This window comes from Grampus griseus (genome assembly GCF_964374135.1).
Source record: "Grampus griseus genome assembly, chromosome: 9".
Lineage (NCBI taxonomy): Eukaryota > Metazoa > Chordata > Mammalia > Artiodactyla > Delphinidae > Grampus > Grampus griseus.
In genome coordinates this window covers 12,480,009-12,588,768 of record NC_139003.1, presented here as the reverse complement: position 1 = coordinate 12,588,768, position 108,760 = coordinate 12,480,009, and the positions used below count along the sequence as shown (strand labels likewise).

Sequence of the window (108,760 nt, the reverse complement as noted above, 5' to 3'; positions counted from 1 at the left end):
GCAGGCGGTGTGTCTCAGAGGGGGCAGGGATTATGGGCTGGTTGTAACTATGAGAACCTGGTTATTGCTCTTCTTCTCCCTCCTGGAAACACAGCTCAACTGCCAGCAACTTGGTCCCCTAAGCACAGGGCCTGATGCACAGTACCTGGGCCTGCTGCTGATGGCCGACTAAGAAAACAAATGCTCAGGTCTTGTATCTCAAACCTGACACGTAAGAGCATGCAACAAATGCTTGAATGAATGGGTGAGGAAACACAGGATAGGGCCCCAGACTTGGGGACTCAGGGAAGATGCCAGGAGGAGGCAGGAAGATCCAGTCATTAATGATCTTGTGATAAGGCCCGGGAGATACTACTGCCAAGACCAAGATCCCCTTTACAGACTGCTAAGCACTGCAGAGGGACTGTTTGTATCAGATTCAAGCCAGGACATCCCCAAGGTCTCTGACAATAAAGAAAAAAGCAACCTGGGGCCAGCCAGTAGACCCAGAGGAAAATCGGTCGCTTGTGGACCTGTTTAGCCCCAATTCTCCTTCTCCAGCCAGATCTTCAGCGCCACCTAGTGGTGTGCCCTTCAGGCTGGCTGTGCTACCAAAGCAACCGACCAGGGAGGGCTTCAGGCCCTGGCTTAAAGCTGGAAGGATTAAAGCCTTCCTCTTAAGGTTCAGGATAAGAGACTATGTGGAAATAATGAATAAATGGAGAGCTTTAGAATTAACGTCAGAGAATTTTAAGTCACAGAACTTAATCTCAGCAATTACATGCATACAGTTAGGAGCAGGGTTTTGTATTTGTGCTTATCTCTCTGCAGCTTGGGATATTGAGCAATTCTGGTCAATGAGGCCAAGATCAAAAGTTAAAGCTGTGCAAAGAAGTGCAGAACTGAGAAGTAGAAGAAAGAACCCGACCCAGCCCCTACCCCCAGGCAGAGCAAGTGTTATCCATTTCTCAATTAGAGCAGGTAAGGCTCCATTAAACGCCCAAGGCCAAGTGGCCAACAAAGGAAGCAAGGACCCGGATTGGGTGGAATGATCTTTTCCTTTTGCTGTGCTGCTTCTTAGTGCCCCCTTTCTTTTGATATTCACCTAGTTTTGCCACAATTGCATTGATATTCTCCTACCAATGGGCAAGTCAGCTTTGTTCTATCCTATTGCCACAAACTGTACTCCTAAAGGCTTGGATCACTCTGTCCCTAATGCAAGAACTACAGTTCCTGAGAATTTTTATAATGCAGATGGCAGGTTATCGCATTTGTTATATGCATTAAATATCTTAACTATAATGTCAACTCCTCTCTCCTTTGTCTATTATAAAATTTAGGTCCATCTCTGTATGTAATATTTTTAACCTAATTAATGCAGATCACAGTGGATTTTTTAAATCTGCATTTTCTTTAAGAGCATGTCATTCATAGATTGAAAGTAACCACCCCCAATGACATAAGTAAACAAAGGAGCTGGGTTTCCTATCTCAACGTCTAGGAGTATTTCTGCCACATGACCTGACTGCACCACACTTGAGGTCAAGAAGTCTTTTTTATTCCCAACTTAATAATACATAAAACACTATATACTGTATCACCCTTTTAGAAATTTGTATGCTCATTTGTATATCAAAGGTTCTATTGAATCTAATATAAATACACATGTTTAGCCTAGTGATTCCCAAGCTCATGGAATCATTGTTTTGTTGTTGTTTGGTATGTGTGTATAACTGTTAACTTTCCTCTGACATAACACGCTATAAAACACACCATGAGAAATGCTGGTCTGGAAGATGATATGCTGGACAGTCTGATTGAAGAGACCTGGACTTGAGAGATGGTTTTGAACTGAATGAGGATTCAATCTTTGCAAATAGTCCTTGGGCATAAAACAAAAATGGAAAAACAGCTCAGAGCATAAGTTTGCTTCAAAATTCTTACTTGTAACCTTCCTTGTTCAAGAAAGAATTAATATGGGGGAGCAGGATTTCAATGGTACAGTGATTGTCTCCGGGGGTCTCCATGAAAATGTAAAATGTACCCATGGTATGGCGTCTTCTCCCTTCCTTTCTTCGACATCTTTCATCTTTTTCTTGGATTGCTACTCACTCTAGCTCCCCATCTTTTTCATCTCTCTCTCTCTCTCTTTTTTGTTTTTTAACCTTTTATTTACTTATTTAGTTTCCAGCTTCATTGAGAATAAATGACTCATAGTCTAGCGGCCCCTTTTAACCTCTCCGTCTCAGCATACAGCAGGTTTCACAGTTACCACTCACACCTACTTTGGTTTCCTCAGTGCCTATCAGTTTGATGTTAGCAAAACAATCTGATCAAATTAATATTCGTTATATAATCAGTTCTTAGTGCTTCAGAAGCATTGGTAATTGGAATAAATAATTCTGTAAGTGAAAAATTTCAATTAGCCTTGGAGAGATTTGGAGAAAAGCGTTGATGGATCCAAGCTGAATATTTAAAAGATATATTTCTGCATAGTCTATATTCTAGAAACAAATAGTTCTATATTGAAATTTAAATAGTACCATTTACAAGAGTACTAAAAACCTGAAAAACATAGGAATATATTTAACAAAACGTGTCCAAGACATGTACAATTAAAACTTAAGAAACATTACTGAGATAAAGAACACCTAAATAAATGGATAGAAATGCCACGTTCATGAATTGGAAGACTCAATATTGTAAAAAAGTTGTCTCCTCAAATTTATCTATGTATGTCTTCATTGTGGCCATGACAGGAATGTATATATTTATCAAAAGTCACCAATCTGGGTGCATTTTATTGTATGTAAATTATATGTCAATAAAATTGATTTTAAAAATTGTAGTGGGGAATGCAAGATCAGGAAGGAATAGGTTTGGGTATATCTCTGTGTTGAGGTGGACACATTTTGAGTAGGTTTATATGCTAAAGAGGGAAAGACAGTGCAGATGGAGGGAGAAAACACGGGAGGGAGGGTTTGACTGATAAGGCAGTTTTCTCAAAGAGAGGGAGAAGGGGGTGCCTGGCAAAGTGCAGGTGGATGCATGAGCCTTGAAGGGGAGGAGGGAACACTGTGTCCCACAGCCTGCAGTCGAGGAGGGTGCATTTTCACCTTTGAGTCATGTTATGTGAGTAATTTTGTGCGTGGGAGGGCAGAAGATTGAGGAAGTTCAGGGTTCATTCAACCCTAAAATAGTATTTATTTTATGACAGGCACTATCTATATAAGGATGAGAGTATTCTATAGGAAAAAGAATAACATTATCACTGTCCTTATGGAATTTAGAACATCATAGTTGGGGGAGGGGTCAGGCACTAATACAATTACAAACTTGTATTATATTACAATTGCGAAACATTCAGATTATTAATGAATTCCACGAAGGCTAAGGGAGCTCTGGGTGAGTGTAACAGGAGGAACCTAATTTAGATGAATGACTCAGGGAAGGTCTCTGGGGTGAAGTGACCATTGAGCTGAGAGGAGGAAGATGAATGGGAGTGGGTTAGGTGACGAGTGAATGGACCAGGCTTGGTGAAGACCTTGACATTGGAAAGATTTTGGTATATTTTGATATGGAAAAATAATTATGGGTGAATTTTAAAACATTAATATAAAAAATGAAACCACAGAAAATTCCTAGGAAATAAATACAGGTGAATTTCTGATGATTTTGATAGAAGGCTCTCCAGTAGTATGACTAAAATTCAACTGCATACCATAGAATAGGTTTTTTGTTGTTTGTTTGTTTTCTTAAATGTAAAACATATCATAAACCAAGTACGAAGGCAAATAGACCATGAAGGTATTTGGAACAAATAAATCAAAGGATTACGGCTCTTAATCTACAAAGAGCATGTACCAAACTGATGAGAAAACCACTAAAATATTCACAGAATCCAGTTACTATAATATCGTCCTTCTAAAATGATTTAATACTTTCATCATTTAGATAAGGTTATAGAATTTTAGAGGCAAAAATAAACATAAAAAGCAAGTTGGGAAAATATGATAAAAATACAAGTAAAAAACAAGCAAGTATTTTATGGAAGAGAAAATTAAAATGGCTAAATAGATGAAAAAGCATTTTTACTCATAATCAAATGGAAGTTGAAAAACGAAATACCATCTTCCCAGCAATTAAATAATTAGAAATGGGAGGGAAAAAAAGTTACTTACTGCTGGTGAGAAGGCTATCCTATACAGATGGTGAGAATATTAAATTGGTTATAAGCTTTTAATAAAACAGTTTGGGAATATGCATCTGAAACCTTAGATATTTTTTTCCCCTGATTCCAGTTTTTAAAATTAACCCTAAGGATATAATCCTAAACGACTTCAAAGATCTTCAATTTTTTTTTTTTAGTTAAAATCTTAAAGCCCAATCTTTCCACAGTGAAGGGATAAAGAATGATGTATCCAAATGTTGAAATATTATGTATTAATTTAAAAGAATTTAAAAAACATTATGTGGGCATCCCTGGTGGTTCAGTGGTTAAGAATCCGCCTGCCGATACAGGGGACATGGGTTCGAGCCCTGGTCTGGGAAGATCCCACATGCCACGGAGCAACTAAGCCCAGGTGCCACAACTACTGAGCCTGTGCTCTAGAGCCCGCGAGCCACAACTACTGAGCCTGTGTGCCACAACTACTGAAGCCCGCATGCCTAGTGCCCGTGCTCTGCAACGAGAGAAGCCACATTAATAAGAAGCCCGCACACCACAACAAAGAGTAGCCCCCGCTCGCCGCAACTAGAGAAAGCCTGCGCGCAGCAACAAAGACCCAACGCAGCCAAAAATAAACAAATGAATAAGTAAGTTAAAAATATATATATATTATGCTCTGTGGTCACCTGCAACCATGTGGCCACTGAAGGCAAGAGACTTTTACTGCCACACTACCCTAAAAAATATCATATTGGCTGGTCCACTACCTTAACGCTACCACAGCAAAGGAAGCGCACCACGCACTGCATCCTCCACCAAAAGAAGGCACCCATTTCTGAGGCACCAACTGTGAGATGCACGTGTGCTACAGTGACCCATTTCACAGGTGGGCAAAAAGCTGTCAGGTCTGAGTGGGCTTGGAGCAGGAGAAGTTTCCTCTGCTGAGGGCTACAATTGATTTTGTCCTTCAGCCCTTAAGATCTAACAGATCTAACCATGTTCCTGGTGTCTGGGGGCAGATCAGGATGTGGAATGGACGTATAGCAAGACCCTGTGGATTCACAGATTTGGTTTTATTTTCCCTGCCTGTCATGCCTTGCCAGAGCCACCAACTGGGGACTCAACAGGGGCCTTATGAATGATTGCGGTATCTTGCACAGCATTGCTTCACACCAAGGAACCCAAGTTCGGTAGAGGGCCATGAGCATCACTTCTCAAGACAGTATGGTATTGGCAAAAGAACAGACAAGTAGATCAATGGAACAAGATAGAGGGCCCAGAAATAGACCCTCATAATTAGAGTGAACTGATCTTGGACAAAGGAACAAAGACAGTACAATGAAACAAAGATAGTCTCTTCAACAAATAGTGCTGGAAAAACTGGAAATCCACTTATAAAAAAAAATTAATTTAGACACCTTACACTCATCACAAAAATTAACTCAAAATGGATCATAGACCTAAATGTAAAATAAAACTCTATAAAATTTCTGGAAGATAGCATAAGGAGGAAACCTAGATGACCTTGGGTATGGTGATGCCTTCCTAGACACCACACCAGACATGACCCATGAAAGAAAAAAATGATAAACTGGGCTTCATTAAAATGAAAAACTTCTGCTTTGCAAAAGATAATATCGAGAGAGTTAGAAAACAAGCCATAAACTGGGAGAAAATACTTGCAAAAGACACATCTGGTAAGGGACTGCTCTCCAAAATATGTAAAGAACCCTTAAAACTCAACAATAAGGAAACAAACAACCTGATTTTAAAATGGACCAAAAACTTTAACAGACACTTCACCAAAAGTGATATACAGTTGGCAAATAAAAAAACATATGAAAATCTACTCCACATAATATTATCAGGGAAATGCAAATTCAAACAACAAGGTGATACCACTACAAGCCTGTTAGAATGGCCAAAATCTGGAACACTGACAACATGAAATGCTAGTGAGGACGTGGAACAGCAGGAACTCTCATTCATTGCTGATGGGAAGGCAGAATGGTATGTCCACTTTGGACGACAGTTTGGTGGTTTCTAACAAAACGAAACATACTCTTATCATATGATCCAGCAATCACACTTCTTGATATTTACCCAAAGGAGTTGAAAACTTATGTCCACACAGAAACGTACACATGGGGCTTCCCTGGTGGCGCAGTGGTTGAGAGTCCGCCTGCCAATGCAGGGGACACGGGTTCGTGCCCCAGTCCGGGAAGATCCCACATGCTGGGGAGTGGCTGGGCCTGTGAGCCGTGGCCGCTGAGCCTGCGTGTCCGGAGCTTGTGCTCTGCAACGGGGGAGGCCACAACAGTGAGAGGCCCGCGTACCGCAAAAAAAAAAAAAAAGAAAGAAACTTACACATGGATGTGTATAGCAGCTTTATTCATAACTGCCACAGCTTGGAGGCAACCAAATGACCTTCAGTCGGTGAATGGGTAGATAAACTGTGGTCCATCCAGACCATGGAATATTATTCAGGGCTAAAAAGAAATGAGCTATCAAGCAATGAAAAGACATGGAGGAAACTTAAATGCGTATTACAAAGTGAAAGAAGCCAATCTGAAAAGGCTGCATACTATACAATTCTAACTATGTGACAATCTCTAAAAGCAAAACTATGGAGACTAAAAAGATCAGTGCTTGCTGGGGTGGGGATTGTGAGACAGAGAAATAGAAAGCACAGTGAGCACAGTGGTTTTTTTAGGGCATTGAAATGACTCTGTATATTATGATAATGATGGATATATGTCATTATGCTTTTGTCTAAACCCATAGAACATTTAAGACCAAGAGTAAACCCTAAGGTAAACTATGGACTTTGGGTGATTATGACGTGTCCATGTAGGCTCATCTTTACATAAAAAAAAAAAAAAAAAAAGGCACCATTCTGGTGAGTGATGGGATAATGGGGGTAGGCTAGGCAAGTGTAGGGGCAGGGGGATATATGGGAAATCTCTGTACCTTCCTCTCAATTTTGTGATAAACCTAAAACTGCTCTAAAAAATAGAATCTTTAAAAGAACACCTCCTTAAAATTCATTATGGATAGAATTTCCTCCTTCTTGTTTCAGAATACTTAGAAACTGGGTTACTCTGGGAGACTGGGTTTTGCAAAACAATATTGGAGAACTTGCTTGATACAATCAATGTGAACCCTATCTTTGTCCCTTTTCATGCCTATGTTAAACAGCCACCTGGAAAGTGCCAGGTAGGGCCCAGATGTCGTCAGGAGGAGGAGGTGGCAAAAGACAAGGAGACACATTAACAAAAGAAGTCACTTTCGGGAAAAGGCAGGGCCCGTATCGATCATGGGTGAGAATGGGCTTTGCAGAGGGCTTTGCAGAGGGTTCTTCCCATGTTAAATGTGGAAGATATTCTCTCTCCTAGCAACCTGCTGGTTTCTCGAAAGGCCTCATTTACATGTTTCCAATCTGTTAGTTACTACTAACCGTGGATATTAAAGGTCAAAACAAAGAAGAGATTTTAAGCCTAAATACCACAAGATCTCCACTTCATACTTTTCTTAGTGGAAACAAAGTAGTCTAAAGAAGAACCTGTGTGCATCAAATATGTAAACAAACCAAAATGAATGTTAAAGGAATTTGTACATAATTTTTGAGGGTAAAAGTTCCGGTGGAGGAGCGTCTATTCCCATAAGAAGCAGATTCCACCTGAGATGCCTCATGTAAGGCTATTTGCTGTGATGTGAATGTTATACCGATTTTTCTGAACATTTAACTCTATTTTAATGTCAATGAATCTATAGCAAATGAGCATGGCCCGGGTCCAGGGTCCAGGGGAATGGTTGGAGAATGATTTTAGGAACAATTTAAGGTTAGACATACCAACTGATGTCAACTAGCTCCTTTCTGCCTTCTGTTTTCATCTGTTTTTCCCTTAAAATTTCAACATCATCTTTTTAAAAACATTGTCCTCACTGTGTCTGCTACCCACCAAGAGCCTATGGCTTGTGCTTTATCAAGTCAGTGCTCTTGGCTTCAAGAAGCAGAAAACCCTGACTCTAACTGGCTTAGGTAATAATGGAATTTATTATTTCACATTACGGGATGTCCAAGTTTTTTTTTTGTTTTTTGTTGTTTTTTTTTTGCGGTATGCGGGCCTCTCACTGTTGTGGCCTCTCTCGTTGCGGAGCACAGGCTCCGGACGCGCAGGCTCAGCAGCCATGGCTCACGGGCCCAGCCGCTCCGCAGCATGTGGGATCCTCCCGGACCGGGGCACGAACCCGTGTCACCTGCATCGGCAGGCGGACTCTCAACCACTGCGCCACCAGGGAAGCCCGGATGTCCAAGTTTGAGCAAACTCCAGGCATAGTCCAACCATTTGCCTCAACGATGTCACCAAGGACCAAGTTCCTTCCACCTCTTCCTGCTCATCCCCTGTGAGCTGGCTTTGCCCAAGGGCTGGCTCCCTTCATGGTTGAACAATAGTTGTAGCAATTTCAGGTATTATGTACACATATGACCCTATCTATGGGAAGAAGTGGGACCATCCCTTTCATTTTTTTCAACAGCATTATTGAGGTGTAATTCACATACCTTACAACTCTTTCATCTAAAGTTTATAATTCAGTAGTTTTTAGTATATTCATAGAATTGTGCAACTCTCACCACAACCAACTTTAGAACGTTTCATCCCCCTAAAAAGAAATCTCATACCCATTAGCAGTCATTTCCTATTTTTCCCCCAACCAGCCCCAGCCTCAGGCAAACTGTAATCCACTTTCCATCTCTATGTATTTGGCAATTCTGAATGTTTCATATAAGTGGAATCATACAATTGTGGTCTTTTGTGACTGGTTATTTCATCTAGCATAATATGTTTAAGGATCATCACCATATCTTTCTTGAATGTCCCCTTTTAAGGAGAATGAAATCTTCCCTGAGATCTCTCAGCAGACTCCCCCTAAGACTCACTGGTCTAAAGTGAGTTACATGATCACTTCCTAACCCAAGCACTGGCAGTGGAAGAGGAATTACTATGAGGACCTTAAACTGATGTGAACTAACTCCTAACAACAGGGATGGGGTTATCTAGTCACCTGCAAAGTTGTCACAGGCAGGCAGGGACTGTGAAGGTGAGAAGTGTATACCTGAGCGAAATTTGGTTCCTTTTAGGAAAGAAGAATGGGGGAAATGGATGATGGATAAAGAAAGAAAGTGTGTACTACACTTAGTACAACATAATTACAAGTGGAGCCAAGAATCAGTGGTGAAAGAGGCTACACTTATCTTGGGTTTATTTATTCTATTGGTCTTCCTTTCTTTCTGGCTTTTTGTTCTGCATCTGTAAGTTTCCGACTCTAGGACACTATGAAGGTTCTTTTGCTGTAGGTTTACCATGGTCACTGCCTCAAGTCACTCCATATACCACCCCTGCAGTAGATCCTACCGTTAGGCTTAGCTAAGCTGACCAAGTTCTGGAGCTTCAGGGAAGTGGCAAAAGCAGGGAGAAGTAAGTGAGAAGTGAGAGCCACACAGCACCCTCTCTAGGGTAATCGGCAGCCACCTTTGCTGTTCTAGGTTGATGCATATAACTGGGAAGGAGGTTGCAAGTATAAGAGTATTAGATATATGCATATGCATGTATATATGTATATCTTGTTAGTGAGCATAAAAGTAAAATGTGGGGCTACCTTAAACCTTGAGTCTCTCTCCCTTGGTTTAGTCTCACATTCTCTCACTCTTCCACATTAGGGAGCAATCTGACTGGTGACTTAAGTACTTCTTAAATCCCCCGTGATCCGTGAGTGATCATGGCACTCCTATCTTCCTGTTTCCTCTTACCCTACTTCTAAACAGAGGTTGTTTCCGTTCAAAATTCTTTTCGTTTTTAAAAATTAATTAATTAATTTTTGGCTGTGTTGGGTCTTCGTTGCTGCGCGCAGGCTTTCTCTAGTTGCAGCGAGCAGGGGCTACTCTTCTTGCGGTGTACGGGCTTCTCGCTGCAGTGGCTTCTCTTGTTGTGGCGCACGGGCTCTAGGTGTGCAGGCTTCAGTAGCTGTGGCTCACGGGCTCTAGAGCATAGGCTCAGTAGTTGTGGCGCACGGGCTTTGCTGCTCCGCGGCATGTGTGATCTTCCCAGATCAGGGCTTGAACCCGTGTCCCCTGCATTGGCAGGCGGATTCTTAACCACTGTGCCACCAGGGAAGCCCCCCTTCAACATTCTTAATAACAGATTTTGAGCCAAGAGAAAGTCACCTCAGAATTGGTTCTGGACTAATGGGAAGCTACTGGGCTTCCAGATGGTCTGTCATCGTGTTAGGAAAATACTGCAGATTTAAAAAAATTTTATATTGGGGTATAGTTGATTAACAGTGTTGTTAGTTTCAGGTGTACAGCAAAGTGACTCAGTTATACATATACTTGTACCTATTCTTTTTCAAATTCTTTTCCCATTTAGGTTATTACAGAGTACTGAGCAGAGTTTCCTCTGCTATACAGTAGGTCCTTGTTGGTTATCTGCTTTAAATATAGCAGTGGGTGCATGCCAATCCCAAACTCCCTAACTATCCCTCCCCCTGCACCCTCCCCCCCATAACCATAAGTTCATTCTCTAAGTCTGTGAGTCTGTTTCTGTTTTGTAAATAAGTTCATTTGTATCATTTTTTTTGGATTCCACATATAAGCGATATCATGTGATATTTGTCTTTCTCTGTCTGACTTACTTCACTTAGTATGATCTCCAGGTCCATCCATGTTGCTGCAGATGGCATTATTTCATTCCTTTTTATGGCTGAGTAATATTCCATTGTATATATGGTATGTACCATGTCTTCTTTATCCATTCATCCGTCGATGGACATTTAGGTTGCTTCCATGTCTTGGCTATTGTAAACAGTGCTGCAATGAACATGGGGGTGCATGTATCCTTTCGAACCATGTTTTTCTCTGGATATATGCCCAGGAGTGGGATTGCTGGATCATGTGGTAGCTCTATTTTTAGCTTCTTAAATATTACAGATACTGAGACGTAAGTAAGACTCTTCCAGTACTAGGGGCTATTGGCTATCTGTCAGCACGTTCTTCTAATGCCCTCAGGGAAACATGACTTCATTTTATAGGCAGCTGAGTTCACAGTTTCAGTGTGTAGCTTGTTTCAACATGTAGCCAGTACCATGTGTGGCAATGTGTTGTGTGAAAGAGACACAAATCCCTATCTTTGACGGTGCAGAATGTTCTCCAAAGATCCCAGGCAAGAGTTGGAGACCAAGGAAAATTCCAAATGACTACTGGGAATTAATTTTCTGCTGTTTAGGAACCTCACTTAACTGTCAGCAATACTGAACAAAGAACATGGGAAAGGGAGAGCATGAGCCATGCCCTTGTCTCTGGCTGTGCACATCTGGATAAATCTTTGGCCTCATCTAAGACATGAATGTGCCAGTGAACCTCAGGGATGCTGCCCAAGGGGCTGCTGCAGGCATCTAAGGCCTGTGGCGTCAGACATGAGTCTTCTTCTCTGGAACTAGAGATGCTCATCATGGACCAGCAGAGGAAAATTTCCAGGACTCTCCCTAACTATGAGAGAGCACCAGGCTCCAGTCCTTGACCAACAGAAGGTCTTGGGGCTGCCTAAGCCAGAGTGTCAGATTTCTGCTGGGCTGCAGGAAACCATTCAAGGCTGGCTAGCAATTGAGCCTGATTATTTTGGGATCTGTGTACATCCTAGTAAAATAGAGTTTGGAAGAGAGTAGAGCTGGTGTAGGTCTCCAAAAACTCCAACCTCTACATCTACCTGGAGGAATGCATACCGGGATTTCCTCATTAACTCTGATGTCGCCCATTTGTCCTATTTTTGTACATGATTAATGGCTGAAGTGAAAGATGCAGACTAAAAACATTACCCTTGTTCGAGAAAGGGGTAGATCAACAGGGGTGTAGCTCTCAGGAAAGGCTGCAGGAAGGATGTGATTTGGATGAGCAGAGAGAAGGAAAGGGGGCACTGCAGGTTTGCTCTGGGGATGGGTGAGGGATTGCACAAATGGCCCTAAACAAACAAAATGGCAGACAAAAAAATAATTTAGTTTTAATTTTGATTCACTGAAAGTATTGAAATATCGACCTGTCTAGATTGGATTCTCCAGGAAGCATATTCTATGACAGTGTATATTAATTTCCTATTGGCTGCTGTAACAAATCACCACAAACTTAGTAGCTTAAAACAACACACATTTCTTATCCTACAGTTCTGAAGGTCAGAAACCTAAAATGGGTCTGTAGGGCTGTGTGCTCTCTGGCTCTAAAGGAGAACTTATTTTCTTACTTTTTCCAGATTCTGGAGACTGCCTACGTTCCTTGGCTTGTGACCCCTTCTTCCACCTTCAAAGCCAGCAGAGCGACATCTTCTCTCTCTCTGATCTCTGGTCTCCTTCTTATAAAGATCCTTGGGATTATACTGGGTCCACCTGGATAATGCAGGATACTCTTCCTATCTCAAGATCCTTAACTTAAACACATCTACAGAGTATTCATAGGTTCTGGGGATGGACACGGACATTTTGGGGGGGGTTATTACGCTGTCTGGCATACAGTGTTTAGCGTTCAGAATCAACACCTGCAAAAAGGGAGAGAAGGAAGCAGGATGGAGTAGAGGGAGAAGCCGAGCTATGATGCAGCCTGACAGCCGCAGCTGACCCCATGAGGAGCTCTGGGGCTAGGATAGCTGGTCAGAGGTGTCTTATTTGGGTCTAAAGTGACAAAGCTGTTGTACTTTCTCCTGGGTCAGGTCATTAGATGTGGGTCACTTCCAGAAGGGCGTGACACTGGTTAAGATGGCTCGCTGCATGGAGGCTGCCCCTGCAGGGGCTGTCTAGCACAGTGCTCTTGGCAGCTGGGACAGCAGGTCTTTCCTTGAAGGGGGATCCAGGTGGCGCATCTCCATGTCCACTGCTCAGCCTTGGTCATGATGCCTGAAAAGAGGTTTCCATGTTTTAGTGTCATTTGTGACCTTACAGACTACATGTGTAGGATGTGGCTTCCACTCTATCCCCCCACAGGATGTGGGTGGGGTTAACTTCTGTAAACACAGATAATGTGTTTTTTTTTTCAATTTCTGATCTTTTTTTTTGGGGGGGGGAGTATAGTTGCTTTACAATGTTGTGTTAGTTTCTGCTGTATAGCAAAGTGAATCAGCTATACGTATACATATATCCCCTCTTTTTTGGATTTCCTTCCCATTTAGGTCACCACAGAGCACTGAGTAGAGTTCCCTGTGCTCTACAGTAGGTTCTCATTAGTTATCTTTTTTATGCATAGTAGTGTATATATGTCAATCCCAATCTCCCAATTCATCCCACCTCCCCCTTCCCCCCCAACCCCGGCATCCGTCCATCTGTTTTCTACATCTGAAACAGGGATAATCCTTCACTTATTTATTTACAACTGTGTGCCTCTAGAAAGGATACGAAGGGGCAATCATTGGCTTAACCAATGTGGCCAAAACAGGGCAGTTTCTACAGCAAAAATATTAATAGTATAAATTATATCATTTCAAAAATAAATGGGCTGCTTCAATAATGCTTTACAGTGTCAGGAAATACATGTGTCGTGTGATGGGTACAGTTAATTCCTCAGAGATGAATTTATGGCTCACTCCCATTTTGATGCAGGTATTTTCCCATTTGCAGGTGACCTATCTGAGCCATATGACCTATTGTTCCTGTTTATACAAACGTGCAATTTAAGGAGGGAACACAAAGGTCTCTCTCAGAGACATGCCCCACACCATGGCTACACTCCTCTCTTTTGCAGATGTAATTCTGAGGCTTTATTTTGCGGAAATGTCTTATTTTCTCTAGTCTGAGAATCCAGATAAAAACCTGGGAGACTTCTCTGCTGGGAACTCAACAGCCTGACACCAACATTCCCAATTACTGCCACACTGGCCACAATGAATTAAAGCCTTCATATTAAAGAAATAAAGTAAAGAAAACTAACAAATATTCCCTAATGGTCTCATGAACACGACTCGACTAGTCCTGAGTGAGGTGGGCTGTGAGACACACGACCCTCCACATGCCTTTGTTCTCCCTTCCCTGGAGGGACTGCCTCCCCCGCGGGGTGCTCTTTTCTCCCTGGTGGCAGAGGCCTGTCACCCTTTTCGACAGGCATTCTGGGCATCTGCCTTGTGATGCCTGAGCTTTTCAACAGTGCGTGGCTCTAACTCAAATAAAACCAGAGTTTTCTTTTCCCACAGCTCAACCCCATCCAGATGTTACCTTCCGGTGAGACCCTCACGCCCTCTCCCCGGAGCTTTGGGAGAGTCAAAGCTGTGACCTCCGTTTTGAACAGGGGATCTGAAATCTCATCCCAGCCCTGGTTCTTTGGCATCAGCCCTCTGTGAGTTAACGTTCCTGTCTCCTGTCTTCAGTGACCCTGGGGGGTGGATTGAGGAGGGGTCGGTACTCAGAATTCTCGCCCTGGCCGACTAGCACTCCATCCATGTGCATGGATGGCCTGCTCCCGGTGGGCTTGAAACTCTCAGCTCATCCCAGTTTTGCCAAATACATATTCTTCCTTCCAGGGTACCTGGTGGATCCCAGGGATTTTCTGGTTAGCTGGTAGTTGCTTGAGGTTTAGGCAGTGGCTACAGGAAAAACACAAAAACAAAAACATCACAAGTATGTATTGAGTGTTAACTCTGTTCTATGTACTTTTCTAAAGGATTTACGTGTATGGACTCATTTACTCCTCATGACAATCCATTGAAGTAGATACAGTTATTATCATCATTATAGAAACTTAGGTACAAAGAAATTAAAGGTATTGTTCAACTCCCTCAGCTAGTATGTGGCAGAGCTGGAATTCCAGTCCAGGCACCTGGTTCCAAAGGTGCAAATACATTTACCTACTGGACAGTGCTGCCTTCCTGCACTGGCTAAGTGCAGCGTAAAGACCACACTAAATGCCCATCTGCAGCCTGGGCAGTGCTATGCTCTCATCCAATTGTGCCAATAAGTCACAGACCACAGAGGGAGGCCTCTTTTCACTGCCATAACACTATCCGTACCGTGTGCACAGATACACGGCCATGCTTGCACAGCTGTCCTCACAGGGGCGCTCACAGGCCAGCATGCACACAAGCACATTCACCGTGGTCAGATCACATCCACACATGATGCAGGTGTCCCAGCGAGACTGGATTCTGTTCTTTGTTGACCCTAAAGACAGAAATGAGTGTAGAGCTCCCTGTCACTGTGTAATCCAAAACAAAAATAAAATCAGCCCTAAAACAACAAGAAAAGATATACATATATAAAAAGTATACATACACAAAATATACATCTATATATAAAGTATAGATATATATTTTAAGAAAAAGCTTCTTTCTATATTTCTTCATTTTCTGATTGGAAAATTATGGAAAATTCATTTAAGCCAAACTTTTCTCACTTTGCTGAAACCCTAAAGGTTAGTCTGCCCATTGGACCATGCAGCATCAAGTTGCAGATTTTTATAGCCTGCAGGCAAGGAGTTCAGCAGCTCATTATCAAATGCAAATGTTTTAGATGGTTGGAAAAGGAGAGTTGAAAATAACTGTCTCTCATACCTAGAATATCACAACATCTTATAGCTAGAAGAGATTTTTTTACGGTGATCCAGTCTCCTAATTGACAGGTGGAAGGGCTAGGAAGTTCACCCTACTGGTAGTGTGGGGTCCTGAGGATTAGAACCCGGCCGAGTATGCTTTACTGCACCATAATCTCGTCGGTGGTTCTCATTTCTCTTAAAACATTCATCTGGGGGGCGATAGTAAGGATGCGTGTCTTTATGCAGTAAATGGGGAAACTAGACTGCAAGCTGTATGAGGGCAGGGACAATGGGCGGGGGTGGGTGCTGCACAGGAGTGCATCCCCTGTGCCTAGCGCATGCGCAGCACTCAGCAAATGTTGGTTGATCCAATGATGGATGGGAGAAGAAAAGTAAGAAACCTTGACTGACTGGTATGGTCCCCACAGCACACGTGCGGGTGGAGGAACTGGTGGGAGGCGGACAGAGAATTAGAACTGCCCTCTGGTGGTCAGCATGGGCCCTGGCTTCTCTGCAGCTCTCTGGCTCTCTAGAATCTATTCGCTACACTGTGGCCAGAGGTGTTTAAAATGCAAACCAGATCAGGTCATTCCCCTGACTGAATCCTCTCAGGGTCTTCCCATCCCATTCCATATAATGTCTTCACCATGGCCCGTCTTGCCCACCCCTCCGGCTTCATCGCTACCTCTTATTGCTTAGTTGTCTCTGCTTCACTCGCACTGGCCCCCGACTTGGTAAGCTGCCTCAGGCTTTACAGATTTTGCACTGGCCGTGCCCTCCTTCAGGTTCTCTTTTCCTCTGGATCTTTGCTTGACCTGCGCCTTCTCGCCTTCAGGTCTCAGGTTAATTGCCCCTTACTCGGAGAGGCCTAACTTAAAATAGTTCTCCCCCCACCCCACTCCTTTTCTATCACCTGTTTTCGTTTTCTTCGTGGTACATAGCACTACCTGAAATTGCCCTGTTCATTTAGTTATTCTCCGATTTAGTGCCAGATCCTAAAACAGTGTTTGTCTCGGTAGGCTTTCCATAAAATATTGTTGAGCGACAGAGGGATGGATGATAAGGCTGAATGGATGAATAAATGAGCGATCGAAAACTGAAGGCACCGCCTCCCCCCCCCCCCCCCAGACACACCGGCGCGCCTCGGGCGGCCGCTGCAAACCGCACCCTCCTTGCGCGCCAGGAACCCGCTGCGGAACCCAAGGGCGGCGGCAGCGGTTTCCCTTCAAAGAGCAGGGGAATCTTGAGCGAGCACACAGGAAAGGCAGCTTGCGCGCTGGACCCGTCTTGGTGAGTGCTGCAGTGTCGGGGCGGGGAGCCGGGAGCGGGGCTCGGGGACCCCGCCCGGGCGGGCGGGGAGGGCCCCGGGGCGTGGGGTGGGCGTCGCGACCCGGGTGCGGGCGGAGGGTACGAGCGAGGGCCGGACGGAACCGCGCGGGGAGGGCTCCCTGCGGGGGGAGGGCTCCCTGCGGACGGCGGGGTTCCTGGTGCCGCTGCGGGAGGCTGGTGGCCTGGGGTCTAGCCCCAGAGCTGCCTTGAACTTGCGTGACCCTTACCCACTTCTCTTGGAGCTGGGGGGAGCGATTCAGCTAACTCATTTGCAAAATGGGGCGAATGGTTGCTGATCGCTTGATGGATTGGTTGATTGGTTCGTTCATTCCAGGTGCTTTACAAGGTTTTGTTTGCTAGAGATGCACAGACAGAACCTGCCCATTGTGGGGTCCCAAGTCTCGTGAGAAAAGCCCCGCCTCATGGTGAGGAGGGTCGAATACAATCAGAATTGGGGAGTTCTTGGGGGAAAAAAACCGAAACCCATGCATTTCGGACGAGACATGCAACAGTTATTTATCGAATGGCTATTATGTGCCACATTTTATTTTTTCAGTAGAAATTTAAGTTTTTACTGAGATTGGGGAATAAGAATTCTGTTGGGTACTTAGAAGGCATATACACTGCTAGCTAATATATTACATATTTGATGATGACTTAAATCCGGAAAAATTTACAAGGTGCATCTATACCCCTCACAGATGTGAACTTTACAGCCAAATGAGTTAAGCAGAGCAGGTGTATCCTCATTTTACTAAGGAGGAAAGTGCATTCACAGCCCCATCAGATGTGATCTTCGCAGCCAAATGAGTTACGCAGAGCAGGTGTATCCTCATTTTACTAATGAGAACATAGAGACAGGTTAAATGATTTACCCAGGCTCTCACTGCCAGTAAGTAACAAAAGTAGGACTAGAATCTAGGCCTCAAGACCCTTGGACCAGCGCTCTTTCCACTACACTAGGTTGCCTGCATGTTTCCACAGTAGTTTTGTAATACGCAGACCCATTGACACAAAGGGAGTTCCAGTGGGTCATGGGTGGCCTTAAAACAGACTCTTAACGACTGTTAGATTGTTCTCTAACTTCTGTCCTTGCCTTGGATATTTCACCTGTACTCCAACTTTATCTCCTTCACACTGATGAGTCCCAAATCTATATCTTCCATCCAGACAATTTCTCCTGGCTTCAGACTGCTAAGTCCAGACATCCATTGATCATTTCCATTGGCTGCCCCACAGGCATCTCAAACTCAATATCTCCAACACTTTTCTTCATGAACCTACAATCCAACTCTCATGATTGAAATCACTATTCAGTAAGTTGCCCAAGTACAAAACTGGCTTGGTTCCTCTTCTCTCACCTCCTACAATCAGTTGATCACCAATGGCTGCTAGATTCTATTTTCTAAAGATCTGCCACATCTATCCTCTCTCTGTCTCCTTTGCTTCTTCCTTCGTTATGTGCCTAAAGATTGTGGTAGAACTTGCTACCGGCTCTCTGTAGCTTTTAGCTCAGCTTCTTCCAGCCCATTTTCCATTCTGCTACAAAGTGATCTTTCTACAGTCCAAATGTGATCCTATCACTCACTTGCTTAAATCCCTTCAGGGTTTTTCATCATTTTCAATGTAACATCCAAAGTCTTTAGCGTGGAGTCAAGGTCCTTCCTGATCTTTTCTGAACCTCCCCGACCTTCCCCATCCTTTATCTCCAGACTACTATTTCTCAAAGTGTGGTGCTGACCTCCACTAGAAGCATGGGAGTACTCATTAATAATGAAGATGATGATGCCAAAAACTCGGCCTCTGTGCACTGGTGCCGAATTGAATCTTGGAGACAGAGTTTTGGGTGAAGTAGAAAAGAATAGCTTTATTGCTTTGCCAGGCAGAGAGGGACACAGCAGGCTCATGCCCTCAAAAACTGTGTGTCCCAACCCAGGGGGATTTGGTGAGGAGTTTTATAGCAATGGTTCAAGGGCGGGCTTGCTTATCAGGCTCAGGGTGTGTGCAGGGCCTGCGTTCCTTTAATCTGGCCTCAGGTGGTCTTCTGATGGGCTTCTGTGATTCTCGAGGTTATTCAGCTGTGACCTCTCTGAAATGAAGATTGCTTCATCAAGTAGTTACCATCTTCCATTTGTTGGGGGTTTTAGTTCTGTGGAAGAGCTCAAAGATATTGTTATGTGTATCCCTTGAGGTGGAACCAGGACCCTGCCCCAAGGCTGCACTACTGTTTTTTGACTGTTCCTCCCTTGTCTCTGTATCCCTTCCCTTCCCTGATTAGCAACTGTTTGAACCTGCCCTTTGGAACTCGGAAAGTCTAGAAATGGGAGACACAGAAAGGCTTTTGTGCCCAGGAACCCCACAGGGTCCTGCTTGGTTTCACTAACAGCCCAACCAGAACAAGTCAGAGTCTCAGGGGGTAATGCCCAAGAATCTGCATTTTAACAAGTTTTACACTAGAGTTTGAGAGGCCTTGTTCTCACCTTCCATATTTACACTGCTCTTTATACCTGACTCCCCACCTGTGTTTCCCTGAACATACCTTGCTATCATTTATGCCTTTATGCACATCAATCTCTTTAGCTTCTCATTTGGTATTCCTCATTCTCCAAGACCCAGGGTAAATGTCACGCCTTCTGGGAAGACTTCCCCCAGCCATGGACCACCTTGTCACCTCCAGTCTACATTGGGTCATTCTTGTGGCTTCTGACAGAGCCATGACTTACCCCTCAACATCCTTCCCACTGTATTACAATCATAAATTGTGTAATTGTTTTGCACTTGTGGGTTTAACAGTTGCCAGCACTTGAGAATAGAGGCTTGTGCTTCTCTGCCTAGCACCCAGCACAGAGTCCAGCATGCTGAATGAACGCGTGCTTTAGGGTGCGATGGAGAGGCAGCTAATCATCACATGTGCCTTTGGGTTCCTTTGTGTACCATCCTGGACTGTGGCTCTGATTCACAGGAAGGTGGGCTCCCTGGCACTGGCTTCATTGTTGCTGGTGATAAGGATGTGTCTGGCCTCGAGAGGAATTTTAAGCAATGGTAGTGTTAAAGAAAAAACTATGTAGTGACACTTGTTGAAGAAGGGTCAGGCAGACTTTACTCAAGGGTAGGGAGAGGCATCTGGGTGGATGTAGAGACCACTGCAGTGGTGGTCTTAGAGTGGGGGAAGGAGGTTGGACTCAACTCTGACTCCAACGAGGACAAATCGGGGTTTATAGCCAAGGGGCAGGGTGGGCTTCAGTGGATGGAAAATTACTAAGAGGGAACTTCAGGGTTAAGGGGAATTCTTGTTAGGCTGACTCAGTAGAGTTCTTGCTGAAGGCAGACCAGGGTGATAAGATATCCAGGGTGGTCAGATACCAACGGTGGAGGTGGGGGATTTTCACTAAACTAAGTGGGATTCTTGCTCAAACTGGATTCTACAAGGGTGGAGAGGGAAGCCCAAGCTAGGGCCTTGTCCAGCAGAGCTCAGAGGAGCCTGATTAAAGTTAGGTCAAGAAGAGAGTCTTCGTGGTTAAAGGGAGTAATAAAAGAACTAGAATCTTCACCAAAAGCTGAAGATTTTTTTTTCTTGGTCTGTTTACCTCATGCACACAAAGTCATAAAAATTTTCTGTATCTGTTTAGAAAATAATTTATTTTTAGAAAATTTAGAAAATACATTGCAATTTAAGATGTAAAATAAATGTCACCCATTTTCTCACAATCAAGAGGGAATTCCTTAAAGTTTCTGTGTGTTTATTTATACTGGTATTTTTTTTTCATTTATATTCATGTTTGGACATAATTGGTAAATACCAATTCCATAAGGCTTTTTAATCCTGCTAATTTTACCTAACATTATATTTTTAGTTTTTTCCACATCAACAAAAATTCTTAGTGAAAAAAAATTTAATGTAGTGGGGGGAAAAGTGTTCCTTAACCTTCATAGGGTCCCTAGCTAGGTCTGGAAATTAGACTGACAAAGACTGATCAACAGGAGGAAAGCATACACGTTTACTCAATATGTTTTACATGATACGAGAGCCTTCACAGAGAAATGAAGACCCAAGGAAACAGGCCCGAGTATTTTATTTTAGACAGTCAAGGAGGAGCGTGATAGGGTGAAGGGTATGAGGTAATTATAGCAAATGGGAAACAGCAAGGCCGTGTGTTAGGATTCTTCTTGGCATCCCTTTTTCTTTGGAGACAAATGGATCCTTCCTGCTGGGTATAGGGCAGGCACCTCTCACTGGAGGGTTTTATGATCTGTTTCAGGGAAGAAGGGCAAGGTGGGCAGGTGGGCAGGGTGACCTTCCTGCTTCTGCCATTTCCCCAAACTCCTTCCTCTTAAAATATCCACTCTGCAAGGTGCCATATTTTGGGGTAGCATGTCTTGAACCCCATCACATTCAACAGTTATTTACCGAATGGCTGTTATGTGCCAGGTTTTATTTTAGACACAGGGATACTGCAGTGACCAGACCAGTCAAAATCTTTACTCTCACGGAGTTTACATTCCAGGGGGGTAAGTTAATAAACAAACTAGCACATAAGGATCATCACAGGATAAGTGCTGTGACGAAAAGAAACAGAATAGGTTTATATGGTCGCTTTGTTTTTGAGTAAAGTTATGCTAGTTTGCCTTCCGTATAGGAGTGTGTGTCTATCTCGTTTTGTCATCAGTGAGTATAATCATTTAAAAATTTTGGTAATTTTATAGGTGAATAGTGATAGTTCTTTGTAATTTGCATGTCTTTGATTACTCAGGAAGTTGAGCATTTTTACAGAGCTATGTGCATTTCCTCTTCATTGAGTTTTCTGTGAATGTTCTATTGAGGGCCTAGTGTTTTCTCTATTTTGAATAATCCCTTTACATTACTAGTTTGATTACTAATTTGATGATATACACGTTATATATAATGGATAAGCAGACACTCTTTTTTTATTTTTCCTTTTTTTTTCTGGCCGTGCTGCATGGCTTGCGGGATCTTAGTTCCCCGACCAGGGATCGAGCCCAGGCCCTGGCAGTGAGAGTGCCGAGTCCTAACCACTGGACGGCCAGGGAATTCCCAGATAAGCAGATACTCTTAAATAGCGGTATAATGACTGTAAGGAGAAAGCAAAGACAGGACACCTAGAATTCCCTTCTTCTCTTCCTGCTTCTCTCCCCCTTCCTTCTAAGAAGAAGTGATGAGAGAAGAAAAAAGTGTAGTTTAGGTGGAAAGAAGTGAAGAAAGAAAGAAAGAAAGAAGGAAGGAAGGAAGGAAAGAAAGAAAGAGTAGGTGGGTGGGTGGGTGAGGAGATGAAGAAGGTGATGTAACTAGGAAGGAGAAGGAGGGAGGAAGGAAAACATGGAGAGGATGAAAGAACCGAAGACAGTCAGGGACTCTGCACGATTCCCTTGGACAATTATATTTTTTTCTTTTCTGCCTCTACTAATCTAGCAAATCCCTAAGAGAAGATGACTGTGTTCTTTAAAACACTTCGAAATCATTGGAAAAAAACTACAGCTGGGATCTGCCTGATGACATGGGGAGGCCACTGGCTCTATGGAAAACACTGGTAAATATCTGACAGCCCCCATACCCCCCACCTTCACATGCAACAACAAAACAGTTCAAAAGGGCCTACAGTTAAAATCTTGTTTAGCTGTGCTTGTCTCTGTAAAACAATGTGTTGTAAAAGGAAAGCAAATGTTAAAACCTCAAAGACAAAGGCTTCTTGTTGTACCCAGTTCTGAAAGATGGAAACTGTATAGAGCTATTAACACTTGTACTTCAGTGGACACAGATTACTGCAGCGAGATCAAAACGGGGAGAAATTGAGGGCCGCCTAGAGAGAAACAAGGGACTTCCCTAGTAATAGTAGAGGGTTGGAACTCACACGTGTCCTTGGGTGGTCCTTCCGTTTTCCACTACGGTCTCTCGATCTCTAATAGTGCCCATTGCTAGACACTGAGTCTGCTACCTGCAACCCCTGTGATTTTCCTCATCTAACCCATTAACAACAACAAAACTAATGAACCCATTAGTTCATTTAAATGAAACAGACTTTCAGACCTTTTGTTTGAATAAGGAATTCCAGGCAGTCTTGGGTTTTATTAGCCTTGCAGGTCTGTGGGGAGAAGAAGGTGCCAGAGGTCCTCTTCTGGATTCACATGGTAATAAGATTTAAATAAACAGCTTTTATATAAAAGTTATACAGATTACTAAGAGAGCCGATCAAATTGCAGTCTTTTGGGGATTCAGGGCTACGTCTTAAATATATAGCAACATTCTCTGACATCCGAGTGTCCCGAATAACTGCTTTGTTAAACAGAAAACTGAACAGGCTTTATAATGGAAGTCTCCACGTTGGAAAGGAGAGTCACACTGGTACTTCTGTGAACGTTCTCAATTCACCACTATCAGAGATAATTTATGATGCTCATGGTGTCTACTTTTTGCAGGTGTGGAGAAGGTGGAACATTCCCCCCTTTTCTTTCTAAGTTTTCTCAAGGCTAAGCACTTGAATTCCATTAGCTAGCGTATAAAGAACAGACCTAAGAATCTTAAAATTTTAATATATAAAAAAGAGAAGGGCAGAGGAAATGTTTTAACAAATTGTGTACGGAGCATATAATGTTTGGCTTTTCCTCCCTTTTCAAACTATTGGGCTGGCCAAAAAGTACGTTCGGGTCTTTCCGTAACATTTTACGGCAAATTTGAGCCGTAACATTTAAGCCCTCGAGGAAAGGCTCCTTATACCTCCTGCCAGGGTAGGAACCAGGATTTCCTATTTAGGAGCACCCAGTCCAGGCCACAGCTGGCTTAAGGTGGGAGAACCTCCCACCTGCTGCGGATTATTGCCATTGCTACTGCTGGGTGAAGATGTGAGGAAATAACCGTGTCCCCTGTTCAGGATGTCTTTAAGGTACCATAATAATTTCTCGCCAGCGTAGTCTTGAGACTTTAAAAAAGGCCCATTAAGTTTGTGGCACGTCGGAGGCCTCATTCTCAGTTGGATCTGAAACAGCTTGAACTAGAAGTGTAGCAGGAGGCTGGAGGCATCATTTGCTCTGTCTCTACCCTTGACATTCAAGGTTACTGCTCAGAATGCAACCCCCCATTGTCCTGCATAGCTTCCTTTTCTCAGACTTCTCTCCGCATGCTCTGGTGCTATTTAGCACCCCTCCCTCCCCCTTTTAAAAAATTGTGGTAAAAAAACAGTAAAAGAAAATTTACCACCTTGACCATTTTTAAGTGTACACTCAGTAGTGTTAAATATATTCATATTGCTGTACAGCAGATCTCTAGAACTTTTTCATCTTGCAAAATGGAAACTTTATCCCCACTGAATACAACTCCCCATTTCCTCCTCCCTCCAGCTCCTGGCAACCACCATTCTATTTTCTGTTTCCGTAAGTTTGACTGCTTTAGATACTTCGTATGAGTGGGATCATGTAGTACTTGTCTTTTGTAACTGGCTTATTTCATTTAGCATAATGTCCTTATGGTTCATTGATGTTGTAGCATATGGCAGGATTTCCTTCTTTTTTTAAGGCTGAATAATATTCCATTGTATGTATATACCACATTTCTTTATCTGTTTATATGTTGATGGACATTTGGGTTGCTTCCACCTCTTGGATATTGAGAATAATGCTACATTGAACTTGGGTGTGCAGATATGGCTGTAACATCCTGTTTTTAATTCTTTTGGGTATATACCCAGAAGTGGGATTGCTAGATCAGATGGTATTTCTATTTTAAAATTTTTGAGGAAACTCCATACTGTTTTCCATAGTGGCTGCACCATTTTGCAATCCCAATTTCTCCACATCCTTATCAACACTTGTTATTTTCTGGGGTTTTTTTTTTTTTTTTTTTGATATTGGCCATCCTAATGGGTGCGATATGGCATTCTGTGGTTTTCGTTTGCGTTTCTCTTAATGATTAGTGATACTGAGCATTTTTTCATATGTTTGCTGGCCATTTGTTTATCTTATTTGGAGAAATGTCTGTTCAAGTTTTTTGTCCATTAAAAAAATCAGGTTATTTGTTGAGTTGTAGGAGTTCTTTAACCTTTTATGAGATACATGATTTGCAAATATTTTCTTCTATTCCATAGATTGACCTTTTTCTCTCTGTTGATTGTCCTTTGATGCACAGAAGTTTTTTTTTTTTTTTGCGATACGTGGGCCTGTCACTGCTGTGGCCTCTCCCGTCGCGGAGCACAGGCTCCGGACGCGCAGGCTCAGTGGCCATGGCTCACGGGCCCAGCCGCTCCACGGCATGTGGGATCTTCCCGGACCGGGGCACAAACCCGTGTCCCCTAAATCGGCAGGCAGACTCTCAACCACTGTGCCACCAGGGAAGCCCCTACACAGAAGTTTTTAAGCTTGATGTAATTCCATTTGTCTGTTTTTGGTTTTGGTGTCACATCTAAGAAATCGTTGCCAAATCCAGTGTCAAAAGGCTTCCCCGCTATGTTTTTTTCCTAGGAGTTTTATAGTTTTAGGTCTTAGGTTTAGGTCTTTAATCCATTTCGAGTTCTTTCCCCAGTGTGTCTCCTAGGTGCCCTTGTCAAACATCATTTGATCATATATGTGAGAATTTATTTCTCGGCTCTCTGTTCTGTTCCACTGATCTATATGTTTATCTTTATGCCAGTATCATACTGTTTTAATTACTGTAGCTTTGTAATATGTTTTGAAATTAGTGATAGGCCTCTAACTTTGTTCTTTTTCAGTATTCTTTTGGCTATTCAGGGCCCTTTGAGATTCCATGTGCATTTTAGAATGGTTTTTCCTATTTTTTCAAAAATGCCACTAGAATTTTGATAGGGATTACATTGAATATGTAGCTCATTTTGCATAGTATGTTTTTTTTTTTCCTGCAGTACGCGGTTCTCTCACTGTTGTGGCCTTTCCCACCATGGAGCACAGGCTCCGGACGCGCAGGCTCAGCGCCTGTGGCTCACAGGCCCAGCCGCTCCGCGGCATGTGGGATCCTCCTGAACTGGGGCATGAACCTGTGTCCCCCGCATCGGCAGGTGGACTCCCAACCACTGCACCACCAGGGAAGCCCAGTATGGACATTTTAACAATATTAAGCCTTCCAATCCATGAACATGGGATGTCTTTCCATTCATTTGTGTCTTCTTTAATTTCTTTCAGCAGTGTTTTATCATTTTTCGTATACAAGTCTTTCACCTCCTTGGTTAAAATATTTATTCCTAAATATTTTATTCTTTTCAGTGCTATTGTAAATGGGATTTAAAAAATTTTTTTCCCCTTTTTCTTGAATTATTTTATTTTTTATACAGCAGGTTCTTATTATTTATTTCATACACATCAGTGTATACATGTCAATCCCAATCTCTCAGTTCATCCCACCACCAGTACCCCTGCCCCTGCTTTCCCCCCTTGGTGTCCATACGTTTGTTCTGTACATCTGTGTCTCTATTTCTGCCTTGCAAACCAGTTCATCTGTACCGTTTTTCTAGATTCCACATATATGCATTAATATACGATACTTGTTTTTCTCATTCTGACTTACTTCACTCTGTATGACAGTCTCTAGGTCCATCCACATCTCTACAAATGACCCAATTTTGTTCCTTTTTATGGCTGAGTAATATTCCATTGTATATATGTACCACATCTTCTTTATCCATTCGCCTGTCGATGGGCATTTAGCTTGCTTCCATGGCCTGGCTATTGTACATAGTGCTGCAGTGAACATTGGGGTGCATGTGTCTTTTTGAATTATGTTTGTCTCTGGGTATATGCCCAGTAGTGGGATTGCTGGGTCATATGGTAGTTCTATTTTTAGTTTTTTAAGGAACCTCCATTCTGTTCTCCATAGTGGCTGTATCAATTTACATTCCCACCAACAGTGCAAGAGAGTTCTCTTTTCTCCACACCCTCTCCAGTTTGTTGTTTGTAGATTTTCTGATGATGCACATTCTAACCGGTGTGAGGTGATACCTCATTGTAGTTTTGGTTTGCATTTCTCTAATAATTAGTGATGTTGAGCAGCTTTTCATGTGCTTCTTGGCCATCTGTCTGTCTTCTTTGGAGAAATGTCTATTTAGAACTTCTGCCCATTTTTTGATTGGGTTGTTTTTTCTTGACATAGAGCTGCATGAACTGTTTGTATATATTGGAGATTAATCCTTTGTCCGTTGATTCGTTTGCAAATATTTTCTCCTATTCTGAGGGTGGTCTTTTCGTCTTGTTTATAGTTTCCTTTGCTGTCCAAAACTTTTAAGTTTCATTAGGTCCCATTTGTTTATTTTTGTTTTTATTTCCATTACTCTAGGAGGTGGATCAAAAAAGATCTTGCTGTGATTTATGTCAAAGAGTGTTCTTCCTATGTTTTCATCTAAGAGTGTTATAGTGTCCAGTCTTATGTTTCGGTCTTTAATCCACTTTGAGTTTATTTTTGTGTATGGTGTTAGGGAGTGTTCTAATTTCATTCTTCTACATGTAGCTGTCCAGTTGTCCCAGCACCATTTATTGAAGAGACTGTCTTTTCTCCGTTTTATATCCTTGCCTCCTTTGTCATAGATTAGTTGACCATAGGTGCGTGGGTTTATCTCTGGGCTTTTTATCCTGTTCCGTAAATGGGATTTTTTTTTTAACTTCCTTTTTGAATTGTTCACTGTTAGTGTATAAAAACACAACGGATTTTTGTGTTTGATTTTGTAAACTTTGCAAACTTTTGCAACTTTGCGGAATTTGTTTATTCTAATAGCTTATTTGTGTGGACTCTTTAGTGTTTTCTACATGTAAGATCACATCATCTGCAAACAATTTTACTTCTTCCTTTCCAATTTGGATGCTTTTTATTTCTTTTTCTTGCCTAATTGCTCTGGCTAAGATTCCCAGTACTATGTTTAATAGAAGTGGCAAGAGCGGGCATCCTTCCCTTGTTCCTGATCTTTTTTTTTTTTTTTTTGCGGTACGCGGACCTCTCACTGTTGTGGCCTCTCCCGTTGCGGAGCACAGGCTCCGGATGCGCAGGCTCAGCGGCCATGGCTCACGGGCCTAGCTGCTCCACGGCATGTGGGATCTTCCCAGACCGGGGCACGAACCCATGTGCCCTGCATTGGCAGGCAGAGTCTCCACCACTGTGCCACCAGGGAAACCCTGTTCCTGATCTTTAAGGAAAAGCTTTCAGTCTTCTCTGTTGAATATGATGTCAGCTGTGGGCTTTTCATATATGTCCTTTGTTATGTTGAGGTAGTTTCCTTCTACTGTCTTTACAAAAAAAAAAATCCCAAACTTTTCACATAACAGTCCTCACATTATTTTTTATAATACTATTTTAGTTTTTTCCCTGCAAAAATCTTACCCTGCAGCTGTCTTGAATAGAAGCTGCCCTCCTCTTCAAATGGGTTGTGGGTGGGGTTGCCATTCTTCTAGCTCCTCAGTACCTATTCCAAACCATTACTCTTTCATCTTCTTATAAAAGTCTTTTCTCCTTTGAGGCTCATAATATCTGGCTATATTATAAAACAGTAAACCACCCAGCTTTCTGGGATCTCATCTACATTAGACTTAGGCTTTGGTGCCTGGCTTATCAATGTCCTTTTCTCTTTAAGAGAAAAGGGCATTGTTATCTTGTTATCTTTCTGAATGCCCTGAGTGTTTATGTGAACATCCCACCTAACCACACCTTGTCTTTCCTTTCCCTGACTTAATCTATTCCTGGGACTTTAATACTTTGCCCTCTTTCAACTCTCCCCATTCTCACTGGTTGAATGCTAAACCTTGTCATCACTTGTCCTTGTTCCACTTTTGAAAATGGAACTTAAGCATCTGACTCTCTCATTTCGGCCTTCTGTTATTCCAGTTTTCTTCCTTTACTCCTCTTTTTCAGTGTTATCAAGACTTCTTGTCCCTTGGGCCCTCCATTTTCTTCCCAATCTATCACTCACCCCTGCCTTCTTCACTTTCTTCCTGTCCTAGATTCCTTGATTCAACACATCACACAATTCATCACAGTTTTTCGCATGTCCTCCCTGGCCTTTTCACTCTCTCATTTCCTCCTCCTATTTTAAGTTAACCTTTTTGAATAGGTTCTCTCTGCTTCCCTACCTCCTACCCATTCTGCATCCTGTGTGGTCTCCTTTTGAGTTAGTCGCACCAGTTTTATTACTCATCCTTTTTGACCGCTCAGCTTTAGACACAGTTGACTCTCCTTGAGACACTTTTTTTTTCCTTGGCTTCTGAATGCCAGGTATCTGTTTTCCCTCCTACTCCTCTGGCCATTCCTTCTCACCTTTTCCTTCTCCCTTCTACTCAGGGGTTACAGCAGTAGTTCTCTAAGACTCTGCCCTAGGCCCTCTGCTCACTTTATACCCTCTCCCTGTATGATCTCATCTGCTCGCAGTGGCTTTATTGTCAGCCGTAGGCAGACAGACCGCAGGTTTGTATTTCCATAGAGCCCTCTTCTGAGCTCCAGACCTATACGTGCATTCGGCTGCTTACTTAACTTGTCTCCTTGGTTGCTTCCTAGGTGCCTCAAACTCAACAGACTAAAAATAAAATCCAAAGCTTTCCTGTCAAACCGGTTCCTTCTCAGTGATTAGTACCACTCACCATCCAGTTTCCCAAACTAAAAATTTGAACGTGATCCTCCATTCGTCCTTCATCCTTATCTCCCATATTCAGGTTATACGTTCTAAGTGATTTTACTTCTTTTGTATCACTTACTTTGTTCGATTTCGGTTGTCCTTCCTCACTGTTGCCGCCTTTGTGCTCACTACCATCATCTCTGGCCTGGATTCTTATTAAATGCTTTCTGACTGTTCTCCTTGTATCTACTCTTGCCTGTTTCTAATCTGTTTTGCACAGCACTGCCAGAGCAGTCTTTTAAAAATGCAAATTGCTATTGCTTTTAGACTCAAATCCCAAATTCTTACCAACTCTACATGACTTGGCCCCATCTGTAGACAGCTGTAGCCCTGCCACACTCCACACTTTGGCATATAGAACTCTCAGGCCTTCCAGAGTGGCATGTCCTTTCTGTTTCAGGGTTCCTTAGAGGGCCTTCATACACGTTCCCTCCTGAAACTCTCTTCCCTTCTCTTCTTCCCCAGCCAACTACCATTTCTCCAGGTCTCAAATGTTACTTCTTCCCTGTCCCCTCCAGTCTTGGTTAGGCAGACTTTCTACCTTTTCTCCATGGTATTATGGACTTCTACATAATACTTATTACTATTATAGTTTTTTGTTCTGTGTGTTTTTTCTCTTATATTATAAGACTCTAAAGGCAGGGGCCCTGTTTGTCTTTCTTCGTGTGGTCCCCAAGACCCAGCACATAGAAGGTACTTGAGACATATTGTATTTATGGAGGAAGGAACAAACAAGAGAATGAAAGTCTCAGAGGGCAAAATCTCAACCCTGTTGACCGGCCACTTGTGAATTCACAAGCCCAGGCTGTTGAATCCTCCTGAAGAAAATGATACACTAAACCCATAGTCAGGTGACTCTTCCATTTTCACAAACTTATTTTGAAATAATCATGAATTTCCTCAGTTTCCTGCTTCACCTTCTCCATATTCATTCTTGGACAACCTTAACTCCTACTTCAAAGACAAAATAAAGAACACTCGGCAGTTACCCCTGCATACACATTCCTCTTCTTTTTGTCTCATTGGATGAGGTTGCCATCCTCCTGCCCAAGGCCAACCCCTCCAACCCTGATCTGCATCCCATTCTTCCTCCTTCATTGGTTATCCTTTTCCTCGCTTATATCTTGAATCTCATCCTTCCTACTTCTTTCCCCCTATTGTCAAACTCTTCCTAGCTTAACGTGTCATCTCAGCTGTGGGTCCCCATTTATTTACTGCTCTCTCTCTTCCATTTATACCATTCTTGAGATCTTGCCTCACACTTGCAGCCTCTACCTCCACTTTAGAGTAAGCTTAGTAAAATCTGGTTTTGTTCCCATGATTTGATTGACCCTGTTCTTGACGAGGTCGTTAATAGCCTCTTAGTTGTTAAATGAAGTGGATACTTTCAGTCCCTATCTGCCACATTTGATTCTCTTTGATCATCTCCTCTTCAGTTACCTTTAGGGTGTCTTTTTGTTCTGCTTGTCCCTTAAAGGTTGGTGTCCCAGGTCCTATCCTCATTCTGTAGACTTCTTAGGTGATCATAACTACACTAGGGTTTTCAGGTGTGGTACTTAAGATTTCAGAGTCATAATGCTTTTTAGTCCATGTCTTGCTTCTCTTGATATCCTATGTGAGTCGTGTCCCTGGAGTTGTACCATGCAGCCAGCCAGCAGAATATTCTTTCTAAAAGAGAACTCTGATCATGTCACTGTTCTACTGACAACCTGTAAGTGACTCTCCATTGCCTGGAAGAAAAAGACCCAACTGCTTAGCTTGGCATAAAAGGCCCTTCATGATCCTGCCTTGTCTTCCTCTCAGCTTTTTTCTGATTCCTTATCATCCTCCCTCCATCACCCTTACACTCAACCTCTATGTTCCAGAAGTCTTTAGAAAAAGACCTGTTTCCTGTTGTCCCTCTCTCTCCCTTTGCTTGTGTTCTTTCCCCAACCTGGAACACTTGCTCTTCTTCACCTGGCCAACAGCTCAAAAATGTCACAAAGCTGTGTTAATGGTGGCATTATTAGAATAAGAGGAAAGGAAAACAACCTGTATTAAATAATTACGCTGTACCTGGTGCTGGGCTAGTTGTTGCCGTGTGCATACATGGTCTCATTTAATCCTCAAAATAGCCCTGTGAGAGAGGTAATGTTATTCCCATATATAAATGAGGAAACTGAGGCTCAGAGAAATTAGTAACTTGTCTAAAGTCATATTTCTGCTTACTGGTGAAACTGGGATTTGGACCCAGGTTAATCATGTTCTAAATCCTATGTACTTTCATTGCTGCTGACAACTTTGAAAAATAAAGCTCACTTTAATATATAAATCCTGCTGTAATTATTAAATGACATTAACTTTTAAATGCCTTTCATATAACTTTATTAGAACTGTTCTATTATGTTCTCGTTTCATTTTTCACTGGATAGAATAAAGCTCCTTTATTAAATAGAACACATTTGTTAGCATTTAGTAGAGACAAGGTGAAAACTGGACACATCTGCCCAGGGACCAGAGCCCTCGTTTCAGAACCTCCCGGGTGCTCTTGGTTGTTCTTTCGTGCTCTCAGCTGTTCTCTGTGGGCCTTTCATATACTGGTCTGACTCCCCTTCTCCTTTTCTCCCCTTTACTCACTGTTCTTTCCCTTTCACTTTGCCTTTCACTTTTCTACCCCCCCTTTTCTTAGCTTCCTTACCTGTTTGCAATTTATAGATGAGTACATTTATTTTTCCTCTATTCTACGAAAGTCTTCAAACATACAGCAAACTCGAAAGAATTTTACAGTAAACACCTGCCTACCTACTACTTGGATTCTAGATTTTACTGTATTTGCTTCATCACTTATCATCTGTCCATCCTCCTCTCAGTCTTACTTTTTGATGCATTTCCAAGTATTAATAATTTGTCGACATCAGTGTACTTCCACCTGAATACTTGACCATGCATATCAGTAATTAGAGCTCAGTATTTGCTTATAGTGTTTTTTCCCTTACTATGAAATTTACATGCAATGAAATATACAAATCTTAAGCCTGCTTTCACTGTGTTTTGTCAGATGCACACAACTGTGTAACCCAGACTCCTAGCAAGATAGAGAGCGCTGCCACCCCTCCAGACGTTTTCCTCATGTCCCTTCGTAGTCAATCCCTGTCCCCCACACCCTGAGGCAACCATTGTTCTGTTTTTTCCCCACCATAGATTCTTTTTTTTTCACTTCTAGAACTTCATATAAATGGAATCATATAACGTAACCTGTATTGTTTTTTGTAAGCCTTCTTTCTCTTAGCATAATGGCTTTGAGATTCATCCATATTGTTTTATTTATCTGTAGTTCATTCCTTTTTTTTTTTTTTGCTGGGTAGTATTCTAGAAGATAAGCATAAAATAATTATAATTTTACACTTATAGAATTTTAAGTTCCTTGTTCTTGATTTCTAACAAGAACATAATAGTGAACATAATATTTTATATTTCTAATTTTAAAAAGCAAGCAAATTATTGTATTATATGTATTTGACTTTCTCTTTCCTTTGAGAGGAAAATAGTGTCTCCTGATACAGGATTCACATGCCAGTAATAACAATTGGCTGTATTTCAGTGTTGATTTTAATAGCGACCATGGTTTGATAGAGTAAATTTCCGTTTGCTTTTAAGGAAACAAGGCTCTTTCTGCGACAGCTTTGGAAGAAATTGCATATGTTATTGTATCTGCCCCAGTTTTGGCTGCCGTGTTTAACTTGTCTTTTGGCACAGGTGTTCTTTATCTGCAGGCATCATTTCATGTTGCTGTATTTATAAGTTTTCTTCTCCTGTGGGAATTCCTCTCCTTTTTTTCTCCCTTCCCCTCAGTTTCAAGGAAGAGAACCTGTGAGATTTTTTTCTCTGCATCATCTCCCCCACGGCAGGTCGCAGCAGTTGACAGGAACAGCAGAGGCTGCTGTCAGGACTCTGGTAAGAGCAACTGAAGAGGAGGAAATGACCCTCTTTGCTGAAAGTAAAGAGAATTTAAGTATTGCTCATTCCTCTTCAACTGCTCTTCCCAAGCTTTCGGGGTTCCCTGGGGGAGATCGAGTTTCAGGTTGTTCAGTTCATCATGTCAGCAGTTACCTGCGATGGTCCTTCTCTCATTTGGAGCCCTTTCAGTAGCAAGGAGCCTGCTAACAGAGAGTGACGTAAGAAAGGAGGCACTTCTAACAGTGTGACCTTGGGCGCTCTAAGCCTCAGGTTCATCTGTAAAGTGGAGATAATACCAGTTCCTCACTGGACCATTGAAGGATTAAGATAACTGGGAAGCTCTTAGCGTAGTGCTTGATCGATACCAGGGTTCAATACACGCTAGTAATTGTGAATTAATTTGATATAATGTTTACTCAGTTACTTTGGGAGTTAAAACGAATTACTGCTGGTAACTGGGCAATGAGTGATTCGAGAGACAGCCAATGGGGAAGGAAGACGAGGATCTGCCAGATGGTGTAATGAGAGCTCAGCCTTTTGTTTATTTCACCTTCCATGGGTAACAAGACAGCTTGGAAAAGTGTAATTTCAAGCGTGACAGAACGTAACCACAGAAGAGGCGGGGCCTAAGTAGCTAAAAGCCGCGAGCCGTGTCGGAACCCTTGTCTGTCTCATTTGAGCTCAGAGTGTTCCTTTCATCACTGGGGGCCTTGTCCTTGCGCACCCTGGCTCTGGCCTCTCTGCTTGTGATTTTGGCCGGTGAGCCCTTCCGCAGCTTCTCGGCTCATCCTCGTGGCTCAGCAGTTGGCCGTAGCTCTGCTCCTGCTTAGTTCTGGCTCCTATTTCTCAGCTTCAGCCTTTGGCTCAGTGCTTCTGGCACCACTTCTGCCACCCGCCTTGGCCTGTGCCCCAGGACTCCCTCCTGTTTATTTCTGTGGAGCGTCTAGCCTCTCAGCCAGAACCCCTGGTTCCTTCTCAGAGAATCTTAAATCCCACAAACACTATACCTCCCTTAACGTGAAACTTGCAAAGCAATTGTGATACTATAGTAAGTCCCCTACATATGAACCTTCAAGTTGCGAACTTTCAAAGATGCGAACAAGCATTCGCACGTTCCGTCACGTAAGTGAGTTCACGAGTCTGGCGTACATTGTCACACGCGTGCATGCTCTACAAGTGGCTGTGTTTTTGTGTACTGTACGGTACTGTGTAGAGTACAGTAGTATAGGATCTTTATTTCAACCCCAGGATGTCCAGAAGGAAGTGTAAAAGCAGTGGTATAGAGCGGATTAGGGTAACTTTGTTCGACTCACGAACAAATTGGACTTAGGAACGTGCTCTCGGAACGGAACTCGTTCATATGTACGGGACTTACTGTATAGCAATGGTCCTGGGCCATGGTCTCTAGGTTTTTATTAATACTGGAGTTTTTTTTTTTTCCCTCTGAACAGAGGAACATTAATCTTGATTACTATATTGTAAGCATTGGTGGGAGCCCACCTTTCAAGTTCTGTGGTCAGACAGTTGCTTAGAAGGAAAACTAAATGGTTATGAGTTGGCCTGAGGGGTGTGTTCAGTGTCATTCAGTTTTATTGAGAACTTAGTGGCAATAATGATGATAATCACTAACACTTAATCAGTGCTTGCCATGTGTCAGTTCTCAGCACTTTACATTTATTAGCTCATTTTATCTTCCTAACAACTTCGTGAGATGGTTGTTAATCTCATACTAGTGTGAGATTAATAGCCCTACAAAGATGAAGAAATTGAGGGACAGCAAGGTTGAGTAATTTGCCCAGGGTCACACGGCTGGTCAGTGTCAGGGCCCCGATTCAAAACCAGGACCTCCTCGTCACCTCTCAGATTGGCTCCTGTGTCTTAGGTAGCATGAGAGATGAACTATAAACTGAGGTTGTCTTAGGCCTCCAGCCCCATAGGGCGTAAGACGGATGATAGAATGTCGTGCTTCTAATCGGGCTTCCTTCTGAGTCAGTTGGGTCTGGGTTCAAGCCTTGCCTTTGTCACTTGCTGATGTGTGACTTTGGGCAGGTTCTTCAAGCTTGCTAAACGTCACTCTTCTTCATCCACACAGTATCTCACAACATTGTTGTGACATTTAAATGAGATCACCGCAGTTCCTGGCACACATTAGAAAGAGCAGCTCCTTTTGTCATGGATGAATAAGGCACTCCGTGCTGTGTCCTGTTTGAGTGGCACAAAGTCAGTGTTAGGGCGCCTAAGGCAAAGAGGGCTACTTAAACATTGTTTTATCATGGAAATTTAAAACATAAAAATTCGAGTAGTGCAACGAATCCCCCTGTATTGTCCCCCAGCTTCAACAGATACCAACATTTTGCTAATCTCATCCCATCTCTCTCCTCTACTTTTTTTTTTTTGGAATATTTTAAAGCAAATCCCAGCTATATCTCATGTCATTTTACCCATAAATACTTTAGTATCTTATCTTTAATAATTAACGAATTTTTAAAAATCACAATACCATTAACATGACCTAACAAAATTAAAAATCCTTTATGTCATCTGATATTCAGTCTGTTTATATTTTGCCTGTCGACCCCAAATTCTCTTTTATGGTTTTGTTCAAGTCAATATCAACACAGTTTCACACATTGCGTTTGATGTCTATTCTTTAGCCTAGTAAACTCTAACCCCCTCCTCCTTTCATAGTATTTACTTGTTTTAGCAACCAGGCATGTCTGCATTTGCCCTTTAGAATTTTTCATCCTCCAGATTTGGCGGTTAACTTATACAGTTCAGTGCTGGGCAGATGTATCGGAATCTGAGCAAAAAGAAAAATCAGTAATACTGAGTCTGCCTTTATTTAAAACTCTGATATTGTGTTCATCATGGGTCTTTTACGTTCATTTTGATTTTTTAAAATACTGTCTTAAAATGTTTCTCTCCATTCCTGTGTCTTCCGGCGCTCCCTTAAATTTTGCACGTGAGGCAAGTGGTTCCTCACTCCCTTCATTCCAGTCTCGGCCATGAGTTAACTTGCTTCTCTGTCTCGCCTGTGTCTTGTCCACCGGTGATTATGTCTGGCTTCTGAAGCTTTGCTATTCAAAGCGTGAGCCGTGGTCCAGCAGCACAGCTCACTCCTGGGAGCTTATTACAAATGCAGAATCCTAGACCCCAACCCAGACCTGCTGAGTCAGAATCTGCATTTTAACTGGATCCCCAGGGGGTCTGCGTGCACAGTAAAGTTGGAGGAGCGCTGCTCTGGAGGTGTGATTCCATTCAGGGTTAGTTTGTTTGGCAAGATTTCTTACTGTGTCACATCAGGAAGTACGTGGTGTCTGGTTGTCTTGCTTTTGAGGATGTTAAGCTTGATCACTGGGTTCAGATGTGATCAGCCTGACCCACCTGTTAGAAAGTTGAGAAGTCGATTCCGAGCGCTCCCTGGGGCAACATGGTGAAGAGGAGGGCAGCTAGATGGATTTGAATGTCGACTTACACTTACCAGTCTGCGACCCTGGACAAGGTGCTTCAGCTCTCTGTCTGTAAAATGGGCATCATGGTGGATGCATCTCATTGGGCTGTCATGCAGATTTTCTTAGAACCGGACCTGGCACAAAGCAAGCTCTCCATCAGAGACAGTGCTGCCTTTCCACTTTTCCTTCCTCATTAGAGAAAGCATCTTAACAAAAATGTCTTGAGTGGGGCCTTGCAGACTGGGTGGGACAGTGTTCTAGGTGACATTCATGATTTGAATGTCACTTCTAGGTGACATTCAGAAGTGCACAGTGTATTTTTGGAGATTGGCGAAGAATTTGACTTCACTGGAGTTGTTTTTTTCAGTAGAGTGTGGGGAAAGCCAGATTGGGAAAGGCTTTGACTCTAGGAAGTTTGTAGTATTTGGTGAGCAGTGAAGACTCAGTGAAGATGCTCAAGGAGAGGAGAATGTTGTGAAGTGGAGTTTAGGACATTGAATCCGTCTCCCTGCGCAGGAGACACGGGAGGGAGAAAAGTTCGAAGACTGGGAGGGCGTTTCAGTGGTTCACGTAGAAGGTAGGAAAGGCCAGAGCCAGAGTGGTGGCATTAGGGGGGGGAAAATAAAAGGGCGGTTATGAAGCAGTGGTAGTGTGAGCAATGCTCGAGCGTGGGCGCTGTGGGCAGACAGACTTCTGTTTGGTCTGGGTTTCGCTGCTTACTGGCCACGTCAAGTTACTTAATTCCCTTAACCTCAGAGCCTCATTTTCCTTATTGGTGAATGGGGACAGTGACGTCTTGTTTAGCAGGTTACCTGTAAGGATTCAATGAGATGGTGCGTGTCATGTGCCTGGCTTAGAGTTGCCACTAGATAAATGCTGACCGTAATTATTACTAGATGATTGGGTGTCTGACTGAAGGAGAGGAGGGTAGGAGAAATCATTTTTTAGCTTCAAGTCTAGGATAGTTGGTGATACAGAAAGAGGAAGGTTGCCAGGGAGAATTGGTTTAAGGAGGCGGTATTACATTCCCTTTTAGATGTGTTGAGTTTGAGACCCTGACAGGATGTGCAGGGGTAAGTGTGTCAGATTTCAGGGGGAAATTATGCAGGAGCCACACTTGACTAGACCTGTGCTGTTTCTTTTGGTACAGATTATGGTTCCAATAATGCCTTGTGCTTTATTTCTCAGGATCTCTGCGGTTTCTGACCAAGCAGATGTTTTATTTTTACTTGGACATCCATTCACATTAGCCTCTGACTTTGCAGTCAGTGGTCTGGGACCCGGCTGGTTCAGCAGCAGAAGGTAGCAAGGCTCTTCCCCCTCATGGCTTTTCCTCATTCCTGATTTTGTTGCAATTTGAAGAAAGCAGTTTGTTTTGAGTTTTAGCGGTTTCAGGTTTCTTCTCTCTCTGTCTCTTTTTCTGAGCACAAGCTGATGCTGAAATTTGGAGTATTAACAGGTGCTATTTAAAGAAGTTCATTTATGGGCAATTAAATAACATGCCTGTCAGCCCAGATATGATAGGGAATAGAGGAAGCTTTTTTTTCCCCCTTTTTTTTAAGTGCAGTGAAGTTTATTTTCCCTTTCCTTTTAACTCTTTGTCATATTATTTAGAAAAGAGATTTCTTCTTTTAAAAAAACTGTTGTTTATTTTGCTTCCTTTCTGTGTTTTCCATATGTTTACTAGTGGGAGGTAGAGCGGGATGGGGTTGGACTGAGATGGAATGGCAGAGGTATATTTAAGTTATATTTTGTTTTGTAGATTTTACATAATTTTTAGGGGTATTTATATCCGTGGTTTTAGCTGCTCCAAGCACTGCAGTGAGAATAATCATAGCTGATGCTAAAATTAACCCTTCCCCAGGTAGTAACTGACATCTCAAATATTGCATGTGCTGGAACTGCAGAAATACTGACAATAGTAGCTACTAGTTTATGTGTCTATAGGTCAGAAGTTATCCAGATCTGTCCTGAATCTTGGAGCTCAAAGTAAATAATCTCTTTCTGCATGTGATTTATACAGAGCACATTGTCGGGTGGGAGGAAGATCGGAAGGGACTCTCCCTTCCTGTGCTTTCTTCCTGAATACCTGTCATAATCTCTGTGTTGTTTGTTTTCTGTCTTTTCTTTTCTTTTTTTTTTTTTTTTTTTTTTGCGGTACGCGGGGCTCTCGGGCCCAGCCTCTCCGTGGCATGTAGGATCCTCCCGGACCGGGGCACGAACCCATGTCCCCTGCATTGGCAGGCGGACTCTCAACCACTGCGCCACCAGGGAAGCCCTGTCTTTTCTTTCTCTATGCAAATAGGTGCAAGGACCTTGTATATAATTGTTACTTAATTGTTACTTTGTTTGTAATTGTATATGCAAATGTATAATGGTTGACAGAACAGAAAGAACTAGTATTTGGGTTGCCTAGTAAAGTTAATGTTAATACAGTATGTGAAGAAAAGTATGTGGCATAGAATGTTTGAGTTGGCATGTAGGCTAAAAATGAATGGATGGAAAAAAGAGCAGAAAGTGGAAGAAGTAAATGAACCATAAGACAATGTCAGAATACTTGTGAGAATTAGGTAGGGGTAGGAGTCATTGAAAAAGTGGCTAGTGGTAGCATCTCAAAGAACGATGCCCTTTAAAGGCAGCCAAAGCCCGCACTTGAGCGTAACCTAGCAGCTAGCTGGAGACGGTCCTCAGACCTCAGCTCCTGCGGATATTAATACGGCAGTGGAGTCGGAACAGAAATTGGTATTTTAGGGAAAGCTGAGGCTCGAATAAGAGGGTGAAAATAGAAAAAATTCATGTTCTAAGAGGAGAAAGAGAGACCATTTAGGCTTCCTACATGTCCATTTCTCTTGGTCAATGGAATGAGGGAATAAGCGGCAGAACCCATTTCCATCTCTCTGGCTGATGGAAAGTTCTACAGAACAGACCCAAATGATTGGTTTATTATGTGAGAGGAGCCCTCAGGGGATGCCATTTTTCATTAAGTCACTTCCTATCCTGAACTGGAGAGAAGTTTTGTGGAGAAAACCCGAGGAATTAGAAGGTACTTGAAATATTTAGAAGTAGTGGCGTGTTCCACTTAAGCACACATGTATAGACTAAAATGGCTGGGAACAGGTGAGATTGGAGGAAGATAGCTTTTGGATTTCTATATTTCAGAGAGAAAGAATAAGCACTGGTTCAGCTAGAGCTTTGTGCAGCTGCTAGCCATTATTATAGACGGGGCCTTCCCGCTGAGGACAGAGATTGAATCTTTGTCTGGCTAATAAGTGTTTTTGAATTAATGCGTAAAGAGTGGGGTCAGATTTAGTTGGGCTTTTTCCTAAGCCTACTTGCAGGAGACAAGGTAATCATTATAGTTATCAGTCGTGAATTGAGGTGACCATAGCAGAGGCACATGCCTGCGTGTGTGATTAAAGAGTAGACGGAGAGTTATTGACTGCTTTTTTTTTTTTTTTTTTTTTTTTTTTGCCGTACGTTGCGGAGCACAGGCTCCGGACGCGCAGACTCAGCGGCCATGGCTCACGCTCCCAGCCGCTCCGCGGCATGTGGGATCTTCCCAGACCGGGGCACGAACCTGCGTCCCGTGCATCGGCAGGCGGACTCTCAACCACTGCGCCACCAGGGAAGCCCTATTGACTGCTTTTTGTGGCATTCGGGGATGCCCGTAGAGAACAGAGCAGAAGCAGAGTGTTGCGAGAAAAAAGGCCGTTGTTGAGAATGAGAAGGCTTAAGTTCTCCTGCTCAGTCTTTGAGTAACTTCTGTCTAACGATGGGCAAATCCCCAGGCCAGAATTTTCTCAGACTAGATCAATTGGGTATTTTTTAGGAGCTCAAAGGAGATGGCACTGTTGAAGGATTCCCTCATTAAGTGAACGTACCAGAATCACGTGGGGTTTAGGGATTGGCACTACATAAGAGGTGTGCGTGTGTGTGGGTGTGGGTGTGGTGTGGTGTGGGTGTGGTGTGGTGTGCGTGTGTGTGTGGGGGTGTGTGTGTGTGGTGTGGTGTGTGTGGTGTGGTGTGGTGTGTGTGGTGTGGTATGGTGTGGTGTGGTGTGTGTGTGGAGTGGTGTGGTGTGGTGTGTTTGTATCTCTTGCCAATGGAAAGTCGTGTCATTTGATTGGTGGGGATCAGCCTGTGTTGGGGGAGGTTGAAAAGCACTGGACTAGATAATTTCTGAGGCCCTGCCCAGCCTTAAACATGTTCATTGTCAGCAAATGGAACTTGGGTTTGGATGCCTTTGATAAAGGCATTTTATTTAGCTTTAAATAAAATACCTTTAAAGCTGTAGAACTTTAACACTTTGACAAAGAAATAAATAAAGATAGTAAAAACAGGGATTGTAGACTTGAAAATTAGTGTAAATGTTCAGGAAGCCATGGTTAAATAGTGGGTAAATTGATATCTCTGGGGTAAATCACACATCTTACGTATTAAATGGGGTGAAACATATTTTGACAAAGGCCTGCTGGGAGGACTGACTTTATTGAGACAAGATACGAAAGGGGTTGCTGTATCAGCTCATTCCTCAGAGAAGCTACTTTCTCTAGATTTTTAATTTCAATGGTGACTTATTCATTCTTGCTAACCATGGATTTGACTGACTCCCTCCCTCCTTCCCTCCCTCCCTCCCTCCCTCCTTCCCTTCTTTCCTTCTTTCCTGTTTTGGCAAATAACAGTCTTGGGAAAATGTTCTTGACTTGCTTTATATTATTATTAAAAATGTTTATCTTTGCATTGTTAAATATACCTAAGTACAGAAATCTATCTGGAAGGATATTCCACTCCTGGATATATATCGAAAAAAACAGAAACACTAATTTGAAAAGGTACAATGCACCCCAGTGTTCATAGCAGTATTATTTACAACTGCTAAGGTATGGAAGCAACCTAAGTGTCCATCAACAGAGGAATGGATAAAGAAGATGTGGTATGTGTGTGTGTATATATACTTACATACATACAGTAGAATACTGCTCAGGCATAACAAAGAATGAAATTTTGCCATTTGTAGCCACATGGATGGACTTGGAGGGCATTATGCTAAGTGAAATAAATCAGATAGAGAAAGACAGATACCGTATGATATCACTTATATGTGGAATCTAAAAAATACAACAAACTAGTGAGTAAAACAAAAAAGAAGCAGACTCACAGATATAGAGAACAAACTAGTGGTTACCAGTGGAGGAGGGACAATATAGGGATGGGGGAAAAAAGGGTTATGGGATTATATGAAATCATGTGTGTGAAACTTTTGAAAATTGTAAAGCACTGTAGAATTTAAAGAATCATTCAAAAAAAAAAACCTTAAAAAAATCATTACTGTTTTCATTGTTCTCTTGGAGTTTCTAATCAGCATACTATCCATTTTCTTCTATCCAAATGAACATTCTTCAGGCCTCAAAGATCAAGCATTCTTGTTTAAGGGGCTGCATTGCTTCCGGCTTTGTCACATGCCTTTCTCTTAGGCAGGGACAGTCAGCATTTTCCCATGAATGACAGAGGCTCACTGCAGCAGCCCTTGGGTGGGGAATTGGAGGTGGCATGGGCTTGAGGAGGAATCTGTAGTTTGAAAGCTTTGCCGTCTTGCACACAAGACAGTCGCTTCTCAAAGGTTCATTTTCATCTTTGCTTCCGTTTCCACTCTATCCCTGCTGACAAGCAGTGGGTACCACCACTGCAATATAATGATTAATTATTCTAGTACACTTTGATTAGTAGAAGTAGTTGTTACAAACATCTACACTTGAAATCTGTTTTGTGTAAAGCAAAAGCTGTGTTTGCGTGCATGAAGGGAAAAGCTGGTGGTGGAAATTGCTGTACAGTTTGCCTCTAGACTATAGCGGGAAGTCTTTTTTGGGAAATAGGATGGACCCATGTGATTTTTCTCTCCGTGTACAGTTGTTATTGAAATAACAACTTATCTTATTTTGCAGTACTAAAGTAATAAATAAAACATTTACGGCTCAGAATAAATTGAGAGCAGCCCACTTCCTGTGGTAGCAGGCATCGTTCATATTCTATTAAAGCCTCAGGCAGGGTGACATCAGCAGATTTTTTCATTTTCTAATCCAGAAGCTTGTAATTTCTTTCTGTCAAAGAACCCGCATTTTAGTACTGAGCAGACCTTCAGGGACTCTTTTTGATATGACTGCATTTTGTAGCACCTCTTTTAAATTGTGTTAAACTTCAGTTCTCTCAGGAGGCAGCATGCTGTCGTGGAAACAGCATGGGCTTGGAATTTATATACAGTACCTTTTTTTTTTCCCCTGTTCACAGGGTCTTCGTTTCACAATCAGATTCTTGACTCATTAGGAATCTGGAATTTCTGACACCAAACTCAGCCACTGGGACAGTCCTTATGGTGCTTCCTGGTGTACCAAAAGGAGTTCTTGACTTAGCCTTTCCAGAGGGTTCTAGTTCCATTACCCTCTCTGGCAAATATACACACGTGCGCGTGCACTCACACACACACACCTCCCTGGGTCTTCTTGATCTAGTAAAGTTCCTGTGACTGTTTGAAGTTTCCCCTCCTCTCCTGTCCTGCCCCACAATGAGCCCTCCTCTTGCCCTTTGGTGGTCATGACACTGAAGAACCATCCCAGCTGATCTCTTGGCTCAAGAATGCCAGATACTCCTACAAAGAATAACCTTCAGTTTATCCTCCAGAACAGAGTCTGCCTGTCTGGGCACAGGGAGTCAGTCTCTTGTGTTGAAACACTTGCCACTTATTTATTAAACAGTTATTTATTGAGTATCTTAGATTACCTACAAGAGTCTGTGCTCTGTGCTGTGGAAGAGAAAAGGGTGAATTATCCATGACTTCAAGACAGTTATAATGAAGGAGGAAAGATAGGACAAGCAGCTTTGTGTGTGGTGAGGTAAGGGTGTGGGTGGTATTGTTTGGCCTCGATTTTTTTTAAAGGGAGAGGGCATAAAATGACCACATCCTTGGAGGGGAAAAGTGCAGTCCACTCTGTCTTTTAGGAACAGCAAGGCATGCAGTTTGCCAAGAGTAGAGGCAACATCGAGAGCATGATGGGAGATAAGGGAGAGGATGCTTAGCCTCTTTCCTTGCTTGTCCACCACATCTTTCCTTTGGCTTTGAGATGAGGTGCAGTCTCCGTTTACTTGGGAGTCATTTGGTGTTCTCTGTGGAGGGTCCCAACGTGCAGGGTATGTCTTCCTGCTTCTGCTTCCACCTCCTCATGGAGATGATCTTATCCCCTCTCACCCCTCTTATTACCATGTGTATCTTTAGTCAAGAGCTCTGTCTGGAATTCCAGATGTTCCAGTTGTCCCCTGGAACCTTCCACCTGCTCTCTCATCACTGCCTCAGATCGACCAGTCCAAAACTAAACTCAGCTTCCTCCCTCCTCTACCTGTCCCTCCTCCTGCCTTCCATCTCTGTGACTTTTACCACCTTCCACTGCCTTCCACTGGAAGAAATGTGGGCCCCATATTTGACCCCTCCCTTCTCATTGGTTCCCACGAACCAGCCCTTAAGTTTACCTCCAAATGTCTGCTGAGTCTATCTTCTCTCCGTCCCCACTACCTCCATCCTGGCTCTAGTCCTCCTCGCTGACCTGCGTTCCTGAAGAATCCTCCCTGGCTCCCTGGATTCGATCTTACCTTTGACGCTTGCCCTCTTGACACTGCAGCCAGAATGATCCTTCTACAATGTAAACCTGACCATATCAGTTCTCTTCTTAAAACCCTTTAATGGCTTCTTATGGCCCTTAGGATGAAATCCCCATTCCTTAAATAGGTTAAGAAAGGCTCTTGGTCTGGCCTGTACCTGGCTCCTCCGTGGCTTCCTGCCTGCAGCTGTCCCGAACTGCTTTCAGTTTCCTACCTTGGTCGTGATCTAGCGCTTGCAGGCTTTTCACATTCTCTTTCCTCTGCCTGCATTCTCCTCCCTATTTTCGCCTGGCTACTTTTTATTTATCTCCCAGATCTCAACTTCACTGTCCTGTAAAAAGTCTTCTCTAATTCCTTCAAGGCGAGGTTAGATGCCCCTATTATATGCCTCTTTCATGGTGCACATAAAAGTCACATCATTTGATGATCGCCAATCGAATTGCCTTTCTTCCCTTCTAAAGTGTAAACTTCATGAGGATGGGGAATGTTGGGCTTATTCACTGGTATGTCCCAGACATCTAGCACAGTGCCTGGCATGTTATCTATCAAGAAACATGTCTTTTACTATATCACTGATATTTACCAAGAGCTATTCTTTGCCAGTGGATCCTAAGCTTCTTCAGGTCAGGACCAAATCTTGTTCATGGTGCTGTACCTGGCACCTTGTGTTAAATAAGTTTGTTTCACCAATCACTTTTGGGAGCTTTATTCTACCTGAACTTATTAAAAAAAATTATATGGTTGTAAATCTTAAGAGTTATATTAGACGAAACTAGGAAGTAATGTGATAAATTTAATAAATGTGCTATAATGTATACATCCAAAGGAGTATTACCCATTCAGTATTGTCTGAAATTAAGAAGAAAGAGCCTTATGGCACTTACTGTAGGGTTAGGTTGGCATGGGTTTGAAACCCAGCTCTCCCGCTTCTCTGAGCCTGGACTTCCTCATCAGTAAGATGAGACTATAATGCCTGCCTTGGCAAGGTTGTTGCAGAGATTAAAGGTTTATGAAAAGAACTGCCATAGTGTCTGGCACACAGTAGTAGTTCTGTGAATTTTAAGTTACTTTCTATTCCACCAATGCAGCCGTTACAGAAAATGTTTTTGAAATTTCTTTTTTGAAATAGTTTTTAGAGCTTTCTGTAGACCATCAGAATATGTCAATAGGAGAAATATTTTTTCCTTTGAGGATACGTTTGATTTTTAGATACAGTTTGGTTCAGAGAGCGTGATCAACATAGTTAATACCACTTTTGATATTTAAAAAATTAAGTGTGATTATAACGAGGATTTCTTTTCAGTGTCTAAATTGGTACATATTCTGGCTTTCTCACAGGTGGCATCGGCAGCACGCACGTTCCATTAGACACGGTAAAATCCAGGGAATTAACGATCAAAAAATCGATTGATATTGAATAGCAGGCTGATCAGGCAGTATTAGTAAGCTCGAGAGAGCTGAGATCTTGAATAATATACTTCATCACAAGTTTAACCATCAAAATTGTACTCTTAGCAAAAAAGAATTGAGGAAAAAAATGATCCAAGGTGCTACCCATATTCTTGTATATGTTTGGGGGTCTTGTGTTTTCAGCTGGGTCCACAGGCATCAGTGTGGCTGGTTCAGTAAGGAAGATGGTATCTACTAATGACCCAGGGGAGCCTGGCGCCCTCGGAGCCCTGTCCCTAGTAGGAAGAGGAGGAAGCTGGCTGGGGGAAATGGACAGGGGTGTAGAGATAGGCACTCAGCTTTTATAGCAGCATATACTTGTACAGGATAATCCACAGGATGTCTTTATAGGAAAAGAGTGGAGGCACAGGTCATTCTGTCTACTAGGAAAAACACTTTGAGGCAGGTGGTTGCAGGAAGACAGTCCTGTGAGGCTGGAAGTGGTGCCCCAGGCAGTATGGAAGCTAGACTGAGGGTTAGCCGAGCCCGGGGGAATCTGGTGACAATGCTCAGCTGACTACAAGGAACCCGGTTTTATTTTATGATCTGGCAGTCACTGAGGGCTCAGTATCTCACCTCGTCATTGTGCAGAAGGGCATGAGCATGAGGGATCAAGTCAACTGTAAAGGGTGACCGACATGTTAATTATTTTAAAATATTTTACTAGTTTGTACCCTGAATTTACCTCATCTTACATGTGTGTATATTTTGTTGATGTTAGAATATTTCCGGGAGCAGTTGATGGAGGGGCATGCGAAGAGAAGAGCAGAACGTGAATATTTGTGACTCTTGGGTGGGGGAGGGGAGGGGAGCTTGTAGGACTCCCTTTGCCATAAGGTAGTAGGGAGCAGTGTCACTCAAGCAGGGGACTGAACCTGGCTGTAAAGGCGCCTTGTGGGGTAGACCTCACAAGGGATCGGTCCCCCTCAAATCTTCGTTGTAAAACCGTAAGTGCTTTTGAGGTACTGGTGTCATTATAATTGTAATGGGACATTGTCATTGCCCTTAGGTTTCAGGTGGGCAGCAGAGATACTTCCCCTTAGGGAAGAGACACCTTCTCATAGAAGCTGACTGCTCTGTGAAATCTAGGGGTCCTCCTCCAGCCTGGCTATGGAAGAAAAATCCATAGCCTTGGACTGCAACCATGGCAGAAAGCAAAAGATTGTTTAATTTTTTTAGTTCAAATTTAAATGTCAAAATTAGATTTGAATTACTATAAAAATGCAAAATTCAAGGTCTTTGATGTTATGAAAAAGGTCTAGACAGAAAATTTAAGTGAAATAACACTTTTCTCCTTTTAATTGTTTCCTATAAATTGTTTATTGGTCATGTTTTCTGGGTATTAGTTTTCTTAACTGTCGTTAACCAGGCTGAAGGCATTATCTTAGCAGTGCCAGCAACATGCATTAGAATTGACTCTTACAAGGAGAAGACTCTGGAACCCAGTAGGCAGTCAGCCATTTAAAGTGCTCTTAAGGTATAAGTGGCACAAACATTTTAGAAAGCTTTATGCTGAATAGATGAACATGTTCTGATAGAATGTTTTCATTTTTGCAAGGCAAAATTTTGCCTCATGCCCAAATTTTCTGTTTATGATATAATTGAGTATCTGACTGTGATATAAAAAATAAGAGATTTAGATCAGCGGTCCCCAACCTTTTTGGCACCAGGGACCAGTTTCGTGGAAGACAGTTTTTCCAGGGACCGGGTGTGCGTAGGGGATGGTTTTGGGGCGATTCAAGCGCATTACATTTACTGTGCACTTTATTTATTATTACATTGTAATATATAATGAAATAATTATACAACTCACCATAATGCAGAATCAGTGGGAGCCCTGAGCTTGTTTTCCTGCAACTAGATGGTCCCATCTGGGGGTGATGGGAGACAGTGACCCCCGACGTGTGTTGCTTATGTCCAGTCTGCTCCGTAAGATGCAGCTTAATTGTCACTTGCCACTCACTGATAGGGTTTTGATATGAGTCTGCAAGCAGTTGACTTATTATGGTCTCTGTGCAGTCAAACCTCTCTGCTAATGATAATCTGTATTTGCAGCCGCTCCCCAGCGCTAGCATCACCGCCTCAGCTCCACCTCAGATCATCAGGCATTAGATTCTCATAGGGAGTGAGCAACCTAGATCCCTCACACGTGCAGTTCACAGTAGGGTTCGAGCTCCTATGAGAATCCAAGGCTGCCGCTGATCTGACAGGAGGCAGAGCTCAGGTGGTAATGCGAGCGATGGGGAGCAGCTGTAAATACAGATGAAGCTCTGCTCGCTCACCCACTGCTCACCTCCTGCTATGTGGCCTGGTTCCTAGCAGGCCACAGACTGGTACCGGTCTGTGGTCCGGGGGTTGGGGACCCCTGATTTAGATAAAACACTAGCAGAAGCAACTACATATTAAATTTATCTCTGGCAAATGACCTGAATAATTTCTACTGGATAAGAAAAATGCAGGGTATGTGCATTCATTTTCTACTGCTGCCCTAACAAATTACCACAAACTTAGTGATCTAACACAGCACAAATTTATTATGTTATGGTTTTGTGGATTAGAGGTCCAACACAAGTCTCACTGGGCTAAAATGACGGTGTTGGCAAGGACAGCGTTCCTCTGGAGGCTCTGGGGTGAACCCATTTCCTTGCTGTCACAGCTTCTGGAGGGTACCCACACTCCTTGACTTACGGCCGCCTTCCATCTTCAAAGCCAGTGAGGTTGCATCTTTCTGACCATCCTTCCATGGTCATATTTGCTGCTGAAGTCTCTCTGCTTTTAAGGACCCTTGTGGTTTGATTGGGCCCACCTGCATGATCCAGGATTCTCTCCCTATCTCCAGATCCTAACTTAGTCACATCTGCAACATCCTTTTTGCCACATAAGATAACATTTTCAGGTTCTGGGATGTGGACATCCTTTTTTTTTTTTTCTTTGGCTGAGCCACGCAGCTTGCAGGATCTTAGTTCCCCAGCCAGGGATTGAATTTAGGCCCATGGCAGTGTAAGCACTGAGTCCTAACCACTGGACTGCCAGGGAATTCTCAGATGTGGACATCTTAGAGGGAGGAGGGATTATCATGCCTCCCATAGTACGGAAACCTAACACCGGGTTTCATTCAGAGAAAGTATTTTTCAAACGTGCCCATGATTTGTTACAGGTCTTAAGAAACTTTGACTTGGGTATTTTACAGGGAAGAGTTATACATATTTCTAAAAATGATGATGATTTGCTTGGATCTGAACCTACTTATTAAAACTAACGTTCATTCTGTTTTGTTTACTTTGATAGTGATAACCTACTAAGGAGAGCAGCCTGTCAAGAAGCTCAGGTAATGCCATTTAATATGAAACAATTAAAACCCGCCTTATCTCCACTGTGCAGAAATCTCAGGCTGTTCCAGGGGGACTTGCACAGTGCCTTGCATCAGCGCAGCTTGGCTATTTTTTCCCCACTATCGGGGTGAATCAGGCTGCCAGCCAACTCTGAATAGAACTGGAGGAGGTTAACAATCTGGTGAGGAGCAGTTCTGACGCCCACCCCTTTAGACTTGTTTACTTCTGGATTAGTCCAGAGAACACAGAACTGGACTGGTTGGCACTCTGGGAATTTGTTCATGTCTGCAGGTGTCCTTGAAGATCTGGCTAAAGCCCGAATCATCCCTAATCCGAATAACCCCCAAGGATATGAGTTCAGAACAGGTGTTACCTCTCAAAGTCAAATCTTCTTAAAACTGTTGATTCATATTTTTAAAGCCTGTCTCTTTAGCACAACTGATTCAGACCCTCTCCCATGATATTGCACTTAAATATTCATCTATCTAGTTGTAGCTGAATTTGTAGTTGTATTGCACTTAAATATTCAATATACAACTACAATACAATTGTAGTTGTATTGCACTGTAGTTGTATTGCACTTAAATATTCATCTATCTAGTTGTAGCCTTTCAGGTTTAAGGCCACAATTTTGTTCTTCCCTCCCCTCCAAACGTGTGCGTTATACATTGCAGATTAATTTGCACGACTGAGTTGCCTTTTTGTTACGTCATTCAGGCATACGATGTCAGAAATACCAAAAAAGAAACATGAAACTAAAAAATGACAAAAGACGTGATGCATTTAGTAGGAGAGGTGGGTGGCAGACCTCATGTTTGTTTTTGAAATGTTTCCGTGGATGACAATGACAATAGATACTATTAATAAATTCCTCTCTTTAGTGATTCCCTAACTGTTCTAAATCCATGTTTCAAGAATTCGATTGCTTTGTTGTTTTTATCTCTTATGGCTCTAAGCTGTTTTGGAAATCAATTCAAATAAACTTTAATATTAAATTTGAGGTGATCTTTACCCCAAGCTAATTTTCCACTAGCAACTGGAAAATCCTCTTGGGAGGGGAAGGCTTTCCCCCTTGAAGGAAGAGTGGTCATGGGGTACTCCCTTTCTTGCGCAAAGTAAATACCTCCACCTCTGTTCTGAACTCCATCTCCTCCTACTTTTCCCACTGTTCTAACTCTCCACTTCCCGACACCCATTTAGCTCCTTCCATCTGAAAAAAGGAAGCGAATTCATCCTTATAGCCCCCTCCCTCTAGTTACTTTTCCTGTCTGTGTCCTTCCCTTTTCAGTCTAAATTCTTGAAAGAATATGATTTTTTTTTTTTGCGGTACGTGGACCTCTCACTGTTGTGGCCTCTCCCATCGCGGAGCGCAGGCTCAGCGGCCATGGCTCACGGGCCCAGCCGCTCCGCGGCCTGTGGGATCTTCCCGGACCGGGGCACGAACCCGTGTCCCCTGCATCGGCAGACTGACTCTCAACCACTGCGCCACCAGGGAAGCCCGATTTTTTTTTTTAATCTCACATGAACTCACCTCATTGTAGTCTCATGTAAACCTGAGACATGAGTTGCAGGTAGATAAGACTTCTAGAGGCTAAAAACCCAGGACCAGGAGGAATAATCTAGAACTGTAGATCTGGAATCTGACAGGTTAATTAAATCATTTCTGGCCAAATTCCAGAAATAGTATGGATAGAAAAAGAACAAATTACGATATTTAGAGATTTGGCAGCAAAATGTTAAGATCTAACTCAATAAGAGTGAAAACAGAGTAGTAATTATAACGTACACAGAAACTTTTTACAAAGAAATAGTATGTCTTTCTGAAGTATTCAGAAATAGAAGTTTATTTTTTTTAAAGCAAGAAATAGACAATGGTGACAAAGGATCTCCAGTGGGCTGTCAGGGAGGTGGTAGAGTTGGGGTCAGTTACTAAATAAAAATCGTGGTGTAACTTCCATTTTTCTCCTATATTTACTTTGTGCTTCTGTACTTAATTCTACCTCCTTGGCCCAGACCTACTTCCCACAATCTAAGACTCGCAATTTTGCCCTCTTCGGGGTTTTCCTATTCTCATTCCTTTTATTGACCACCTTCTCCTCCCGTTACTTCCCATTTTCACTCCTCGCATCTAGTCCTCTGGGTGTCGTAACTCTGCCTCATCATTTATTAGCTCTTTAGAGCTGATAGAGTAGAAGTTTGGAGTTAGATTCATATAAATTCTAGGCTTGTAATTTATTAACACTTTGACTGACTTAATCTTTCTGAATCTTGGCTTTCTCATCTATAAACATGGGAATATTTAATACTTCCTTGGTTTCTAAGAACTAAGAATTAATATGTGTGGAAGTGGCAAATACTAGGTGCTTAGTAAATATTAATCACATTTCTTTTCCTGTACCAGTTGATGCTACTTATCAAGGTTGCAAAGAAAGGAGGCAAATAGAGTATTAGATTTATTTTTTATGTGTATAAAGATACGAAGATTAACTGGTAACATGAAGATTCTTCATGAATAAGCTTTAGTAATAAGTTAAAAGAGAAAAAGGTTATATTCTGAAAACTGAAGACAAATTAAACTTCCCTTGTGACAGACTACAGACTTACTGGTTGTAATAAACCTAGTCATATCTTACAGAGAAAAGAAAAGTTACTTACCTTTAGTAGGTGAATGAAGCAGGGCGTTTTATTACAATATAAAATTCAGCTTATTTTCATTAAATAAAGGTGCACTTTTATTGTTGTTGTTTATGGTGGGGTTGTCAACATGAAATTTGTTTCCCCAGGGTAGACACCGTATCTGCCAGTAGTAAATTCTTTTGGAATGAAAGAATATCTGTGCTCACTAACTGAATAGACGGACATTTACTGAAAACTTCTCTTTGTTCCTTTTTAGGTGTTTGGCAGTCAACTTATTCCTCCCAATGCACAAGTGAAGAAGGCAACAGTCTTTCTCAATCCTGCCGCTTGCAAAGGGTAGTTCAGTCTGTGACTTGTTATAGATTTGGTTTTTCTAAGGGGAAGAGAGTCACAGAATACTAGGCAGCTGGTTGGATTGTGTGGAATTGGAGCTACTAGGTTCAGTACCCTTGTAGCAATAAGATTCAATTGTAATGTAGAAATCACGGTTAATCAGATATAACTGTAAAGCTAACTGATGCCTAGCTAACTGGTCTAATTGAAGTTTAATAATTATTCCAGAATTAACACTCTCAAATCAGTCTTATCTGCTTGGTGGTAGTCCCCTTGGGAACAACTTCTGCTGCTGTGATGTAAATTATGAGTCCATCTCTGTTACAGGATGTTCAGAGATTGCCAAAAGCACTGTGGCCTTGTGAGGTCAGAAACATTCTTTCCCAAAGTGGTGAATGTAGAGTTAGGTCTTGGAGGTCAGTCAAGGGAGAACACTCAGTGTTCCCGACTGACGAAATGGCCCATGGGGCGGGGGCCTACAGACAGGAGTGCCGACTAATATCCTTTGCTGTGTCACAGGAAAGTCTGTAAACGGGTCTGGTTGGCCTCAAGGGGTCATGTGAGGCAACTCTGAGAATTAAGATGTGAAGAATAGTTGGGACCTTGGTTGACAGTCATGTGTCCGTGTTCATTTATTGTAACAAATGTACCACACTGGTGCAGGATATTGAAAGTGAGGGAGGTTTTTTGTGTGTGTGTGTGCGTGTGTGTGTGTGCATGTGTGTAGGGGAGCAGGGGGTATGTGAGAACTCTCTGTATTGTCCACTCATTTTTACTGTGAACCTAACAACTGCTCTAAAAAATAGTCTATTAATTTTTAAAAGTACCGTAAGCAAAATAAAAACTTTTTTTTTTTTACATTGCTAGTTAGGTACAACTCTCATTCAGTTGGAAAGGTAAATAAGACTTTTGGTGGCTTATAGAAGAAATCATTTAAAATTTAAAATTATTTTTTAAAAATAGTAAGAATTAAAGGGTTGAGGGGGAGAAAAAAGTGATACCTTTTATTCTATCTAACGGCCAGAACAATTCTTTTTGTCCTGACTGAGGAAAAATTAATAAGTATGTATTAGATTGGATTCTCTAAGTTCGAAGTCAAATGACATTAAGATAATAAGAACAACAACAAAAAGCATAGTTGGGAGTAGCTTCTGAGTGGCGAGGTTAACATTGGAGAAAAACGCAGGGGCTCTGAAATAAGTTTCTCTAGTCATTTCTTGGGAGGTAGTGTGTGTGGCTTCACTGATGTGAGGGCTAGTCACGCCTTATTTCTTTTGAATTCAGCAGTTTAAGATATTTACCTACAGGTTGTCTAAATCGGCTCCATTACTCTACCTAATGGAATCATATTTGCCCACCTTTATTGGAACCACTTCCCGCCCCCATAAACGTACCAGTCATAAGGCCTCTTGTTCATTCTTGTTTAAAACCAGCGCTGAACAAAAATATCAACAAAGGTTCTAACATAACACAATCAAAATACCCAAGATAACTAGTCACTGGTGGCCTGTGGGAGAAGCTAGCAGGGAACTGGGTGTATCCTCTGTATACTCTGTGATACGGTCGGTGTTGCTTAACTTCTTAAATCCTCAATTTACTCATCTGTAAAGTGTGAAAAGTAATAGCACATGCCTTATAAAAATTACCATGTAATTCTTTAGGATTAAATGAGGTAATGCCTATAAGATATTCAGCATTCTTTCCATTTCATAGTTAGCACCTGATAAAAGAAATATAAGCTGCTGTTCTTGGTATTACTGACCTGTAGGCTGGGTCAGAAGGTTCTCTACTTGGCTCTCCCACCCTGGGATCTCTCCTTTTGCCTCCGTTGTTGTAACTGCTCCAGGTCCTGTTCCTCTAGAGATCTAGTAAGTTAGTAACTTGCTAATTCTCTTGAAATATATGGTAGTTTGTTTAAGCTATAATCAGTCATTTTGAGTTCCTACTTGAGATATTTGCATTTTTAAAAAATGAATAAACTTTTCTTTTAGAGGAGTTTTAGGTTCCGTTTACACTTTTACATGTAAGTGTATTTGCGTTTTTAAAGGTAGGTTCTTGTTGAAAAGTGTAATACCTTTACCTGCAGGCTAGGGTAAGGAAAGTGTTTCTTTTCTAAAGTCATGGTCCCCTTTAACAAGGTGAATCCCTGCAAGCTTCTAGGAAGCAGCCACTTTGGAACTCTCCAGCATCTTTTTTTAAAGCTTTCACTGTACTATTTTTGTCATCTTGACTCTGACCTGACACATAATTTATAATTTATCATGTAGCTATTTCATTATGTAGTACTGGTTTAAAACTACATTAGAGCTTTAGGAAATAACTGTTTTGCATTAATAAGTGATACATTAAGGAGTAATTATTTTGTGTGTGCGTGTGAACCTGCAAATTGCTAGAGGTATAGAAAGTTTTATTTAACTCTGGTGCTATCTCACCCTTAATTATATAATAAATAATACATTTATTACTGGTAACACTTGCTTTTCAATCTTTTATATGGAACATTAGAAGGAAAAAAAATGCCTTCACTTCCACTTTAGAGATTTTCTGTACCTGTGGCATCACAAAGATGTGAATAAAGGCCCAAATGTTCAAATCTTTTTTCTTTCTTTCTTTTTTTTAATTGAAGTATAGTTGATTTACAGTCTTGTGTTAGTTTGAGGTATACAGCAAAATGATTGTTATATATACATACATATATTTTTTTCAGATCCTTTTCCATTGTAGGTTATTATAAGTTATTGAATATAGTTCCCTATGCTATACAGTAAATTCTTATTGTTTATTTTATATATAGTAGTGTGTATCTGTTAATCCCATACTCCTACTTTATCCCTTCCCCCTTTGGTAGCCATAACTGTTTTCTATGTCTGTGAGTCTGTTTCTATTTTTAAATAAATTCATTTGTATTATTTTTTAGATTCCACATATAAGTAATATCATATAATATTTGTCTTTCTCTTTCTGTCTTACTTCACTTAGTATGATAATCTCTAGGTCCATCCATATTGCTGCAAATGACAATATTTCATTCTTTTTATGGCTGAGTAATATTCCTTTATATATAATGTATATAATATATTCTACACACACACACACACACACACACACTTTATCCATTCATCTGTTGATGGACACTTAGGTTGCTTCCATGTCTTGGCTATTGTAAATAGTGCTGCTATGAACACTGGGGTGCATGTATCTTTTCGAATTAGAGTTTTCATATTTTCTGGATATGTGCCCAGGAGTGGGATTGCTGGATCATATGGTACTTCTAGTTTTAGTTTTTTAAGGAACCTCCATACTGTTCTCCATAGTGGCTGTACCAATTTACATTCCTACCAACAGTGTAGGAGGGTTCCTTTTTCTCCACACCCTCTCTAGCATTTATTCTTTGTAGACTTTTTGAGGATGGCCATTCTGACTGGTATGAGGTGATACCTCATTTTACTTCTACAAATCTTATTTGTTTTTTTTAAATTAATTAATTAACTTATTATTTATGGCTGATTGGGTCTTCGTTGCTGCGTGCGGGATTTCTCTAGTTGCGGCGAGCGGGGGCTACTCTTCATTTCAGTGCATGGGCTTCTCATTGCGGTGGCTTCTTGTGTTGTGGAGCATGGGCTTTAGGCGTGCGGGCTTCAGTAGTTGTGGCTTGCGGGCTCTAGAGCGCAGGCTCAGTAGTTGTGGTGCACGGGCTTAGTTGCTCCACAGCATGTGGGATCTTCCCAGACCAGGGCTCGAACCCGTGTCGCCTACATTGGCAGGCGGATTCTTAACCACTGCACCACCAGGGAAGCCCAAATCTTATTTCTTAAACTAACTCAGAGGAGCTTATAGATGTGTTGTAAGTGATTAATACAGCTGATTGAGACTTCACCAGAGTTTTGCTTCGCAGAGATAGATCTAATCCACTTCCACTTGACCCTTTCTTATCAACCCAGAAATGAAAGCAACCCTGCAAGGAGAAATGTTTACAGTATCACCAGCTCACCTTTTATTGTTGGGTTAAGCCCCAGAAATGGTGATCTGGAAAGGAGAAATTTCCATTTAGCCTTTCATGTTCATTCTTACAAGCATTCAGAGCTGTAGAAGAGGGAGGATATGTGTGTTTAATTTGCTTATTACGTGCTCAGGTGTGCCCTTGGTTCAAGGTATTTTTTTGGTTCTTGTAAAAATTTGCTCAAGCTTCTCAGTTTCTATTTTAATTCATAATCAGAAATGTTTTATGTTCTGTGTTCCATTTGATAGCTATTTCTTTTTAGTTTAAAGAATGTTGAAGTTGGTCTGTGCATAACTCTACATGTTCCTCATTCACTACCTTTGTGTCTGTTTCTAGTATAAAATATTCTTAAGAAAGTTGAAGCATGCATCACTGATAAAAAATAATAATCTTTCTGAAAGAGGACTGAGTAAATGTGGATGTAAAAGTTAGATGTTTGGTGTTGATTGTTTTGAAAGTACTAGTTTTTATTTTTGTTTTGTGATGTGATAGTTGAAAATACTTGGGTAAAAGACAAGTCAGCTGATTGGTATGTTTTAACATTTATTCAACTCTGAGACTCTGCAATTGGGGACTTTTTTGCAGCTTCTGTATCCCTTGATTTCTAATACATTCTCAGTCAACCACTGGAATGTAAATAAGTTCCGTGAGGGCTTATTACATTATACCTCAGTTACATGTATTTTTGTCTGCCTTGTCCTGTTGTTTGCCCAGTTCCTAGATGTGTCTAGCACACAGTAGAGGCTCAGTAAGTGCTTGTTGAGTGAATCAGACATTGTTGCCTGAGTGGAGCCGTATCCAGTGTACACACTTCCTCTAGAGGAACTAGATTGTGCACTGTAAGCATCCCACATGGGTGAGAGCTTATTGTATTAGACAAGGGGCAAAATCTTGGAGGCCCCAGAGTGAAAGAGTCCACGTTTATATCCAGAGAAACTCATTACTCTTCACCAGCCTTCCTGTCCTTGAACAAATAGAGGAAACGTGTTCTCTACGCTATTTCTTGTTCTCTTCTAGAGAAGGTGGTTGGGCTTTTTATATTTCCTCTTGAGAACTTGTGTTAAAATATTTGTGTTTTTTTCCTTTGTCTACAGCAAAGCCAGGACTCTATTTGAAAAAAATGCCGCCCCGATTTTACACTTATCTGGCATGGATGTGACTATCGTTAAGGTGAGAACTGCTCTAGAATGTTGATTTTATCCAAGCTACCCCTCCTTATAACATATCCTCTTCTCTTGACTTCTTAGCAAAAATCACTTATCACTTAGAAGATAAGATTAATAAGATAATATTGTTTTTTCCAACCACGGTCAGCTTTTCACTTTCAGAACAAGATTAAATGGGGCCATGAACTTGGCTTCTTTCATCTGACAGATAAGACGTGGAACTATTGTCTCTTGGAAGATGAAAGTTGTTACAGCTGTAAGAATTCTTTTTCTGACTATTAAAAAGAAATTTCAAGTTTGAGTAATTAATTTCTTGGTAGTTCTGCAGACAGGTAAACATTTTCTTTCTGGTGAGGAATTATTTCAGGTGAGGAATTTTAAGTGGTAAAGCTTTAGAATTTTCGAGATTTGGGTAAGAAGAAATGGGGACAAAAATAAATGAGAGGGAATTGTGCTATTTTAGAAGATTCCTCAAGACTCCACTTGCTTGACTTTAAGTGCTATGTGTGTGGTATGTACATAGGTGTGTGTACTTGGTGAAAGTCACTGTTGCCATGTTTGTACATCTATGGTAACCAATTTTTAATATTACACACTCCCATTAAATCATAGAGATTGAACGGTCATTCAGTCCAGTTGACCATGCAATGTTGATGAACTCTCCTCTCCAGCTTGTCCGAGGTGTGGTCTTCTAGTTGTCTGCCTCCAGGGCTGGGAGAGTGGGGAAGAAAACTGACATTTATTTCAGGACCTGTAATGCATATTGCAGACTCTACGTATGAGAGATCTGAGAATGGTTATTTAAGACCGATATTTGTTTGTTCCTGGAGTGTTTGGTTGAACTCACAAGGAGAACCATCTGGGCCTGGAGCTTTCTTTGAAGGGAAATTTTTTTATATATTAACTTTCTTTAATGGCTGTAGAAGTACATCAGGAAGTTCTGTTTCTTCTTGAATTAATTTTAGTAAGGTAAATTTTTTAAAGGAATTTGTGAATTTCATCTAAGTTTTCAAATTAATAGGCATCAAGTTGTTCATAATATCTTCTTTTTAACTTTTAAATTTCTGTGACATCTGAAATACATCATTTTCTCGCTCAGTATTGTTTTATTGTTTATTTGTGCTTTTTTTTTTTTTTGCCTGCCAGTCATGTGAGAGATGCGTCAATTTAATTAATCCTTTTTGCCGAGAACCATTTCTTGGCTTGTTGATCCTTTCATTTATGTTTCTTTCATTAACTTCTGGTCTGTCTTTATTGTTTCCTTCATTCTACTTTCTTTGGCTTTTTTTCTGCTGTTCTTTTTGACATTTTAACTTGGATGTTTATTTCATTAATTTTCACCCTTCTCTCCTGGTGTTTTCTTAGAAAGCTATAAATTTTACTGCTTCAGCTGCATCCTAGGAGTTTTGGTATATAATATTTTCATTATCATTCATTTCTAAATGTTTTCTAATTTTCATGATGATTTTTGTTTGACCTATGAGTTATTTAGCATGTTTTAAAATTTTCAAATCTAAAGTTTTCCCACATCTTTTTGTTAATGGTTTCTGATTTAATTGTGTTATGGTCAAAGAATGTAGTCTATATAATTCCAGTATTTTAAGTTTATTGAGATTTGTTCTATGGCCTAGCATGTGGTTTGTTTTCATAAATGTTTTATGTAGGCCTAAAAAGAATATATATCAGTTATTGGGTACCATGTTCTATATATGTCCATTCAGTCAAGTCTGTTAGTTGTGTGGCTCAAATCTTACATGTCCTTACTGATTTTTTTCTTCTGTTTGAACTATAGATTATTCAGAAAGAAGTGTTAGAAATATCGCACTAGATAGATTTGTCTGTTTCTCTATGTAGTTTTATCCACTTTTGCTTTTTTATATTTTGAGACTGTCAGTAGGTGCATTCACATTTCAAATTATTTCATTTTTCTTGCATGTTGACACTGTCATAGAGTTACTCTCTTTAGCACTAATGCTGTCCTTTACTGTAGTCTATTTTATTTAGTATTGTTAGTACCCATACTAGCTTGCTTTGATTAGTTTTTACCTGGTATAATTTTTACTTATCTTTACTTAAGCCATTTTGTGTCCTTATATTTTAATGCATCATTGGTAAAGGCATGAAAACAGGATATTTTAAAGATCCAATGCTTTTTGTGTGTGTGCCTTTTGACTGGACCATATAATCCATTAACATTTATTGTAATTGTTAATGTATTTAGATTTATTTCTATACCAGTTATCTATTGCTACATAACAAACCGCCTTGACAACAGTTTTTCTGCTTACAATTCTGTTGGTCAACAATCCGTGTTCAGAGCTGTTCTTGTGTTGGTCTCACCTGGGCTCCTCAGTGGCTTGTCTTTTCATGACTTGATAGCTTATTTATTTCCTTTTCTCACTGAATAATATTCCATCATGTAGATGTACAACAGTTTGTTTATCCATTTACCTATTGAAGGACATCTTGATTGCTTCCAGTTTTGCACTTATGAATAAAGCTGCCATCAACATTTGTGTGCATGTTTTTGTGTGGACATAATTTTTCAGCTCATTTGGGTAAATACCTAGGAGTGCAGTGGCTGTGTTACATGGTATGCTTAGCTTTGTAAGAAACTGGCAGACTGCTTTCCACAAGTGGCTGTACCGTTTTGCATTCCCACTAGCAATTAAGGGGATTTTCTGTTGCTCCACATCCTCATCAGTATTTGGTGTTCTCAGTGTTCAGGGTTTTAGCTGTTCTGATAGGTATACAGTAGTTTCTCATTGTCTCAATTTGCAGTTCCCTAATGACATATAACATTAAGCATTTTTTCATTGGTTTATTTTCCATCTGTATATCTTCTTCAGTGAGGTGTCTGTTCAAATCTTTGCTATTTTAATTGAGTTGTTTCTTGTTTGTTCTCTTATTGTTGAGTTTTAGAGTTCTTTGAACACAAGTTCTTTATCAGATATGTGTTTCAAAAATATTTTCTCTTATACTGTCTTTTTTTTTTTTTTTTTTTTTTGCGGTACGCGGGCCTCTCACTGTTGTGGCCTCTCCCGTTGCGGAGCACAGGCTCTGGATGCGCAGGCTCAGCGGCCATGGCTCACGGGCCCAGCCGCTCCGCGTCATGTGGGATCTTCCCAGACCGGGGCACAAACCCGCGTCCCCTGCGTCGGCAGGCGGACTCTCAACCACTGCGCCACCAGGGAAGCCCACTTATACTGTCTTTTAAAGCTGTGTTTGTTTTCGTTCTCTTAACAGTATTTTCACGGAGCAGAAGTTTTTAATTTTAAAGAAGTCCAGCTTATCAGATTTTTCTTTTGTGGCTCTTGCTTTTGGTGATTTATCTAAAAACTCATCAACAAACCCAGGATCACCTACATCCTGTACTGTGTGATTTTCTAGAAGCTTTATAGTTTTTTATTTGACATTTAGGTCTATGATCCATTTTCAGTTAATTTTTGTGAAAGGTATAAGGTTCACGTTTTCTGCATCATCAGGCCACTCTTTATCCTTTCTCTTTGTTGCATTTGGAATTTTCCTCTTAAGATCAGAGCCTCAAATGTGTCATCCCTATTAATGTAATCTTTTAAATTATGGTCTGTTAAATCTGTCAATATCCTTTTGAATTTTGGTTCTTTCATTCATGTACTTATTCATATTTATCAATTCATATTTATCAAGAAGAAAAATCAAGCAGGGTAAGGAGACCAAGAGTAATGGCGGTGTTAGTTTAGTTCAGGAGGCCAAGGAAGGCCAGTCTGGTAAGATGACCTTTGGAAGAGACGTGGGGGAAATGAGTGAGTCATGCTGGTAGGTTGGGGAAAGCATCCAGGCCGAACGTACTGCACGTTCAGAGGCTCTGCAGAGGAGTGTACTTGGGGCTTGAGGAAGAGTGAGAGGCAAATGTAGTTGGAGGAGAATGAGCAAGGGGAGACAGGAGAAAGGATGAGGTTGAAGAAGTTAGGAGGGGCAAGATTGTCAGGTTTGTATCGTTTACGAATTCAGTCAATTACCTTTCCTCTCTGTTGTTGATAAAGTGTTGTGTAGGAAAAGGCTGAATGGAGAGCCCTAAAGAAATGTCACCAGGAATCTACCTACAATTTGATGTCCCTCCGCTGAGCATCTTACTTTGAACGTAGACATTCAATTGGTAATCAGTTCACCCAGTTGTATTCTAGTGTATTGTTCCCACCTATCTCCGCCTTGTCCCCAAGGATATTATCAAATAACTTGCCAGGTGCCTTGCTGAAGACCCAATAGAATGTCTGTCTGGATTTCCTGATCTTCTGATCTAGTAATCTGTCAAAGATGAGGATACTCTGAAATGCCTTGTTCTCGGTGAACCCATGCAGATTCCCAGTGATCACCTATTTCGGGGTGTTCACAAAGCATCGTTTTAATCAGGATCAACATATATTCTCTCTTTTTAAAAAAATATTTATTTATTTTTGGCTGCGTTGGGTCTTCATTGCTGTGTACGGGCTTTCTCTAGTTGAGGCGAGCGGGGGCTACTCTCCGTTGTGGTGCACGGGCTTCTCTTGCTGCGGAGCACGGACTCTAGGCGTGCGGGCTTCAGTAGTTGTGGCATGTGGGCTCAGTAGTTGTGGCGCACGGGCTTAGTTGCTCCACGGCCTGTGGGATCTTCCTGGACCAGGACTCGAACCCGTGTCCCCTGCATTGGCAGGCAGATTCCTAACCACTGTGCCACCAGGGAAGTCCCTATATTCTTTTTTTAAAAAGTGAAATATTTGGATTGATTGAGCTCAGTCACCAGAGGGCAGTGATTTAATCAACCATGGGTATGTAATGAAACCGACACAAAAACTCAGAAGGACAGGGTTTGGAGAGCTTCTGGGCTGGTAAACCTGTGGAGATCTGGGGAGAGGTGGTGCGCCCAGAGAGGGCCTGGAGACTCCACACCGCTCCCCCACACACCTTGTCCCATGTACCTCTTCGTTTGTCTGTTCATCTGAATCCTTTGTAATAAACTGATAAGTGTGAGACAAAAAAAAAAAAAAGAAATATTTACAAATGTATAACTGCAAAGCCAGTCATTTCATTTTTCAGGATAAAAGTAGAACCATTCATCATAAGATTAGATGGTGTTAGTGTAGGACTTTGTTTTTCGTGTGTTGACTGTGACTTAGTGGCCCAGGTGCTTTAGCCCATCTGACATCCAAATCTTTAATTTTTGCCTATTAGTGTCTAGTAAAGTGTCAACAGGAGAGAGTGTTTCCTTATTTCAGTATTAGTTGCATTACATTTGTTAAAATTCAGTGTTTGATTTTAGAGGTGGTGGCTTAGATCATTCATTTAAGTCTACATCTGTATCTGAAATGAGGTATCCTCAGTACAAATGGTGAGGCTTACATACCATTTAGTCACCATTTTGTGACTGCTTTGAGCCATACCTATATTTCTTTATGTACAATCATAGCAAAACCACAGTAACCGTTTATGTAGTACAGTGCCAGTTAAGAACAGTTACCTTGCTAGTCGCTTTTCATACTGCTTTCCAACAGTATTAGGAAGAAGCGCTTTTCCCTTCCTCCAGTACACATGATTTCATTGATAAGGAAATTAAGATCCTGAGAGTTTAAGGCCACTCAGCTAAAAAGTAGCAGAGTTGGGATTTAATCTGGGTCTCCTGGGCTCTCAAATCTGTGCTCTTTTTATTACATCTGTTTCTCCTTATTTGCACATACACTTGACTTTCTGCTTGCAGATGAAAGTCACTGGGTAAATGATGTAATAATAGAACGTGCACTGGACTAGAAATGATTCCTCTGACTAGCTGACTGTGTAACCGAGACAAATCACTAGGTTTGAGTTTTATTTTTAAAGTAAGGAGCCGCCTAGATGGTTTCTGAGGTCCCTTCCAGCTCTAAAAATATAAAACTATAAAAACCATACATAGTTGCTTTGATAGCTGTTTAGTTTCTCATGTATATCAATTATGTAGAATTTAAGAAAAGGTTCAGTGTAAAACTTTAAAGAAAATATCCCATATTTTTAGACCTTTGGGCCTGTGGCTCTAGGATGATAAATTTACCAAAGGCTTCCTTTGTATTGCAGACAGATTATGAGGGCCAAGCCAAGAAGCTCCTGGAACTGCTGGAAAACACAGATGTGATCATTGTTGCCGGAGGAGATGGGACTTTGCAGGAGGTGTGGCCGCTCTTCTCTTTGAAACCATTTTGAAAGGGAGGAAAATAGAAATTAGGTCTTGGAGCAGTGGCGTAAAGTGGTTATAATTTAAGGAAATTATTTCTTTGTAATCCATTCTTTTTAGGATTGTTTCTCTCTGAAACAAGTATAGCATTACATTTTTCTCATGCACTTTTATTTCATTGCTTCGTATAAATTCTATACCCAGCACATAGAAGGGTTTTTGTTTGATCAGATTTAAGTCGGATAAAATGGAATAAAACAGGGTACAAAATGGTGCTGGGTGTGAAACGCTTTTTATATTTTGAAGACTCTTATGAAGTAGCCCTGTTTGTAAGGGAATCACTGTTTCAATTATGGGAAGGTTTCTTATAAAATAAACTTAAATAACAATTACCTTTTTAAAAAATGCATCTGTCCATTCTCACTTCATTTCCATCCCATGTAATGTTATCTCCTAATGGTACATTTAGAGGCAGAGGTCTACATGTTCCGATGTATGCGTTGCTTTTGTTCTGCAATTCCATTTCCTTAATGCTTGCTTTGGTCCAATAAGGACAGTAAGTATATTGCCCTGGAAATGCTCTTCTTTACCAGGGCAATAGACTAGAACCTACGTTATGTATTGGAAACCCCTAAAGGGCCCAGTGCAGGTGCCCCTCCCACTCAGTCACCCCATCCTGTGTACCATAAGTCACATCCATACCTCGTTTCTCATTGTCTTTTGCCTCTATTTTGGTGGTTTCATTGGTGTTCAGGGACCAGGAGCTATAACAGCGGACAGGGCACTGTCCTGTGTTTGAGTTAGCAATCATGTAAGCCTTAGTAAACTTCTTTTAAAAAGCCTGTGCTAATGATCTTTTAATTGTGTTTATGGATTTTTAATGAAGTGTGAAGAATACGGATAGCATGCCAACAAAGTAATGAAGTGGAACTCACGACAGCCCCATTTAATCCCGAAACTCAGTGAGGCGGGAGATGCGGGAGAAGATTGGCTTTTGCCTTGACTTCACAAAATGTTTTTAAGAAAGAAACCAAATTGTGTATCTGGTATAATCTAGTCATCAAAATATGCCCTGGTTAAAAAAAAGAATTGGAGGGAAATATAGCAAAATATAAACAACTGACTAATGATGCCTGGTGGGTTTATGAGGAAGTATTTTTTCTTCAGGTATTTTTCACAGTTTTTATAAGACCATGGGTATTATAGTTTAAAAATAAAAAATAAATTAAGTAAAAATTCAAATTAAAAATGTCTTTTTATAGAGGGAATACAGTCTCCCTTGTCTTCATATTCATCAGTAAGAAACATTTATTGAGAGCAGGCTTCTCTCTGAGTGTAGCAAAGTGCTGTTTTTTTCCCGATATGTGTACTTCATAGTAGGAAACCAGGATCTTTAGTATAATTGATGTGTACATCACATTTATACCCATCTTATAGAACTTAAAACGTAATTTTACTAATATAATGTGGAAGTTTTATAATTATTTTATCTTAGCCTTTATAGTACTATTGTTCCTAGGTGGAGAATAAAATCTAATCTAGCTCTGATCTTACTGGAGAATAGTTGTGCTTTAAGAGCCAATACATCTTTTGACATAGTTTCTAGGAAGAAAACAGGAACAAGTTTGTGGTCCATGAAAATTGAATCCAATTCTTTTATGATAAAGGAAATACAAGTTGTTCATAATAATTTTTTTAAAACATTTGTAGGTTATAACTGGAGTTCTTCGAAGAGCAGATGAGGTGAGCTTTAAAATAAGAATCATTGCATTTTGACTTTTACTTTCCTGTTTTAATCTCTCTTTATTTCTTTCTTTTACCCTTTCTCCCCTTTTTATATTTTAAGATGGGCGCAAGTTGTGCTTCCTCAGACTTTAGAAAATAAAGTACTTCTGCCTATGTCATAGAACACTTTTATTAACTCATGGTGGACTTTTCTGCTTTGGGGATCCAGGGTATCCAATGGCTTTTACCAAGAGTTGTTTAAAATATAAAATTTCCCCATAGAATCTTTTCAAAGGATTCCTTCATTAATAAATTGTGGTATATTCATATATTGGGAGCCATACAACAGTTAAAATGAATGAACTAGGTTTATAAATATCTACGTGGTAAATCTAAAAAATATTCAATAAAAAAAGGCAGGTTGCCAAAGTATTTTATGCATTTCTATAAATTTTTAAAATTCAGAAAACAAAGATATTCTTAATAGATGCCTAAACTATGTAGTAAAATGGTAACAATGTGAATGGAAAGGAATCACACCCACCTCACTATAAAGGCTTCCTCTGGGAAGGGAAAGGGGAGTAGGATGAGAAGGGACTTGAGTTGTATCTGCATCACTTTATTTCTTAAAACTCTGAAGCAAATATGGCAAAATGTAATATTCGTTAAATCTGGGTCTTGGGTACATGGGTATTCGTGAGATTACTTTAAATTATTGTAGAAAAGTGTGATAAAATATTTTATAAGTAACAACAAGAAAGAAGATCCTTCCCAGTCCCTTTAGTAATAGTAGACTGAGCTCAAAATAATCTTTAGGAACCTTACGGTATCTGTTTATTTGTGGCCTTTAATTAAGTCCTCTACTATACCATTCTTCTGCTACTTGACCTTGCTTATTCTCTTAGCCTTGTTTATACTTGAGGTAGTTTATAAGGCACTTTCACCTGTCCTCAGTCACTGTACAAATGTTAGACATTTTTAGTTGAATTCTATCTGCAACTTTGTCAAATAGTGTGGCAACATAATACAGTCCGTCACAATCATGCATTTATCTAATATCTAAGACCCTCATTTTCTTAACCAAATTTCTTTCAACCAGTTGCCATTAGTGAGCACCCAAATATTCCTTCCAAATTTGAAGGTATGTTGTTTTCATGAACTGCCTTGTTCTAGAACCTGCTTCCTCCGTATTACCTGGTTGCTGTTCTAGGGGTGTGGGAAGGAAGGCTGGGAGGCAGGCCCAGGGTCAGTTACTTTGTCATAGTGGACACACCTGTGCCTCTCTGTTCAACCTCATTTTCTGACCATAACAATAAAACTTTGCTCTTGTTTTCTTCCTCGCCAGGCTACCTTCAGTAAGATTCCCATTGGATTTATCCCACTGGGCCAGACCAGTAGTTTGAGTCAGACACTCTTTGCCGAAAGTGGAAACAAAGTCCAGTAGGTTGTCAATGTGGGATGGTAGCATTTGTGGGTAAGCGAGCCTGGGAATGGAGAGTTCACACGTGTGATATAATTTTCTTTTTGAGTTTTGATAGCCTGAAACTTCAGATCATTAAGAGGAAGAGATCAGAGTTCAAGCGTTGGGTTGATTGGGAAGTTTCTCTGTTGGGTTGCGGGACCCTGGTGATCTCATGTTAAGTCCTCAGGTCAGGTATGGAGATGAATACTGATGTCCTTCTGACACTTATGAAGGTAGCTTCGCTGATCCAAGCATACTGTTTGTGTGCTTTTGTGTTGTAAGATTCTCTGGTGAAGACATACTTGCAGTGATCATTTGTTTGCTTTAAGTATGTATGATGACAAATAGCAAGTTCCCTGCGGAGATGGGCCAGCAGCAGCCTTGGCTCCATTACCTTGATAATATAAGTAGCTAAAACAACCAAATATAGTTACGTCCTTTAGGGAATGCCAAAAGTGGAAGGCAGTGTGGATAAAGTAGACAGAGGAAGTAGTGCAACCCTGACATTAAATTAAATTGTTGTGAGTCTAACAGTGTCCTCAGGAGTCAGGCAAGTTGCTATTATTGCTCTTTTCTTTCAAAAGCATTATGTAAACAAAGATTTAGTCTTTCAGGAAGATGGGAATCTTGAATTTGAGTCATGGCTTTGACAATGATTAAAAATATAATCTTGGACAAATCATTTTCAGGCAGGTTCTCATTGTCAGTTGCCTGATCTTTAATGTAAGCTTTGTGATACATTGGGGGAGGTCAATAAGAAATATTTGTTGAATGAATGAATTGAAATCTTCTCAAGACATTTCCTGTTATAACCTTCTAGAATCAATAACAATAATAATACTCAGGTGATTTTCTGTTTTGGATTTTTTTTTTTCTGCTTTGGGATTTTTATTTTAGATTGAGGTATAGTTGACATAAAACATATTAATTTCAGGTGTATAACACGATGATTTGATATTTATATGCCACCACAATAATTATAGTTAACATCTGTCACCATTCAATAGTTACAGAATTGTTTTTCCTTGTGATGAGAACTTTTAAGATATACTCTCTTAAAAACTTTCAGACATGTAATACAGTATTATTAACGTTAGTTGCCATGCTATACGTTCCATCCCCATGACTGACTTATTTTTTTATCTATTTATTTATTTATTTATTTTTGGCTGTGTTGGGTCTTTGTTTCGATGACTGACTTATTTTATAACTTGACTCCCTTCGCCCTTTTTACCAACCTCCCACACCCCACCTCTGACAACCATCAGTCTGTTCTCTGTATCATCTATGAACTTGATTTTTTAAAATTTTAATTTAATTTAATTTATTGTTTGGCTGCATTGGGTCTTCGTTGCTGCATGCAGGCTTTCTCTAGTTGCTGCGACGGGGGGCTACTCTTCCTCACGGTGCACGGACTTCTCGTTACAGTGGCTTTTTGTTGTGGAGCACGGGCTCTAGCGCACAGGCTTCAGTATTTGTGGCGTGTGGGCTTCAGTAGTGTGGCTCGCGAGCTCTAGAGTGCAGGCTTCAGTAGTTGTGGCGCACTGGCTTCAGTAGTTGTGGCTCGCAGGCTCTAGAGCGCAGGCTCAGCAGTTGTGGCGCACGAGCTTAGTCGCTCCGTGGCATATGGGATCTTCTCGGACCAGGGCTCGAACCCGTGTCCCCTGCATTGGCAGGCGGATTCTCAACCACTGTGCCACAAGTGAAGTCCCTTGTTTTGTTTTGTTTTTTTAAAGATGCCACCACATATAAGATATCATACAGTATTTGTCTTTCTCTGTCTGACTTAACTTCACTTAGTATAATACCCTCCAAGTCCATCAGTGTTGTTGCAGATGGCAAAACTTCATTCTTTTTTATTGCTGAATAGTATTCCAGTGTATGTGTGTGCGCACAAATGTATATATGTGTGTGTGTATATATATATATATATATATATGTATCTCACATATATATCACATCTTCTTTATTCATTCATCTGTCAATGGACACTTAGCTTGTTTCCATATCTTAGCTACTGTAAATAATGCTGAATAACAAACATGGGTGCATATATCTTTTGAGTTAGTGTTTTCGCTTTCTTCAGATAAATACCCAGAAGTGGAATTGCTGGATCATATGGTAGTTCCATTTTTAATTCTTTGAGGAACCTCCATACTGTTTTCCATAGTGGCTGCACCAATTTACATTCCCAGCAACAGTGCAGGAGGGTTCCCTTTTCTCCACATCCTCTACAATACTTGTTATTTCTTATCTTTTTGATAATAGCCATTCTAACAGGTGTGAGGTGATGTCTCATTGTGTTTGGATTTGCATTTCCCTGGTTGTTAATGATGCTGGGCATCTTTTCATGTACCTGTTGGACATCCGTATGTCTTCTCTGGAAAAATGTCGATTCCAATTATCTACCCAGTTTTCAAGTGGATTTTTTTTTCTGTTGAGTTGTATGAGATCTTTATATATTTTGTATATTAACCACTTACCAGATATATGACTTGCAGATATTTTCTCCCACTCAATAGGTTGCCTTTTCATTTTATTGATGGTTTTCTTTGCTGCACAGAAGGTTTTTAGTATCGTGTAGCCCCACTTACTTATTTTTACCTTTATTGCTTTTGCTTTTGGTGTTAGATTCAAAAATCATTGCCGGGCTTCCCTGGTGGCGCAGTGGTTGAGAGTCCTCCTGCTGATGCGGGGGACACGGGTTCGTGCCCTGGTCTGGGAGGATCCCACATGCCGCGGAGCAGCTGGGCCCGTGAGCCATGGCTGCTGGGCCTTCGCGTCTGGAGGCCGCAGCAGTGAGAGGCCCGCATACCGCAAAAAAAAAAAAAAAAAAAAAAAAAAATCATTGCCAAGTCTTATGTCAAGAAGCTTACCCTCTGTGTTTTCCTCTAGAAGTTTAATGGTTTCAGGTCTTATTACATTCAATTCCTTAATCCATTTTGAGCTAATCTTTGTGTATGGTGTAAGCTAGTGGTCTAGTTTCATTCTTTTGCATGTGGCTGTCCAGGTCTGCTTTGGGATTTTGAATAGACTGGTTTTGTGGATTTGTTTTTGCTGTTGTAGTTTTAGGAGTCATCTTTTATCTTTTAACTTTTTTTTTTTTAAGATAAAAACCTTGCTCCATATATCAAACACCAGGCATGAGCATAGACATATATCAGGCCTTTATTAAAACGTCTCTCATGCTTCAAGCCTTAGTCTGATGGGGAGGGTTCAGCTCTTTACCAATCATCCTGCAGCCTAATGTGGCATTTCAGTTTGCCATATTTTTTTCCCAGTTTAGAATTTCTGAGGGGCTATAACTATGACAAACAATGAATTAAACATTTTTTCTTATCTGACACAAATCCTATCTGGTTTGGGTCTTGGTTACTTTAGATAGCTAGTCTTTCCCCCTGTCAGTATAGATTATTAGAACTGCTTGCCAGCATTACCAGATATGCCAGTGATGCGGAGGTAGGACATGTCCCTTAGAGAACACCTCACCTATCCAAAAGCCAGTGTCTGTGCAGTGTGGCTGCCCTCAAGGTCTTAAATAGCCTTCAGTTTTTTAGGAGCTGATTTTCCCTGTAGTTAAACTAATGTTGTTGCTGCTTCTATTTATAATTTAAAGATTTATAAGACTTAATTTATAAGCATGCCCCAGGGCTCTTAGATAATTAAGTCAGTCTGCCCTGGGTTCATAATTTTGTAGACCTCTTAACATGGCAGATGCCTGAGGCTACCTAAAAGAACAAGGCTTTGCTTTTTGCATTGCTGTCGAGATTTGTTGTACCATAATTACTACAGAAGAAAAAGGAATTTTGAATTTGGAATGTTGCAGATAAATAATCCTAAAAAATAGCTGTTTCGTGCTACAGTGCTGCTTTATTTAGAGCTTTCAATTATTGCTGGAGAATAATAAATTTAAGGTTGCATTTTAACCATCTTCTGCCAAGGAATTTTGAAAAAAAATTAATAGAAAAAGGCATTTTTCAGTTGGAACATTTTTTAAAGGTCAGCCTCTCAAAAGCACTTCTTAAACCTCTTAATGTGCTAGGTACTACTCAGAGCGAGCACAAAGCTTTAGGATTCTTTCTAATAACTTCCTTTGAAATTAATGTATTCATATCAAATTAATCTAAACTGGTGAACATGTGTCTTGCTTTCTCCTAAATTGAATCTCATTTTCTAAACTGCTACCTACTTCCCAGATAACAACTGTATTGGAGGGAAAATGGGATAAAGATATGTTGATAGAGAAATATGAGAAAGTAAAGTAGGCTGTTTCTTAAGTTTCAACTTGCTTCCTAGGGAACCCAAAATGTAATCCAAGCATTGGAGTTAATGTGTATATTTTGGGGATTTATTATATTTTGCTAAGATAACTCCAGCAAATCCTGTCCTTTAGCTATCCTTCAGATTATTAGAGTAAAAAGGAATATGGTTTTTGAAGTGCTTGACTTTCATTCTCTTACAATGAATGAAAGATGTATTATTATTTATTTATCATATTTTCCAGTGATAAAAGTCAGACACAATGTAGAGACTCAATAAATGTGAGGTAAATAAATGATTGGTGCCTTGCATAAACTTCTCTTTGCCAAAGCCTTCTCTTTGAGTCTGTATCAGAGCCTATCAGATACTAGATTTGTATCAGTAATTATTTTATACACCTTTGTTCTGCTTTCTTGGAATATTTTGAAAGAATTTGTCTTTTTCTTGACCCAGCTATTAGTTCTCTGGGTAGGAGTGTGGTTGTGTGTGTGTGTGTGTGTGTGTGTGTGTTTGTTTGTGTGTGTTGGGGGAAATGTTGCTTATTTTTCACAACATGATCATTTCCTTCTTGTTATCTTTTAGACATATTACAGATGCTACACTTGCCATTGTGAAAGGAGAGACAGTTCCACTTGATGTCTTGCAGATCAAGGTAAGATCTTTTCATCAGAGTTTGAAAAAATTAACAAAGTAATACACACTTTAACAAAAATGTAGTAGTTCAAATAAGATTGTAAGGAAAACAACTGTTCTTCTTCTTACCCTTTCCTATGTGAAGTATAACCCCCCAGAGAAGATAGTTTTACCTGTTTGTTCTAGTTATCACTAATTAGTATGCTCGTGATGCTACTTTTAAAAATCGTGGTACAAAAAAAAAATACCCACAAAACATGAAATTTACGATCAGAACCATTTTTAGGTGTATAATTCAGTTTAAGTATATAATACTACTTTTTGGTTTATCAGTTTTAGATCTTATCTCTTGGCCTCTTATCAGAAGTCCTCTGTATCACCTCTCAGTATAGTTGTATCGTGATTTTTAGTTCCTCTGATTACCTTTGGCCCACAAGTAATTTTTCTGTTTTATATGGTTGTTTTGAGTATTAAAAGAGCTAATAAATATAACGCACTTAGGACAGCACCCGATTTCATCTCACCTGTTTGCATGGTGGCCACCTCTCTATCTCATGCCCTGCCAAAGGCTCTGCCTTTCTCGTGGCCCATCTGTCTTTTGGAGGGCCTTCTCTTTGGAATTCAGGTTACTTGGTTGTCTTGCATTGTCAGCTCTCTGATGGGCTTGAGAATAATTATGATTCTGTAGATTATCAGGCTTTTTCTCATTTTTAGGGTGGGAACAATATTCTTTGTTGCTTCCTACATCCTAGAGAGGAGCAGAACTTCCCATTTTTCTATTGGGTTGTCTAACATTTTCTTACTGATTTGTAGATGAGCTCATGAATTACTCTAGAAAGACATTTGCTCGCTTTGCCCACTGAAGGGGCCTAAAGGCATGACACCCAACAACAACGAGCATATCTGGCATCCAGATTTTGGTCTCTAAGTACCATTCCCTAATAAAACTTCACAGGATTCTGTGAAAAGATGTCCTTCAGAGGCAGGGCAAGAATAAGGCAAAGAACTACTCAAAAACTGATGAAGACAACGCAAAATAGGAGGCAGCCTGATGGTACCCTATTGGCCAATTTTGGGCTGCTTTGAACATCAAAAAGAATAATGCTAGTGGATTATAATACATTAAATAAGAATGATGAATCTATAGTTATGTTACAGAAGAATTGCCAAATTGTAAATGTATAAGATACGACAGAGTTAGAGAATTACCATTGGGCAATCACTCATGAAATCACTAATTCAAACAGGGATCATCAATGGCTGCTACACACATTGGATAAAAGGTCGTTGAGAAACAAATATCCACACAGTCTCAAATGATCGCAAGTTACTTAATAATTGCAAAGGGAAAAAGTACCTTTATAGTAGAGCGATCTAGCCTACACCACCTTAACCAGGTGATCAAACAGCATCACCAATCATGGGACAGATGGACATTATCTGCCTCCGGATGTGATGTATTGAGAAGGGTACAACATCACCTACGTAGTTTTCTGCCCCAAACATTAGTCTTAATCTAACTGACTCTAATAATGAGAAAGCAATCAAATCCAAATTGTAGGACATTCTAAAAACAACCATTGATTTGGCTTCTTCAAAAATGTCAGTGTCGGGCTTCCCTGGTGGCGCAGTGGTTGAGAGTCCGCCTGCCGATGCAGAGGACACGGGTTCGTGCCCCGGTCCGGGAAGATCCCACATGCCGCGGAGCGGCTGGGCCCGTGAGCCATGGCCGCTGAGCCTGTGTGTCCGGAGCCTGTGCTCCGCAACGGGAGAGGCCACAACAGTGAGAGGCCCACGTACTGGAAAAAAAAAAAAAAAAAATGTCAGTGTCACGAAATCTAAAAGAAGATAGTCTGTTCAAGATTAAGGGAAACTGGGCTTCCCTGGTGGCGCAGTGGTTGAGAGTCCGCCTGCCGATGCAGGGGACATGGGTTCGTGCCCCGGTCTGGGAAGATCCCACATGCCGCGGAGCAGCTGGGCCCGTGAGCCATGGCCGCTGAGCCTGCGTGTCCGGAGCCTGTGCTCCGCAACGGGAGAGGCCACAACAGTGAGAGGCCCGCGTGGCGCAAAAAAAAAAAAAAAAAAAAGATTAAGGGAAACTAAAGAAATATCATAATGAAGTCCAGTACGAGATCCTGGACTGGAAAAATGAAAAACAGTGTCAGCCGTAAAAGATATCAGAGATATTTTAATATGGATGATATATTAGATGTTATATGCCAGTGTGAGATTTCTTGAGAGTGACAGTGGTGTTATGGTTATGTCCGTGTATGTCCTTGTTCTTGGGAGATACATGCAGAAATAGTTAGGAGTGAAAGGTCATGAAGCCTGCAATTTATTTGCAAATGATTTAACAATACTACAAACTATACATACAGAGAGAAAGCTAACGTGGGGAAATGTTGGCCTGGTGAAGCTGGGTGAGAGGTAAATATGGTGTTCATTGCACGTATAAAAGGTTTTTTGGTTTGACATCTTACCAATATTAAAATTTTGGAGGGAAGAAGACCCAATAGCCATTCCTGATTCCTGATCAGAATCTTCTCTCTAAAAAGGGTTTAATTCCTAGGGAAAAGATATTCTCGCTTGATGGTAGTTAAGTATCTATTCCTTCTTCATCTAAATTTCTTCTTTTTCCCCCTGGAAAAGGCAGGTTCGTAAGAAGGCTGAGCCATAAAGCCAAATAATCCTATAAACAGCGAATCCTGCATCGAATCCTGCATCCTTTTCTCAGGTTTAGCCTCAGAATGTCCCAGCTGCATTCAGGCTGTCCTCCGCAGGCTATGCACATTTTACATGCATGCAGGTTTCCTAGTATCTGTGGAAGAAGCCTCCGTACTGTGTCATGATTCCAAACTTCAATCCTAAAATGTCGTTCCTAGTTATATGGCATTTGCTATATGCACGTTTACGGTTGATGAACCCGTGAGCTTGCAACCCATTTCCCTTTTATTTTCCTTTGTGCTTTATGCAGTGATATCTGGACTCTCCACCATGACCTTGTTGGTCAGGCTAAAAGCGATTTAAGTTGCAGTTGATTCTTTAGCATCTAATAAAGCTTAATCGTTTTCACAAAATGTGCTGAAAGGAATGTTAACCTGGAGAAGAGACTACAGATCAGCATTATTTTATCGTTGCTGTCAAAGGAGTGAATCAGGGTAGGTCTCTTAATAACGGAGTGATTTACTGCTTCTTATTTATGTGTGAGAAGTAATACATTCTGGAGTAATTAGGATTTAACTGAACATTCTTGACTGTGCTTGCATTTAAATGTCTCTTGTCTCCTTTATCTTTTTCTTTCAAATATAGTGATTCTGTGAATTGATGAAACCAGTGTCAAATTTAACACAGGCTCTGTATATTGGTAACACACCCCAGGAAGCAGAAAACTTTTAAAATCAATTCCTAGAAAACATAGTACGGTAGCCTCTACTGTAGTTTCTGAGGCACCCAGCTAGGCTGAATTTGTCTTCTCTTTTTTCTTTATTTCTGGAAATTGCTTTCAGAATGTGGTGAAAAGCATTGCAGATGAAGCCTAATACCAGGTTCCTCTTCTTTCAAAAAACAAACTGAAACACAATTAAACATATAATGGAAGATTCTCCAAAAAGAAAAGAAATAGTCCTTGTAAGCTATAATAGTGCTTTATGTTTTCATTGTATAGTGTGAGTTCGCTTCTCCTTAGGACTTCTGACTCAGTGAGGGAGGCAAGATGTGTATTAGTATCTTCATTGGACAGATTTTTTAAAAAGGGTTATCTGATCATATGACTAGTTGTGCTGTAGACAGAAGAAGAATAAGGATTTTCTGTCTTACAGTCCATTGCTTTTTCCTTCACTGCTTTGTCTAGGTGGGATCACTCTTGGCCTGTCACATGATTTTTAAAGGGCAGTTTTCCCATGTGGACATCTACAATGCCTGGAAGTTGACTTTAAAGTAACTACTGTAAAGATTTATGGAATTCTTCCTAGTTCTTTCTTTTTGGTCTCTCAGTTCGACTCAGACCCTGCCAACCCAGAACCAAATGAGGAAGATAGGGGAGGTGGTGAGAGTGAGACTCTCCCCCTTTCCCCTGTCTTTCATTCCTGGATTCCTTCTGTTAAAGCCCCAGCTCTGATCATTCTCATACGACGATGCTTAGAGCTGCTCCTGAGCTCCTTCTGCCTTGATTCTTTTTCTTCATCTAGAATCCCTAAAATCCATAGGTCGGGCAGTTGTCTAGTTGACCAGGATCGTTTTCTTGTCACTGTTCCTTAAATTCTGTTGCACCCAGCTCTCCCAGTTGTTTTCCTCTGCAGAGCATGAGGTCATTTCCCCGCAGGGATTTGCTCTGTCCAGGGGAGCCTCTGACTTGGAGCAGCGTATCTCCTTTGCTGCTAAGGTCTGGCTGCATGCCTGTCTTTCTGTACAGTATCTGTTCTTGTTTTCTCATCTCTCTATCTCATAATCTGACTATTGCCCAGAACTTCACTGGCCTAAGACACAGTGGTGCTTTGTCTGTTGGCTTCCACTCTGTTCAGCTGACCTTGCTTATTTTTCCTGTGCTTGTGTGTCCTCCAACTGGGACCAGTGTCTCCACTACTGGCCTCTGCTGAATCCTGAGGGCTCCGTGCCCATCTGCTTTTCTAGACTCTTCACATTCTTCACACTCCTTTCCTACCCCTTGCTGGAACATAGCAACTCAATTCCGTGGAACCTTAAGGTTGCAAGGCTTTTCGGTTAATCTTAACAGAAGAGTCCCAAAATTCTTCCCCCTACATGAAGAAAGGGAAAATGGTTTTAGAGCACCAGTCAGGAAATCTTGAGTACTTAGCTCAGCACTTCTTGCTTCCACTACATGCTTTAGAACAGCATTTCCCTAAGGAATATTACTTATGCAAGACGTCTTCCCAGAGGAGGGCTGAACAGTTAACAACTCAGGAAAGCTGTATATTGTATTTCTTCTTTTGGACATTTATAATGTACATTAACATATTAAAGACTCTAAAAAGAATTGCAGTAAACATAACTTCTTTCAAACCAAATAAGTTTGATATTTCCCAACTTATTTCAACATGGAATCTTCTATCATCATCATCATATCATCATCATCATCAGCTGTAACACTTAACATCTTAAGAAACATTTGGGAAATGTTCCCATTGATACAGCAAACTATTCACATAGTGTTAATTCTCTCCCTTAGGCTAGAGCGCCCTTTCTCCTCGTTTCTTTTCTTTCTCTCTACTTTCTTCCCACCCTCCCCAATCTAGGTGCTTTATTTAGTTTTCCTTTTTGGGGAGGGATTGGGGAAATCACTGTAGTATGCACTTATTACTGTAATATAGTGTCCTTCCTCAAGGGACCTGATTTCTCTCTCTCTTTTTTTCTAATTAGCATGCATCTTCCCTAGTCCAGTACTGTATGATTCAGCCTTGTTCCTTCTCTTTCAATACTATATAGTGCTTAGCTCACTCTTGGGAACCTCCTAGGTAGATCTGAAAAAATGATAATGAATAAATAAAAGAGTGAATCCAGGAATTATACATATATAGATACACATACACATACATATAAATGCTGGATCAAAAAACATAGTTAGATTGCAATAAAAAATTCCTCCCACCCCCTATTCCCTGCCTCTGTCAACCACCAATCTGTTTTCTGTATCATCTATAAGCTTGTTTTCTTTGTTGTTATTTTTTGTTTTTTTAGATTTCACATGTAAGAGAGATCATACAGTATTTGTCTTCCTCTGACTTACTTCACTTAGCACAGTGCCCTCAAGGTCCATCCATGTTGTCCCAAATGGCAAGTTTTCATTCTATTTTATGGCTAAATAATATTCCTGAGTCTCTGTGTGTGTGCATGCCACAGTTTCTTTATCCATTCATCTGTCGATGGACACTTAAGTTGTTTCCGTATCTTGGCTATTGTAGTTAATGCTGCAGTGAACATGGGGGTGCATGTATCTTTTTATTTAAAAAATTTTTTATACAGCAGGTTCTTATTAGTTATCCATTTTATACATATTAGTGTATATATGTCAAAATCAACCTCCCAATTCATCCTACCACCACCCCACCACCACCACTTTCCCCCCTTGGTGTCTATAGGTTGTTCTCTACATCTGGGTCTCTATTTCTGCCCTGCAAACCGGTTCACCTGTACCATTTTTCTAGGTTCCACATATATGCGTTAATATATTTGTTTTTCTCTTTCTGACTTACTTCACTCTGTATGACAGTCTATAGGTCCATCCACGTCTCTACAAATGGCCCAATTTCATTCCTTTTTGGGGCTGAATAATATTCCATTGTATATATGTACCACATCTTTATCCATTCGTCTGTTGATGGACATTTAGGTTGCTTCCATGAGTTGGATATTGTAAATAGTGCTGCAGTGAACATTGGGGTGTATGTGTCTTTTTGAATTATGGTTTTCTCAGAGTATATGTCCAGTAGTGGGATTGCTGGGTCATATGGTAATTCTATTTTTAGTTTTTTAAGGAACCTGCATACTGTTCTCCATAGTGGCTGTATCCATTTACATTCCCACCAACAGTGCAAGAGGGTTCCCTCTTCTCCACAGCCTCTCCAGCATTTGTTGTTTGTAGGTTTTCTGATGATGCCCATTCTAACTGGTGTGAAGTGATACCTCATTGTAGTTTTACGCGCAGGCTTAGCGGCCATGACTCACGGGCCCAGCCGCTCTGCGGCATGTGTGATCTTCCCAGACCGGGGCACGAACCTGTGTCCCCTGCATCGGCAGGCGGACTCTCAACCACTGCGCCACCTGGGAAGCCCCTCATTGTAGTTTTGATTTGCATTTCTCTAATAATTAGTGATGCTGAGCAGCTTTTCTTGTGCTTCTTGGCCATCTGTATGTCTTCTTTGGAGAAATGTCTATTTAGATCTTCTGCCCATCTTTGGATTGGGTTGTTTGTTTTTTTAAATTGAGCTGCATGAACTGTTTATATATTTTGTAGATTAATCCTTTGTCCGTTGATTCTTTGCAAATATTTTCTCCCATTCTGAGGGTTGTCTTTTTGTCTTGTTTGTAGTTTCCTTTGCTGTGCAAAAGCTTTTAAGTTTCATTAGGTCCCATTTGTTTATTTTTGTTTTTATTTCCATTACTCTAGGAGGTGGATCAAAAAAGATCTTGCTGTGATTTATGTCAAAGAGTGTTCTTCCTATGTTTTCCTCTACGAGGTTTATAGTGTTCGGTCTTACATTTAAGTCTCTAATCCATTTTGAGTTTATTTTTGTGTATGGTGTTAAGGAGTGTTCTAATTTCATTCTTTTATATGTAGCTGTCCAGTTTTCCCAGCACCACTTATTGAAGAGACTGTCTTTCCTCCATTGTATATCCTTGCCTCCTTTGTCATCGATTAGTTGACCGTAGGTGTGTGGGTTTATCTCTGGCCTTACTATCCTGTTCCATTGATCTGTATTTCTGTTTTTGTGCCAGTACCATATTGTCTTGATTACTGTAGCTTTGTAGTATAGTCTAAAGTCAGGGAGTCTGATTCCTCCAGTTCCGTTTTTTTCCCTCAAGACTGCTTTGGCTATTTGGGGTCTTTTGTGTCTCCATACAAATTTTAAGATTTTTTGGTCTAGTTCTGTAAAAAATGCCACTGGTAATTTGATAGGGATTGCATTGAATCTGTAGATTGCTTTGGGTAGTATAGTCATTTTCACAATATTGATTCTTCCAATCCAAGAACGTGGTATATCTCTCCATCTGTTTGTGTCATCTTTGATTTCTTTCATCAGTGTCTTATAGTTTTCTGAGTACAGGTCTTTTACCTCCTTAGGCAGGTTTATTCCTAGGTGTTTTATTCTCTTGGTTGCAATGGTGAATGGGAGTGTTTCCTTAATTCCTCTTTCTGATCTTTTGTTGTTAGTGTATAGGAATGCAAGGGATTTCTGTGCGTTAATTTTGTATCCTGCAACTTTACCAAATTCATTGATTAGCTCTAGTAGTTTTCTGGTGACATCTTTAGGATTCTCTATGTATAGTATCATGTCATCTGCAAACAGTGACAGTTTTACTTCTTTTCCAATTTGTATTCCTTTTATTCTTTTTCTTCACTGATTGCCATAGCTAGGACTTCCAAAACTATGATGAATAATAGTGGCTTGTTCCTGATCTTAGAGGGAATGCTTTCAGCTTTTCACCATTGAGAATGATGTCGGCTGTGGGTTTGTTATATATGGCCTTTATTATGTTGAGGTAGGTTCCCTCTATGCCCACTTTCTGGAGAATTTTTATCATAAATGGGTGTTGAATTTTGTCAAAAGCTTTTTCTCCATCTATTGAGATGATCATATGGTTTTTATTCTTCAGTTTGTTAATATGGTGTATCACATTGCTTGATTTGCGTATCTTGAAGAATCCTTGCATCCCTGGGATAAATCCCACTTGATCATGGTGTATGATCCTTTTAATGTGTTGTTGGATTCTGTTTGTAGTAGTTTGTTGAGGACTTTTATATCTATATTCATCAGTGATATTGGTCTGTCAGTTTCTTTTTTTGTAGTATGTTTGTCTAGTTTTGGTATCAGGGTGATGGTGGCCTCATAGAATGAGTTTGGGAGTGTTCCTTCCTCTGCAATTTTTTGGAAGAGTTTGAGAAAGATGGGTGTTAGCTCTTCTCTAAATGTTTGACAGAATTCACCTGTGAAGCCATCTGCTCCTGGACTTTTGTTTGTTGGAAGATTTTTAATCACAGTTTCAATTTCATTACTTGTGATTGGTCTGTTCATATTTTCTATTTCTTCCTGGTTCAGTCTTGGAAGTTTATACCTTTCTAAGAATTTGTGCATTTCTTCCAGGTTGTCCATTTTATATTGGCATAGAGTTTCTTGTAGTAGTCTCTTACGATGCTTTGTATTTCTGCGGTGTCTGTCGCATATATCTTTTGAGTTAACGTTTGTGTTTTCTTTGGATAAATACCTAGAAGTGGAATTGCTGGATCACATGGTAGCTCTATTTTTAATTCTTTGAGGAACTTCCATCCTGTTTTCCATAGTGGCTGCACCAATTTACATTCCCACCAGCATGCCCAAAGTTTCCCTTTTCTCCATATTCTCAACAACGCTTGTTTTTTCTTGTCTTTTTGATGATAGCCATTCTAATAGGTGTGAAGTGTTATCTCATTGTGGTTTTCATTTGCCTTTCTCTGATGATTAATGATGCTGGGCATCAGTATGTCTGTTTCTATGCTTTGCCCATTTTTCAAGTGGATTGCTTTTTGTTTGTTTGTTTTCTATTGAGTTTATGAGTTCTTTATATATTTTGGATATTAACCCCTTATCAGATACATGATTTGCAAACATTTTCTCCCATTCAGTAGGTTGCCTTTTTATTTTGTTGATGGTTTCCTTTGCTGAACAGAAGGTTTTTAGTATGATGTAGCCCCACTTATTTATTTTTGCTTTAGTTGCTTTCGCTTTTGGTGTCAGATTTAAAAATCATTGCCAAGACTTATGTCAGGAAGTTTACCCCATATGTTTTCTTCTAGGAGCTTTATTGTTTTAGATCTTATACTGAAGTCTTTAATCCATTTTGAATTAATCTTTTTATGTGGTGTAAGATAGTGGTCCAGTTTCATTCTTTTGCATGTGACTGTCCAGTTTTCCTAGCATCATTTATTGAAGAGACTGTCCTTTCCCCATTGTGTATTCTTGGTTCCTTTGTCATAAATTAATTTACCATATATGTGTGGGTTTATTTCTGAGCTCTTTGTTCTGTTGATTTATGTGTCTGTTTTTATGACAGTACCATGCAGTTTTAATCACTATAGCTTTGTAATATAGTTTGAAATCAGGGAGTGTGATACCTCCAGCTTTGTTCTTCTTTCTCAGGATTGCTTTGGCTGTTTGGGGTTTCTTTGTGGGTCCATACAAATTTTAGGATTATATGTTCTATGTCTTCGAAAAATGTCTTTGGAATTTTGGTAGGGATTGCAGTGAATCTGTAGATTGCTTTTGGTAGTATGGACATTTGAACATCATTAATTTTTCCAATCCAGGAGCATAGAATATCATCTCATTTTCAATTTCTTTCATTAATGTCTTGTAGTTTTCCATTTCACCTCCTTGGTTAAATTTACTCCTAGATATTTTATTCTTTTTGATGCAATTGTAAATGGGATTGTTTTCTTTATTTCTCTTTCTGATAGTTTGTTATTAGTGTATAGAAATGCCACAGATTATTGTGTATTGATTTTGTATCCTGCAACTTTACTGAATTCATTAGTTCTGTCATGTCATCTGTAAGTCATGATAGTTTTACTTCTTCCTTTCCAATTTGGATGCCTTTCTTTTTCTTACCTAATTGCTCTAACACTTCCAATACTATGTTGAATAAAAGTCGTAAGGGTGGGCATCTTTCTTGTTCAAGATCTTAGAGGAAAGGCTTTTTACTGTTGAGTAGGATGTAAGCTATGGTCTTGTCATATATGGCCTTTTATTATGTTGAGGTATGTTCCCTCTATACCCACTTTGTTGAGAGTTTTTATCATAAATCAGTGTTGAGGTTTATCACATACTTTTTCTGCATCTAGTGAAATGATCATATGATTTTCATCCTTCATTTTGTTGATGTAGCATATCATACTGACTGATTTGAAGATGTTGAACCATCCTTGCATCCGTGGAATAAATCTTACTTGATTTATGGTGTCTCATCCTTTTAATGTATGGTTGAGTTTGGTTTGCTAATATTTTGTTGAGGGTTTTTGCATCTATGTTCATCAGGAATATTGGCCTTTAATTTTGTTTTCTTGTATTGTCCTTGTCTGGTTTTGGTATCAGGGTAATGCTGGCCTCAAAAAATCAGTTTGGAAGAATTCCTTCCTCTTCTGTTTTTTGGAAGAGTATGAAAAGGATTGGTATTAATTCTCCTTTGAATGTTTGGTAAAATCTACCAGTAGAACTGTCTGGTCCTGGACTTTTGTTTGTTGAGAGGTTCCTACTGACTCAGTCTCCTTACTAGTAAGCAGTCTGTTCAGATTTTACCTTATTCTTTAAAATCTATGGTTTGTCGTAAAACTTACATTGTGTTTTCCCTGACCATCCATCTCCTTGGCTCCCTCACTCACTATACAGTTGCACCTGCTCTGTACTTTCATAATACTTGATACACATCTCTGTTCTTTGAACCTACTGCATTGTGTTGTTATTGTCTGTGTCTTTCTAGCCTCTATTATACCTTGAGCTCTTTGAGGACATTTTTTATCACTAGTTCCTAATATATAATATGTATCCGTTAATGATGATTCATGAAAAAAAAAAGAATGAATGAATGATTAGCTTAGTATAGTCAGGATGGCTCAAGCCCTTCTGTCTTCCACGGTATGCACTAGGCACCCAGGAGACTAATACATCCTTGCTGTGCCAGTAGTGGGTTACCTTACCATCACCTCTTTGCTCTGCCATTTCCCTCTAGCTCCTTTTTCTCTTGCTTAAGCAGGTGGAGAGAGCAGAAAAGGAAATCTGCTTCAGCAGATACACAGCCAAGGAATGAGAGGCCAGTGTCTTTCACTGGTAGGCTGGCCCTATTCATGTGTGATTTGCCTAGAAAACCCTCACTTGTTTCAGGGTAGCGGGAACAGGAGTGAAAGTGGGACTGAGCGGGGAAGGACTACCTCTCCTAAGAAGACTTAGACGCTTTCTCTAGGCCAACAACTTACAGTGCCAAGGATTCTCCTCCAGTTCCTAATCTTCTGCTTACACTGGTTCTAATGATGGCATGGTGGAAACCGAGCTGGTTCTGTGCCTGTTTAGCAAATTCTGTGGAGTTGTGTCTGGCATTTGGCAGCTCTCTTTAGAATGTGGGTACCCTTGGGCTTTAGCTGCAATTCTGAGCTACCGGGAAAGTCCCTTTCAGAATCCTGTTGTATATATTTTCATATAGGAAAGCCCATCATGAAGTGTAAACTCTTGAAGGCAGTGGCTCAATTGTGTGTTTTCTATATATTGCTAAATAAACTCACTGATTTATTAGAAGCTTGCTGATTATAATGTGCAGTATTTGGCCATAAAGCACTGGGCTAAATCCAAGTCACTTTTCATCCCGATTTGTTATGACAGATATCTGGCTGTATTTTCAGATATCCAAGTGAGACATTCTGGAGTACATACCAGGACGCTGATCTTCCTTGATAGCTCTTGGCCCTCCAGAGAGAACGCAGGCTTAAATTACCTTTGCCTTGGACAAGTATAAGAGAGAGAAGAAATTCTGGCTGGCCCGACTAATTGGTCCAAGAATCAGCCTAATGATTATTACAGTCTGAAGTATGATACTGTGTTTTCTTGCCCGCGGATTCATGAGGCCTAATACATAAAAGTTAGCTTCATTTTACAGGACAGTTTATTTAAGTGCTTTGAGCACTCACAGAATTAATTTCTTAAGTTTGGAACATTCCTTTTAGAATTTTGGTTTGATGAAACGTAGGCCATGAACGTTTGCTGGTTACTTACCTGTAGAGAGTTCCAAGTTACTGTCGTCATTAATTTAAATTAAATGTGTTTAACTTCCAGGGTGAAAAGGAACAGCCAGTGTTTGCACTGACCGGCCTCCGATGGGGATCCTTCCGAGATGCTGGCGTCTCAGTTAGCAAGTAAAGGGGCACTGTATTAACGTGTGGTGATTTTAAGACACCTTCTTGTTCTGTCCCTGTCTTTGCGGTTTCAATATGTAGTGATCTAGGAGTTAGTGCGGTTGAATTATGTGTGAATAACAGAGGTAGAGGTTTAAGTTCTTACGTGCAGAGAGGCTGCGGAGAGTTCCGGTTTCCTCCACGCTAGCTTGGCGGAAGATCAAGAGGAGCAGCGTGCATCTTTCTTTCTAGACGTCGTATTTGAGCGTGGGTGAGGCCACGCTAGCCCGGAGGGGCACTGGATGGCCTCTCCTCCTGCGGCCTCCTTAGCTGGGTACGAAGTCAGAGGCACCGCTGGGGCCACAGCCTCGTGGAGCTTTCACAACCCTGGTTGGAAGACCCCCCGACGAGAGGTGTTCTTTCTGAAAGCCTAGCAGATCCACAGAGCCCAGGCCACCTCTTTCAGAGGAGGAAGAAAGGCAGATGCCTGGCTATGTTGGGAGATGAAAGAAACAGGCCTGTGGAGGAGGTGATTAGAGGGCCGCTGCTGGCTTTTCATGCGAGCGGGCTTATTTTTGGAGAATTCATCGTGTAGAATAGGCTCCTGGCTCGGAAAGAGGGTGTGTCCTGTTCTGTTGCATGGCGAGGCTGCTTGGGCAGGGCTTCCTGTGGTGGGGCTGAGCAGACGCGGCGTGAGGTTCCCTCCTCGCTGGTGGGCGTTTTAGTTTTTCTTTACCTCTTCTTGAAAACGGGCTTACAATTTTAGTATGGTTTAAATGAATTAGGATTGATCTCACACACAGCTTTTATCAAGAAACCCCTCTTTCACACTGTAGGCATTCCTGCTCATTTTCTTTACAGAAATTTCTAAGTTTTGGGGGTTTTTTTGATGTGGACCATTTTTAACTTTATTGAATTTTTGTTATAATATTGCTCCTGTTTTATGTTTTGTCTTTTTTGGCCGTGTGGCCTGTGGGATCTTAGTTCCCCGACCAGCGATCGAACCCGCACCCCCTGCATTGGAAGGTGAAGTCTTTTAACCATTGGACTGCCAGGGAGGTGCCTACAGAAATGTCTCTCTTTTGTTTCACTGGTTATTCCTGCTAATGAAGTTCCTGACAGTGGACTGTCAAAAGAGAGATATCACTACGTTATATCACACACTGTGTTCTTTAATATTTCACAGCTTTTATTTGCAGGTATGCTGTGGTTATCTTGATTCCACAAGTTACCTTTGTGTCTGATCTGTAATCTCAAATGCCAGCAGTTTATCAAGAGGAATTGCTTGGTTTCCCCTGAGAAAATCTGATGAGAGCAAATTGCTTTCTAAATGTATTGAGCACAAGCATAGGTCAGCCCTTTAGGAATATCACACGCGGGCCCACATTCTGTTTGATTTCTGAGCAGTGAATTTTAAAATTCTGGTTGTTGTTATACCTGGACTAGGACCGCACACTGAGTCGCTCTGTGTGTCATGAGAGAAACAATTGGGATGCGAGAAACCAATTCCTAGAAACCAATTCCCTCGGGAAGAAACCAATTCCCTCGGGAAGACTGCAAGCGCAGTGTCAGAACTTGCTATTGATACAGATGGAGGGAACTGCAGGCAGTGCAGAAATAAACTGCCTTGGATGGGATGTGTTTCTGTCTGGCTAACTGGGAAAAGAAGCAAATCATTGAGTAACCTTTGAAACAAAAGAACAAAAACAAAAAAATTAGTTGGTCCAAGCCCTCATGAATAGCATCGCGGTACTTACCTGGGTAATAGAGTGGTTCTGCGTTGCTCGTTGGATAGCTAAACTCCTTATTTGGGCATTCAAGGCCCAACTTAATCCGTCAGCACCCCTAACTACAGAGTTGTGTATCTTTGCTTTAAATAAAGCTTTTGCCCTGGCTATTACTCTCAGTGTTTCCCGTACTTTTACTACTCCTTCTGCCTAGAATGATCTCCTTCCCTCTTTTATGTAACTAAATCCAACCCATGTTTCTAGGTCTCAGGCCCTTACTTTGTTCTTGTGTCATTCATTATGCAAGTGTGGCTGCTTCAGTGATTTTAGGCCCTTAGTGATTTCTTGTGCCTTCTTGACTCTCCTTACCAATGAATCGTGATCAGTTTATACCATGTCATGTAAATGTTTATTTATTTGTTGTTTTCTATTACTTTGGGGGGCCTTATTTTCTCAAATTAGGAGCCCTCAAAGGCAAGAATTTTATATTGTTTATATTGCTTCGTTTCCTCCGTATACATAGTAAGTGCTAAATAAATACATATTGATCCAAAACAAATGGGGAGCAGTTAAGATGGGTTGGTAGGTGACAGAGATGAGTTTTAAGAGAGAAATCTACTTTATGCCACGTTCCTAATTCCAACTAGGCATCTTTTTCTCTTCAGTAGCTTTTAGGTATTTAGCAAAATGAAGCAGACCCTCTTCATTCCCAGATTTCACATTTGCCATTTTCAAGCTGCATAACATAAGTAATGCGAAATTATGCTGATTTACAGATTTTAATTGTATGTTTGTGTGTGAGAGAGAACACGGTGTGCAGAATGCAGCCATTTAGCTCATGAGTAATACATCAGCACCCCGCAACTGCGTCTCATTGTGGCTTTATCCCTCTCCACTCATTTGGAATGTATACTCAACTGTATTCCATGGTGGAAAGTATATATTACGGTGATACCTGTGAATTTAGAGATTCAAGGAGACTCTGATTATATATCCCTTGTAGATTGCAAGGATCTAGCTGCTGTATAACTAATTATGTACGGTTTGACATGGTATTCAAATGCAGATTAAAAACTTAACTGCAATACTTTTTTAAAATACTAAACCACAGTCTCCAAGCCTCCAGAGCAGACACTCATGGTAAAGGTGTAATTCTAATGCATTATCCGTCATGAATGGTATCTAGCACATTGACAGTTCTTTTAATATTCTAATTACATTTTTATCTTGGTCTTTCTCAGGTACTGGTATCTTGGGCCTCTGAAGACCAAAGTAGCCCACTTTTTCAGCACTCTTAAGGTAAATACAGTTTACAGTGTAGAAGCTTGACTTCTGGTATTTTGTTGTTCCTCTGTGATGTGTGTATTTGGAACCCTTAAAAATTTCTTGCTGCAGATGTATATAGCGTGCTCCAGCACTGAAATGGGGCATATTTACTTATATACAAATGCAGAAAGCATTCCTGTTGTGATTCCTCTCATCTACCAACTTACCCTCTCCATTACCAAGCCCAGATTTCATTTCATTTTATATTTTACTTCCCTTTGTCTATTCATTTACTCACTCTTACCAGACAAACCTTGAACACAATGACCTGTATCTCATTAACTATTTGCAAGTGTGTCTATATTAGCATCTGGAAATGAACTGAAGTTGTGTATCTAATCATACAGGCTTGTGTATAACATAGGAGGTTTCAAACTATGCTTCGTGCTTCCAACTGTGCTTTTTCAAACTAGCCAGACGTGGGTAGTGGTTGCTGTATTGGACAGCACAGGTATAGAGACAGTTGCCATCATCAGAGAAAGTTCTATCAGGCCATGCTGCTGTAGACTATACAGTGAAAAATACTGGCATAGAGAACAGCTCAACAATGCATATTAATGAAAATGCTAATAGGAAAGTCACACTTAATCTGTGAACTATATACTGTGTTCCGCTTTTACGCAAATCAAGGTAGTATATTTGCAATTCGACCAATCTGAAAATTGGCAGATGAAGTTTGAATGTAGTGAAAAGTTTGGTTTTAATGTTAACATTCAGAGTATCGAGTGTTTTTCGAATTACAAAAGTAATATATGTCCATTGCAAAATGTTTGGAAAACATAGCTCCCTTTACCTTCTAAATAAATTCCAGATGGATAACAAAACCATTAAAGTACTAGGGGTGACCAATCTACATGATTATTAAAATGAACTTGAGGGGCACCAAGGACTTTCTATACCTAAGGCAAATTGTGTGAGTAAAATGCATGACTGCTGTTGATTGAGGGGATAATTACATTGGTGGAGTAGGGATTGCATTCAGGAAGAAATAGAGTAACTACATATTTAAGTTGTAGAATCTGGGAGCATGTAAACTGTTTCCATCATTTCTTCAGCAAACAATTACTGCATACCTGTTGTGTGGCAAGCCCTGCTATATATTTGGAATGCAAAGTCAAATAAGACAGGTTTCCTGCCCTCAAGAAGTATTCAAGTGCTGGGGGTGAGGTCCAGGTATTCAAGTGCTGGGGGTGAGGTCCAGGTATTCAAGTGCTGGGGGTGAGGTCCAGGTATTCAAGTGCTGGGGGTGAGGTCCAGGTAAATCAGCAGTTTGGCAAGTGCTAAGAGAGAAATATGGAGAGAATAAGATGGAAGCAGAGAGGAGGGGCCTTTACCCCTGACTGAAGGTTGGTAAAGTTAGCCCAGGGAAGGTGACACTTTTGCCAGATTTTGAAATACATACAGGACTAGATAAATGGCATTCCAAGTGGAGCGGTGAGGATGTGTGAAGTCACAGTGGTGTAACACGGTCTTTAATTATGGCCAATGCAGTAGCATGGCGGGAAGGGGACTTTGAGGGTCAGGTCAGGACCACTTTTGGCAGGTTTTGATGTGGGATCTGACATTTATCACTAAAGCACTAGAGGGTTATTGAGTCTTAAGCAGGGGAGTGGCAAGAGCAGATTTTCCCTCTAGAAAAATTGTTTGGCAACAGTGTGGGCAGGAGATTGGACACGGGTAGTTTAAGGCAAAGGCATCAGGTAGAAGATTGTTAACGTAATCCAGTTGAAAGGAGATAAGGTGGTAACAGTGAATATTGACCACAGAGGGTGGATTAAAGAGGTACAGCCCTCAAAAGTTGGAAGGAGCTTGTAGTAGTCCCAGATTTCTGGTTTGAGGGACTGGAGTTTAGTAACTAGATTTTTCCCTTAATGCTGATAATATTAGAGTAGAATGAAGTTTGTGAAGAAAGATGAAATTTTCAGTTTGGCACACACTGAGTTTAACATACTGTGGTGCAGACAGGTGGCGATACAGTCGTGACTTCGGTCTGGAATTCAGAGAGATCTGAGCTAAAGAAATAGATGTAAATGTCATAAGTGTATGAGTGGCATTGAGCTATGGATTTGATAAAGTTACTGTCGAGAATAGATGGTCAGGAATAGCCTTCATTTAAAGAGGCAGAGACGGTGCCTGGGAACCGCCAAGAGAGACTCCAGGAGGAAGTACCGACATAGAAGCCGATGGAGGAGAGAATTTCAAGAAGAGAGTGAGATTTCAAGAAGCAACGGCAGAGTCTAAATAGAGGCAGGCAAGTGAGTGCCCTCTGAAGGTTCAGTAGCCTGTGGGTGGAAGAGCTGAAGCCGCACTGAAGAAAGTTCAGGGGTAAATGGGAGCAAAAAGTAGAGGCAGTAGAGCCACTCCCTCAAGGATCTCGACTCTGAAAAGAAGGACATAAAAAGACAAAAGCTAGTGAAAAATATGGGGCCACTGGAGTGTTCTGTTTTTTTTAATTGGAGAGATATCTGTGTCTTTATTTCCTGAAGCAGAAGTGAAAAAGAATGGGAGGAGAAGAGAGAAAGGACACAAAAAGCATGACTGACTCAGCTAGTTCCATGAGCACATGGAAGGGAGTGGGATCCAGAGTCCTGGACTAGCCTTGGACGGGGGAGGGATGCCTTTTTCCTTGAGACAGGAGAGAAATAAAGGAGAGGTACAGATGAAAACATATTTATAAAGAGGTAAGGCGGTTCTCACTGATGTCTTGATATTCTCACTGAAGTGCAGGAAGCAAGTGATCTTTTGAAAGTGAGGTGGTGGTGGTGGTGATGGTGATGGTGGTGATGGTGGTGGTGGTGGTGGTGGTGGTGGTGGTGGTGGTGGTGGTGGTGGTGGTGGTGATGATGGTGATGGTGGTGGTGGTGGTGGTGATGATGGTGATGGTGGTGGTGGTGATGATGGTGATGGTGGTGGTGGTGGTGGTGGTGGTGGTGATGGTGGTGATGGTGGTGATGGTGATGGTGGTGGTGGTGGTGATGGTGATGGTGGTGGTGGTGATGGTGATGGTAGTACGGGGAGTTTTGAAGCAAGATGAAAATAGGTTTAGAAGGATTATCAAGTGGCGTAGACAACCTTAGACCAAGAATTTGTTGACGTGGATATGCTCGTTTGGGTGATTGTTTTCCCTGTGTCAGTACTCAGCAGGAGTGTTTTATTTCCCCTTCTAATAATATTGAGCCACGATGTAGAAGTACAGACACCTAGTGACAGATTGATTAAGAATAGGGGCTTTTCAGGGCAAACATTATGGAAGAAAGAAGACACGAGGGCCAAAAGCAATGGGAAAAGAGAGTGCTGTAAAGTAACCCACTGTTCATCTGGTTGGCCTGAGGACAAATGGCGTGGTCAGGGGCTGGGATTCTCAGTGCGACTGAGAGCTTGGTGTGGTTAGGGTCTCCACGGGCCCCCACATCACACCCCTCTCTTCCTCCTCTGACTAACCAAATGCAGGAACAAAGCATATGGAAATCAACATGCCAGCTTTATAAATGTCAGCAGGAGTGAAGGACACAGCTTGGATACGCGGTCACAATCTGATTTCCTAACACTCCAGATTGAATTTATCCACTTAAAACATCTCCTTCGGGGCAGAGACTGCTAAGTAAGCTCACTGCGTGAGGAAGCAGTGGATGCCTGAGTCCGCAGGACGGCCACTTCCAGAGTGAGAAGAGAAGGGGTTGGGTCTTTCTGGACTTGGGAAGGAGTAAGAGGTGGAGTGAGAGGAGTTGGAACTGTTACTCTTTTGTAATTCACCCCATGGAAACTGGAGAACAAGGGAGCAGTTCACCCTAAGAGCCACTGGGCACAGAAGGATATGGGCAGTGATTAGACGGTAGGGTACCAGGGCTTCAGATTTCTACGATGGAGTGGCTCCGGGTACCGCTAAGGACCGGGACGTGGCCGTACAAATCGGTGGCTGTGGTGGGTTAGAGGTGACGTCAAGGGCTGAGAGGCTAGGGTGTTGTTTTCATCATCCCTGGGGACACTGATGGGACCCAGCATGGCACTGGACTCGGTGCCAGGAAGAAGACAAATCTAGAGTTGAGAGTGATGGCCTTTGAAGCAGGAATGAGAGGCCTTGGGCTGGATTTCGAGGCTGGACTAAACCAGCCTGGTCTCTGAGTGGAATATGATGACAGAAGCGAAGAAGGTATGTGATACAACTGGATTTCACGTTTGTGTCACCATCTCTAAGTCAAAGTATCGGATGACTCTGTGCGTGTTCATACTGAGGTTTTCTTGGACAAGTGTAAGCAGTGGTTGGTTGCTGGTCCACTTTGATCTCCTCTCTGCTCTGTGTCAGGAGAGCAATGGAGGCCGCAGTCACTGGGTTCCTATAGGCCTTCAATAGGAAAAGAAAGCTTGAGGATTCCACACTCCAAATTAGAGATAATTTCATCCCATGAGAGGAGATTACTAGTTAGCAGATATGGGTGGAATACTATCCTTTGTAGAGAGAAACCCCAAGAGTTTGGAATTGTGCTGCACGATAAAGGTTTTTGTCTCTTTACGTTGAAAGGAGTGGCCTCAGACTCATCAAGCCTCTCTCTCATACACGGGACCTGCGGAGCGACCTCCCAGTGGAGCAGAAGAGACCCCTCCACGGCCCTCTTTGTACAGGAGAATATTACGAAGGCTCGCATCCTACTGGGTACAGCCGCAGGACGGTGAGCAGCGTGGGGACTGACGATTGGAAAGCCCTGGTCAGCTCAGGCCTGCCTGAAGCAGACCCCACCTCAGTGTTTGACTCTCCTAGAGCAGGGGAAGCCTTTCCAGCATCACTGAACTCAGCCCTCTGTGTGCACAGCTGCAGGCCCCAAACGGCAGCAGCAGTGTCCCATGAATGGGAACAGCCTGTGTCAGTTGTGACTCTCAGTGACTCCCTCTTTCTGTCACCAACCTTTATGTTATTGTGGCTACTTTTATAGGGATGTCTCAGGCATAGAGATTCCATTTTGAGCCTGGCCCTTTAACCTGTGTATCAAAAGTATGAGATAAAGAAAACTAAGCAGGGTGGGGGGGGGCGGTCAGCAGATGGGCTCGGGAGGCCATCTGAGCCACTGGTAGCTGGCCGTGGTGGTGGTGCTGAGATGTTCATGGGAGACACTGACCTGTATCGAATGCATTCACACAGCCCCCCAAGAGGTGAGCCCAGAGGTCTGGAAAGAAGTGCAGCTGTCCACCCTTGAACTGTCCATCACGACCCGGAACAGTCAGCTTGACCTGGCAGTAAGTGTGCCTTTTTTTTTTTTTTTTTTTTTAAGTAGAAAAGCATTTGGGAAAAAGTGACAAAGGCTACATGCTCTTCCACTAACTTTTTTATTTTTACCCTGTGGGGATAGAGAGGGAAGGATCAGGGCAGGAGGATGTGGGGTGCCTTTGAGGAATAAGCAGTGAGAAGAAACAGCGAGTGAAGTGCCTAAAAGCTTAAGGGGCTCTGATCGAGCATCTGTCGCCAAGCCTTCTGCCTGAGAGAACTGAGGGCAAAAGGCCTTTAGAGATGAGTTAGCCTAATCCCATCCGCCACAGGAATAAAACTGTGTGGAACTTTCACTTGAGTAAATAGCCATTATTTTTGTGACTATATTAAATATGTAGATTTAGGCCTCTAGGAGAGAAAACCATATATACATCTACATTTATATAGATGTATATATGTATACACACAAACATCTCTATTTTACATATTGAGTCCAATCTGTTGACATGCACTGACCAGTATGGTAGCCACTAGTCACAGGTAGCTGCTTAAATTTAAATTAATACAAATAAAATTTAAAACTTATTACTTGTGCCACATGACAAGCGCTCAATAACCATATGTAGCTAGTAGCGACCATATTGAAAGGCACAAATATAAAACACTTCCATAGTGCAAAAAGCTCTCCTGGATAGTACTGATACAGATAATACGCTAAAAAGTTTTTCAACTAAAGCAGAGGTTAGCAAACTGGTCTGCCACCTGTTTTACTATAGACTGCAAGCTGAGAATTGATTTTACGTTTTTAAATGGTTAGAGTAAAGTCAAAAGAAGGATTATATTTTGTGACAGGTAAAAGTATACGAAATTCAAGTTTCAACATCCACAAGTAAAGTTTTATTGGAACATAGCCGTATTCATCCATACCCATGTTGTCTGTGGCCACTCATGCGGCAGCGGCAGAGCTGAGTTGTTGTGACAGAGACTGAATGGCCCCAAAGCCTAAAACACTTACTATCTGGCCATTCACAGTAAGGGTTTACTGACCCCTGGTCTAGAGAAAACTTTAGTAGTTTATGTTAATGAGAATGCCAGTAGGAAAGCTATCCTTAACCATGGACTAATATTATGTTCAGCTTTTATGTGAATCAAAGTAGTATGTTCACAACTAACCTGGTCAGTCTGAAAACTGGCACATGGAGTTGAACATATGAATGTAGTAAGATGAATGAGGGGGACAAGTGTAGTGAGAAGTTTGATTTCAATATTAATATTCAGAGTATTGGATTGCTTTTTAATTATAAAGGTAATGCATGTCCATTGTATAACATTTGGATCACATAGCTCTTTTCACCTTCTGAATTGATTCTGGTTGGATTAAAAGGTTAAATGTAAGAAAATAAAACTATTAAACGCTAGAGGTCTTCCCTGGTGGCGCAGTGGTTGAGAGCCCGCCTGCCGATGCAGGGGACATGGGTTTGTGCCCCGGTCCGGGAAGATCCCACGTGCCACGGAGCGGCTGGGCCCGTGAGCCATGGCCGCTGAGCCTGTGCGTCTGGAGCCTGTGCTCCGCAACAGGAGAGGCCACAACAGTGAGAGGCCCGCATACCGCATTAAAAAACAAAACAAAACCCTAGAGTGAAATCTTAAGTGATATCAATATAAACTTGGGAGGACAAGGCCTTTCCAAGACTGGCATCTAACCAGAAATCATATTGATGCATTTACTTCTAATAAAAAAGAAACTATAAACAAAAATTTTAATGACACTCATTTTTAGATTTCCTTTAAAAGTTATCAACCTTTAAAAAAATTTGTTTTAATGACAAATTGGGAAAAATATTAGGATGTGATATACCAGGAGTTAATAGCTTTCCTTTATGCTTAACTGTTAGGATAATCGATAAGAAGTGGGCAAAGGACTAATATAAACAACAGGCAGGCAGCATAATTAGAAATTCACAAAGGAAATAAATAAACATGAAAACAATCGCTTATATTTACTACATGATAAGCACTGTCCTAAGAATTTTACACAGTGTCAGCTCATGTAATCCTCATAACTACACTATCAGGTAGATATAACTTCTATCTGAAGTTCATAGGTAAAGAAACAGAAAAAGTGCTCAGTATCAAAGAAATACAAATTAAAATATTAAATATTGAATTGCCATAGATTAAAAAGCCTGCTAGTGTTCACTGTTGGTGTGGACAGGGAAACGGGCTGTCAGGTTTTCCTGAGGGAAAGAGAAATCGGAACACTTTTTCTCCAAGGCATTTTGGCAGTATATATTAAGCATCTGAAATGTAAGCATACCCTTGGCCCTATTAAGCATATTTCTAGGAATTTATCCTTCAGAAATAATCAGATGATACATAATGTAGAGAGTCTGAAAATGTTGGTGAAAGTGAATGTATTAAGGTTAAAAAAATACTCTGTTAAAAAGAGGAATCTTAAAAAGAAAGATAAGATTTCTAATGATACATTTCCTTTATACTCAATCTCTGATGATATGTACTTCCAGTGTTTTGTTCATGTTCTTTAACCTTGTTCTTCGCTCTGATGACTGAATACCAATGAATGGATTGAGTTCAGTGAGTATGTATGTGATCGTGGCTCGAGATTAGCCCCATTCAGAGTGCCGAGAGCTTTTTATCTTTGTGACAATTATAAAAATATATGATCCTGTGCTGCTTATCACTAGCAGCAGCAGCACATTCATTTTTTTTCTATCCTCTTTGTAAAAATAAAAGCAAATGCAATAAAATATTCAAAGACAGTGAAGCTGCCATGTAATAGCTCAAAATGTTCATTTATCATTAAAAAAAAGTCCATTCAGAGTCTGAAAGAGGCCTGAGGGGTGTGGAATGCTTGAAAATTAGGATCTCTTGTAGAGCTATGTTCACTGTATTTATAATAGCAAAATATGTGAAACAAACTAATCAGGCCACTGATGAGAAATACATTTTGGTACATGTATTTAAAATGTTCTCTATTTATTGACATGGGAAGATGTTCATTGTATCTTTTTAAATGAAAAACCAGGTTAACGTGATTTGCAGCAAATGATTTCATATTTATTTAAAAAAGAGGTACTCCCACCTATAATTGAGTTTTGTGAATGATGGAGGTAAGGCTCCAGTTTTATGTTCTTTCTATATAGAAAGCCAGTTGTCCAAGCACCATTTATTGAAATGTCCTTCCCCCCCACACCCCACTGATCTGCAGTAAACCTCTGTCATACGTCAAGTATCTGTATACATGGAGATGTTTCTAGTCTATTCTTTTGCTCTATTTTTCTATATTTGTACTAATACTATGTTTCTCTTAATTATTATAGTTTTATAGTAAGTCCTTCTATGTTTTTCTTCTTAAAGAGTCTCTTGGCTGTTCTTGGCTCTCCGACTTCTATAAATCCTTTAGAATGTTTATTAAGTTCCACATAAAAATCTGTTATAATATTGCTCAGCATTACATTGAACCTGTAGATCAATCTGTGGAGAAACGACATTTCTACAATATTGACTCTTCTATCATATGCATACGGCGTATCTTCATTTATTTAGGTTTTTAATGTCTTTCAATGAAGTTTTATAGTTTTCTCTATAAGATTTTGTCTTGCTGGGTAGATTCCTAGTTATCTTAATTTTTGATACTGTTGTAAACAGTATCTCTTAAATTGTTATTTTTTTAACTATCTGATTTAGTTGATGGACATGTAATGATTTTTTATATTGATGCTGCATCAGCAACCTAACAATTATTATGTTAAGTTTATGGATTCCTTTAGATCTTCTATAGATTAGTGCAGTTGATATGATTTTTTCCTTTCAAATACTTAACCTTCTTCTAATCTTTTGTCTTATTGCATAGGCTAGGGCCTCAGTACAGTGTTGAACAGAAGCAGTGATGGCAGGCGTCCCTGTCTCATTCCTGATTGAGAGAGATAGGCTTCACTGCTTCATTCTTGAGTTTGATGGGGTTTTTTTGTAGATACCCTTTATCAGATTAAGGAAGTCCCCTTCCACTCCTATCCTAGTTTGCTCAGAGTTTTTATCATGAGTGGATCTTTAATTTTATCAAGTACCTTTCCAGCCACTACTGAGATAAGGCTTTTTCTCGCTGAACCTGTCATTGTAGCATAACACATTGATTTTCGCACTTGCACTCTCAACAAAAGTCAAATCCTTGACTTGCATGTATATCTACTTAGCCCCTTCCATGTCTAAGATACATTTCAGTCTTGGCATGTCCAAAACTGAGCTACTGGTCTTCCCTTCCACCCCCGAAACCTGCCTTCTCCTCCGTCTTCCTGCAGCGCAGTCGATTGTAATTCCACCCTTTTCATTCTTCAGGCCAAACATCTGGCTCCTCTTTCTCGTGGCATCAGATCTCAGAGGAAGTCCTGGCGGCTTCACCTTCTAAATACTGCCAGCGCATCTCAGTGTCCGCTGCCAGCTGATCCAAGCCACCATCGTCTTTCAGCCCGATTATTACAATATGTTCCTAAGGGGTCTCCCCGCCCTTGCCCCTTTTCTTCTCCTTTAAACACAGTAGCCAGAGAGACCCTAATTTAAAAAAAGCCAAATCATGTTTCTCTGCTTAGAACCTTCCAGTGGCTCCGCACTTCACTCAGCCTAACGGCCAACTTCCTCGTAGGGGTGCACAAGGCCCTACTGCTGCAGTGCCTGAACCCTCTGATTCCATCTCCTCTCATCCCCTTTTCTCACTCTGCTCCAGCCATACTGGCCTCCTCGCTGTTCTTTCCCACGTCAGGCCCGCTCCCACCTAAGGCCCCTGCCCTGGCAGTGCCCTTTGTGGGGCCTGCGCGTCCCTAGACGGGTGGTTCTCAAAGTGTGGGCCTTGGGTCTGCAGCAGTAGCATCGCTTGGGACCTTGTTAGAAATGAAGATTCTTGGGACTCGCTCTAGATCTACTGAACCATAAGCTCTGACCTGTGTTTTAACAGGCCCTCCAGGTGACGTTTGCTGGAGTTTGCCCTGGATTTCCACAATGCCCTCACCTCCTTCAGGTGTCTGCTCAGAGGTTACCTTGCCAGTGAGGCCTACCTGGACCCCTCTTTAAAAACGCCACCAATCGTGCTCGCTTTGGTAGCACATATACTGAAAATGCCACCAATACCACCTTTTATCTCATTTTTATAATATACTGTAATACTTCTAATATACTCTATAATTTGCCGTTTATGCTAATAGACATACACAGTCCACAATTTACTATTTTTATACGGATATACTCTAACATACTTCTAATATACATGAAGTTTATTATTTTATCATGGTTGTGTTTTGTTTATCCCTTCCACACTCTCTGGTAGAATGTAAGTTCTTTGTAGGCAGAAATTGTTTTTTTCATTCATTGACACAACCCTAGCACTTAGAAGAGTTCATGGTACATAGGTGACAATAAGTCATTTAACAAAAGGTGACCCTGGAGCAGAGTCATTCCTCTATGTTTTGTAATTCCTCGTTGAGATGTGAAGTTGTACTTTGATAGTGCCCTTTAATCTCAGGCACAGGCTGTCAGCTCTCAGAGGCCTGGGGGTGATCCTGGGGCTACAGATTTTGAAGCTGTCCAAAAATAAACAAACCTCTATTTGAAGCAGACACAGAAGTGCTGGGATTGATTTACAGAGGGCCAGGTTTGTACTGCTAGCCACCAACTGGTGGTAAATTGTGGGGAGACGGGGGGAGGGTGGGGAGTGGCACAGGAACCAAGTCTGTTTTTATAGCCACTTCCTTGTAGCTCAATTCTTCTAGAACATTCTGTGGTTGGGAATGTAGTTTTAAAAACATTGCCATGGCATAAAAGGATTGCTGCTCTTCAACTCTGGTCACATACCAAGTTTGCATGTAGAGCATTTAAAAAAAACACAGATACTTGGGGGCTCTCCACATCAAGAAGCTGATCCAGCCAGTGCGGCATGATGACGACGTACAGTGAGGGTGGAGACTTGCTGGGAGAGAGGGGCTGAAAGCTTGGCCTGCCAGGGAGGGGACCCTAGAGACTGTAACAGCTACGATTATTAGTGAGTGACAGAACCTGACAACCCTCCAAGCCTGAGTGTTTCCCTAGCTTATGTATGTAGTAAAAAAACAAGCAAGCAATAGAGATGGATTTTATGGTATGTAAATACCACTTCAATAAAGGTCTTAATGTAAAAATAGAGGACTGAGGATAATATTCAGGATAAAGTCATTGAAAGTAAAGTCCCCTCCGTAATACGCAGCTCCAACCGCGACCCTCTAAGGTTTATGGGCAACAGGCTGCATGAGCCAAAATTTAGAGCATTAATTTTCGTTTTCTAACCTTTTTAGAGCAAAGAAGACTTTATGAACATCTGCATGGAACCCAACACGGTCAGCAAAGGAGACTTCATAACTATAGGGTAAGTGGACGGGGGTTTGTAGGCTGTGAGGCTTTAAGTAGTTTGTGTTCTCACACTCACCAATCTGAGTGCCCATGCGCTCCAAGACAGAGATCCAACCGAGGACTTGTCTGCTTTGCGAACCACAGCATCCCCTTGTCATTTGAGGTGGCATGTGTAGTGCACCTCTCCTACTTGGCCTCCCCCATTCATTTCGGGAAGATCAGAGTATGGGGGAGCCGTCTTTGTCTTTCGACTGAAACGACAGGATTCAGGGTAGTGTGGTATCATGCCCAGAATTTTGGCTTCAGGGTCAGAACTACTGGGTACAAATCTTGATTTTGCCACTCACTGGCCTTATGACTTGGACAAACCCTTTACCTTCTCTGAATCCTCTTCCCTGTGTATAGAATGGTGTGGTAGAATCACCTCCATCAGGATTGTTCTTGAGTCTCATACAAGGGACTGTGTGGGAAAACTCTTTTTCAGTGTGAAGCACTTCACAGCATCCGTTAGCATTCATGTCAGCCCACCTTGCCCTCCTCCCAGGGCATTGATGGAAAGGTGTTGAGTACCTTGGACATTTTCCAGGCTTTTTTCCCTTTTCCACTACAAAATACCCTTCCAGGTCCTGTTTGATTTATTAAGCCCTACCTCTGCCAGAATTTTATTGGTTAAGGATGCTCTCAACCCTCTGCCAGCCTTCAAAGCATCTGAGGAGGCTGTGTGTTACCATGCCAACTGGGAATCTTCTCAGCTTTTTATGAGCTCTGTCTCAGAGCTCCCTCTGGCGCCCATCTAAGGATTAGACATTTCTGCTGCCGCGGCCGGGTCTCCATGGCTACTTCATTCTCTGCACCAGCACCGGCAGTACAATGTCTTTCATCAGTTTGTGTTATTCTTGCCTTTGGTACCAATTCTTCAGTTGCTGAATAGCTGCTTCTGCAGCCTTTGATTTACTTAACTGTAGTATAAGGAAGAAGGGAAAAGTCTTTCTTCTCCTAGGAAGGGTCCACAAACCACACAGTGTCTTAACTGAAAGTCTGGCCAGTGGGACCAGCTATATTTGAATCTCCTTCATAATACTGACATCCAAAAATAGGAAGAAAAACCGGTGATACTGCTTAAATTAGACGAAGTCATTATGTTCTGCGTTGTTGCTGTCGTCATCTTCAGCAGCAGAAATAACATGGTTTCCTTTTGGTCTCTACAGGAAGTGAAATCAAGTAATGTCCGTTTCCTCTGGGTATCTGATAAGAACATTGTAAAGCTGCTTTAGAAAATGGACGAAGTTTCATAGATGAAAGAATTACTCTTGTTAATTAATGATAAAGAATGGACTGAGATTAGCTTTTACCCCTTTTCCACTGATGCTAACTGGCTGAAGGGTATATACACGAGGGGGAGCGTGTGTGTGTGTGTGTGTGTGTGTGTGTGTGCGCGCGCACGCGTGCGCGGACAGGCTGATAATCCTACTCTAAAGCCATGTAGTCAAAGTAAAGATGCACTGTGCTAAGTAGACTGTTTATATCAATACGGAGAATCATTCTAGAACTACTAAGACTGGTTGTTCATATAAATAGTTTAAATTAGAATAAAAAATTTTCTCCTTTAAGTAACAGACTCACAAGAAGTACCAAATATCAAAAGTTTAGTACTTTTTTCTAAAGAATTTCATTTCATTCCAATTTTTAAATTTGAGTTTTTTAAATAGCCCAAGAATTAGGTATACATGGAACTTTTTAAAAATAAAAAACAATTCAGAGAAAAATCAGTCTTAACTTCAAGCACAGTTCTCTGCAGTAAATAAACCTGCTCAAACTAGAATGGATCTCAACACTAAGCAAGAATCACTGGGGGAAAAGTTATTCACAGAACCCCATGGGTCAAGAGATCATGAGTCCATCTATTTCATATCATCAAAAGACAGGCAGAACTTGCTATGTTCTTGCAGTTGAATGCAGCTGCCAGCACTGGTTTCCAAGCTTGCTTTTTCCTGTACCAACAGAAGTAAAAAGGTGAGAGACCCCAAGGTGCGTGCTGACGGCACCGAGTGTCTTCAGGCCAGCCGCTGCACTTTGCTTCTTCCTGAGGTGAGCGGGGGTGAGCTGTCCCAGAGCTTGTGGTTCTTTCCCGGTCTGTCTTCCTTCCTGTTTTCTTCCCCCTCCTTCCTATAAACAGACCCTTTTTTAGGTACCTTATACGTGCTGAGCACTGTGCCAGGCTCTGGGCTACATTAAGGGAGACCTGAAAAGATGACGGAAGCCCCTTCTGAGTCACGGGTTTAGAGTTGGACTCCTGAAGACTTCCGGTGTTGTCAAGCCAAGGTTCTGTAAAGTGACCCTTAGGTCTCCCGAGCTTTTATTTTTCTGAATGTAAATTATGCAGATAGCTACTATACCCACAAAGTTCTCCAGTTAGCAAATGTTAGTAGTGGATTATGGCTTCACTTTTTTTTTTAATTTATTTAGTTTATTTATTTATTTTTGGCTGCGTTGGGTCTTTGTTGCTGTGCGTGGGCTTTCTCTAGTTGCTGTGAGTGGGGGCTACTCTTCGTTGTGGTGCACGGGCTTCTCACTGCAGTGGCTTCTCTTGTTGTGGAGCATGGGCTCTAGGCGCAGGGGCTTCAGTAGCTGTGGCACGTAGGCTCAGTAGTTGTGGCTCGTGGGTTCTAGAGCGCAGGTTCAGTAGCTGTGGCACACGGTCTTAGTTGCTCTGTGGCATGTGGGATCTTCCCAGACCAGGGCTTGAACCCATCCCCTGCATTGGCAGGCAGATTCTTAACCACTGCGCCACCACGGAAGTCCTAGCTTCACACTTTTAAAAAAGGATCTGGAAGCAGTTTTCAGGATGGCAGTGAATTTTTCTGTACCGGGAAATGCCAAGCTTAGTAGAATAACCTATAAGTGGAAAAACACTTACTACAGGTGGCCTCTGAAGACCTGTGGCTCTTAAACTAAGGTGTTCAAAAAGGTAGGTGTCCCCACAGTGGCTGGCACCATAGTTTCAACACAGCAAATGTTGAATTAAATGCATGAGTTACAGAAGGGTTTTACAGAATCTGTAATATTAATGTTGCTATACCTTAGGTATAAAGCTAAGCGAGTCCTAAAGAACCATGAGAATCATCAAGTGGCTGTAATGGCTTTCCTCCGAGAATTGGCTGTGTTTCTCGCTTTTCATTTGAGAAAGATTAGGGCTGAGGACATACACGTATGTTCTATGACTTCCTTAAAGACGTGACAGGACCCTGTCTTACAGTAAGCATTTGAAAATGATAACCTTGTTTCACAAATCCCAGAATACTCTGGGAGGAGACAGAGGCCACTGAAACCTTTTTCGTGGTGGTAGAATAGGGCTATTTCCAGAACCAGCCCCGTGTCTGACACAGGCACCGAAATACTCTTTTCAAAGAACATTAGAGCCTCAGAGAGGAGGACCTTTTCCCTAACAACCTGCTCCGGTGCTCTAGTGATGACGAATTCCAGCCAGCGTGGGCGTGAGCTGTTGTGAATAGTCTCTTCTCCACAGGGAACAGGCGGCTCCTTCAGCATCGACAGCGAGGAATACGAGGCGATGCCCGTGCAGGTGAAACTGCTCCCCAGGAAACTACAGTTCTTCTGTGACCCTCGGAAGAGGGAGCAGCTGCTGCAAAGCACGGCCCAGTGAGCGGGGTGCAAGTGGGCGCCCGAGACTGCACTTTAGGCTACCCTGGGACCAAAAGGCAACCAAGGCCTCCCCGTCCCTGCAGCGCTGTCAGAGGATCCCAAGGGCCCGTTCATGGCAAGTACCCTCCACCCTCCTCTCTAGTGCTTCCCAGCTTTGTAGCCAGCTTCCCAGCAGCGCATGCTTTGACTCTGCTGTGACAGCCCGTCCCTTCCACATACTGCTTTTCCTCAGGCTAGTTCCAGGAAATCCCCACCCTCAGTGGATGGAGAAGGGCTAGGCCTTGTTCGCTCCCCTGAGTGGGAAGCAGGGTCCTGGGCTGAGTGGCTCGTCCTCTCCTGGTGGGCTCTGTGGCTGCCCTGGGAAGTCTAGGGAAGCACCTGCCCTCTGCGGCCTCGTCCCGTTCCCCAGGCTCCTCCACGGGTGCTGCTACTCTGTGAGCTCCAATTCTTAGCGTCTTTCAGTTCTCTCCTTAATCAAAAACATACCTGAGGTGTTTCCCTCTTCAGCCATGGCTGAAATACTGTAAAATACGTTTTTTCCCTTGAAGTAGTGCTTCTTAAATGTTGGTTTGCATGAGAACCACCTGGGGTGCATGTTGAAAACTGACTCACTTGGGGCCCAACCCAAATCTAATAACTCAGTCTGGGGCTGGAGCCCAGGAATCTGCATTTTTAAAAAGGTGTCCACCTTCCCCAGGTGGTTCTACTACAAGAGGTGTCCCCCAAACTGAACAGGACACAGTCTTGTAAAGCAGCGGTCCACACACTACTCTGCTTAGGTATTTCCTAAAAGTATTCTGAAAAATCATGTATCCCCTCAGTTTTAAGTTGACAGCTAAAATTTTTCATGGAAGTTAGTTGCCAAAGTATGTACTTTCTGGTGTCATGTAAATATTGATATTTTAAAATAAAACTGTTACATCACTGTCTTAAACATATTCAGTGTAATTGAAATACGTAACAATTTAACAGTCATCCTCCATTTACAAAAATAAGTTTTTTGTCATTGAAAATGTCGATTATCCTTGTATGGTTATCTCCAAACCACTTTCAGCAAATACTATCATAATGTAATGTTTTTATGCTTGAAATTTTCTTTCCATTGGACCTGTCTTCTTGCCACCAAAAAATGTAAGTGGAAGTAACTTTTTTTTAGTTCTTCAAGTGTTAACTCAGTACAGAATAAATGTTATAAATTATTGAAATACAATTGATGAATATTATAAATTTTTGATAATTAAAAAATCAACATTTTATTAGAATGCTCTTTATCCTAGAGTTCATTTATCAAAAAGCAGTTTTTCTGTGTTGTTTATTCAAGTTTTTTTAAAATTTTTGTATTGGAGGTTAGTTTCAGGTGTACAGCAAAGTGATTCAGTTATACGTATACATGTATCTATTCTTTTTCAGATTCTTTTCCCATTAGTTTATTACAGAGTACTGAGTAGAGCTCCCTGTGCTATACAAGCAGGTCCTTGTTGGTTATCTATTTTAAATATAGCAGTGTGTACATGTCAATCCCAAACTCCCAATCTTTCCCCGTCTTTCCCCCTAGTAACCATAAGTTCCTTCTCTAAGTCTGTCTCTGTTTTGTAAATAAGTTCATTTGTATCATTTTTTTTTAGATTCTGCATATAAGCGCTATCACATGATATGTCTTTCTCTGACTTATATCATTTAGTATGATAATCTCCAGGTCCACCCATGTTTCTGCAAATGGCATTATTTCATTCATTCCATTGTACATATGCACCACATTTTCTTTATGCATTCCTCTGTTGATGGACATTTAGGTTGCTTCCGTGTCTTGGCTATTGTAAACAGCACTGCAGTGAACACTGGGGTGCATGTATCCTTTCAAACCATGTTTTTCTCCAGATAATATGCCCAGGAGTGGGATTGCTGGATCATATGGTAGCTCTGTTTTTAGTTTTTTTGATGAACCTCCATACTGTTCTCCATAGTGGCTGCACCAGTTTACGTTCCCACGAACAGTGCAAGAGGGTTCCCTTTTCTCCACACCCTCTCCAGCATTTATTGTTTGTAGACTTTTTGATGATGGCCATTCTGACTGGTGTGAGGTGATACCTCATTGTAGGTTTGATTTGCATTTCTCTAATAATTAGTGATGTTAAGCATCTTTTCATGTGTCTGTATGTCTTCTTTGGAGAAATGTCTATTTAGGTCTTCTGCCCATTTTTGGATTGGGTTGTTTTTTTTGATATTGAGTCGCATGAGCTGTTTGGAGATTAATCCCTTATCAGTCACATCGTTTGCAGAGATTTTCTCCCACTCTGTGGGTTGTCTTTTCATTTTGTTTATGTCTCTCCTTCCTATTTTGTTCTCTTGTGATTTCATGACAGACTTTTAGTGTTTGGATTCCTTTTTCCTTTCTGTGTGTGTATCTATTGTAGATTTTTGGTTTGCAGTTACCATGAGGTTTTGATAAAACAATCTTGTTTATATATCTGACTGCTATAAGTTGGTCTTTTAATTTCAAATGTATTTCCAATATCCTGCATTTGTGCTGTCTTCTTAGAGTTGCTGGTTTTGATATATTTGTGTGCAGATGATTTCCTCCCTTTTCTGTATGTTTGCCTTTACTGGTGAGCTTTTCCATTCATAATTGTCTTGTTTCTAGTTGTGGCCTTTTCTTTTCTGCCTAGAGGAGTTCCTTTAGCATTTGTTGCAAAGCTGATTTGGTGGTGCTGAATTCTCTTAGCTTTTGCTCGTCTGTAAAGCTTTTGATTTCTCCATCAAATATGAATGAGAGCCTTGTGGGGTAGAGTATTCTTGGTTGTAGGTTCTTCCCTTTCATCACTTTAAGTATATCGTGCCACTCCCTTCTGGCCTACAGAGTTTCTGCTGAGAAACCAGCTGATAACCTTATGGGAATTCCCTTGTACATTATATGTTGCTTTTCCCTTGTTGCTTTTAATACTTTGTCTTCAATTTTTGCCAATTTGATTACTATGTGTCTCAGCATATTCCTCCTTGGGTTTATCCTGCCTGGGACTCTGTGCTTCCTGGACTTGGGTGACTGTTTCCTTTCCCATACTAGGGAAGTTTTCAGCTATTATCTCTTCAAATATTTTCTCAGGTTCTCTCTCTCTGCTCCTTCTGGGATCCTTATAATGCAAATGTTGGTGTGTTTAATGTTGTCCTAGAGGTCTCCTGGATTCTCCTCATTTCTTTTCATTCTTTTCTCTTTGTTTTGTTCCATGGCAGTGATTTCCACCATTCTGTCTTCCAGTTCACTTATTTGTTCTTCTGCCTCATTTATTCTGCTATTGATTCCTTCTAGTGTATTTTTCATTTCAGTTATTGTATTGTTCATCTCTATTTGTTCTTTTAATCTTTTAGCTCTTTGTTAAACATTTCTTGTACCTTCTTGATCTGTGCCTCCATTCTTTTCTGAGATCTTGGGTCATCTTTACTATCATTACTACGAATTCTTCAGGTGAACTGCCTATCTCTTAGTTGTTTTTCTGGCGTTTTATCTTGTTCCTTCATCTGGGACATATTCCTCTGCCATCTCATTTTGTCTAACTTTGTGACTGCGGTTTCCATTCTGCAGGCTGCAGAGTTGTAGTTCTTCCTTGTGCGGTCTGCCGCCTGGTGGCTGAGGCTGTCTAAGAGGCTTGTGCAGGCTTCCTCGTGGGAGGGACTGGTGCCTGCCCACTTGTGGGTGGACCTGGGTCTTGTCCCTCTGGTGGGCAAGGCCAGTGTCAGGGGTTGTGTTTATCGGGCAGCTGTGTTCTCAGCAGGACTTTAAGTAGCCTACCTGTTGATGGGTGGGGCTGTGTTCCCCACCCTGTTGGTTGTTTGGCCTGAGGCGTCCTAGCACTGGCTGTTGGGTGGGGCGAGGTCTTGGTGAGAAAATGGTGGCCTCCAAGAGGGCTCATATCAATGAATACTCTCCAGAACGACTGCTGCCAGTGTCCTTGTCCCCACAGTGAGCCACAGCCGCCTCCCACCTCTGCAGGAGACCCTCCAATACTAGCAGGTAAGTTACAAGGTCTCTGCTTTTTCCCTGGATCGTGGTGCACACGAGACCCTGTGTGCGCCCTTCCAAGAGTGGAGTTTCTGTTTCCTCCAGTCCTGTGGAATTCCTGCAATCAAACCTCATGGGCCTTCAAAGCCAGCTTCTCTGGGCACTCCTCCTCCTGTTGCCAGACCCCCAGGCTGGGGAGCCTGACATGGGGCTCAGAACTTTCACTCCTGTGGGAGAACTTCTGTGGTATAATTATCTTCCAGTTTGTGGGTTGCCCACCTGGCATGTACGGGGTTTGATTTTATCACGATTGCACCCCTCCTACAATCTCATTGTGGCTGCTTCTTTGTCTTTGGATATAGGGTATCTTTTCTGGTAGGTTCCAGTGTTTTTTTTTGGTCAACGGTTGTTCAGCAGTTAGTTGTGATTCTGTTTCCATAAGAAGAGGTGAGCTCACGTCATTCTATTCCACCATTCTGTCTTCTCCCAAAAGCACATGTTATTTACAGCTAAGGTGAAACAAGGCTTAACCTTATAGATGTAAATACATAAGTAAGCAGATGGGATAGAAAAAATTCTGTTATCACGACAATGTCATGCAGTTCTCTTGAGTCGCATATCAAAAATCACAGTGACCTATCAACAGCTTGATTAGATCCCCCTTTAGTTTGCTGAAGACCGAGAACCAGAAACTTACCCACCTTGCTAAGGATTCAGTAGTTAGGCATGATAATCACCTTGGCGCCCCTGAGGTTTTTATATTCCAGAGGGCAGTGCACCACAGTAAGCTGGATGAGACGTAAGGTTTTCTTTTTGTAAAGAGGAAGGAAAATTGCACAAGGGGGAAGAGGGAAAGGAGAACTGGCTGGCTCACCCTCGGGTAGATCAGTTTTAGGGCAGTGCATGTGCCGGCACCCACGAACCCCTTGGAGAGTGAAGATCAATGCTTGAAGGATTATAAAGCAGCTATGAAAAGACCATAACTGAAAAGCCCATAAAATAATGCTTACCTGTTTACCTCTGTGTTCTTCAGAGTGGTGTTAAAAGCTGTGCTTTTGCAAAAACAACAAAAAGCAGGCAGGTCCAAGCATGCAGTCTAAGGAGCAGCTGCTCCATACTGCCCGTGGAGGGGAGAGGGGGTGCTGTGGTGCAGGAAAATATGGTCTACGTAAGCCAAGAGAGGAGGGGGGAGGGGGTGCTGTGGTGTAGGAAAATATGGTCTACATGAGCCGAGAGAATCCGGCATACATTGGTTCTATAAGAGAGTGCAACAGACCAGCACAGAATCTTGGCTACCAGCATGTATGTGTTTTAGTGATTCTAATTTTTCCATAGAAATAATGGAACATATGATTGGGGAAGGAGATTTAATTCAGATGAGTTTTTATTCATTTTTAAACGTAAGTATGTCCTAGTTCAAATTTTGTTTTCTTGATTCAGACTATTTACTGAGAACATGGTTGCCTTACCATCTATTGCCTTCTTTCTGTTGTCCTTCCATATAAGGGCCACGTACAGGATGTTTCAGCAGCTATGAGAGACCCTCGTCAGCTAGACCTGGAATGCTGAGGGGTGTGAGGAGAAGCTGAGTCCCCCCTTCTTGTTTAGTACAAACCTTTTGTCAGACTAATTTCACTCAAAAACCAAGAGTATTTCTATTAAAAACAGAGCAGATATTTTATATTAAATATAGTTCAGTATAAAGCCTTTTGCTTAACCCCACGGCCAATTCGTATGCTTGGGTGTAATTACTATGTGCCAGTGCTTTACACGTGCGACTGCTTAGCTGTCTGTGTTCCCACAACCCTAGGAAATAGGTAATACGTGGTCATGTCACTTGGAAGGTAGGAACCTGGCTTGGAACACAGAGCTAACAATGTTAGGAACTGAGTCTCTACTGCCTTAAAATAACTCACTCCCCAGAAGGGTAAAAATAAAGTGTGTGTGTGTGTGTGTGTGTGTGTGTGTGTGAGTATATGATGTTTGTTTTAAAGTAAACTTAAGTAGAAGGAAGATGTGAAACAAAAAAGCTTTG

The 108,760-nt window shown here is 41.3% G+C and overlaps 1 protein-coding gene across 1 annotated transcript; it reads left to right on the top strand.

Annotated features, from left to right (window-relative positions):
* Window positions 1–16,967: 16,967 nt before the first annotated feature.
* Window positions 16,968–104,107, top strand: AGK (acylglycerol kinase). The gene is made up of 16 exons (XM_082661979.1): window positions 16,968–16,994; window positions 22,462–22,579; window positions 49,414–49,453; window positions 52,351–52,430; window positions 57,522–57,597; window positions 63,657–63,749; window positions 65,464–65,496; window positions 66,824–66,918; window positions 71,783–71,852; window positions 84,364–84,443; window positions 87,391–87,448; window positions 91,995–92,142; window positions 92,610–92,704; window positions 99,014–99,084; window positions 101,072–101,156; window positions 102,595–104,107. Exons 2-16 carry the CDS (start codon window positions 22,479–22,481, stop codon window positions 102,730–102,732), a joined length of 1,263 nt encoding a protein of 420 aa, XP_082518105.1. The 5' UTR covers window positions 16,968–16,994; window positions 22,462–22,478; the 3' UTR covers window positions 102,733–104,107.
* The last annotated feature ends 4,653 nt before the right edge of the window (window positions 104,108–108,760 follow it).

Excerpts from the sequence above, each read along its gene's own strand:
- AGK (XM_082661979.1), top strand. The coding sequence starts at position 22,479 with ATGACTGTGTTCTTTAAAACACTTCGAAATCATTGGAAAAAAACTACA. Across the intron at positions 57,598-63,656 it reads TGGATGTGACTATCGTTAAG|ACAGATTATGAGGGCCAAGC; the intron begins GTGAGAACTGCT and ends TTTGTATTGCAG. Across the intron at positions 66,919-71,782 it reads GAAAGTGGAAACAAAGTCCA|ACATATTACAGATGCTACAC; the intron begins GTAGGTTGTCAA and ends GTTATCTTTTAG.